Source organism: Schistocerca nitens, chromosome 11, assembly GCF_023898315.1.
Source record: "Schistocerca nitens isolate TAMUIC-IGC-003100 chromosome 11, iqSchNite1.1, whole genome shotgun sequence".
In the NCBI taxonomy this organism is placed as follows: Eukaryota; Metazoa; Arthropoda; class Insecta; order Orthoptera; family Acrididae; genus Schistocerca; species Schistocerca nitens.
In genome coordinates this window covers 10,423,452-10,567,630 of record NC_064624.1, presented here as the reverse complement: position 1 = coordinate 10,567,630, position 144,179 = coordinate 10,423,452, and the positions used below count along the sequence as shown (strand labels likewise).

Genomic DNA, 144,179 nt, shown 5'->3' with positions numbered 1-144,179 from the left:
GCAACCGTCGGCATCCTGGTCAGCGTCTGTTCACACAATGTGCGGCTGGTCATAATGCTCCAGGAACTAACAATCCCTGGTTCTAAACACCCAGTGGAAACACTGGACCAACTTGATTACAAGCAAGTATGACTCGTGCAAGTAATAACAACATTACCCCAGGTGGTAACCAATCCACCCATCAACAGATGGCAACCAGGAATTCGGATTCTGGGGAACCTGGACTTACACGATTACATCAGAGAAAGTCGGAGCTCTCTGGCAAACTTCCACTTAAAACACCTACATACATTGGAACCTTTAACATACATACATTAATCCAACCAGGAAAACTTCTAAACCTTACAACAGAACTTGAAAAGCAAAAGATAGTAATACTAGCTTTACAGGAGACACGTTTTACAGATGAAGAAACATCAGATTATGGCAACTATCGCATCTTTAAGAGCAAGACGGATAAACGAATCGGAAGAGCAGCCCCCCATCTCGGGATGGCGTTTATCATACACAAGAGCGTGCTCAGCTCCATCAAGGAAGTTACTCCCGTAAATAATAGGATAATGACGATGCGCTTACAATGTGCCAACAAAACATACACAATGGTTAATGTTCATGCTCCCACGAACGGAGACAACAAGAAAAACCCCATAGAAACAGAAAAGTTCTGGGAAAATTTGGAGAATATAATGGCCAAGATTCCAAAAGATGATACAAAAGTTCTACTCGGCGATTTTAATGCCCAAATTGGTAGAGAGAAAATCCACCAAAAAACCGTAGGCAAATATCCTGCACGTAAATTTACCAATAAAAATGGTACAAGGCTCGTCGAACTATGTAAGCAGAATAACCTGAAGATAATGTCAACATCTCTAAGAAAATGTCCAAGAAAACAAAAGACATGGAGATCTCCTATACAACAAATTGGCGAGTTTCAAATAGATCATGTGGCGATTTCATACCCAGTACAAAAAGAAATTTACGACGTCCAAGTACGCAGAGGAGCAAACACTGATTCAGACCATTACCTAACTAGAATTAAAATCAAGTTTACAGCACGAAGAAGTCATCAGAAGAAAACAGAAATACAGAAATATGACACCAAGAAGATTAAAGAATCTAAAGTAAAAGAAGAATGGGAGAAGGAAAAGGCAAACACATGGGAAGAATTTCATTCTAAAATCACGCGAATAGCTAAAGAAACTATTCCCTTGAAAAAGATATTCAAACACCCTTGGTGGGATTCAGACTGTGAAAATGCATTGGAAAGGAGAAAAAAGGCATTTCAAGAATATAACAGTAAAAAATCACAAGAAAGTCTACATTTATTTAACGAGGTTAGAAAACAGGTTTCAAAATCTATTAGGCAAGCAAAAAGGAAGTACACAAAGGCACAACTGGATGCCATAGAAGAAAATTTCCAAAACTATAATACAAGAGACTCCTACAGAACTTTCGCAGATAAAATACGAGGATATATCCCTCAAAATTTATGTTTCAGAAAACCAGATGGTAAATTAGCCCTAACAAACCAGGAAAACTGTCAAGTATTGGCTCAATATTTTTCTAACCTACTAAATTGCCCAGAACCTAGTTTAAGGTTTCCCAAAGAAATCTGTGCCAACGCTCAACCGGATTCATTACCACCAACACAGGAAGAAATCAAATGTCACATTAAAAACTTAAAAAATAATAGAACATCTGGCGAAGATGGCATTGTTGCAGAGCTATTAAAAAACCTAGGACCAAAGACGTTGCAAGAGCTCACAAAAATAATAACAAAAATATGGGAAACAGAAAAGTTACCAGAGGAGTGGAAATGTGCCCTTATTCACCCGTTACATAAGAAAGGAGACAGAACAAATGTCAATAACTACAGGGGAATCTCACTTTTACAAGTCACCTACAAAATTCTCTCAACATGCCTGCTGAAAAGAACACAAGAGCAGCTGGAATGCCAAATTGGTGATTATCAAGCAGGCTTCCGCCCCGGTCGCTAATGCCTAGAACAAATATTTAATTTAAAGACAATATTAAAACACAAAGCAATTAGAAATGCCCCCATAATTTGTACATTTGTACATTTTAAGAAAGTCTATGACTCAATTGACCGGCAATCTTTGTTTAAAATTTTAGAGGAACTTGGACTTGACTCCAAAACACTAAGGCTTATCAAAGAATCACTGACAGACACTGTATCTAAAGTTAAATTCAGGGGAGAAATCTCTGAACCTTTTCTCATAAAAACTGGAGTACGTCAAGGTGACGGGCTATCTCCACTTTTGTTTAATATAGTCCTGGATAAAGTCATTAAGGAATGGGAAAAAGAATTAAAAAATCAATCCTACTGGAAACCAATCCATCTTGGTAGAACGAAAGACAACGTGGAGATATCTTGTTTAGTATTCGCGGAGGACTTGGCCATACTTGCAGATGATGAAGAAATCGCCACCAAACAAATAGAGATCCTTAAGGAATGCGCGGATAAAGTAGGTTTACAAATTTCGTTTCAAAAGACAGAATTTTTCTGTACGAAATTCCATATACACAGTTTGAACACAAAATATGGAAAAATAAATAGAGTAAAACATTTTAAATACCTAGGTGAAATTTTGGAGCCAACCGGAGGAGAGAAAGTTGCACAGAAGATCAGACAACAGAAAATGAAGAGAGCATATGGTATGACACATGAAATATACAATAAAAAATGCATCTCCTCGAACACAAAAATCAGACACTACTGCGCAGTAATTAAGCCAGCAGCACTATATGCTAGTGAAACGCTCACACTCCACACAAAATGTGATTTAAAAAAAATACTAAAAGAAGAACGCAAAATTATGAGAAAGATTTTTGGTCCAAAATTAACAGAAGAAGGATACCGGATACAATCAAGAAGAACCACAGAAACTATTTCAAACCTGGCAGCAGACATAAGAAGGCGAAGATTAAAATTTTATGGACATGTCACTAGACTTCCCCCCACACGACTCACCAACAGAATTCTCACTTACACAGAAAAAGTCAAATCAACAACACCATGGATTAGCCAAGTAAAATTAGATTTACAAAAAGCAAATATTGAACTTAAAGATGTCAAAGATAGAACAACTTTTAGAAATAAGGTGGAAAAGTGGAATGTATTGTCGGAGAAGGAAGCACTAAAGAGACCAGGAACAAAATGGACAGAAGAAAGAAAAAGAAAACATGGAGAACGAATGAAAGAAGTATGGAAGAAACGACGTCAGAAAGCTTTGCGTGATCCTTCTGGGTCCATTCGCGATAAGTAAGTAAGTAATAAACCAAATCTATTTTGACTCTTTTTAACTTTGAAATTAATGAAGGATCAAAACTGAGAAGTCTGTCGCATTTACATTTAATGTTATGACATTATATTTTAATTAAATAATAGAGTCAGCGTAATGGCCGACTAAATCCTGCTAGGGGAGACGAGCTCCCGGCACTACGAAGTTCTGTAAAAACTGCTGGACAAGCCATGGGCGGCGCCCTGCATAGGTATGTAGGGCGTCAAAGGAGGGATGGTCAGTACTCACCGACACGAGAGGAACGATGACTCAAAGTAAAAGCGTCCCGTTAACATCGGCTCTAAAGTGCATTCCTTAACATCTAGCAGCATCTTTTCACCTTCTCTTTACTGGACTTTTTCTCTTGTTTAGATGCAAACTACGACCTCTCAGAATAAGGAAAGCAAGGAGCTTGCAGTAGAAGAGATTTGTTTCGCAGTATTGATGACGAAAACGCGCTCACAGCTCACACAAGCAATGCGTTTTACAAATTCTGTTTACTAGACTTTTTTTTTTTATTGCCCTTACTAGGGACGTCCATTCTTCTTCAACTGAACTGGCTACTGAGCTATATATCACTGCAGTATCTGCAGCTTCAGAGATCTTGTAGCGTATCTCTACATTCCTTAGTGCTCCCATGTCCCACTTCTTCACACACTGCGTCTTCCTGACTAGTCTCTTACACTTCAGCGTACTCTACACCACTACTAAACCGTGATCTGACTCTCTCTCTCTCTCTCTCTCTCTCTATATATATATATATATATATACATATATATATATATATATATATATATATATATATATATATATATATATATATATATATAGCTGCTCCTGGGTGCGCCTTACAGTCAACAGCCTGATTTCGGAATCTCTGCCTGACCACAATGAGTGGAATCTTCCGGTACCTCACGGCGTTTTGCAAGTATACTGCCCCCTTTTGTGATTCCTGAGCCGAGTATTAGTTATTACTTCCTAAAATTTGTTGGAGAATTCAGTCTTTCTTCTTTCTCCTTCCTACTGTACCAAGTGCATATCCCCCTGCAGTCCTTTCTTCTCTTCCATTCCAAAACCCCATTAATACAAGATGTTCATCTCCCTTTACATGCTGAACTACCCATTCAGTATCCTCAAATACTTTATCTACTTCTACATCTTCTGCTTTCTGTGTCGGGCTGCACACCAGAACTGTTGCTGTCCCTGTGGGCTTGCTTTCTATTCTGATGAGAACAACCCTGTCGCTGCAACTGTTAACAGTAGTTCCCTCTCCGTCCTACCTTCCTATTCATAACCAATCCTATTACAGTTACACCATTTTCTGCTACTGCTATATCATCCTATACTCGTCTCACCAAAATCCCTGTCTCCTTTCTACTTCACTTTACAGACCCCACTACATCCAGATTTCCCATTTCAGATGTTCTATCTTCTCTACCATGTGACATTTCATGCCTCAACTCACACAACCTCTTCTCGTGGTGTCCACCTCCCTGGCAATACCCTCCCAGGGATCCATGTGAGGGACCAGTCCGTAATCTTTTTGCCAACGGAGGATTCACCACATGTCCTGTGGATACATACAGTCGATACCGTTCATAGCGACATAACTTTGGGCGACTATTCGGCTATACCAGCGATGGCTGATGGTCCCATCTAAGCCCCAGATGAGCGATATATTTAAAAAGTCGCTTAAATCGCAACTTACCGTATCAAATGGCGTATTTTTATTTCATTTTCGGTGAAATGTATCGGCTGTAATGTCCAATCTTCATTTTTGTTTGTTACGTACTTGGGGATGTAACGCCTATTTTCAAACTCTTGTTTTTGCAGAGCCTTCATTTCAGATCAAGGATCACCGTGAATATATCGTCGAATGCAAAGTGACTACGCACGTCTTATATGCAAAAAGGAAACAAATACAACCCATTACCTTAACTAGGACAGTATACTCGAGTCCGTGTTGCTGCAGTGCATTTAAAGTTCAAGCAACTGGTTACAAAAGTAAACAACGCTGTCTCTGCTGTCGTCACAAAAAGTTTGAAAAAATAATACACAGTGGAATTTAATTTTCTAAGAACAGAAATGGAGTAATAGTGTACTCGTTATTGACACTTTGTAGTTACGTGTACTAAGTATTTTCAATGTTTGAGGCACAGTACATCACATTTGTAGGACATTTTAAAAAAAGAAACATAGGAGAAAGTGGAGGCCTTGGCGTAATTTATGTATAGAATACTCCGTTTTTCATCTTGGCACTGTTCGCTAAATTTTATAATGGAGTAACTGAAACGAAGGTGTGTCATTCGTGGCTATCATACCACACAGCGCGTACTGCAAGCTTTAAACGTGCTCAATACTTCATCTCGTTCATTATCCAAGACCATGTTCGTCTGAACGTGTCGCATTGTTGCTACTTCGTTCTTCACTTAATAAAGATTTTTGCATTTTCATGGTATTTTATTGCTTTATTAGCTGTTTGCTTGGTTCCGCGTTGCGCCATCGGTATGTTTACATACCGATAGGGCAGAAGGCGTCCGACGATTCTCGACAGTAGAAGACCGACGCCCGTGGCTCAGCACTGTACAGGCGCGCCACTGCCAGAGTGCGTGACTAATGCTGTGGATTCGTAGCGTCTGCTGAAATGAAGAGTGATGCCGCGAGTGTACGTAATGGAAGGGTGCGCTCAGACGGAAATGTCTTCATGAAGAGCGTGGCGCAGTTCAAGAGAAACGGAGAGGGTTGCAGATACCGTTAGAAAGAGCAGTCGCAGTAGTAAAGGGTGTGAGGGCAGCGCGTAATGTGGTGAACGACGGTAAGAGAGCCAGACGGAGTGGTGGGAGAATTATGAGGAAGAAAACAGTGTCCCGAAGACGTTGATAAATGGTCACCAGGAAAAAAGTTCTCGGAATATTATGACGTCAAAAGAGGAATAACCATTCTTCGAAAGCCTTACAACTGGGTGAAGGAGGATGGCGACATTAGCTTCACGTGGAAACGATCCACTTTCTGGAAAATTTTGAAGAATATGGGGTTCCGTTTTGAAGTAAAAATAGACGAACATCTCTGGTTGAGAGCGAGGACATTGTGGCGTGGCGTGCACGCCGTTTTAGAAGTCTGAGAGGAAACGAGGAAGGTGCGAAGAAAGCCGTCGTGTGTACTGGTGCAAGACGGGCGCGTAGACACCATAGTGTCGCTGAATGTTGGCAGCAGAGAGGCGTACCAGGTGTGCGGAAAAGTGAAAGCAGTGGACAAACGGCTGTAGGGGTTCATGCGCGAGGAGAAATGAGGTTCATTGAAGGGTGCAGAGCTCATTTGCGATTTCTGATCAACGTCGGAACGAAAGGAACAGCGACAATTACACAAAATGGTTGCAAGAGCCTCTAACACCAAGTTTTCCACACGGATGTACTGTGGTATTTGACAATGCACTCTACCATTTTGTTCACAAAAACAAAGCGGCCTAACACATCTTCTCGTCAAGGAGATGTACAATCACGGCTGCCTGGGCATAAAATTCCGTTCGGTGCAGACTCGAAGACGCAACGAGCTCTCTTAGCTCTTTTAGTGTTACGCCTTTCGCGCTACAACTGCGATCGCCACCTCGTCGAACTTGACGTGGAACGCAACGAGGCAGAAAGTTTCACGGAACAACGTCGGCAGCGTCACCCTTTCCCAGGTGAAACAAATGACTGCGGCTGCAACGCAGAGCATTACGGGAGACGACTGCGAACAGGCTTGCGGCGAAAGTGGGAAGCTACGCGTGCTGTGGGCGGACACCGGCACAGAGGGGCACCGGCGGAGAGCCGCGCTGTCAGCAGCTTCGGCCAGACGGCGGCAGTGGACGTGGGTCTCGCCGCGTCGCTCTGAGGACGAACCGCGCGAGGCTGGTCCGGCCTGGAGAGAGCCGGCTGCCCGGGACTCGAGCACCGGCTCTGCCGGGTCGCAGCTGCGTGCAGCAGGGCCGGCCGCTCAGCCCCCGCATACGCGTCACAGGTTGCTCAAAGCGATTCAGCAACGTTTCTCACTAGGTCACATTTCTTTACTCCTGTCTATGTGATTTGAATCAGTTTCATTCATCCACCATAACACGTAATTGTTTAATAATTTTAATGAACAAAAGCAGAAAGGGATTATTCTATTAGCTGCACATTGCCGTCAAAAGTGTATTTCTTGCTACAAGATTTAATAATATGGTGATTATTTTCAAGTCTTTATCGACATGACTTGAGATGATGTTACAGCACCTGACGAGATCTGAACCCACAACCCTCTGCACAGTAAGGAGACATGTGGTCCACTGCACTACTTTTTTTTTTTGTTCCGGTAAAAAGCGGACACAGTCAGCTTCAGGCTTGGGTGGTGGAGACAAGGGGTGGGGGGGGGGGGGGCAGGGGTCGAAAGCCGAGGACTGACCCCCCTCCCCCACGTGTCTGTCGCTCTTTTGGTCCGACACATGGACATTGTACTTGGTTGATTTCCTCATGTTTTTTTATTATTTTTGTTTATATTTTTAATTCGTTTTTTACTTTTCGTTCTTTTTATGAGAAGAAAACTTGGTACATATAAATTCAACAATTCCGCGACTCAAAAAGGAATACTAAATTTTTCTCTAGGATGACCACAAGGAGAGAAGGCTCCAGAACAAGGAATAAATAGAACTGTCCAATTCCTTGACGATTAGAGACAGGATGCAACATATCTTCTGATAAAGCTCGATAACGTGGAAGCCTCTACCACTTCGAGTGAGCGTTCAGCACGTCTGGCGAGAAACGCTGGGGTCAGGATGGTCGTCACAGCCGACTTCACAGTGGGCCTAGAGTCAGAGGAGCCGTGCACTCGAATTCGTCTGAGGTAAGACGGAAAAGTCCGGACACGGAAGAAGTTAAACCGAGAAAGCAGCTTCAGCCGGTGGGCTAAGGAAAGGCAGCTGCCGGCGGATCCGCAGCCAGTGTTCTCTGCCTCAAGAGACAAGGCTGTGCGGCAATGCGTCACGCGTCGCGAAGACCAGTCGGACTAAGGCGAAGAAGGTGGAGGCGGTTGTCGGAGGGGATCAGATTGTTGGTGACGTTATAGGTCGGTGAGGCCGACGTGAAACCACACTGTCTCCCAGCACGTGAGTGGTGCGGCCGTCTTGACTGGGGATGGGGACAATTGCACTCCCCAACGAGGAAGCAAACGTCTGGTGATGCCGTGTGTCATCGACAAAGTGTTGGCTCCCAGAAAACTTAGTATAATATGAAATTCACGCACGTGCCGTAGCCGGCCGGGGTGGCCGAGCGGTTCTAGCCGCTTCAGTATGGAACCGCGGGACCGCCTCGGGCACCGATGTGTGTGATGTCCTTAGCTTAGTTAGGTTTAAGTAGTTCTAGGGGACTGATGACCTCAGAAGTTAAGTCCCATAGAGCCCTTATTTTTTACGTGGCGCAATTTAGAGCTGATCTGGCCAACATCGGCAGGGGCAGTCAGACTGCCTGGTCCAAGCCATGTAAATAAGCGAGATGTAACGCAATGAGTTGCTGGAGCACACGTTACACCGGTACTCCGTATAAACAATACTGAAGCCTCCACTTCGATGCTGGGAAGTCACAACGTTCCAGGGGGACGGGGCTCCTCAACCACTTCATACCAGAGTGGAGAAACATAAGTTTTCCACAGGAAACGACCAGACAATTGTATCAATTTGCACGCCATCACTGCGGGTTGTGAACAGGAGTGGGCCGTGGCATGCTTTCCCCGTAGAAGGTCAGGAATTCGTAACAGGCGCAGGAATGCTGGCGAGTCGGTATCAACAGTGCAGAACTGCGGAGTGGGTGTGTCCTCGTGTGACGGAGAAGAGGCCGTCCCAGTCTCGGCAGTCACATCGGAGGGAGTGCCGGGCGGTTTCAAATCTCGAACAGCAACTCGGAGAGGGGAGAGGCCTCCCCCTACGGAATCTCTCCAGTAGAGCAGAGAAGGGCAGAGGAATTAGACGACTGCTCACCGCCTTGTGTCCGTGTACGCTCGTTTTGGAGTGGAGGCGGTGGCGGCGCGGAGGCCACAGTGGCCAAGTTCGTACGAGAGGTCAGCGGAGGAAATGCGCTGGGACCGTCCCGTTCCGCATCAGAAAGGCGGAGAGGGACAGCGGCTGTCGCTTGGGGAAGCACGTCCGCTAAGGGTAGCCTTCTACGTTGTTCGTAAGTGGATTGTAGGAGCGTGACGCAACGCGGGCCGATTGTACGGACGTTACACACAAAGCAGGTCCCTTCTTGTCCTGTGTAGATTATATGTAGCCAGAATAAATCAATAAAATGAAAATCATAAACTAAATGGAGGAAGCCAACAGAGAAATGAACAGCGTTTAGGTATAGAAAATCCCGTGATGGAAGAGGACAATACAATAAGTGCGAATGTAAGACAGGTGCTCCGCGGCGATAACGTCTCACACGCACATTTCGATCCGAATGCGGAGCAAGGAACTACGGCAGAGCATCCGACAACGGAAAGCCGTCCCGGTTTAGCAGATGACGTAGTCATCCAGCGACAACATGGCGTCTCAATTTTCCACAATCATTTCGAAAGCGAAATACCCAGAGTATAAAATAAATAAATAAATAAAATAAAATATTAATTATTAATTATGTATGATAGTGATTGGTTGTAATTAATATTTGCTTATCTGGAACGTGGACGTTTAATTATTTGGTATCAGACGCTTGACAATGGCTTTTTCGTAAATGCAACGTTATTCGTAGTTGACCGTGAAATAAGACTCAAATAATCGGACTTTGTATTTAAATCGTTTCCAAAGACTGCTGCGGTAGGTGCGGACTCAAAATCTAAATCTCATTATTAGAATAATTTGCCAGCCATGTCAATACGTCGCACAGACCTGACTGTCTACTAAACATAAAATAGTTCACACAGTTAGTTAAATCAGATATATTCAACGAATAAGCCTACAGTTAAATAATTCTACTTACTTTCATAAATATAAATTCTTTACAGAATCGAGTGCCTAGTAAGATTGCAACTCGCAGTGTTCTTATAAAACATCAAATATGCCGGTGTACCAGTTAACAAAATATACGTGCTTCCCGCACCAGGTATTCTACTCAACCTACTTCTTCTTAATGAAACATAAGAGTGTCAGAATTGTATTTTATTTTATCGGCGGCATAGCACTGCAGTTCTATGCCATAGCCTTTATTTATTTGTCAGAGATTAATTATTTAATTAAGATTCGGCTTTCCGAGGAAACTCACGCACGGCATGCAAATGTGCCTTTATAAGTCGGTCCCTGGTAGCTGTATGAAAACTATAAAAACACCGTTATTTCTGTTGCCATTAATAGGAAATGGATACCATAGAAATACTTTAAGTACTAAGCAGGCACTACAGCATTTGAGAGCACAATAACCAATTTAATTACCTTAGTCAGTACTGCTAACAACAGGCTCGGTACATTTCAATTTTATATCTTGCTGGCTGTTTCTTTAAATAAAGTCCTTTAGCATTTTCGACATTTCATCTTAGCTGCACACACAAATTCTTACATAGCACTGCACAATAGTAATATTTTATAATAACTAATTAGTGATTGCGGACCACGCCATATAAGCGTCCGCCGTCTTTAAAATATATATCAGGACTGTGGTAACAGGAGAGGATTACAATTCTTCAGCTGTCCAAAAATAAGAAACACAAAAGATCTCTATCCATACAATTTATGAACAATTCGTATTCTGCGCCGTGGCGCGTAAGGTATTGTCTGAAATATCAGGTGGTCGCTGCTCGGCGGCGATCTAAGAAAGTTTTGCACAAATTGTATGGTTTTTATGAGCCTGCATGGTTAGATTGTCGAATGTAAGTTTATTTAAGCTATCGAAACAGATACTAATGTTACACTGCCTCCCATGGGGGGGGGGGGGGAGGGGAGGAATACAGGAGGCATTGCTTCCGTCATCATGTCGCTCGTAACATTAGTGGCATTAAATACATGTCCATTGCTGAAATTGAGTAGTCATATAGTGGTATACACTTGACGTTTCCTAAAGTTACCATAACGGAGAAAATATTCATTGTTAAGATCATTAGTAAAAACTGTCTTTGTCCAGTCCGCACCTCGTGGTCGTGTGGTAGCGTTCTCGCTTTCCGCGCCCGGGTTCCCGGGTTCGATTCCCGGCGGGTTCAGGGATTTTCTCTGCCTCGTGATGACTGTGTGTTGTGTGAAGTCCTTAGGTTAGTTAGGTTTAAGTAGTTCTAAGTTCTAGGGGACTGATGACCATAGCTGTTAAGTCCCATAGTGCTCAGAGCCATTTGAACCATTTTTTTGTCCAGTCCATCTGCATCTGTTTTGGTCACAGGGTTTCTTAACATCTACGTCAACATGGAAAGTATTACTATTGACAATAAAGAGCTATATACATTCAGTGGACATGACAGCTAGTGTCGCAGAGAAAAAAATACATATACGTAGAAGTACCTATATAATCCTAAAATGCATACAAACTATGAAATTGACATGACATTTTCATTATTCTTTCGCACGTTTTCCCAATTTTCAATGTTTCTACAAGCTCGATAGGCTCGTGTTTATTTCATCGTAATATTCTTTCTTATTTTACACACATTGTACATTGCTTCGTGGATCACACTGTGCCGTCGAATTGTTTGTCAAGAATCGCTCACGATGTGAGACCCTTTTGTACCACTTCACTGAATGGAATCTGCCATTCTCCGTCAACTCATGGAATCTGGAACATAAATAGAGAATACTCTGCATTAGTATTACTTAAAATTTCGGTTTAATTACAATGGGTTCGTGATGGGTAAGGATCATTTCTTTCTTTTTTTCATTTCGCACTGACTTCTGCTCTTGTTTATGACAGCGGTTAAGGCAAATATCAACCTCGTTCTGACCGTGACCGAAGTTTATTCTAGTCGTGACCATTTTATTCTTTGCTTAATACAAATCTTTCTCTTTCAGTCTCTAAAATATGATGTTTTCTATGTACATAGAGAACAATGTCCTTCAAAGTAGTATGAAGTCTCAATTATTGCCGGAGCGAGCCACGCGGACCCGGCCATTACATCCACATCTACATCTACATCTACATGGATACACTGCAAATCACATTTAAGTGAATGGCAGAGGGTTCATCGAACCACCTTCACAATTCTCTATTATTCCAATATCGTATAGCGCGCGGAAAGAATGAACACCTATATCTTTCCGTACGAGCTTTGTAAAGTTTCAAATATCCATTACTTCGCCATACGCCGCTGCGCGGCAATGTTGACAGACTAAACACCGGCCAGCATAACGCGCGCCATCGTAGATTGGTTATGTGTTGTGTTGTCCGCCAATAACGTGCTGCGTTTAAAGCACGTTGTTTGAGGATCGCTGCTGTTGCTTCACCGACGAAGCCTGGACGAAGTCATCTCGTCGTTCCACTCGTCAACTGTCCGTGAAGGACTCACAGGTAAGCGAGAAGAAGCTATTTTGCTGGCTTGCGAGGGCTGCATGGCGAACGATACTTATTCACTGGCCGTTGCACACGTTCAAAATAAAACTGATACACACAAGGTGTGGTATAAAGAGTCGAGAAACAGATTCGCTTTTTGACGCACAAAGTTTCACTTTCACTTTGATAGGCGTTCGTGAACTAAACGTCGTCCTTCACCTCACTTTCTCTTTGCAAAAATAACACTATCACAGAAGGATAACAAGATACCTTGACTAATGATATTTAAATAGTTTGCTTATATATACATACATATTCTTAACCTAATGATCACGTCTGGTACAGAACTGCTGTCGATCATTTTCTTATGGCTCTCTCTTGCTTACCAGTTAAAATCTACGTCTTCCACTTAAGACTATTCTTCAGTCTCCTCTTGTAAACTCAGTTACCAGTTTTATTAATTCTTCACCGTCAAATTCTTATTACATTTTTGTCTCAAAGACAAACTAATTGTCTTCCTCTTTGAGAACACTCCTCTTTTTATCACTCTTTTGATGTACATGTCCATTTAATTGTGTTTACTGTGTTCTTTAAATTGAGGACAGCTTCCAGACATAGAGACTGCCTCCTTTTGCATGCTGAATACTATTCGCTTCAAAATATACGGGCGATGACTAACTAATCGCGCGTTACAAAGACCACAAACTCAATTGCATGTCAAACAAGTGGCTCGACTCTAATTGGCTTCAACAAGCAAAATGTAACTGATCTCGTCGCGAAGCTACACGCTTTTCATGTGAGTTGCTTTGCCCGGACAGTACAAGTAAATCTCTACGAGCTGATCCTTGGAATATGATGTTTGAAGGATTATCAGGGGTCCGTATTTTGGATAAGATTTTATAAAGGAACACAAAAATCAGCATTTAAATAATCTGCACATTATAAAAATTATCATGCCAAACAAGAAACATTTACATGCGAGCGCTTATGCTGCTGGAATTGCTTTTTGCGTGTCATTCACTTAGAAAACATAATTGATTCATTTACACGCCTCTATGCATGTGTTTGTTTGACCAATTGTTTACTTAGTTACTTGACCCTGTAGCCTGCGGACTCCTGTTATTAATCGCTACGTTTAGTCTTGGGGCTGGCATTTCCTAAGTATGATATTTCCATGGAACTTATAATATAGCGTCGTCTCTACCCCTTCTTTTACTTGCTACACCTCCGAATTTGCGTCATCATAACTTGTCTGCCATAGACTTTAAAACTTTGTTCCTAATGAAGTTTCCCACATACATTACTTCTTCTAAGCATCGTATCTTACACATGTTCTTTATCATATTATAATTTACTCTCTTTTTTTAGGTGATGTGTCACTCTCATTACGATATCCTCTGTTATTCTTTGATTCTAGTCACGAAAAGTTGTGACCCTTTGTTTTACACAGGAGTACAACTTGTCCTCGAAGAGACTTTAGTTTCTCAACAAGAAATAAATCCTTTATTATAAAACTTGAGAAAAGGGCAGTGATCAGTCCTTTCTCTTGATTTATACATACCGGGGGCTGATTACCACACCAGCATGCATCATATACTTATATACTAACTTAGTACTAGTTTTAAGTTCTCTGTTTGCCATGTTTTTTTACCTGTATTCAGTTAACAGATCGGTACAAACTTTCCTCACACAGTCAGCACTGTACGATGACCTCCAGACGTACTAACTGCTGGCTTGTCGTTTTTCTTGAGTTATCATTCGACGTCGGCGACTTACCTTGTTCTCTCATGGTGCTTTGAAATTGCCTCCTACTACAAACACCTGTAAATTTCTTTCTTGTGTTACCACTGTGGAATTTTCTTAGGTCACTATGGTGGAGCAGACCTTTAATCATTCCAGTCACGGTGTCGGCTAGCAAGTAACTTCCTGTGTGCGGCTTCCTGACAATAACGTATGGGCCTTCGTAAACGCGCTGCCACTCACGATGGTTTAAAGTGAGTCCTTAGTAAGATTCTCTCACCTTCTCTGTATTCAGTAACCTTATTTACCTTTTTGTGAAATGCTTTCTTGTGGAGATTTGCATACGTTGTCAGTGAAGTCAACGCCTGCCTGATTTTGGTGCCAGCTTCTTGTGGAGGTTAAAAATGCTGTTTCTAGTTTCCTGATTGTGGTGGTTCTCCCTATCGGATATCGCCCTTAACGTCTCCTCCGTTTCGTGTTGGTGTTGTGACAGTGGCACGAAGGGCGGTGGACAAGGTTCTTGTCCCGTGTTCGATCCACTTTACGCATAATAGATTCGTGCAGTCTTTTGCCGTTTCGGCGTCGGATTTCCTGCATAATCACTTGAGAGATCGGAAAAAATTATATTTGTCGGAGGTCAAAATGTATTCTGAACCATGTAGTGTATTGTACTGTCATTACTAGCAAAATGTTGTTGTCCTGCACTTGTGCCGTGCCATTTATTTGATTTCCACTCGTGCGTCTTGTTAAAGACTTGTCCGCCCTGATAATTTCCTTCTGTGGTGGTTTGTTTCCGTACTGATTTTGTGGATAATTGTGTGTCGAGTTTCCGTACTGTGGCCGTTGTGTGCTATCCACTGGGTTGCACCGTTGTTTATTATTATCCTCCGGTCGACACCTGTTGGTTTCTGCAGCCGCCGGACGGTCGGCAGTAAGCGTCGCTTCCGCGCGCTCTTCCCTCACTGCCATTGCTGGCCGCGCAACCTCCACTGTTTCGCCTGCTCACTCCATTCGGAGCGCCACCAACATTTGCTACCGCGTCTTCGCGAATCGAATCCAATGAGTCCAATATGGAATCAAATGCTTCGGTATCGTCCTCGGAAACGTTAACTACTTTCTCCCTTATAGAGATGGGCAATTTAGTTTTCAAAATCTGGATCGCGTCTTTATTTGTAATTGGCGAGTCCCAGAATTTAATTTTTGCTAAATATTTTTCGAAATATCTTCTGAGACTGCCGTGTTTCGAATTGAACATTTCCGCATTGAACACTTCTTTTATTAAGCACTGCTCGACACCATCACTCGAAAATTTGTTCAGAAACATCCGCTCGAATTCATTATAGGTCCTGCACTTGTCCGTCATTTCTATTCCCTATAAGGCGGCATTTCCTGTTATATACCCGTCACAAACTATATTCTTTGCTTGTCTGCCCAACTATCCGGAAATACTCCAGAGAAGTTTCGCAAAAATACGATCGGGTGTATGTCACGTTTTTGCGGGTGAAAGGTTGGAAATGTTTTGTGTTTCAATACACTTTCTTCCTGTATTTGGGTTACGAGTGTTGGTGGGCTGTTCTCTTCTGTGTGGTTACGCACTGCGTCTGTCGGACTGTGGTATGACGTGTCATCAAGTGGAGAGCTGTAATGAATTTGCCTATTGTCATTTCGGTATGGGGAGTGATTCCATTCGCTACCCATCAGATGTGAGGGACTTCCCACTTTGTTCTTTAGTGTCTGCACCTCTTCAGTGACCTGCTGCTTCCACCGAGGAAGGTCTTGTGCCAAAGTTCGCCTTATCTGTCCTAGCTCAGATTAACACGGTGTCTCCCGATTTTCTTGGTTCCGCCAAAAGATCACAAGTAACTTCCCTTACTACTTCCTTCAGTTCTGTCTTTACCTTCTTTTCTATGAGATGGTCTTTGGTTTTTATCCACTCTGTGTCGTGGTCGGATAACGCTTCGGCGTGAGCCTTTACCGTAATTTTTATCTGCTCCTTTATGTCAAGTGATTCTACTTCTTTCGTCAAACCATCTATCTCCTTTCCCATATTAGTGACAACCAGTTTCACGGCGCTGACCTCCTTTGACGTGGTATCACAATTACCCTTTAATGCTAGTTTCGCTATGGTATGCTTCTATCGTGGCATTAATTTCACCCTTGGCAGTTCCTAGTGCTGCATCAGATTTACTAAATCTCAGCCTCAACCTGTTTACGGATCTCAGTTTTTAATGCTTCGCTTTGCCCACTTATTTCCCACTTGACCTCGCCCAATTGCATATTCAGATCAGTTTTCAATTCGGTGGTTATTTCAGTTTTCATCAGTTCAAATTTTTCATTTACCACATCAAATTGTTTATTTAAATCGGTAAAAGCTCGCATTAGTTCTTTTTTGTTTTCTTCCTCTCGTTCAGCTCTCTCTCTCTTGCTTTTCGTTCCCTTTCTAACCGCAATTGTTCCTTTTCCCTATCATTATTTGTCACCCAATTGTGGATCTGAAGGAGCATTGCATTCGTATCCACAGTTGGGTTGCTACCCGCGGGAATCGTTTGAATTGTTTGGTCTGTGTCAATCATATCACCGGCGTTAGCCTCCGCCTCCACTCGCATGCTAATTGCACGTGAGCGCAGCGAATATTGAGTGCTGTTCATATCGTCACTGCCACCTGCTGTCGGGATTAATTTCTGTTTACCCTCCGCCATCTCGCGGTGTCTGTCTGTCAACAGTACTACGTCAGCTACACGTGGTCTGCAACGCGGTTCGTCTGTCCTTTGCTTGTGACGTCAGGTCACGTGCTGTCTGTCAAGTATGGGAGTTGCACTCGCCTAACAAACGCCTGTGAACTGAAGCGGAGAAGACAAGATGGAAGACGAGCACACTAAACAACTCAATTAGCACACAGCGCTAGCATTTTACATGTAACACGACGCCATACTTACACATTGAAATCAAGACTCAACAATGAGATTTAGACTCTACGTTGCAAATCCTACTAAATTTTGACTAAAAAAGAATTTTAAGCTGATTTTTTAAATGTGCAGATGGAAATAAAAGGAAGAATGGTAATGTAGCTGGTCGGTTGCATCAAAATGCTGATGCGTTAAGTAGAAAAGTGCGTCTCGTTCAATCAGATGAGGTATCAATTGAAGAGTTGAAAGAAGCACAGCAGGTGGACGTTCAATGTCAAAGATACGCCACCTTGCCAGAATTTGAAGTAATAGACGACATTTTGTATCGAAAAACTCGCCATGGAAGTCGTTTGGTAATACCGGAACGCTTGCAGCAACGTATAATACGGCAATGCCATGATACAATCCAGGCATGTCACAGCGGAAGACGCGCTACGAACGCTCGAATTGCGACACGTTATTGGTGGCAATACCGACAACGTGACGTGGACAGGTATGTAAGATCTTGCCTGCCGTGTGCACAACGAGCACAAAATAGGCAGCCGCTGCAAACACTTCCTCAGCCATCTTCACCCTTCGAAATTCTTGCTTTAGATTTCCAAGGTCCTTTTCCACAGTCGCAACAAGGTAACAAATACATTTTGTCTGTCATTGATCACTTTTCACGTTATCTAATTTTGGTTCCCCTCCCCGAAATGACAGCTGAAGCTGTGGCGAGAGAGTTTGTAAATCGTGTGATACTACCTTTTGGAAGTCCTGATGCCATTTTAACGGATCAAGGAACCAATTTCATGTCTGCTTTATTTGTACAAGTTTGTTAATTGCTAAGAATCAAAAAATGGCGTACAACTCCCTTCCATCCTAAAGCCAACGGTCGCGTTGAACGCGTACACCGTACAATTTGTAAAATGTTATCCTATTATGTTGCAAAAACGCACGCTGATTGGGACAGGTATGTCCCGTATATTTCTTCTGCATACAACACCCGAATACATGAATCCACGGAGTATACCCCTTACGAAGCTGTGTTTGGACGGCCGATGAATTCGCCGTTCGAAATAGACAAACTACCTCGAGGTGTAGAAATAAAGGAAGTAAAAGGTTTAGCCCGCCGGCTAAAAGCGATCTGGTATAAGGTAAAGAGGAATAATATCAAAGCTACTAATAAACAGTTGCACAGGCAGAACAAAAATGCTGTTTTACCGACTTATCAAACAGGTGATTTAGTGTTACTACGAAACCCGGCAATCAAAAAGGGACGAACTAAAAAGTTCTCTCCCCGCTTTGAAGGCCCGTATCGGATTGTACGGTTGACCTCACCAGTCAATGCAGAACTGCAATTAACCGATCGTACGGTGATAGTGCACTTTGACCGCCTGCAACCTTACCACGGTAGGGCTGTGTCACCACAACAGGTCGCAGCCCCCGATCCGCCTGTGTCACCTCCACCTCAAGTGGGACAAAGGCGAAAGAAAAAACGGGGGAGATTACCTCCACAGGGTTGTCCTAGATACGCCTTGCGGAGTCGACACCCTTATGGGTTGAGGTCGCGTGATTAATCACGCCTAATTAGAGTTTTATGTTCTATTGCAGCTTAGTTTAAGTCATTTTCTCCAGGGACTTGGAAGCGAGACGTGCCTGGCCACCACGGATTTCCCAGCCATTCTCAATTGTCAATTTCCAGTCGTGTCATGTATTTTTGCTCATTTTTATATGTATGATTATGTTTTATGTTTTGCAAGCAATACCACGCATTAGACGTCACGCAACTGACTTGCTTCAGATGCAACCATTACACTTGGTGCTGGCAGTACCGCAGCTGCTAACCCCGAATAATATTCTTCAATGTCCTCTATTGCCATCTATTTGGCAAACCAGTACATGTGGAGTATTTTTACTCCGAGCTTTTCTGAATACTTGTTACGTTGACGTCTAGTGTATTGTACTATATGTCGTAGTTCTGTATTTGCTGCAACTAATCGTAAGTAATCGGAACAGAAAAAGCCAGGACTTTAAATGCACACGCCTCGTACGCTTTGTTTACGGGACCAGCTGTTGGCGGGGCAACACATCAGCTGTCGCCTCCCCTCCTCTCTTCACCGCTGTCCCTTCTCGCCAAGAACTGGCCAGCGGCAATCATTTTCTCTCAGCCAGTAACAGCGCTCCGCGCGATGACGTATCTTATCACCACGTGCGCTGCCGCCTCCAGCGTCTCAACACGCGGCGCGTCCGAGTAGTTACAAAAACAAACCGCAAAATACTGCCCTATCCTCCGTGTATGACAAGACTACAATGCATTTACCATCATTTTATATAACTAACAGCCCTTTTAAAAAACTCTTATTCTAGATAATTAGCAATTTCTAATTCGTCGTTATTTCCGGTACACGCTAAGCGCGCGACATTTGTCGCTGCAGTAGCGGCCGGCCTCTCGCGGCTACGCGCCGCCTCACGTGACCGCTGGCGTGCCGCTGCCTACTCCGCACATACGCGTGCGCTGCGCGCTCGCTAACAGCTCCGAGCTGGTTTCTTTCATGCAGCCGGAAGACACGGCAAACAAAATTCGATCCAACATCCCAATAAATCTTAACATAAATATTAAGTAGGTGTGATTCATTGTTTAAATTCTTTTCCTCGTTTTGTTTCACATTAGCTGGATAAATCACACGAAGTTTTTAACGATTTACATTATTCTGCATACCTTAGTCTGCCAATCCTATAAGTGAAGTTTCACTACTGCTTTGATTCATTGTATAAGGTGCAAACTACAGCCCTTGACCCTCTTACACATCGAACTATGAGGACATTTAACGTTATCTTCCTTGGACAAGGCCAGATATGGGCAAACCAATGCAATGCCACGGGTTTTTCACGCTACTGACGAGGCACAAACGACCAATCGTCCGGGCTGCCGTATGTCGGTGGGCGATTGTTCCTTGTTTGCTACGCAGTTATTTTTGCCCTCCCCATTTATTTTACTCTACCGCCGTGGTCATTGTTCTATCCCGTTTTCCTTCTTCTGTCGATGAGGAGGCCCCTACAACATGTTAGGCACCCTCTTCCGACAGTACCGGTCTTTTAATCTTACCACCCATTTACACCGAGATATTGCTCTCCCTTGTTGCAGTCTTGCCCCAAAATATCGGCCGATGGTCCATTGTGAGATACGTACTTTGGCTCTAATTAGCCGGTGATGTAAGCGCTACGGGAACTGTGCCTAGTTGTCCTTTCAGTTCAGTTTGTTATCGTCAGTTTTAAAACTAACACACACGCAGCCTAGCAGCCGGCCCCAGGTGGCGAGTGTTACATGTTAACGTTGAGCGTTCCGGCTACTTGCAGCGTTATTATTATACATAATTGTGTTTTGATTTTCCTGTCAATATTTGTCATTGTGTTTAAGTATGTCATTATGCTGGCGCTAGTGATTTATAGTTCATGATTTTCATTTTATGTAGTGTTATGTACTGCGCGCACAAAAAGTAACGCTATTTATGCATGTACGCTATTCTAGCTTCAGAGCTATTTTTATTGCTCGAACAGTCGACATTTTCCTAGTACAGCAGGTCGCTGATAACGCCGCTGATACTTTTATTCCACGTATCGCAGGAGACCCGTGTGCCTGCACTAATTCTTATCAAGTCAGACGGACGCCCTCAGGCCCGCTGACCCACGGTGTCGCAGGTAGCTCCAGTGCACTGCCTACCCATCAGTTCTTAGACAGGTTGCCTTAGCACTGTCCACAGGTGGCTCCATTGCCCTGCAAATTATGTAGTCATCAATCCAAGTCCGCAGATTGCACTAATGCACTGCTGAACTTATTAGTCGAGTCACTCGCAGGTAGCTCATTCGCACCGCGAACTTGTACTTGCACGTCACCGAATCCTAGGCTCCTCGGTTGACCACAAAACAATTCATACCTCAATTACCGTGAGACAATTTGCGCTCACACTACGCCTTTGGCACTCAACCACAAATGAACTGAGCCCCAGACGCTCTTTTATTACATTTTGTACAACGCCACTTTCTTGTACATGGCAATTCCATTGCAAAATCATCGGATTCTGCCAAAGATTCAGATAGCGTTGCCCAAATGGCAGCCTTTTTCGTTGCTGAACGGATTCGTTGCTTTTCACCATCTGACAGTGCGAACTGCACTTTTAAGAACAATGTTGTTATATACACACACTGTCGGATTCTACTGACGTAGTCCCTCATGCACTTCGTCAACCGACTAAAAAACAACATCCCCTGACGGATTTCGGAAGTTTATGTTCGGGAAATATTCCCTTTATTTTATTTCTTGTCAATTATTATTACTTCAATGTCATGTTTTATTGTTATCAAATTATAGTTGTGATTAATGTTAGTACACTTTATGGTTATACGTTATTTTTGTGGCATATTCGGTATTCCCTTTTAACTTTCATTGTTTCTCGACTGGAAGTATCTCTGATAGCACCTATCGGCCTTCAATTCGTATTCGCCATCAGCTACCATTAGTCACACATTTACACAACACTTCATACGCCCAATAACAACTTACAACACACTCACACTGTTCATATCCACACTACCTTTGTGTAACTTGTTGATGTTCCCAGACCCCTATTGTCATATACTAAGTACACGAACAAGGCTTTTATCGTTTATGCCCTCCACTCTTCGGAAGGGGAAAGGGAAGTACGTACGTATGTACGTTATGTTCAGTAGTAGTTTCTTTTAATCAACAACGTAATCAATTTACCTGTTGAACACTTAAGTTGTTCTGTTAGAATGGAATCAAACGTCTTTGTGACATCAGCTATTCGTTTACTATTGCTTTGCAATAAACTGTTACTTTTAAGGTGCACTTGCAATGCCTTAGTCTCGGACGCAGAGCCACTAGCGCTCTCCGGCGCTGCTATCTGAGCTCAGCACTCTGCCGGCTCAGCGCTGATAAAGCTGCGCTGCGCCACCTCCACTGCTTCACGCCCAGCCTCTGTATTCACGAGCAACGGACTCGCTCTCGCTAACATTCATTTCCGACTTCAGTACAGTTAATCTCTCTATTGACCACTTCTGTAAGTAAAGATCCTATGATTATTGAGTTAACTTGAGTTGTCCTACCCTCATTCGGGTTTTCTACAGCTGAAAAACCACTCAATATTATTTCTGAAATTTATGAAGTACTTCACCTGTCTCGCCGTGTCGAGCCTTAGCGGGGTGGGTACCCCTGCGTAGTGGCCAATGCGTGGGAGGTGCCTAGGCTGTGCGGGTTTACACCGCGATCACAGGATTCCTTCTCATTTTATTCATTAAAAAAAAAAAAACTTTCTTCGTACAAAATCTCAAATTAATTAACGACACTTGGCCTTCGTCCCATAACAGGTTGAAAAATTTTTTCCAGCGAGTTACGCTTAGTCTGCGCTGCGCAGTACTGCCTCCGCGTTCAGCGTCTGTTTTGCTGACGCGTGATTGGTCAGCGGATACTCAGTGTTGAATTACACCGTTGTCTTGCCGCCACGGCTGCCAAACTGTTGCCTGCCTGCCGTGATTCTACTTCGTGGCCTTCTTCATCGGTAAGCGTCACTGAACGGGTCCATCGTCGCTACTTGCCAGGTAATTATTGCTGCAACGTTGTACCCCCTCTGTCATCTCTGAGTTACTCATCAAGTAAGCCAGGAAATTTTTACTTGTAGGATCACTAATACTTTCTCTCGCAGTCGACCGTTACCAACATTGGAAGCTGAAAGCAACCTCCGTTCAAATGGCGGTCAATTCATCATCCGCAATGGGAAGCATGTTAACCTCAATGGTTGCCGTCGTCGCCGTTAAGGCGCCTCCATTTCACGTCTACCCTCCCACGTCTGGCGAGCTTTTTGGACGTCGTCACAATCTGGTGCATACTCCACATTATGCTATTGTGTTAGCTGATGTCAACTGAACACTATTAGAAGAGGAAGACCGTGCTTTATATGATACAGCTCAGCAATTGTCAAAATACGAAACCACCTTGACGCAGACGAAGGAACATGAGTTTCTCCGATCTTTGTGGGAAGTGACTAGAATTATTTCAACCCTTCGAAGTCAGTTGAACAGTATTAGGGACGCAGTACCACGGCCTCGTTTCAAACGAGCCTGGTTGCTCGTTGGAGGTACATTATTAAAATCTGTCTTTGGGACTCCTGACGAAACAGACGCAAAACGCTGGGATTTGGACACACAGCAAGCGCTTCCGGAAACACAAGTTGATCACGAAGTGTTGATACACCAACAGGTGCGCCTGACACATCTTGATATTAACCTGTTAGCCACAACTAGACAAATACAAGTTGTAGCCGACAGATTAACACGACACTATGGTGCACCTGAACAGTCCTTTAACCAAGAGTGGACTCATATTGGCTCGGGATTACGTAATCTGACTATCACATTGGACATTGTGAAGACCACGCAGATTCTTTTATTTAATATACACACAGCACAGTTACACGTGCACATGTTACACTCGGCCATTCAACTCGGACCGCAAGGAAAGCTCAGTCCACATCTGTTACCCTCATAGCCCTTCTTGCACATCCTACACAATGTGTCGTCGCAAATTCTGGCCCCTAAACAAATGCTTTATGCCGTGCGCGAAAGCAACCTTCCCTTTTACTATGCTGCGTCGGAGGTCCGACTTACCCGTAATTCGGACGGTATTCGGATGCGAATGAGGTTGCCGACCACGTGCGCAAATTGCGAACACGAGTGCTATCAGATACACACTTTTCCAGTCTCTTGGGCCACCCTTCACCACCATGTTGTTTGGCAGACTCAAGAGTTTTTAATAGTTAGTCGGGATCGACTAACCCACGCCACTCTCCCTCGCTCTGAACTATCCAGTTGCTTCTATACAACACATTACTTATCCTCCACACTAACACTACTGACTGCGAGATGTCACTGTTTCTAGCTGAAACTACTACACCTCCATGTCCTCGTGTTCTGGTCTCACTTCGTCAACCAATAATTGAGCCCGTTGGCTACAGTTTTCTGTTCGCTGTTCCACAGACTGTCAGCGCCACCCTGGTGTGCCACCGTTCAATGTCAGAGACTAAATCGTACCGGGTAACACTGAATAATAGTGGCCTTCAAAAAATGGTTCAAATGGCTCTGAGCACTATGGGACTCAACTGCTGTGGTCATAAGTCCCCTAGAACTTAGAACTACTTAAACCTAACTAACCTAAGGACAGCACACAACACCCAGCCATCACGAAGCAGAGAAAATCCCTGACCCCGCCGGGAATCGAACCCGGGAACCCGGGAACCTTCCTGAACTCTCTTTTAAACTCCATCACCACGAGAAGCTAAAGAATTTACCGAATACCAATGATTCAGATCTAGTCCAATCGACCAATCATCTGCTTACCCAGGAACACAACCAAGTTGCTCTTGACCGAGAGGCCTCACATATTGCTGATTGGCAGCAAACCAAGCCATTGACCACCGTTGTATTACCCAGCGCTGGTTCGGTAATCATCATTGTAATGATTCTGATTATAGTATCCTGGATACTCTGTAAAAGAGGGTTTTGCAAATGTTTCACTTCCTTCCGAGAAGTAGTACCATACTTGTCGCGCCGAATTGTGGAACAACTTTGCGAAGTATAGCACACTTTATAAGATGTAATAGAAATGGTTACTATCGTTTTTCGTGGTCATGAGACAATTTGCGGGACTGTCTTATTATATAGCAAGAATGTGAAACACACTACTGTAGAATTTCGAGATGGAAGACGCTACAGAAATATTATTAGCATGTTGTGAAAAGAGGACGCGTGACCCGTTTATAGAGGAGAAAACAAAGCGATAAAAAATCCAAGTTTCTCGTCTGATGCCCGGTCAGCTACACACGATCGGAGAGATATCGGCCATTTACACGTTTTCAAAGTGGACGAATAAGTATACTAGAAAAACTGAGACGTATTAAATGGGAAAAATTCTTCTCTTGAGAGAAGCACAGATCTTTTTAGGGTATTTATATTCTAATAAGAAGAATGTAAGGCCAGGCTTTCTCGATTACAGGGGTAGCATTTGTGGCAGTGCAGAGCCGATCGTGAAGGAGATGCGAGTGTCGGTGTTACGACGTCATCATAGTGTAGCAGCAAGAGACGCCTGCCGTGATCTTTAGTTAATCAGGCACTGTCGCAAAGAAACTGCAGAAATACTAAGGTCTTGATAATACGAGATAAAATAACGACTTTTTCATTTCCATTATCAGCACGACAATTATAACAGCCTATTAGCATGTGGACGGAATATGTAAAGGGCCGCAGCACCACTTGGCAATGGAAGAAGCTGTAATAAGGAAAACATGCCAAGCAGTCAGCTTGTAAAACACAAATAAGGCGACAAAAATTATATGTAAGCCGCAGAGTTGCAAACGGTTATATATACACCACTGAGATTTTCTTACAGTGTGTTGATGCTAGAGCCAAACAAAAAGTGCGCCCTAAAAATTCCATAACTTCCTGAAATGACGAAACGTTTCGAGTGCTAAATGTATTTTCTTAGTGAGGCCACTAACAGGCCAAGCTCTGTCGGTTCTAACACATATGTAAACTTTCATAAGTAGCTTTCTACGTAAGCAAATTCGTCTCCGATGCTGGTTTGACGGCTATTGTCTTAGCGTTAACAGTCTACGGTCATTTCCAAGACTTGTTTACATTTCAAGCATGGTGGAAGCAGTGTCGCAGACGTCGACACCCTCTTTGGCAGCACGGCTGCAGTCAGCTGGTCCAGAAAGAGACGGCTGAGAGTTTCGTCCGAATCTTGATTCGTTATTCACGTTTAACGCGGCAAGAACACGGAAAGCGTGCGTCACAAGAATGTCGCTGCGAAATATTCCTTTTGCAGTTTAACGGAATTTTGCGGCACAGTGCTGTTTTCACGGCGTTTTATAAACTGCACGTCTTATTAATTGTTCGTTTATGCACTGCTAAAGAACTGAAGACCCTTGAACTGAGGAAAAATGTAATTACAGTGAAGAGCTGACGAAACATTTAACTTTGCAGAGAGAAAAATTACTGTCGCTTGCATCAGTAAGTATCATTTTCTAGTGACGAATAAGGCAGGTAGTTTCTGCTGGAATGAACGACGACTTTTGCGATACGCTTTCCACGTCTGCATACGAGCTCTAGCCGCTGTTTCACAATAGTAAATCATTATCACTGCATGTGAACAAACCGCTGGTCGACGCTCAAGTAACACGTTTGAATGCTGACGTGATAATGAAGAAGCCAGGAGATGACAAGTTTTTATATCCCGTCCATGACTACTGCGAAAATAATGAACTGTTTTTATATGCCGACAGATTGCGTAATGGAGCACACAACTCTTTGCTGTAGGAAGGTGGAAGTGTTATGCAAACATGACGCCACAAGTGGTTAGCGGAAGTCAGTGTCGTTTTTCAGTAAAGAATACAATACGTAACCTCATTTGGGAAGAAAGATAACTTTCGCGAATTTGTCTGTGGAGCCATACCTCTAAATGTGTCCTCATGCAGCCTAACCACAATTTTGTGTGCCCCACCGACGGAATTTATCGTTTACAAGTTTACTTGCTTATTACCATGCTATATGTAAAGTCTCAATGCTGTTTGATCATTAATTAACATTTTTTCACGTGTTCATTTACTTCATAAAACGGCCATTGTTCGCGAGGAAGTTAAACTGCCGACATTCCGGAGCGCTAGCAGCAACAGTCAGTCACTTGAGGCAGCAACAAAGCTCTGTGGGCTGCAGGGCAAGGAGAATTCACGCAAAAATAAATTCGTCTTCTTCATTACTACGATGTGCTAGTTCAGTTAAATGTGCTGGAATTCAAAACAATGTCATTACGTTTGTAGGTCATTCAGTGACGTACCTGCAACTTATATAACTTGAGCAGTGCTGGTTGAGCGAGGTTTTGCCATCCAGCACCGTTACACATGCCAGACGTGTCGGGACAAAGGTGCTGACCGCATTCTCAGGAGTTACATACTTAATCTCTGATAAAATGAATGTGCTTAAAACGGTAAAATGATGGAATGCCGTCGTATTGATTTTTACCTTAAAAACACAGTAGGGAATTCGGCATCGATAACCGCATTTCCAGAACCGATTTGATGCTGTTTACAGGACGAACCAGAAGGGGTCCTGGCAGATGGGTTTAAGAAGAGTGTGTTTATTAGCCGTATGTAGGACTGTTAAAAGTAGGTTTTATATTTTCTTTGGAGCAGTTAAAGTGAATATTAACATATCGTTCGTTTCCCAGAACGGGATGACAGACAAAAAATATTTTTACACTTCACATTTCTTTTCTCTTCTATATTTGTAAGCTATCAGAAGTCCTATCGCCGTTATAATGTACTTCATGGTTGTGTGACACAATGGAGACGTATTACTCTGTTTATTCTTTTTAACGTCTCATTGTTACAGAAATTCCAGAGCCAGTACTGCGTGAGCAGACCACAGCCCCCTGTGAGAGGCTGGCTGCAGTTGGTACCTGCCGCCCTCTCAGCAGTTGGCAGCACTGGCAGCGTGGCAGTCCCTGCGCCTTCTGTTGTCTGACGCATTTGTAGCGAGCTGTTTCCAGTGTGAAGACGTGGCTCCGCATTTTGTGCTGCAGCTTCCGAGTTGATATCTACTTCTCCGTTAATAAGGTAAAGGTGACCATTTCCATTCGTCCCCGCTATGTTGAATTATTTTCTTTTTTGTTTTTGAAAGGCCGTGGTAGTTGTGCGGTTTCTGTGTTCTCCATCGAGGCTATTGCGTATAAAGCAAACTGAAAGCTAACTGTGAAGGTTACTATGTTCTCAAAATGCTATCGAATTTCGTATTAAAAATCTTGGTATTTTTAAGCGCTATCGAAATTCCAGTTAAATCTGCTGTTTTACTGACTATAGGCAAGAATGAAAAGCACAGTCACGGACTAGATTTTTTGTCATTTTCGTGTTATTTTGTTGAATTGTTTTCACGAAATATTGCGTTGTACTCGTTACGTCTGATGTATAAAAGAACTACCCTGCTTGTAGGTGGGGAATAACGTAACGGAATGGAGCTTGTTTCTCCTCTCCTGTATTTGCAAACAGCAAGTTGATATTTTTACTTTTGTGGAGTAATGTTTTCGGCAACAATTCCGCCTTTTGGGTAGTGAGCTATACTCCATTCACCGAAACAAGAAACGTAATGCAAACACGGCAAGGCGCGTGACCACAGCGCTGCCGTCGAGGGGTGTACAAGGCAGGGGCGTCAGAAATTAAATAATGAAAGTCGTGTTTTTTATAATTTGGCACCTGAACATGATAAAGTGATCCGAGAACTACCTTCCGACACCTTCTTTTACATTATATTAAAATTTATTGTCACTGAAAAGGAGAAATATTTAAGCTTTTAGGAAAAGTTGTTCTTTCGCGTTACTCTATATTTATCACGCCATATCTCCTAAACTGTGTGTCGCACAGCAAAATAATTTTATAATGGCCTTCAGTACTATATGTTGATGACTTCTGCAAATTTTCTGCCCAATAGAGTCAGTAATAGTGAAGTAATAAATTAAAATCTCACGTCTGATGCAGAACTTTTACCAAATCATCATCCGAAATATAGTAAGCGACGAACTTTTCCCCTTTAAATTTTTTTGTGGGGGTGTAAGCGAGAGAAGTTTCAGAAAGGTTTGAATTTAATTTTGTAGTTTGTTCGAATGTGATGGGTGGAACCGTTTGTCCTTTATGAGCGATGCATTGTGCGGTTCGGAGGCGCGGCGCTCAGTCAGTGTGGCCGTCTCAGTTGCAGGTGTGAGCTCGTGAGTGTTGTACAGCGGCGATTTCAAAAGTTCATCTCTAAAGACGCTTGAAAGACTAGTTGTTGATTATTAGAGTAAGTATATGTGTTTGTAGTCACGCTGAGCATTCACTGTTTATGTGCGCATCCAATAGCATTGCACGGTTTCCTATTTTATATATTCACTTATTTCATTAGCACGGCTGTCATTATGTCATCCACGGATTCAGCGAGCGAGGTCGACGATTCAGTTCTGGGTCTACCTAAGAAGCGAGCAAAGAAGAAATCATTAAGTTCTTCTGAGAAGCACATGGTGCTTAATGTGTATAGAACGGAACTGTTACATCCAGAGCAGTCGATGAGTGACTGTTTCGAAAGCAGCTGCAGCTGCAGGTGTTGGACGTTCTTCAGTGTATCGTGTGATAACTGAGTACGAGGCCACACACTCTTTGAAGTCTCCCAAGAAAGGAAAATTACGACAGAAACTCTCTGAAAGTGTTGATGACTTCGATACAAATGAGATACCAAGGAAAGTACACGAATTATTTTTTTTCGTAACGAATTGCCAACAATTGACAAAGTGCTTACAGTCGTGAACGAAGATGCAGATCTGGGCAATTTTCGGAGAACTACATTTTATAAGTTATTGAGAGAAATGAATTTCAAATATGTCCGGCGTGGGCGCGGTAGCATGCTAATAGACAGGGATGACATCATTTTATGGAGGCGGCGTTATCTTCGAACCATTAAACGGTTGAGAGATGAATGCAGACCCATTTACTATTTGGACGAGACGCGGGTGAACGCAGGACAGACCCGAAGTTACGCCTGAGTAGATGACACTATAAATTCTTCAAAACAAGAGTTTCTGTCCGGATTATCCATCGGAAGCAAAAGCCCATCAGGTAACGGGAAATGCCTGATTATCGCACACATTGGCAACAAAGTAGCGTTCGTTGAAGGATGTTTGTGGACTTTCGAATCCTAGAAAAGTGGAGATTATCATGAGGAGATGTGCGCCGAAACCTTCGAGAAGTGCTTTCAAGATGTTCTTCCTCGGCTTCAGGAAAATGCAGTTATTGTTCTTGATAACGCGTCGTACCATTCTCGGAGAAAAGAAAAGGTTCCCAATGCGAATTCCAATAAGCACGAAATATCAGAGTGGCTAAAATCTAAAAACATAGATTTCGAAGACGGTATGTTGAAGAAAGAACTTTTAGATATAGTTAAAAATCACAGAACAGCGCACAACGAATACACAGTAGATGAAATGGTGAAGAGTGCAGGGAAAATTGTTCTCAGAATTCCACCACTGTGAATTAAACGCCATCGAGTTAGTGTGGGACGGAATCAAAGATTATGTTGCAGCGAAAAACAAAACATTCAAAATGCCGGAAGTTAAAGTACTGCTAGAAGAAGCAGTAAGAACAGAGAACAGTGACTGCAGAGGATTGGAACAAGTGCGTCCTCCATGTCGTAGAAAAAGTGGAAAATCAGATGTGGAAATTAGACTGCATTATAGAGGAGAGAGAGGAGCGGTTTGTTATAAACCTCAATGAAAACAGTTCAAGTTCGACAGAGTGAACCTCGTTTCGTCCTTTATCATTATTATTACTTGTATTGTTATTAAAATTAACAATTAATTTAGTTTGAATGGAGCATTTTGTTAGCAACTCGAATGAAGATAAATCTGCTTCGACAGAATGAACTCAGTTTAACATTACTGTTAAATTTATTTCGTACATTGTTGCCCAGGTTTCTCACGGTCCGCTGTGACAGATCGCCAGCCAGCCGAACGCAGCCAGCTGCAAAGCGTGCGCCAAGGATTTTCCACACCCCTACGTATCACGTGAACACCGAATGCTTTTTCTGGAAACGATCGTAGTCGCTCACGTGACACTGTTTATGTTTCGTCCCAGCTCTCGGTGAATAGACTATAGACAAGGTTGTGCCCCATTTCGTCTCTATTGTATTTGTGTAATTGCAGAAATCAATGAATTCTTAGGTTGACCTCAAAATGTTCGCCTTAATGGGTTTAGTACTGTATTCTAGAGTTGGGCAATACGATTCTTTTTCCCGATTCGATTCCTACGATTCAATCTCACATTGAGAATCGATTCCTACGATTCGTTCACGATTCCTTCACGATTCATTCTAGTCCGCGATGGCACGATTCTTATGGAAGGCAAAAAGTTCTACATCTTACTCACAGATGGCAGGACATGTCTGAAATTGTCAATGGGGTTAGAATCGAACTTTGTCATGATAAGATATGCCAGAAATAGTTTATTTATGAGTAAACATGCATATGACGTTACAAGTGTGATTCTCGATTTATATGCCTTAATTGCCTTAATATGCCTTAATTGATGAAAGGTCACGTTTGATTTGATTGCCTCTATTGTTTTATTACAGTATGCCAGGAAAGAGGAGTAGATTTGTGCGAAAGGTGGTGCAAAATTACGTGGTAGTAACAAAATCTAGCAGTGAGGCAGATGTGGTTTGACTCGTATCATCCTATGTTTTTCTGTGCTACGATGTCTTTCCAAGTCCACATCATCCTTGTAATTCATAACGCAGCTGACAGCCCTCCCACAAGGCAAATGTAGCTTAACTTTCATTTCTTCTAAATACAAAGCATAGGTATTTTGCTTTTAATTTGTCTGAGAACTTGCCGCTGTCACTACTATTTACGTGAGAAGACGACACCGTCAAGTGTCAGCTTGGTTATCACGAGTAATATTACGGCCCACGAACTTCGTTTGTTCGTTCCGAGCCTCCTTTGTTCACACGCATCCTCCACTTGACTGCCATCTGGCGGTCGTAACCATTCGGCACGACTCGGCATGATTCGGAAGTTGCCTTCGAAGCATAGCGTACTAAGAATCGATGAATCGTTGGAACTTGGAATCGTCACGACTCGGAAACACGCAATCGTTCTTACGATTCTTTTGAACGACGATTCGTCCGTATCACGATTCGATTCTTACGATTCTTTATTTAGAGTCGTTCAAATGAACGACTCATTCACGAATCGCCACAACTCTACTGTATTCACGTAGATAAATAATCGTGTATCTTCAGACTGACTGTGGCTTATACTTACCAAACAGCAATCCTTTTTCTAACAATGTAAGTATTTGAACGAGGAAAACAATGCCGTACATTAAGCGCCTATATTGAAACATTTTTTTGCTAAAACCAGTCGTCCTCAATGTCTTTTCTGAAAAGTCTTCATCATTGGTCAGAACGATATAGAAATACGTGGTGTGACGATTACAGATGTTGCTGCAGTAAACTATTATCCATATTCGTGATGGAGCAGTCGACAGGTGAACTTCTGGTGTGTCCGTTGGACTCACGAACTGGCAGTTCGCTCGTGCACTGATCGACAACAAAAGGTTGTGAAGTGTCTCTTCTGAAGGAGTCTATTTATTTATATTTTCTCATTTGTTCGGACTCTTCAAATAGACGCGCGAGTGTAATTGTGTGGTCCAAGATGCAGAAATTGTTGAATGCATTATTAGCCTCGGCGTATTTGTATTTTTAAGAGCATGGACTCATATATTGAAATCATTGTGGAACCACGCAACATGTTCAGGCTGTGGTAGTCTAATCCTGGCTCTCGGCGTAAACTGGAAAGTAAAATCTCAAAACTAGTCTTGCTCTCGTCTGCAGATGACAGCTGTGAAAAAATGTCTTGTTACATGTTAAAGCGGCTGATCTGAGCTTCCGCTATCATTTTGAATTATAGGGCGACGCGTAATGGCGTCTGTTGAAGCAGAGGCCGCTAAAATTGTGGATCTGTAAACGTCTTAAGAAAAAATTAATTCGATGTAAGGAACATGAGGGCTCACTGTACATCCAAATAACGCACATTTAAACTTTAACGTACAATATTAGCAACATCTAACTTACGTGGTACAGTATGTCTTCTACCTATTACAACAATAATCAAGGAGCTTTATTCTCCCGTATTAATTGAATAGAAGTTCACATTTAAGGAGTTTACTCCTTGATACGAAGATTAAATTTAATATTTACTATAAAATTGTACGCCGTCTTTGCGGTCGGTGATAAACGAGGTTCCTGTACATTTACTTCGTCGCGAGATACGTTTCTCGTTCAAAGTTTTTTAAATGTCTTTACGACTCAATTGTCGCTTGGTAGAAACTGAGGATTCACATATATATTCTTGTTAAACAAAGCCACAGGAGTTGTTGAGTAACACTTTATTAGCTTAAATAAAGGATTAATGAACTGCTAGTGCGGTTTTAACGAGAATACATTCTTATAGCTGTAGTTGCCTACAATGTAAAGTGTATTGTTATTACGTAGAGCAAGCATTACAGTTTATATCACAGCAAGTGGATCTCTTGATACTAATACGCAAAGAGTAATTTCAACGTCTTTCGTTGAAGTAAACGAAAAAATAAGATTGCGAACAGTAGACAAACGTTCAGGATCAAGGACTGATATAACCTCCTCTCTACGTCCATGAATCTCTGATACACAGATCTGTAGCTTAAGGAGTAGGTCTAGGTTAGGTTGGAATAAGACGGTATGGTTGGAGACGGGTAATCCATTGGATGTGAATGGGCAACGGATTGCTATGCAGCAACGCCTGATGTCCACATTTGCACTGTAATTAAGGCACTTTGCCATATACAGGGCGAGTGAGGAGGAAAGGTACATGCTTTCAGATGCGATAGTATAAGTGATACTGAACAAACGACTTCATGTGGACATTTGCCATATTGCGAATGGTTTCCGAGATAGAATGTTTATTACTTCTGTACGTTCTCCTTTAATAACTCAAAAAGCGCACATTCCAATGAAAACGTGTCTTAGTACACAATTAAACTAAATTTGCTGCTAAAAAGTCCTATTTATTTTTTGTCTAGGACTAACAGTTTGCGCAGACATCGCGAGAATATTGAAAATCTCGCGCGTGCGCTGTAGCTTTTTCTAGGCCAGTTTGAGGTAGTTTTCCTACCTGATAGACCGAAAGCGTCCTGTACCAAAATGTTCTTCCCAACTTCATCTGTGTTACTGTGGTACGTTGTAAAAAGACAATAATACAGAACGTAAATAGAAATGTACATTAAAAGTGTTGTATCTGGGAAACCATTAGGAATAGGCCATATTTCCACATCAAGTTTTTTGTTCAGAATCACTACTGCCATCACCCGTCAAAACACGTACCTTTCCTCCTGACTCACCCTGTGTATCGTACCTTCCAAATTAAAACCTAAAATGCAAGGTAACTTCAGCAAACGTTAGAACGATAAACGAATTCTCCCACGAGTGCCCTGCCGAAGTCAGATATTTACTTTGACCTGTGTCGTAATTTCACGGGACTTCCTGTGTGCACAGACAGAACACATTTATTTTCCTCCTACATTCTTGCTTGAAAGGCACAGTGTGCTGATACTTTTAAGTACCTTAGACTGAAAGGGGAGTTTTACTTGGCAAAGCATGTGAATGTCTTGTAAGGGGACTAAATTAGGTTTTGTTGCTATAGGTATTTCACGCATACTGCATTTTGGGAGTGGTTTATCCGGCGTTTTGATGATCGGTCAAAATAGATTGGTAGTGGTATTAACAGGTACCATATTTTTGAATTGCTAGTTTCGACACACCTTGTAGAGTACTACTGGTACGTTTTATTTCACGAAATTCGTGCATCAGTAATCATGTGCAGTTTAATGTGTTTTCTGTCTAAGCCGGAGAACAATATCTTTACTACTCGTTCCTTAGATGTTTCTGACCGTATGATCTTCGGCTGCAAATGTGTAGTGTTATATGGAGGCCAGAATTTAGATGAGAACGTTCACTGATCAGTATGTAAATGAATAGACGGTAATAAATTTGTCGTCGGGATGGAAATTTCATTGTTACCCACATAACGCACACGAAGCTGTACGGAGAATTTTCCCGTCATTAACAAATAGTGTGACGTCAGTGCCTCTTCTCATGGCAACAGTTGTCCTGTGCTGTGATTGGCCGAAAACAGCAGCCGGAACTGAAGCCAGATAAGGCCTATATTCAATTTTAGCGAAGTTTAGGTGGCTTGTTTCGGAGTCATTGCTTATTAAATTGTAATCTACGAAATTAAGTTCGTGTTACGTTTTAATGGGCATAGATACTGGAAAACGAAAACCACCTTCGCTTCCATGCACTCCAGGCACGCGGTACGAGCATAAGACGGGGTTTCCAGTACGTGGAGCTGGAACAACGGTTCTGCTCACGTGGTCCGCTGTGTTGTGAAGACAAAAATAGATAAATTAATAAATAAATAAAGGAAACCGCAGGAGAGAAGACTTGATGTGGCGTCAAGGCTGTTTAATAGAACGACTCACTCAGTGGCGTACCAACCATTTCTTTGGGCAGGGGGAGTGGTTCATGGAAACCCATTTGCTGATTTCGTCTTTCAGCAAAACCGTTAAGAATACATAAATACCGACCGTCTGGGAAGGTGTTGGCTACGCAGCGCTCGTCTACAGAAACAACTCGTTAATAATAATATGGACCCAGGTTTAAGGTTCGTCCTCTGTAAAATTGTCTCGTTGCTTTAATTTTTAAAAAAACATTGGTCGTACTTTCTTTTTAGACCATTTACGAAAAGGAATACCTATTTACTATAGACTGGATAACAATCGGGTAGAGAATCCTTTTATTATTGTTACTATTTGATAAACACTGTGCATCACATCATAATGGAAAAAGAAAAACTTAATTCGAAATGAAGGCATTTATTTATTTATTTTTTATTGTCCGCAGCTCGTGGTCTTGCAGTAGCGTTCTCGCTTCCCGCGCATGGGACTAAAAAAATTTAGTTACAATTTCCAAATGTAGTTTTCCTTTCTACCCTTCGGTAAACAAATTTTTTCATGACATCCACAAGATAAATTTTTCCAATCCTGTCTTGATGAATATGGAAGAAGAGTAAAGGGGAGTCTCGATTGAGTCAGCTTTCAGCTGAGGCTAGTTTTAAATCGTATCAAAGCGCCGAATGACCTCTGAAGATGGTGACGGTCAGAACCAGAATGATGAGGCAAATAATTTTCTGGAGGAGTTCTTTAACCCTAACAGGTTCAGCGGTAAGTTTTCTTCCAATACAGGGTACGTTACATGGTTCTATACCAGTCGTAAATGTTCGCATCATTTCGAGCTGTGCATAAAGCCTGTCCAGGTTGAAGTCTGTTGTATTTACTCAAAGCAATTCTTCCAAACGTCTTGTAGATGGAGGACATATTTGGGAGAACGTAATAACTATCGCTTCAAGATGGGATAGTCTTTTTAAATCCTCTCGGTTGCCCTTCGATAATTTTTTCAGAATGAGATCAAGAATTTCGAACAAGTCCTTCCTAAATTTTCGTTCTGAAGAAAAATTTTTGGGAACAGATGGTGTTTCTGTGTTGCAATTTCACTGGAATTTTTCTTGGCTGTGAGATGTCTGTGTGTTTCATATTTAGGTTTTTAGAATAATTTTTGGATTTCGCTAACAGCATGTCAAATGGTTCTGTAGTTGTAGGATTTGCAAGAGCTACTTTCAGAACGTCTAAGAAATGTTTTTGTGCGTTAGCTTAAGTTGGTACGTACGTTAGCTTAAGTTGGTACGCTGCAATATACTGTATGAAGTAAACTGCACAAAGTGTAAAATAGGCGGTGAGGTCATTCACCATTGCAAATTCTTCAAATTACGTTCAGTGAGTGATGGTACTTCATTTATAAACATTGTAAAAACTGAGTAATAACCAAAAGGTAGCGACTTCACTGCCAAGCACGAATGTTCGGCTATAATATGTCAGTTGTTTTATGAAATGACATCAGAAACGTCGTTTTGCAAAAAACCCCACGCAAATCCAAAAGCAGTAGTTCTTTAATTTTTGTGCGCATATAGTATAGCGTTTTACAACAAACTGATATCAGAAAAGGATGTAGCTTTGTCTCATTCATATAAAACAATGATCCATTAAACCGAAAATTCGGTTTCCACCAGCCTTCTTACATGTTAAAGGGTGAAAAAATATTTTCTGCAAACAGTCCGCAACAATAATACGGCGTCTATGATCCAGGGATAACGAACTGATACTGAGACTGGATAATTAATCAGAGCTTACTGGAACTCTGGATAAAGTTGCCTATAACGCCTTAATAAACTGAAGGCTGTTTTTTGGTACAAGACGTTATCTAAGCAATAATTGTCACGACTGAGTACATTGCTTAAATACTATCGCAGGGTGACTGTGAGGAATGTGGCCGCTACACAAAGCAGCCTGTGTCAGACCGTGAGCGTATTACGTATTCGTATGAGACATAAATGGGGATGTTTGTAACTAGGCAAAGTAATAAAATTTTCACGCTGAAATGTGAATGCAGTGCGTGTCGTGAACCATGAACTTCATAACAACCTGGTGTATATTAACATTTCGGGACACACGCCTCACTTTTCTGATCCTGCAACAGCAGTGGACTCTCTAGCCGTGGAATAAAAGGATGGTCCGTTCACACAGTCATGATGCCTAATTTCAGGACAAGCTGCCATGTGTTATGGAGAGATTTGTGTGCAATATTACACCTGGCTCAAACGCGTGCGTCCAAATACTAGTTACCTTGCAACTTAAAATAATTATTACATTATAGTTCTCGATACTGTGTTACATGTATTAGTTTGACTTTCTTATATTGCTACATAGTGGTTATCGACATCTTTACCTCTGCTTGCTTCGTTGTAGTGGCAGGGAATGCTTATTCACCGACCGTTGTTAATTTTTTTCTGGAACATTTATTCGCATTTTCCTGCTCGAATCCTTGGGCCTGACCTGTTTGCCGCTGATACGGATGGTCAAGAGGGTTCTGATTACCCCAGCGTAGTTCCAACCACGATTTCTCCTTTTGGATTGAGATTTGGTGCCCCCTACAACTCAAAAGTATTTCCGCTGCATCGGAAATAATGACACCTTTTTGTAAAAACTTTCGTGTACGTCATAGCTCCACCCCCCTTCCCATAAAGGTCTCTCTGAGAAATGGGAGAATATAACTACAAAACATGGTCGCAGGTTCGAATCCTGCCTCGGGCATGGATGTGTGTGATGTCGTTAGGTTAGTTAGGTTTAAGTAGTTATAAGTTCTAGGTGACTGATGACCACAGCAGTAAGTCCCATAGTACTCAGAGCCAGCTACGAAACATGGTTCAAATGGCTCTGAGCACCATGGGACTGAACATCTGAGGTTGTCAGTCCCCTAGAACTTAGTACTACTTAAACCTAACTAACACATCCATGGCCGAGGCAGGATTCGAACCTGCGACCGTAGCAGCAGCGCGGTTCCGGACTGAAGGGCCTAGAACCGCTCGGTCACAATGGCCGGCGCAGATTTCTTGACGCAGCTTATTTAATTCACTGGCTCTGTTCATATATGAAATGAGTCTTCAAGCTAGTCCCCCCTCCCCTTAGTTGGAAGTGGGAGGGGGAGCGACTGCCCCTCTTTGCCGCTACCCCCCCCCCCCCCCCTTGCCCTGCCCGGCTGGTTGATACGTCGCTGCATGCTCTAACGGTGCAGTGGTAAATGTAAAAATGCAGCAGCATTTGTATGGCGTGCTCGATACTGTGAGAATGGTTTCTCATGTTTCTAATACAGTTACCTGGTTCGTGTGAGACTACATCTGTGGCATAAACAATATTTTATTTTTATTTTTGTCCTAAAAATCAACTTGTTTTCTTAATTTAAGCAGCCCTCATTAACAATCTTTATAATATCGACAATTGAGAATATATATGTGAAATGAACACAGGAATTTTGCGTGGTGTGTGTAATTAGAAGCAAGGATACGTGCATTATCCTTGAAAATGATTAATTTTAGAGTTACCAGATGTAGGTATTTCAAATTGGATGAAGAAGAGGATGAGCAATACGGGACTTGAACCAGCGACCCATGAGCTGCACCAAACTAACCATCCGCTATACATTCAGTGTGTATTTGTATGTCATCTGCGTCAAATACAGTTCCTCGCAAAACTTGAAAGCCAATTTTTTTCTGGAAATTCACGAAAAACATTAAGAGCGACCTATTTCTCGGCACTTTTTATCCGTGTTCCACGCGCGTTTTTCACTACGGAGCAGGAAGCAGCTTGAGCCATTTTCGTACTGCTTATTAAAGGTGTGACATCAGAGGACACCAGTACAGAGACTGTGACTGTACAAGATATCTGAAATAAAAACTACATAGCCCCTTAAGAAAAACGTCAATGGCAGGTAGTACGTTAGAATATCTTAGTTTCGTTTAACATAACTTAGTAATAAGATATGCAGTACGGAAGTAGGACATACTTCAAAAAGCGTAAGAACACGTGTGCTACGTCTCTCGACCAAACATCGCGTGTGTGTTTGCTTACATCAGGTCTGTTCTTACGACGAACAGAACAGAGCAGAGCAGTGGGGTCCCTACGCCAGCCGACCGCCAACGCTTAGACGCTATCGCCAGCGAACCGAACCCCAGCCGAGGCAAAACGCTTCGTCGGCTGCGATTTGCCGCCCGCACACGATAAACAAGTTTCGGCCAACGAAGCAGTTGCTGGCGTGCGTTGGCCTAGGCTGTGGTGACCACACCTTCCACGAGGTGAAACGGGACATTGGCGAAAGATAGGGATAAGAAAACGGGACACTAGGAGAAAAGAAAATTTCTGCATATGTAGTGAAACGCCAAGGAAACTGGTATAGGCGTGCGTATTCAAATACAGAGATACGTAAACAGGCAGAAGTCGGCGCTGTGGTCGCCAATGGCTGGATAAGACAAGTGTGGGGCGCAGTTGTTAGATCGGCTACTGCTGCTACAGTGGCAGGTTATCCAGACTTGAGTGGATCTGGACGTGGTGTTACAGTAGGCGTAGGAGCGATGGAACACAGCATGTCCGAGGAAGCGTTGAAGGGATTTTCCCGTACGACAATTTCAAGATTGTACCGTGAGTTTCAGGAATCCAGTAAAACATCGCTGCGGTCGGAAAAAAAGATGCTGTTAGAACGGGACCAATGGCGACTGAGAGAATCATTCAACGTGACAGAAGTGCAACCCTACGGCAAATTGCTCCAGATTTCAATGCTGGGCTATCAAGTGTCAGCGTGCGAACCATTCGACGAAACGTCATCGAAATGAGCTTTTGGAGCCCAGGGAGCAGCCCTCTACGGCTGTCCTGGCCCGTCAACACCGACATTAGACTGTTGACTGGAAACATGTTACCTAGTCGAACGAGCCTCGTTTCAAATTGCATCGAGCGGACGGACGTATACGGGTATGGAAACAACGTGACGAACCCGTGGATGCTGCCTGTCAGCAGGGGACTGTTCGAGCTGGTGGAGGCTCTGTAAAGGTGTGGGGCGGTGCAGTTGGAGTGATACGTCTGGATACGTGCGTAAGCATCCTCTCTGACCACCTATAGCCTTTCATGTCCACTGTGCATTCCGACTGGAAATTCCAGCAGGACAATCTGACACCCGACACGTCCAGAGTTGCTACAGAGTACCTCCGGGAACACTCTTCGTAGTTTAAACACTCTGCTGGCCACCAAACTCCCGAGAAATGAACACTACTGACCATATCTGGGATGCTTTGCGACGTGCTGTTGAGAGATCTCCACCCCCTCGTACTCTTACGGATTCATGGACAGAGCTGCACGGTTCACGGTGTCAGTTCCCTCCAGCACTACTTCAGACATCAGTAGAGTCCATGCCACGTCGTGTTGCGGCACTTCTGCGTGCTCGCGGGGTCCTACACGATATTAGGCAGGCGTACACTTTCCTGAGATAAATAAAAACTAGAATTCCCCTGCCAAATGACATTAGCCCTTGTGGTAAAACACTTACGAATAGCGAACATTCTCAGTAACGGAGGCGGAGAGAGAAACCTCTCTCCCAACAACAGTTAAAACTCCCAAATAGCGGACGGCGTGGGAACGGCGGAGGTCGCGAGTCGGCCGGCAGTGCAGGCCTTCAGAAGGCGCGGCGAAGCACGGCTTTGATGTCGCCGCCACTGCTGCGCCTCCTCCTCTGTCAGTGAGGAAGGCGTGTGTGGGGGCGGCCGGCGAGACCAGTGTTCCGTGTGGTGGGAGGCCGCCAGAAGAGCTGACTGCTGCTGCCTCCCAGCCAGGGAGTCCGTGTACCGCTGTGCTGAGGAGCCGCGAAACCGGGCACGGCTAACGCTGAACGAAGAGGTAGAGATAATTCGTGCGGAAAGGGAAAGCTCGGTGTAGAGATATGGCTACGGGGTTTGTTCTTGGAAAACACACATCAGTGACGTTTTGAGAAACAAAAACGGCTTTCCGAAATCGTGGACTGGAAACGATAACTTTACTAGTAAACGCGCCTTTCCCAACACACCGGGCTCAAAAGTTGACAATTTCACACCCAAATGGTTCTGCCGTGCTCGCAGCAATAACTTGCCACATGGTGGACCTCTGATGCGCGGGAAAGTACTCGGAATCGCCAAGAAGTTGCGGCTTAACGATTTTAAAGCCAGTAGGTTGACCTGACAATTTAAGGAGTAGCCACTACATCGTGTCAGATTGGAATTTTGGGTAACAGGAATTCGTGACGTTTATGAAGGAGGAAACATCTTTAACTGTATAATGAGACTGGGCCTTTGAGCTCTTCCTAGTAAAACAATGGCCCTGAAAGATGAAAACTATTCACGAAGCAAAAACCAAAAGATCTACTCACCGCTGTATTGTATGTCAATATCATAGATAAATTTGAAAAGCCTTCAGTTACTGGTGAGGCCGCTAAACCTGGTTGTTTAAAGGGTATTGACTTAGGTAAATATAACGTCGAGTTGTTTGCTCAGAAACCATCTTGGATGACGAGAGCAATAATAGAATGGTTGCTGCCATTTGATAGTAGAATGGAAACACGGAGGGAGGAGGTGATTTTTATGGATATGCCACTTCCCGTTGCGACGCTGCACTAAAAAATTGTCAAACACTCGATCAGGAGATAATTCAAAATTTCTAAGTGTTTTACAGACAGAAATTGTTGACATAGTTCGTTTCGAATTGACAGTCTTGAATCTGGACATGAACTTGAAAGATCTGTTAATAGTTCTGTGCATTTCTTCAGCCTTAAAACGAGTAACACTCGCTAGTCACAACTGTTTCAAGAAGGCAGGGATCGTTTTTAATGACTGAGCTTCAGCGACTAACTATGGTGACGCAGAAAACAACCTCAAGGAATATGAGCATGAAGTTTACAGTTTAGTAGAGGAATTTGGTGGAACTGACGGATATACCAATATATCGATGATGCCCTATTCACAGAAAGTACGTCATCTAGAGTAAGTGAACTCAAAAAAGAAGGGTGTCATGACAATGTCGAGAATGGACAACAAAATGAAAGTGAAGATAACGTAGTTTAACAGGACTTCACTCCACTTTCAAGTAGGCAGGCGGGAGAAGAGGTAAAATAAAACTAAACACTGTTTTTAATGATAAGTGACGAAAATTCAATTTAACGTTTTAAGTTGAAACACACGTGAAGACAGTAAAAAATGACACTCTGGCTCAGAAAGAAAGATGTGTTTATTTCCAACAGACGTTCCAGAATGCATTAAGGGAATGCTAATACTGTATTGTACTGTAATCCGTTCATCATACGAATAAACCTGATGTAAACCTTGCACTGTGTATTCTTCCGCGTTTGCTGGTAGCTCGTTGGATTCCCGTCTCACGTGGGACTGCAGCCGTGCTGTCTCGAGTACTGCCAACTACGACAATAAGGGCACACGTTGTGCTGTGCGTTACGCGAACATCGACTGGCCGGTAATACGGGACAGCAGCTTGACCGGCGCGTTTAACTTGGACAGCGCTGGCCGGCCAGCTGGTACACCTGCAGGTCACACGTAAAACGAGACGAGCAGAGCAGCAATACAGCTTCGTATGTCATTTGAATTTTAAGCAGAGTGAAACAATACACGGCAAATGTCCCACAATATGCTCCCTAGACGACTAGACGAAAACTGCACAACGTTATCGTTTTTAGCTAACGTAATATTGTAATTGAAAACAAGAATGATGAAAGGTAACTTTCTTGCAAAAGCTGTGTGTAACGTAAGAGTATTGAAGTGTTTCACCGTATAGTTAAATATTGAAGCCACTGAAGATATTATTTAGGCAGTCGTCTGGTAATCTCTTAGCTCCTTCCTTATCCGAATCAGAGAAATACATTTCAGTTCTGGAAGTGTCACCTGCTAAATTGACAACGACCCTATCGACAACAGAATCCACGAAGCCAACCATGCGCAGCATTTTCTCATTTTCTTTCATGACGAGCCGTCCTATATCCCGCCAGCGTTCGGCAGTGACGTGTGAAGAAGCTATGTGCGTTATTTCCAGTAAGTCTGGCAGCTTGACAGTCTTGTTACTTGTCGGGTCAAATCCCACAGCTTGGCTGCAGATCGGGTCTGTTGGGTTCATTTTGTAATGGTACAGTAGCAAATGTAAAGGTGCAGCGTGTGTGTCAAGTGCTCGATGCTGTGAAAATGATTGTTTTTCATCTTTCTACGATACTTATCTACTTCTGTGGCATAAAACGATGGACATAGCCCAAATAAAGATGATTTTCATTCTTGCCTTACAAAATTATATTGTTTCCTTCACTTAAACAACTTTTATGAACAGTCTTTCATAAAACATCGATAATTAAAAATTTGTATTTGAAATGGAAACAGAAATTCCATGTCCAATATGTAATTAGAAACAAGACGTGCACTATTCATAAAAATGATGAGATTTATAATCACGAGATGCAGGTGTTTCACCTTGAACGAGAAAAACTTTATACTAGGGAAATACGAACCAACGCACGATTAACGGCACTTGGTTCACATTTTTACAATCACGCTACCGACTGCAGTACTCGTTTGTTGTGTGTGTGGTTATCAGCTGCCTAATATAGAACGCTGGGAAAACTTCAAAGCCGATTTTCTCCGTAAATTTATGAAGAACATTAAGGACAGCCTATTTCTCGGCACGCGCGCGTTTCACTACGGAACAGAAAGCAGCCTCAGCCATTTTCGTACTGCGCATTAGCAAGGCGATAATCCGAGCACAACGCTGCTGCACAGGCTGTGACTACACGACTTTTTAGATAAAAACTACGTAGCTAAGGCGTGATAAAGAAAAACGTTGATGGCTGTTGATACATTTGAATATCCTTAAGTTCCGTTTAACCTGACTTAGTAATAAGATATCTAACACATAAGTAGGAGCTACTTCCAAGAGCACAACACCAGTGTAAGAGTGCTACGGCTTCTGACCAATCTTAGCGTTTGTGTTTGTTTACATCAGGTTTGTTCTTACGACGAGCGGATTGTAGTTGTAAGGCTACCGCGCAGATCCGGACACAGTCTCAAGTATACTCAATGAATGTGATGAAAAGAGAGTGAGAAAAATTTAACGCCTAACTTGATTGCTACTTACGCTCGACAAGAGTGTGAATAGAGCACTTCTTTGGCGGAGCGGACACAAGAAAGAATGATAATATGGGGGACCGGAATATATACTTCCGTAAAATAGTTCTCTGAGCACTATGTATTTAACAGCACGCGACTCACCGCCTTGTCAATATAGGGTTGCGTGAGCCGCATTTAGAATCCGTTAAAATTGATGTCCACGTGGAGCGTTCATGGAGACAAAAACGTAAACGTAATATCAGGGATTATATTTCGTGTCACCGCATTAAAATATCGCTGCAGGATACCTTTACCGTGGAGAAATTTAATTAAAGGAAACCTTTGAATTAAAGAAATTATTTCAATTTTTAAATGGAATAATCTTTGTTTTGGCGAGAAGCGGTCAATGTACTGAACTGAATGTTTAGTTTTTGCTTTAATACGAAATAAATTAATTTATGCGCTTTCTTGTCTTTACGTATTATGATGCGAGTATTTTAAAGCGTGTGTTGATGACGACGATGAAGTTAACAATGAAATTATTTCTGTGCAAGATGTGTACCAAGAATGGTCGATTGTTTGGCCGTTCTTGTTTATCCAGCGTACTGAAAACCTGACAAATAATGTTTACTTCTGCACATGAAATAAAAATGCTCAGTCAGCATAAATTACCATATATTATTGAAAATTCACAACTCGCAATGCGAGGCGGCCGCATTAGCGTGCGTTTTCTTCTTGGTTTCGTGGGGCAGCGAGTAAAAGAATTACATTGCTACATACATTCTATACAGGTATCTTATATGGTCTTTTGCTTCATTGTTATTTCGTTTCGTTACGAATTACCGATCTGACAATTAATTAAACACGTATTCTCAGAGTCTTAAACTTTTAATTTTACTTTGTTTTGTGTCAGACTTGTCGCTTAATTTAATATTTTGTGCCCCGTATCGGTACAAGGGCCCCCTAGTATGAATGGGCCAAACACACCCGCGGTTTGCGAACAGTCATACCACCATTATAACAACACACCTAACTTCTCACACGTCTGTTTTTATACACATGTCACTTTACGTCTCTTTTGTTTTTTCCACATGAAAATGCACGCATAAGCTGACAAAATGTTTTGATTAGTTCACAATCACTCCTCAGCCGTGTCACCCGGTTGTTGTTTGTGTATGTAGTTTGTTTTGAACTTCGCTAGTGCAGCACTGCACAACATTTAGGATTACGCTTCCACTACCTCACTGTTTAATAAAATGCAAAGCTCATAGCTTGTCAACACCTCCCGTCACACACGCACTGCATTCATACAGTCGTCGTGTTCCGTTAGGGTTTTCTGTTGTATGTTTGTCCACCTGTCACTTCCAGCGTTTAGATGTCCCGTGTTTACACGTTACACACTGCAGTTTGACACTACATCCAACACTTTTATGCACGTGATATTTCAACAGTCTCGTACACTGCATATAACTATTTTGAACGTGAAACTTCACATTAATGCTTAGATATTTCTACGCGCTAGGGACTTCGGCCATAAATTTACGTACTATTTACAGGTTGTCTTTTCTGTGTATCACAGTTGTTATTCCTTGCTGTGGCTGCGCTCACCTAATTTATGCAACTACACAGTTCGTGGATTTGTCGTTTGTTGAAAGGTTTTGGCCTTTTTACTGTCGCTACTTTAGCGTCCTGATTGTTCGATACTTAAAATGCACATTCCGCACGCAGTTTGTATTTTGTACGTGTGAAGCGTCCATTATAAGCACGTTAAATTTTACATTATGTAGCACACATGGTACATATTTTACAATAAAAGTCTTTATATTTCGGTGGGATTCATGTAGCCAGTGTCGCCTCATGCAGAAAGTTCAATCAATTGGTCACCGGGACTATTTAGTTCAGTATATTTAACCATCATAGTTGCTCTCACCCCCCATGAACCATGGACCTTGCCGTTGGTGGGGAGGCTTGCGTGCCTCAGCGATACAGATGGCCGTACCGTAGGTGCAAACACAACGGAGGGGTATCTGTTGAGAGGCCAGACAAACATGTGGTTCCTGAAGAGGGGCAGCAGCCTTTTCAGTAGTTGCAGGGGCAACAGTCTGGATGATTGACTGATCTGGCCTTGTAACATTAACCAAAACGGCCTTGCTGTGCTGGTACTGCGAACGGCTGAAAGCAAGGGGAAACTACAGCCGTAATTTTTCCCGAGGACATGCAGCTCTACTGTATGATTAAATGATGATGGCGTCCTCTTGGGTAAAATATTCCGGAGGTAAAATAGTCCCCCATTCGGATCTCCGGGCGGGGACTACTCAAGAGGACGTCGTTATCAGGAGAAAGAAAACCGGCGTTCTACGGATCGGAGCGTGGAATGTCAGATCACTTAATCGGGCAGGTAGGTTAGAAAATTTGAAAAGGGAAATGTATAGGTTAAAGTTAGATATAGTGGGAATTAGTGAAGTTCGGTGGCAGGAGGAACAAGACTTTTGGTCAGGTGATTACAGGGTTATAAATACAAAATCAAATAGGGGTCATGCAGGAGTAGGTTTAATAATGAATAAAAAAATAGGAGTGCGGGTTAGCTACTACAAACAGCATAGTGAACGCATTATTGTGGCCAAGATAGACACAAAGCCCATGCCTACTACAGTAGTACAAGTTTATATGCCAACTAGCTCTGCAGATGATGAAGAAATAGATGAAATATATGACGAGATAAAAGAAATTATTCAGGTAGTGAAGGGAGACGAAAATTTAATAGTCATGGGTGACTGGAATTCGTCAGTAGGAAAAGGGAGAGAAGGAAACATAGTAGGTGAATATGGATTGGGGGGAAGGAATGAAAGAGGAAGCCGCCTTGTAGAATTTTGCACAGAGCATAACTTAATCATAGCTAACACTTGGTTCAAGAATCATGAAAGGAGGCTGTATACATGGAAGAAGCCAGGAGATACTGACAGGTTTCAGATAGATTATATAATGGTAAGACAGAGATTTAGGAACCAGGTTTTAAATTGTAAGACATTTCCTGGGGCAGATGTGGATTCTGACCACAATCTATTGGTTATGAACTGCAGACTGAAACTGAAGAAACTGCAAAAAGGTGGGAATTTAAGGAGATGGGACCTGGATAAACTCAAAGAACCAGAGGTTGTAGAGAGTTTCAGGGAGAGCATAAGGGAACAATTGACAGGAATGGGGGAAAGAAATACAGTAGAAGAAGAATGGGTAGCTCTGAGGGATGAAGTGGTGAAGGCAGCAGACGATCAAGTAGGTAAAAAGACGAGGGCTAATAGAAATCCTTGGGTAACAGAAGAAATATTGAATTTAATTGATGAAAGGAGAAAATATAAAAATGCAGTAAATGAAGCAGGCAAAAAGGAATACAAACGTCTCAAAAATGAAATCAACAGGAAGTGCAAAATGGCTAAGCAGGGATGGCTAGAGGACAAATGTAAGGATGTAGAGGCTTGTCTCACTAGGGGTAAGATAGATACTGCCTACAGGAAAATTAAAGAGACCTTTGGAGAGAAGAGAACCACTTGTATGAATATCAAGAGCTCAGATGGAAACCCAGTTCTAAGCAAAGAAGGGAAGGCAGAAAGGTGGAAGGAGTATATAGAGGGTTTATACAAGGGAGATGTACTTGAGGACAATATTATGGAAATGGATGAGGATGTAGATGAAGACGAAATGGGAGATAAGATACTGCGTGAAGAGTTTGACAGAGCACTGAAAGACCTGAGTCGAAACAAGGCCCCGGGAGTAGACAACATTCCACTAGAACTACTGATGGCCTCGGGAGAGCCAGTCATGACAAAACTCTACCATCTGGTGAGCACGATGTATGAGACAGGCGAAATACCCTCAGACTTCAAGAAGAATATAATAATTCCAATCCCAAAGAAAGCAGGTGTTGACAGATGTGAAAATTACCGAACTATCAGTTTAATAAGTCACAGCTGCAAAATACTAACGCGAATTCTTTACAGACGAATGGAAAAACTGGTAGAAGCCGACCTCGGGGAGGATCAGTTTGGATTCCGTAGAAATGTTGGAACACGTGAGGCAATACTGACCTTACGACTTATCTTGGCAGAAAGATTAAGAAAAGGCAAACCTACGTTTCTAGCATTTGTAGACTTAGAGAAAGCTTTTGACAATGTTGACTGGAATACTCTCTCTCAAATTCTGAAGGTGGCAGGAGTAAAATACAGAGAGCGAAAGGCTATTTACAATTTGTACAGAAACCAGATGGCAGTTATAAGAGTCGAGGGGCATGAAAGGGAAGCAGTGGTTGGGAAAGGAGTGAGACAGGGTTGTAGCCTCTCTCTGATGTTATTCAATCTGTATATTGAGCAAGCAGTAAAGGAAACAAAAGAAAAATTCGGAGTAGGTATTAAAATTCATGGAGAAGAAATAAAAACTTTGAGGTTCGCCGATGACATTGTAATTCTCTCAGAGACAGCAAAGGACTTGGAAGAGCAGTTGAACGGAATGGACAGTGTCTTGAAAGGAGGATATAAGATGAACATCAACAAAAGCAAAACGAGGATAATGGAATGTATTCAAATTAAGTCGGGTGATGCTGAGGGAATTAGATTAGGAAATGAGACACTTAAAGTAGTAAAGGAGTTTTGCTATTTAGGGAGTAAAATAACCGATGATGGTCGAAGTAGAGAGGATATAAAATGTAGACTGGCAATGGCAAGGAAATCGTTTCTGAAGAAGAGAAATTTGTTAACATCGAGTATAGATTTAGGTGTCAGGAAGTCGTTTCTGAAAGTATTTGTATGGAGTGTAGCCATGTATGGAAGTGAGACATGGACGATAACTAGTTTGGACAAGAAGAGAATAGAAGCTTTCGAAATGTGGTGCTACAGAAGAATGCTGAAGATAAGGTGGGTAGATCACGTAACTAATGAGGAGGTATTGAATAGGATAGGGGAGAAGAGAAGTTTGTGGCACAACTTGACTAGAAGAAGGGATCGGTTGGTAGGACATGTTTTGAGGCATCAAGGGATCACAAATTTAGCATTGGAGGGCAGCGTGGAGGGTAAAAATCGTAGAGGGAGACCAAGAGATCAATACACTAAGCAGATTCAGAAGGATGTAGGTTGCAGTAGGTACTGGGAGATGAAGAAGCTTGCACAGGATAGAGTAGCATGGAGAGCTGCATCAAACCAGTCTCAGGACTGAAGACCACAACAACAACAGTTGCTCTCAACACTGATTCATTCTATAGTGTTTACTTTGCTTTCTGACAACAGGGTCTGAGCACATTACTGCCAAGTATCTAACGTGTGAAGGATTTATACCTTCCATCATGATAGTTTAATATCGAAACTTCTTTTTGAGAGTTCTGTCATTACGGTTATTCTAAAATTCTTCGATACTGGTATATGATTTAGAGGCGCACATTAGTCACCTAGGGACCATGCAAATTGCCCACATTTCCTTAGTCACACACACAGTGTAAATGTGAATATATTGAAAAATGTAATTCACTACTGTTTCTGTGTCAAAAGGGAAGAACGTGTACACGTGTTTCAGCTTCACGTGGGATGCACGGCCGATGCTTTCAAAGTTCGTCTCGAGAACACTGTCCAGTTAGGAGTAAACATTGCTTGTTCCTGCCCTCTTGCGCGCACCAAAGCTGGTATTACAGTTATATCTGCACAAAATGTGCCGATCTTGTCACCTATATTTTTCTTTTTAAAAATATCCAGACTACACCCAACGAGTCTTGAAGACGGGTTATTTTGCACCGAACACCTTTTGGAGGAATGAAACAACTAGCTAGAATCGTCAACAGATTTAACCTTTCGTGATTTGATTCATCGACCATGACACACACACACTTAGCATGTTGAAATTCTGACTGAACTTCATGCATTGCGTAATGCGGTAAAACGTTCACTAAAATTGACTCGCATTTTGTCCTCGAACATGCGAATTTCTTCTCGAACAGGTCTCTGATGAGAAGAGTCGTGCAGTTCATTGAATGGGAAGGAGGATTGTATGGAACCCAAACAGCACTTGTTCAGCGTTAGTCTTCGTCTGTTTGTAGTTCATTCGTTCTTACAGAGGAAGTGACGCAGCTACAAGTCCTCTCAGAAACTGCCAACAGGTGCTTCATTTTCTTTGTGCTTCGTTGTATCGGTAAGTCCTCAGTGTTCAGTGGAAAACACTGAATGACAGAGCGTAGATACCACCTTCATACTCGCGGTTTCCATCAGGTAAAGGAATCCTCTTTTCAAGAAAGAAACTTTATTTTCCCCATATTAACGGGCAGGAATTACTTTCACACACAGCGGACTGAGGCAAGCTCGCCAAACCGAGTGTGGAAACTGCCAACTTCTCACTGTTGTGTGTAACAGTGCGAAGACATCGTGTCGGTTGCATCCACTGCAAATTTGTCATTTAGCGGGGAATAGCTAATTTGTAAACACGAATACAACTTAATAGTCGTATAACGTTCTTTAACGAAAACGTGTTACATCCGCCCGTCATTTCTGCGGTAGCAGATAATCGATACGAATCGCGAAACTCACGCGTAGGTGACTGGCAGAAAACACGATGACGGAAAATGTTCTGTTCTCACCGCACCTCATCCCGTGATCAAAATAAACCTTCATTCAATCTTTGCCTTCAAGACTGAAGAAAATGTTAAACTGTCTATGACACTATATTAAGGTAAAAGTAAATAAAAACGAAAGTGAAGCATCAAAAATAAGGTTACTTCTGATACGAAAAACCGGAATATTTGGCAACCCGTTGAATATTCTGCAGCTATTTCCCTTCAGTTAGACGAGGTGTAAATAGCTTTCGTCAAATATTTCTACTTTTCCTTCACTGTACAGAAACCACTCTGGCCACACTAGCCGAAAATTTTTGAAAAAGAGACGAAACCTATCAGTCCCAGGATTTTTCAAAACCGGTTGCGTGTACGTGGGACTGAAAATTGATTGCGCAGTTCGGAAAATTGGCAACTGGACGCGGATTTCCTGAATAGATTTACATTACTACCTAGAAGCGGTATACGGAAATGTGATTACGAAATCCTGTGTTGGGAGTCCCATGTAAACGGGGACGGGGTTTGTGCTGCCAGCTGTATACGGCAGTACGAGACAAACCGGTGTGGGTGGAGGCAGACGGTCCGGTCCGGCAGTGCGGACACCGACGTAGACGCCTCGCCAGCTCTGCCGCAGCCGTTCCCTCGCCTGCCGGGGGCCGACCTGGCAACGCCGCAGTCGTGTCAAGTTAGCACCCCTCTCACGAGAAATACACATTTCTTTCATAGTTCTTGATAGATGTGCCATAGTTCTAGAGTTCTTTGTACGAATTTTCAACAGTCCTGCAGAATTTAGCGAAGAAAACAAGAATACTCGAAAAAAATTTCGTATCGAAAACATTCTTTTGTCATTTTTAGCAAAATATATATTCGTACAACACTTCTGAACAGAACACAAAGACCTCTATCGAAAATCCTAATAACATCTTTTTGTGGTTTATACGGTAACTGCTTTGATCTTTGACCCACTGTCTCCACAGGAAGAAAGAAATTCGTACAACAGTTTTGATGAACACTTCTGGATAACACCCCAAGACTTCTATCGATAATCATAATAACATCTTTGTGGTTATAACAGTTTGTAAGATAATTGATTAATTGTGGGGCTCACCTACTCTACAAAAAATTGTCTATTCGTACGTTCTGATGACAGCTCTGGTAGCATTGTAAGAGTTCTATCGAAAATACTAGTAACATATTCTGTGCAGGTAATTGTTTACGTTGTAACGGAATTTATTAAGGTTCGCTTATGAGCATTTCCCGTGAAGTTTGCACTCCATTTACGAGAAATATACATTTTTTTCATAGTTCTTGATATGTATGCAATAGTTCTAGAGTTCTCTGCTCAAAACACGAATAGTTCTGCAGAATTTCGGGAAGAAAACAATAACTCTGCAAAATTTTGGTATAGTAAAAAATTAGTCAATCTAGAAAAAAAAAAAATTGTGGAACAGTTCTGTTGGCAGTTCTGGATAGCACCGGAAGAGTTGTATTGAAAATGATAAGAACATTTTTGTGGCGATAATAGTTTATGCGATAATTGTTTTAATCAGATACTAACTTTCTCTACAAAAACAAAATTCGTAGAATAGTTCTGATGACAGTTCTGAATAGCACCCACAGAGTTCTACTGAAAAATATACCATTTTTTGTGACGATGACATTATATGAGATAATTAATATGGGACTCACTTTCGTCATGTGAAAGTAATAAATTCGTACAAAAGGTCTGATGGCATTTCTTAATAGGACCCTAAGAGTTCTACCGAAAACTGTAATAAAATTTTTTGTGGGGATAACAGTTAATGAGATATCATTTACGAGAGACCCGTATATCATTTACGAGAGACCCACTTGGTCTACATTATAATAAATTGGCACAACCCTTTTGCTGATAGCACCGAAAGTGTTCTTTTAAAAACCGTCACAACATTTTTGTGGTGCCAATAGATTATGAAATAGATCGTGTGTTCACTCTGCAGTGGGTGTGCGCCGATGTGAAACTTGCTGGCAGATAAAAACTGTGTGCCGGACCGGGTTCCGAACCCCAGGCTGTGACGAAGCAATATCGTCAAAATATCCTTTCTTCCGGGAGTGGTACTTCCGCAATTTTCGTAGGATAACTTCTGCGAATTTTGGAACGCAGGAGATGCTGTAGTGCTGGAAGTACAGCTGTGAGGACGGATCGTAAATTCTCATTTTTATTTTGGAATTATGTGAGACATAAACAGTTTGCAGTGACTACAACTAATACGTCATCTGCGTAGGCGACAGTTCCGTCTGACCTGCCATCCCCATCCAGAAGTTGTAGGAGGGGTTGGATTGTTATGTCCCAGAAGATGGGGCCGCAGATCGACCCTTGAGGAGAGCCTTCGGTAATTCTTTTAATTACTTTCCGGCTGTCCATCTGCCATTCGACTGCTCGGTCTTTACAGTAGTCTACAGTGATAGCGGTACCTCCAGATGTCTTAGCCTCTGAAACAGTGCGGGCCACCAGATTATCAAATGCTCCGGCAATGACAATCATTATTGCCATGGCGTATTTCTGTTTTGTGGTGTTAACTATGTGCAGGGCCTGGTTGATGGCATCGTCTATTGATCTGCCAGATCTGAAGCCGAACTGGTGTTGGCTCATACCCCTGGGAGCTCTGTGTGTTTGCAGGTGCTTACACAGCAGCTTCTCCTGAATCCCTGCTAGGGTGTTTATTAGGCATATTGGCCTGTAAGTCTTTGGATTTCTTAATAATGACTTCTTTGGAGGTTTTCCATACTGTAGGTACCCTGCCCAGCCGTAAGGCACCGTTCAGTAACGTTGTTAAGGTAGGTGGTGATCTGCGGTGCTAGTTTTTCAGTGTTTCCGAGTGGATACCATCTGGTCCAGGTGCTTTTTTGTTTTTGAGCTCTGAGATTGCCAGCGCAACCTCTTCTTGCACAAAAGGACGGGTGACAGTTGCAGCGTTGTATGGTGTGTGTAGGTTTTCTCTTATTGTTGCATCGTATTGTGTGTCTGTATCGATAACGTCGTCAGGGAGCAGTTTATACAGCAGGAACTCCGCTGTATTCCTCCATCCCCTCGTCATCGTGCCGTCATCCTGCCTTAGCGTTCCCAGAACTAGTGGCGTTTTTATCTTCTGTCAGTATTTTGTATGGTCCCCCCCCCCATATATTTTGCTCTGTGTTGTTTCAAATAGCTCCCATTGTCAACGCGTGTTGTATAGGGTCTGTCTTGTGCATGCCTATATGCTTCAAGTCTTATACGTCTGTCGCTATCTGCTATCGCCCTTTGATATAATTTTCGTTTGCGTCTTTCGTCTTGTTTGAGTCTCGTGAGTTCGTTGGTCCATGGTACTGGTGAGCAATTTGTGTTCTTTGCTGTCGGTATTGAAGTGTTTTGTGCATGTTGTATCACCTGTGCTAACTTGCGTGCTCTATAATCGATACTTCCATTGATGTTTTCTAGATCGTGTCGTTGGATAATTTCCGTTAATTTGTTCCAGTCTGCTTCGTGCAACAGCAAGTGTCTGGTGTGTGATTTGGTCATTGTGTTCTGAGTGTGAGTCAGTGTGTATGTTATGACATTATGATCTCTACTGGTTATGTTGTCGTGTACAGTCCAGTTTGTTACGTATGCCATTGCTGCATTATTTGCCAGCGTGAAGTCGATATTACTGCTCGTACCATCGAACCCCGCATATGTTGGTATAGGTCCTCCCGTATTCATTACATGTAATTGTGTTTCTTGTGTTAGATCAGTGATTATGCGTCCTCTGTCATCTGTTCTGAGTTCCAGAGGGTCGATCTGGAATTATGTCAGCACTTATCACTAATTTTTTGCCTCTGGCATGCATTACTGGTTCTCTGATGTGGTCTGCGTACGGCTTTATTTGATGGCTGTATTGGGCGTACATGGATGCAATAATCCATGTGACGTTTCCCGTTAGTTATCTCTATGGTAACCACGTGTTGATTGCATAACTGTGTTACCTTAACTATGTTAAGTTCTATTTAGAATTAGTATTGCAGCCTTACAGTCATTGCTGCATGTTATTGTGGTAGCATGTTTTGGTAGACATATCAGTTGCCCGTTTCTGTTATAAGGTTCTTGTAAGCACATGATGTCTGCCTGCAAGTCTGGTGCTATTTTAGGGATTTCCGCGCTGACTGTCGTACTGTTTTTTGTTTTATGTTGTAAGATATTCATTTTTTGTCTATGTTCACTCAACGCAACAACCAAAAGTGAGCGCAAAGCACTTTCAGTATCACGAAAATCTGTCATGTAAATATGGGCCAAAACTCGAAGGTAAAGTTGTTTGACTTGTGATTTACCTCTTGAGAAGCATTTCCACCTCGAAATCATGACCATAATATGGTTTAAATCTATTCTCCAACAACTCGAGGGTAGAATTACTCTTTCATGCAAAACAATATGACTATAAAACCTTTTCAAATAATCTGTTAAGTCCGAGCAATTGGCTATTGCTTTAGAAATGGCAACCAACAAAGCCTTACCGAAATCAGTTACCATGATTTTTGGTTTGGGAGTTCCAGATCTGACGATCTCCATAAAGAAAAATGACAAGAATAATGCGTCATGCCTAGAGGATATCATCTGATAACTTGGGCAACTGATTGATGATATTTGGATCTTTACTAGTGACGTTTACTTCGCGGATGCACATGTACTCGTACAGGTATATGTACTTTGACTTAATTTTCACACAGTCAGTCCTATTTGACAGATCCCCAAATCGTGAAATAACTCGAAATACAACGCCACCCGTAGCATCTACTGAATCGTATTCACTGCTATTGATTTGATGACAATATTTGTGCAATTGACTTTGATCTTTCAACCAATATATACAGACGAATGGGTCCAATCCGATTGCGTGAATTTCGTCCCGATGGGTTGTATGTTTTGCGGTTTGTAGGTTTTCAACAGGCTTACTAGTTGTTATACCAAATCGTTTGTCCCTTCGCTCTTCTTTGGCCTTTCTCGACATCAGCATTGGGTAAATTTGGAGGAATCATGTCTCCGAAAGACATGTTTTTCGCTTCATCATTTCGCCAAAGAGCTGCAGGCATCCTGTTATCAACCAATTTAGCAGCTACCTGTTGTCTTGTCGTGCCACGAAGTTGCCTTTTCAGGTGAGTACTATCCTCCGAAAAGTTTGAAAGTGTGCACTTTAGAATAATATCGTTGTCCTTTTTTCGCATCTTCAGAGCAATCCCTTCGAAAGTGGCTCCGCATTCTGTACATCTTCCTTTAATCTTCAAGAAGTACTTTGAACTACCACACACTTTCGCGTATTTGAAAGAAAAGGCACATGGAATTTTGTGATGTTCATAAATTTTATCAGCCATCAAATCGGTCCGTTTCCCTATTTCCACTCTTGAAAGCTTCTTTGTTGTTTTTACGGTAGACCATTTTTTCTGCTGACAGTAGTAGGTCAAATTGCTTTGTCATGTCCTTGTTGCACGAAGAACCAAAAACAGTCCACGACTCATCTTTGCTGTCGTCGTCTTTTTCTTCAACGAAACATTCCAGCCTGAAGGTGTTTCTAACAAAAGTAAGCAGATCATGACGATCATCTTTAATTGTTGTGTAAATATGTTTTGAAGATATTTTCGGACGACCAGACGAGACGGAGTGAATTGAATGCCTGTATCATCGATTACTTTAAATTCCTCCATGCTGTGAAGACGTTTCAATTCTGGTAGATTGTACATTTTTAAGGGTATTTCGGTTCATAAATATCACTTACACAACAGGCAGCGACTTCACAAAGGGCACCCACCGTAGGAGAGCTCTGACTGAACGAGCATAATGACTATTCGCATGAGTGTGAGTAGTTTTGTTACGTTTAGTCATTAGGGGCAGATCAAGGAGCGAAATGCAGCAGTGGCGGGCGCCTTCACACGACGCGGCGCGCGTTACCCAAAAAGTGCAGCTGTTGCTGTCGTTAGCTTTGATGCTACCGGAGAAGCTTTGATGCTACCTCTATTGTAACTGCTTCGCTGACGTCACTTGCCGATTGTTAAAAAGACGCAGTTCACGTGTTCATTGTTTCCAGATGCAGTGCCACGACGTTTGCATGGTTGCTGTGCTTCGTTTGTTTTTTGGTCTTGAGAGGTCTCAGGGACGTATCATAGTTTTTATTATCCTTCCATCGGGCGCAGCTGTGTAAGTTTGCTACTTTAATTTTGCTATGATGAAAGGTACTGATTGACAATAAAAGCGGGTTAAAAGCTGTGAGCTGTCTGGGGAAGTTAACCTTGCATTATTGAGCAACTGTTTCACCAGGTATCTAGTCTAGGTTTACCAAATTCCCAAACAGACTAACATTAATTATAATCTTTTAATAGTCATACCACAACCGGTGATATGTATATAAAAAAAGAGAATTTAAATAAAAAGAAAGAAATCAGTTTATATTTGGAAATTTATATTAAGATCGATCATGAAATTTCAGCATATTAAATTCTATTCGTAACTAAGCTGGTGCCTTATTTAGGATTGTGAAAATCTTACGGAACACATCAAATATGGAACCAAGATTGGGAGTCTGCATACAACACTGCATTCATAAAACAACACACAAAGAACGTTGAAACGCATGCAAGAGAAAGTTAACCACTACAAACAGATTCAAATTTTCACCCAAAGAAATTACGTTCGTAGCACAATCCTGTCCATCATGTAATTACCACACACTGGTATACTAAATTCATACTAACTCTCTGTGAAATCTTCCCAAAAAGAATAGCTGAGGGCTACTTTGATGATTACACCACATGCTTCACGTGGTCAACTTGGTTTACACAAAGCGTATAACTCCACAATAATTTTTGATAATTAAAATAAATTAGATCGAAAAGCAATTTACAAAAGAAAACTTCGAACTGGTTACTAACGTCTTACTATTAACCTGACGGGTCAAACAGTTATATAAGCACGTGGTACTGGTCTCGCAAAGTATACCCCACGTGGGTTGAACATAAAGAAAAGTTGCTATATTGAAAAATACTGTCAAGACGAGACGTTATAATCACACAAGCATTTGCATTTAAGATTGATCTTAGTTAGAGTTACTGATCAACACGTGGTTCCACTTTACTCACAAAGTAGTGACAAAGCAACTACCGGAAAATAATCTGAACTTCACACGAGAATTACACTGCGCTGCAATTTAAGATAACATTAGATATTTTAGAGCTAAACCTGAAATAAAGGTGATAAAATTTTCAGTTAGGCTGAACTTAAGAAATCCATTGTCCTACGGACTTAGCAGACACGCGCTTAGCCGGAGATCTTACCACTTCAGACGCTCGCCACGGACAGACTGCACTGCCCCCTTTCTGAGGGTGCCTCACAAATACAAACGGAAGTGGCCAGAGGGGCAGCTTCCTATACCAACATGACAACGGACGGACAGGACCATACTAAGGATAGAAACCTCTCTGCTTTTAGAAAGGGTAGCTACCTGTTCCGACATTGGTCCTACTGTTCTCTAGCAGACAGGCTTGTCTGCTACCCTCAAGCATGCAACTACAAATACATTTGCTCATTCATCCTCTCACACAGAAGGGAACGGGGATGACAGTATCTTATCATATACAGTATATGAAAGAAAGCGGATGTAGGTTCCGTATGAGACTGTGTGACATGAATTACATATAAACTGTGTTTTAAAGTGTAGTAGTGTGACAGATCGTTCTTGTTTATGTGTAAAAGTAACACGTTCCACTACTCAGTCTCCTCCCAGATAGTCAGAAACGCCACAGTAAATTTAGAAGAGGAATTTATGCCGTAAATGACAACAGATTTAAGAAATCAAACATGAAAGGAATCCAACAGAGACCTTTCATAACCCCAACGCTCCGGGAAAAGACTGTGCAGGGAATTTTCTGGCCATGCTAAGACATTCCCAAGCAGGCTTCTCACACCCTACTTAAATCAAAAAATGTAAAGAAAAGGCAAAAGGTCACCAGCTACTTGCTAAAACACAATAATTTCAACAAATCTTTAAAATCTACTAATTTCAAACAAAAAAAAGGAACAAAATCTGTGACACCTATTTAAAAGATTGTGTAGACCTAATTCAGTCAGCAAGTAAAAACAATGGTTCCTGTGTCATTAATATGAAAACAATTTCTGGTTGTTACCCTTATGGAGTTCACCAGTATTTGCTCATTGCAAGAGCCAACTGATCACAGGAAAATTTATGACTGTTTATTAACAAGCAAAATTTATGAAAATGGCAAAGGTGCCACAGCAATTAAAAAAGAACATCAAATAACATCGGTATTATAACGCAGAACATTACAATGCGCAATCTGCAAAATTAAAAAAAAAGAGAAAAAAACATGTTTTACAAAGTGGTTATCGCAAATAAATTCTATATCTTATAAAACTAATAATTTGTAGAATTAAAATAACTATGTGGCACTAATTTAACCACTCTACTATATTTCAATTAGTTAGCAAACAATGTGCACTGTGTCATTATACTGAAACTACAATAATTATGTGATTGTTACCCTTAAGGGGTTCCTCACAGTAAACATGCCCCATGCAAAGCTAATCGATCACAGTCCAATGAGAATGAATAGCAATCTGACTGATAAACGAAGCAATGCTACTTGAATGAATTTAGGAAACAAAATAAGACAAATCTAATACATTACACAAGAACAAACATTGATCAATAAAACAGTACAATAGTCAACATCTAAAAAAACACCAATAAATAAAACACCTTGCAAAATACAAGAGTCAGTCTAATAAACACCAATAAATCGAACCCCTGCAAAACACACGAGTCAAATTTTCTGTGACAGAAACACACGTATATGCATTGAACTAAGAACCGTATAATCACTGTTCACTGACACACTCAGTAGTTCCACTGTTCCGTGGCACAATATAAGGGGTAGGGGGGAGGGTTCGTCGCCGCAGCTGTCAGTAGGGATTTTTGTCCATCTGTTGCGTGCAATCCCGCCGTCTGTGCCCTCTCATGAAGTTTCTCTTGGTGGTCTGTGTCACGTACATCTCGATTTGGTTCCATGTTTGTGTTGTCAAATTTGTGTAGTATCCTCGTTTGACACGCCAGGTTGATATTCCTGGGCAAGGATGACACTTAATGGCTCTTCTTTTGTGCCACCCTTAGCGACCAGAGAACATCGAACCATGATTTACTGTCGCTTGACAGGCATCCGTCAGGAAATGTTGACAGGCGTCGTTGAAGTCTGCCAGTTTCTCTGGACAGTACCTGTCAAAAGGCTCCACGCCCCTTGTGTTGTATCTCCGCGGCCATCTCGTCACGGTCGCGTGCGTGTGGTGCGTTGCCAGCAGATGGATTTCCGCGCGGTGGACCGGTCGACCATCTCAGGTCATCACCTCCAGAAAGGGTCGCACGGGGCGGCCGCCCATTAGCTCCAGGTGCAAGGGAAAGTGTTTGCCGCGAGCCCTTCTTTTGTTGTCGGCCGCACTCCCGAAGTGGCCCGGTTGACAGCGTGTCCTGCTGGGAAACCCGCCAGTTTACAACTAGTCCGGCTGCTCCCGCTGTCTCGTAAGAGTTTAGCCGGTTCGCTTTCACGTTCTCAACTGCATTCACAGAAATTTTTTTATCGTAGTTATGTGATTACACAATGTTATACACAATACCACTTAGTATTTTCTTTCACAATTTTTAAGAACGAAAGTGAGACTTAATATTTTTTTTAAATAAAAAAATTAGATGAATCGACAATATAAAATAAAAGTTAAGTGACTTGACAATGTAAAAAAAATAAAAATAAAAGTGAAATGACTTGACAATGTAATAAAAATAAAATTTAAATGAACTGACAATATAATATTTAAATCCACATCACTAATGTGGTTCACTTACGTTTTAATAAATCAAATGCTACTTATTAATTCACTAAAATGAATAGGATTATGCCTTGTGCAAGTATAGGTCAGGACAGCATAGGGTTCAAATGTTATTTACACACACATGTGCACCTGTTGTCTATTCTACAAACTAACTACCCATAAACATGCATTACTCAAAATTCTACTTCTATCCACTACTAGTTAATCCAACAAACTACTTCAATGCTATTTCAACACCGTGTATATACCACTACAACATTGTTCTAATTCGTCCTCTTCTTGACGCTCGCGGCATACGTCTTGTCACATGATAAATATGGAGAACTTTCCTTAAACATACAATGGTTATTTACACGCCAAAACATTTATACCAGTTCACACACCTGAAAAGAGACTCGCAATTACACATTTATCATACTCATATATTCACACATAACACAGTAAGAAAATTTCATCTAAAATTACGTTATCACAAGAATTAATCACGCAGATGACTCTGAGAAGGGTAAAAATATCTGCATTATACAGGTTATACTATATTTTCTTACCCATTTTGCTGCGATTTCGTTCCTTCTTTAAGTTACCTTTCGCTTCCAAATCAGTCATTTCGCCTGTGGTGGTTATTCTGGACTCATTTCTCATGAATGGCAAAATTGTGGTCACCTCTATTCTGTAAAACAGTTTCATCTTAACATGTTGAACTCACAACAGACACAAAAGATCCGAATCCTCCTGTAGTTTAAATGACAAATGTTTTGCTTCATCCTTATTACCTTAAACCAAGCTTTCCTTCGGTCCCATAATCAAAATTATTTAATCATCCTCTACCTTCAAGAGGGAAATTTCCTCAGTACAAATCATATAGGCTGCAGTGCATCCCGCACCAGCGAAAACGGTAAGCTGTAATGCTCACAGCATCAGCAAAACACAAACGTCGCTTTTCTAGGACAAGTATTAACGCAGAATAATTTTTCAGGCTCTGGCTCAACATCAATCAAGACTACAGAAAGGATCCATATTTCTGTTCCATTCTCCATTTGCTGAAAAACTGCTCGTATTTGACTACCACAATAATATTTCAGGGCCACGTAAATTACACAAACCACAATTCTTCTTTCACCTTGAAGGGAATCAATATACTTACGAAATCCACAGACAGCACTTTACGTACTCAGCTATAAAGAACAAAAAAGACATATATCATCAATATTAACATATCATCGCATATTGGGAAGCCAATGGTTAAACAATCGTATTATCGCATCCTGTTTTCAAGATTCTAAACTTACTCATTCCTTTCTCAGAGTTCTCCTATCTTAAAATACACTCCTGGAAATTGAAATAAGAACACCGTGAATTCATTGTCCCAGGAAGGGGAAACTTTATTGACACATTCCTGGGGTCAGACACATCACATGATCACACTGACAGAACCACAGGCACATAGACACAGGCAACAGAGCATGCACAATGTCGGCACTAGTACAGTGTATATCCACCTATCGCAGCAATGCAGGCTGCTATTCTCCCATGGAGACGATCGTAGAGATGCTGGATGTAGTCCTGTGGAACGGCTTGCCATGCCATTTCCACCTGGCGCCTCAGTTGGACCAGCGTTCGTGCTGGACGTGCAGACCGCGTGAGACGACGCTTCATCCAGTCCCAAACATGCTCAATGGGGGACAGATCCGGAGATCTTGCTGGCCAGGGTAGTTGACTTACACCTTCTAGAGCACGTTGGGTGGCACGGGATACATGCTGACGTGCATTGTCCTGTTGGAACAGCAAGTTCCCTTGCCGGTCTAGGAATGGTAGAACGATGGGTTCGATGACGGTTTGGATGTACCGTGCACTATTCAGTGTCCCCTCGACGATCACCAGTGGTGTACGGACAGTGTAGGAAATCGCTCCCCACACCATGATGCCGGGTGTTGGCCCTGTGTGCCTCGGTCGTATGCAGTCCTGATTGTGGCGCTCACCTGCACGGCGCCAAACACCCATACGACCATCATTGGCACCAAGGCAGAAGCGACTCTCATCGCTGAAGACGACACGTCTCCATTCGTCCCTCCATTCACGCCTGTCGCGACACCACTGGAGGCGGGCTGCACGATGTTGGGGCGTGAGCGGAAGACGGCCTAATGGTGTGTGGGACCGTAGCACAGCTTCATTGAGACGGTTGCGAATGGTCCTCGCCGATACCCCAGGAGCAACAGTGTCCCTAATTTGCTGGGAAGTGGCGGTGCGGTCCCCTACGGCACTGCGTAGGATCCTACGGTCTTGGCGTCGCTGCGGTCCGGTCCCAGGTCGACGGGCACGTGCACCTTCCGCCGACCACTGGCGACAACATCGATGTAGTGTGGAGACCTCACGCCCCACGTGTTGAGCAATTCGGCGGTACGTCCACCTGGCCTCCCGCATGCCCAGTATACGCCCTCGCTCAAAGTCCATCAACTGCACATACGGTTCACGTCCACGCTGTCGCGGCATGCTACCAGTGTTAAAGACTGCGATGGAGCTCCGTATGCCACGGCAAACTGGCTGACACTGACGGCGGCGGTGCACAAATGCTGCGCAGCTAGCGCCATTCGACGTCCAACACCGCGGTTCCTGGTGTGTCCGCTGTGCCGTGCGTGTGATCATTGCTTGTACAGTCCTCTCGCAGTGTCCGGAGCAAGTATGGTGGGTCTGACACATCGGTGTCTATGTGTTCTTTTTTCCATTTCCAGGAGTGTATTCATACAGCACGCATACTATAGTAAGAGATCCTCATTTATACTGACATATAGAATAGTAATAGATAGTAGCACTGAAAGCAGAAAATCGGAAACAAGGCTACTAACAGCTGGGTACCTGGGTTTCCCAGACCCATAATACCCACAGATCGGATATTCCCCCGAGTTTTGCACTAATTCAGCAACGATCTTGCTTCTCTCAGGAGCGACTCCATTCAATTGACACAAAAAAACATAAACAGCATTTCACTCGTTCACAAGGAAACCTTTTATCTTCACATTTGAACCAACCTAAATCCTAATTGCACAAGGAAAGAAAAAAAATTAAAACATCACTTCAGTCAATCACATAGAAACATCTTTATCATTAATGTGAATGTATGCTTTCCCGGCGTATACAGCTGGCGAAGAGTTCTCGGGCTTCCAGCCGGGTGGCGGTGTCTTGAAACTGCTCCTGTTTGAAGACACCGCCACCCGGCTGGAAGCCCGAGAACTCTTCGCCATCTTTATCATTAATTTTTACCAACATATTATTCAAATTCATACGTCACAAATTTAAACTAATCAATTCTTTCTCCTCACCGTCCTCTCTTACTTCTTACTGTCCTTTCTACTCATATGCCATGTCGCTCATTTGTTCCGATTGGGCGCCTTCTGCGCTGATCGTTTGTCATTGCCGGTTTTGTTCATTTCCATTTGCTGGATTATGTCTAGGGTTAGCCGGCCGAATTTCAACATCATGAGGTGCTCCGCCTACAGTCCTATTCCCACCGTATTCATCGTAGTATCGATTCTGGTTGCCGTACCTGTAGCGTTCACGATCTTGTCCACGTCCTCGATCATTTCTGTTGTTCCACCTGTGTTCGCGACTGTCACCCCAGTTTCTATACGGCCGGTCCCGATTATTGTTCCGTTCGCGTCGCGACGACCAGTCACGCCGTTGATTAGTAATACGGCCATGACTGCGGTCGCGCTGCTGTGCCCCGTAATAACTTTGTGCCTGATTAGGCGGGCATTCTCCTGTATTATATTCGTACTCTAGGAGAAGTGTTTTAAACGTTTCCACGTCCTCTTTGCATCGTCCCGCAAGAATGACGTGCCGCAAGTGCATCGGCAATTTGGTGATGCATATCCTAATTAGTTCCGCAGGCCCGTATGGGTCGTATAAAAATTGATTTGCCTGCAGCATGTGGTCGAATAGGCGTGCAGGGCTGCCGAAACCAGACTGGTTCAGATTTGGCAGCCTAATTATGCCATGTTTGACCCTATCTTGTGCCCCTTCCGACCAATAGGCGGACAGAAAGGCTTGTCGAAACTCCCGAGTGGAGTTGCAGTGACGCGCTGCCGACCTCACGCGACTCGCCGGTTCGCCTTCCAAATAGCCACACATACATTCTATCTTATGTGAACTTGCCCAGTCGGGGGGAAGACAAAACTCAAATTGCTTGAGCCATGCTCGTGGATGTATTCCTTTTTGCGAATTTCGGAATATCTCAAACTTTCTTACCGTAAGGAAATGTTTTAAATCAAATCCCCACATTTCCTTCCGGCGAGGCCCTTGTATGTTTCTATTCGTCTCATGTCTGCCCCTCAAAATACATTCTTCCCTGTCGTCAAAATCTCCCTCGTGGCCGGAGTCCCTCTCTGCACTGTTCGTACGGCTGTTTTTAGTGCTATTGGCGAGTTCGGAATCACACGCCATGCGGTTTTCCAGATGCGCCACGCGTTCTTGTAGTTCGCCTGTTACAGCTTTGTGCTGCCTGTTCACTTTGAACTGTCCCTTCTGAAATCTAAGAAGCGAACGCACTTCTTCGGTCTCTGCGGCCGCTACCGGTGTAGTATTGTTCTCGCTTTCCGTCAGCTTCATCGTGCCTACAATGTCCGCTAATGCCGCAATCTTATCATGTATTTGTCTCTTGTCCTCCGCCCCAGTCTGCTTCAATTGTTCTACTTGCTGTTCCAACATGTGAATCGCTAAACTGTTGTCCGCTATTGTGTTGCTAACGGACGTGGGACAATGCGTTTCCGCCTCTTGGACCCTCGAGAGTACCTGCTGGTGTTCTCTTTGGCATTCTTCTCTCAGCGCTTGGAAATTCCTAAGTAGCTGTTCTTCGCTCTCTTTAGATTCGGCATCGCCACTCCGCTTGCCCTGTTCTAAGGCTTGCAGACGGTCATCGATTTGTTCAAATGTACGGCCTAATTCTTTCATAATATCACTTTTTATTTCACTTGCCAGATTGTTTATTCTTTGTGAGATATCATCGGACACTCTCTGCATCGACTTGTCGACTTTATTTGTCTGCTGGATTAGTTTTTCGTCTATTTGTTCGCCTAGCTCGCGGATAGATTTTTCAGATTTCTGCGTCATTTGTTCCCCTAGCTCGCAGATCGATTTTTCAGATTTCTCTGCGTTTTCTTTATTTTGTTGCAATAAGGCTTTCATGAGTTCTGCCAAATCAATTTGGTTAGTAGGAGGCAAATTTATTTCTGGCTCTTCCGTGAGCCCGTTCGTCCTGTTTTGCATTTCGTCTGAAGTATTTCCCATTGTATTTTCGGAACTGTCCGACGCATTAACATTCGAAATCAAATTATCCCCTTGGTCCATGTTGCTTAAGTTGTCGGACCGCTTACTTTTAGCTTGGTTACGTGTCTGCATTAGTGCAATTTATACCCGGTACGCGACACACTAATCAAAATAAATGTGTCCCCCAAAAATTACGACAGTCACACGAAAGATACCCAACCTAGTACGCACTTTTTCACACGCAAAACAAATTTTTATCTTTGATCGAAACAGTGGAATTTACAAGCGAGAAAAAAAAGAACACACACACACATATAAAACACACACATATAAAACACACAAATATAGAAAACAAAACAAGACAAACAACGCAACGCCGATCAACAACGCCGTGAATCTTTTGAAAGTCTGCTCAGAACAACGCAGAAGTTGTTTGAGCGCTGCAGGGAAAAAAATTAAGATTATACAACGCTCGCAATCTAACGTTACAGAGATTCCAGAGTCTAGCGGAATCACAGAACAGGGTCGCCATGTGTAAGTTTGCTACTTTAATTTTGCTATGATGAAAGGTACTGATTGACAATAAAAGCGGGTTAAAAGCTGTGAGCTGTCTGGGGAAGTTAACCTTGCATTATTGAGCAACTGTTTCACCAGGTATCTAGTCTAGGTTTACCAAATTCCCAAACAGACTAACATTAATTATAATCTTTTAATAGTCATACCACAACCGGTGATATGTATATAAAAAAAGAGAATTTAAATAAAAAGAAAGAAATCAGTTTATATTTGGAAATTTATATTAAGATCGATCATGAAATTTCAGCATATTAAATTCTATTTGTAACTAAGCTGGTGCCTTATTTAGGATTGTGAAAATCTTACGGAACACATCAAATATGGAACGAAGATTGGGAGACTGCATACAACACTGCATTCATAAAACAACACACAAAGAACGTTGAAACGCATGCAAGAGAAAGTTAACCACTACAAACAGATTCAAATTTTCACCCAAAGAAATTACGTTCGTAGCACAATCCTGTCCATCATGTAATTACCACACACTGGTATACTAAATTCATACTAACTCTCTGTGAAATCTTCCCGAAAAGAATAGCTGAGGGCTACTTTGATGATTATACCACATGCTTCACGTGGTCAACTTGGTTTACACAAAGCGTATAACTCCACAATAATTTTTGATAATTAAAATAAATTAGATCGAAAAGCAATTTCCAAAAGAAAAACCTCGAACTGGTTACTAACATCTTACTGTTAACCTGACGGGTCAAACAGTTGTATAAGCACGTGGTACTGGTCTCGCAAAGTATACCCCACGTGGGTTGAACATAAAGAAAAGTTGCTATATTGCTAAATACTGTCAAGACGAGACGTTATAATCACACAAGCATTTGCATTTAAGATTGATCTTAGTTAGAGTTACTGATCAACACGTGGTTCCACTTTACTCACAAAGTAGTGACAAAGCAACTACCGGAAAATAATCTGAACTTCACACGAGAATTACACTGCGCTGCAATTTAAGATAACATTAGATATTTTAGAGCTAAACCTGAAATAAAGGTGATAAAATTTTCAGTTAGGCTGAACTTAAGAAATCCATTGTCCTACGGACTTAGCAGACACGCGCTTAGCCGGAGATCTTACCACTTCAGACGCTCGCCACGGACAGACTGCACTGCCCCCTTTCTGAGGGTGCCTCACAAATACAAACGGAAGTGGCCAGAGGGGCAGCTTCCTATACCAACATGACAACGGACGGACAGGACCATACTAAGGATAGAAACCTCTCTGCTTTTAGAAAGGGTAGCTACCTGTTCCGACATTGGTCCTACTGTTCTCTAGCAGACAGGCTTGTCTGCTACCCTCAAGCATGCAACTACAAATACATTTGCTCATTCATCCTCTCACACAGAAGGGAACGGGGATGACAGTATCTTATCATATACAGTATATGAAAGAAAGCGGATGTAGGTTCCGTATGAGACTGTGTGACATGAATTACATATAAACTGTGTTTTAAAGTGTAGTAGTGTGACAGATCGTTCTTGTTTATGTGTAAAAGTAACACGTTCCACTACTCAGTCTCCTCCCAGATAGTCAGAAACGCCACAGTAAATTTAGAAGAGGCATTTATGCCGTAAATGACAACAGATTTATGAAATCAAACATGAAGACCTTTCAGCTGTTAAGATTGATATACGTCGAAATTTTCTGTAAATTACTTTCCAACAATTTGCAGTATTGGCGCCTTCTCGTTATAGCTTCCTTTCTGTGTATGCCTTTCACTGTTGTATGATTCAGTATCGACGCTGATGCCCTCCTGATGAGATATGAGCCGATTGCTCGTTTTTATCCACTGTGCCCTTTCGCTTTTCATTTCAGCAATTAATTTATCAACGTAGTAAATAGTACAAAGCTGATCCAGAATGTAAAATGCACTTGAATTCTGTTCGAACTGTCTAATGGTCAGTGTCTAAAAAAAAAAAATCAAATTAAAACACTGCGCCTGGTTGCGTTATTTTATAGGAATTTTATTATTTTAAGTGGGATGCACTAGATCATGTTGAAGAATTCCAAAGCATATTGTTCGAAGAGGATAATATTACTCGAAATTTACCTGGACAAATAGGTGCAGCCAAAGCAGCCTTTGTGATTCTGTAATTGCCTCATAGATGACGATATTTGTCTATTGTAGTTTTGTATTCCAATCAGCAATTTGAGAGCGTCAAAGCTTCATTTCAGCGTGAGAGAGGGGTAAAATCAATAGATGTTATTAAATTGAAAGCTTTCATAAGTCTCTTGTTTTTAATTGTTGTTAACAAAAGTAGCAGATAAAGCCTGGAAGATCTGTGTGGAGCTGATGGGGATGGCATTGAAAACTTTCACCTCGCAAATGAACATAAAACATTTCAAATTTATTGTGGGGTGCCTTAGATTTTACAGTCGCGCTATTCGTGATGGAAGGAGACAATTAGACAAGTCAACAGCAATTCCGGAAATATTTACTGTTTGTATGCAACTACCAAAAATCTCATACCCTCGGAGAAAATGTTACAGTAGACGAGAAGCTGGAAGGATTCCTTGGAAGGTGGAGGTTTCGCCAATATGTACCTATCAAAACAAACAAGTATGGATTTAAAATCAATGCTTTTGTGGATTCTTAAGTATTTTACCCGTAAAATTTGGAAATATGCGCTGTGTTGCAACCAGAAGGATTTACGAACTGAGCAATAAACATTTTGATGTTGTTCTGTGACTGCATAAACCTATATATCAGTCAGGTCGAAATGTGAAGGCGGACAACTGGTTTACTAGTACTGGAATGATAATAGAGCTGTGAAGGGAGAATTTTTCTTTTGTTGGCACTATGAAGAAAAACAAGCGTGGAGATTTCTCTAGAGTTTGCTGTTAGTAAAAGAAGGGCTGTCCAGAGTTCCAGTTTTGGCTTCCACAAGACTGAACTCTGGTTTCCTCCGTACCTAAAAAGGGGAAGCGTGTGATCCTGGCATCACGTTTGCGTAAAGATAATTCTATAGACGCTGACTCTGTAGATGAACGGAAGGTGTTGTAAATTTTACAATAGCGTCAAGTGTGGTATTTTCACAGCGGATAAGCTGAATGCTTTGCACAACGCGCAAGAAATGTGCGCCGATGGTCAATGGTTATATTTTTGTAATGATAAATTTATCGTGGCAACAGTGAGAATTGTATCATAAGGAAAGGGTCCTGAATCAGCTATTTTATACATTGTTGTTTTCGTCGCTATATTCTGCAGAACTATTCAAATATTGTACAAAGAACTCTGAAAAAATATACATTTCTGAAGAAAAGGGTGCCAACTTCACAGTAAGTGAAATTAAATTGCAATTATCTCGCAAACTATTACCTGCACAAAAAAATGCTGCTAGGATTTTCGATGGAACTCTTCACGTGATGTCCAGAACTGACATAAGAACTGTTGTGCGAACATGTTTACATTTTCTGTACAGAAAACGTGTCCTACATTAAATAAATTTATCTCATATACTGTTATCACCGTAGAAAAATGTATTGGGATTTTCGATAGAGATCTTGGGGTTCTGTTCAGAACAGTCCTCAGAACTGTTGTACGAGTTCAATTTCTGCGAAAATTGACAAAGAATGTTTTCGATACGAAATTTTTTTGAGTATTGTTGTTTTCTTCGTTACATTCTGCAGAACTATTGAAATTTTGTGCAAAGAACTGTAAAAATATGGCATATCTAACAAGAAGCGTGAAAAAGATGTATATTTCTCGAAAAGAAAAAGGTGTGCTAACTTCACACGACTCAACGCGGCGAGCCCCGCGGTTTGCGCGGGTGAGCCGTGGAGTGGGGGAGGGGCCAGGCGGCATGTGTCAGCAGCTCCTCAGGGCGTCTCTTCTGCGTGGGAGTGCAGGGTGAGGCGGGCAGCTGGCCCCGACTGCAGTTTCCGGAAGCCGCGGCTGTTACTTTGTTTTGGTCGCTTTTGTGTCGTCCGTCGCGTTAACTCACGAGAAAGCAACGTCAGAAAACTGCTCCTCTCTAATACATTGTCTTACGAATGAGGAATAGTGTGTTAAATTAGTGAGTCGAGTGTTTCATTGCTCGTTATTTATCGCCGTTCTGGTCATTTAAGCGCTGAAAACCTGAGAGAGAATAACGTTGAACGAGCGGAAAATAGCGCCACATTCAGTCGGACATTGTTTCGATGTGGGAGTCGAGATTCCTTCAGAATTCTGGCACGACACATATTTAAAATGAAAACACGTTGTTTATTATGCCACTGCAGGGAAGTAACGTATCTTCATAGGACACAACTTTACGAAAGCCATAAACTGCAGCACTTTGGCCTAAATGAGTTTTGGAGCGACACGGCGTCTTCAGATTCCGTCAGCCGTAGTCATCTCCATTACGGAACCTCCAGCAGAAATGTTTCGCGTAAACTGACCGAATTTAAACATCCAAAATGCTTTGGTAATCCACTCGTAAAGTAGTATAATCTTAGGGTACGGTTTTCACGCAGTAAGAGAAATATCAGGTGGAAGCTTAGCGTGTCTCGAGGAAACGGAACTGAAGGCGTTGAAATACCCAGACATTATTCAGATGGCTCCAAGCACCATGGGACTCGACATCTGAGGTCATCAGTCCCCTAGACCTACAACTACTTAAACCTAACTAACCTAAGGATATCATACATCCATGCCCGAGGTAGGAGTCGAACCTGCTACCTTATCAGCAGCGCGATTCCGGACTGAAGCGCCTAGAAACGCTCGGTCACTGCGGCCGGCGGACATTATTGACCCAGTAATTGAGAATGAGGCAGCTTAGCGATTTGCGGTACTCAACTTGCTTTCAGAGACTCAGATATTTTTCTCGCTAACGTCTTTCCCCCTGCGCTAAAAACAATCCACAACGTCACCTACCACACATTCGCGGCTCACCGTGTCAACTTCGGCATCAGACGTGGAGTTTTATTTCTTCACAGTACCGACACTATTCGCAACACAGTCTGCAGACAGTATGCACACGCACCATTGCAAGTACCGGCCAAGTTATATCATCGTAGGGCACACGCGTCAGGGGATATGACGTCATAAACATTTAGACGCCCGAAAAACATGGCTTTGTTTCAAACGGAGTGCAAATTAACCAGACTGTACTCCAGTGCTTCATAGAAGTTGTTGCAGTCGTGCTTGCGCATCAGTCGTATCTTTTAGTTGCGAAAGAATGTTACCGGTTCTGACGCTGTCACTTAAGGACTTCTTCACTTGACGTTCAAATGACGCGATGAAAGCGCAGTGCAAATTTTTATGTGCAGCCAACAACGACGGTAGAATTTAAGTTTGCCACTTGCAGTGCAGTAATTGTGAGAATCGAGGCAGATTGTCATCATCGCGGCTGTGACAAAGTACGCGGAACGTTGCCACAGCGCAGTTGAAGTGAAACTTTAAATTTAATTTTATGTCACACAAAACAGCAAATTATTAGCTATTAGGCAATAAAGAGTTCAGATTTTGTGAAGAGTCCTTGTTTTCTCCATTACAAATAATCCCATCCGCTATTAATTGAGATTTTTTTTAAGGAGGGGCTGGCTGTCAAATCGGCCGACTGGGAGCAGGAGAGGCACCAGAGGACATTTAAATTTCCACTCTTCTGAATATAGTTTGGACGTGCGGTAGAAAAAGGCTTTCTGAAGAGGCGTGGCACTGCACTTTGGCATACTTAAGACCAAATAATATGCCTTACATTTCCTCGAATACGTATGTTTTATGTTTCAGACTTTTCAGAAAGATGTGCGCTACAAGATGAACATATTTTGAAAATTCGATTTTTTTAAAATATTGAACCGGTTCGCAGGTATCGTAGATCCGGGGCTGACGCGCAGAGCAGTCTGAGCTACAGTGGGTAGTCTCCACGTGACCCGTGTTTACATTCAGTGATTCTGCTGTTTCCCCTTCGTTTACTCTCACGTCAGATGAAAACAAAACGGATATCTGTGACCGGGAGCTGTCAAGTGAATTAAAACACATTCACATAATTACGGGAGGCTGAAATATGTCATTAGTTTCAGATTTTATTTCATTTCTACCTTTCTGACAGTCAAGCATTAATCGCCTTCCGGAACAATGAAGTTATTTTTGTCTGTTTGCTAAAGAAATTAGGCTTTTCTTAACTTTTCCTGCAGATGCAGTCAATGTATTTGAAACGAAATTTTTAATTCCACAGTACTGGCTCGTTTCAACTGTTCGCTGCATTTCAAGTGCACGTTTTCATTTTCTAGCACGGATGCCATTATGCCATAAAGACCCAAACATGATATAATACAGTACTGGTGCTCCAAGAAAATTTACACCCCGAAAACCACAATGAAAAGCTTAATATCAGGTCGTGGTCTATTTGATTGGGAATCTGGACATACGAATGTGCCCTTTAAGTATGCACTTTAAATGTGCACATTTTAATATGGTTCACGAAATTCCGATGCTCTTGCAGTATCCTCTGATGTCTTGTTTCTTTTGACATAATGTATGATCTTTCAATGTTTTACACGTACGTACATACAGGGGATTCCTAGGGCATGATAGCTATCCAAGCGCGGTATCGCCTGTTATCTGCGCTCTCTGTCAGCTGCTGAAACGAACCTATTGCTAACAGGTCGCGGGAAAATATTGCGAATGGTGGCTTGAAAAGCGTTACTTTCAAAGTAAATATCCTTTTACGTAAGTTGAGCTATGTGCAAGAATGTACCATGAATTTATTAAATCACGGAGCGTTTGACTCTCATTTACAAATCAACTCTTTGATGACGAGCCAGTCAGAAGAATTTTGAACCCTGAAGATAAGAAATTTATGTCATTAAAAATATTACTGGCACATTTGTGTGATACATCGTAAAGTCTAACACGCGCAAAAAAGATCAACAGTATATGCGACAGCTTAGCTTCTCTTGCAGCTTGAGACCAATATTATATGTGAAAGCTTTTCTTTTCTTGTAGCAACACTATGTATATTAACTTAGACTGTTAACTTTCCCTGTCTGTGTGTTCGTGCTACTTAACAGTGGTGTTGCTGTTGGCTGACTACATCTCGTGTCCTACGGTCTGAATATCCGCTGTCATCGGCTGGCGAGATCACGTGACATGAGCTATGACTGGCTTACAAAAGCGCATCGACATCTCGATTTCAATGATTCGGAAAGTAACATGCGGTGTTTGGTGGAATTCCAATGTGTACTTTCGTAATACGAAAATACGCAGCTTACATGTTGCCGCACATCAAAGATACTTCCAAAACGTCCCTTTTTCCCTCACTTTCGTTTTCTAAAGTGTCGGGAAATTGTATGGCCATGTATAAAACTATAACCATTGAAACGATTGATAAGGGAAAACCTACTGTCACCCGGGAGAAAGTATATTTTTAACCGGGAAATCCGGGAAAAATCCGGTAATTTTTTTTCCTTGTGCACGTATACACACTGATTAAATTCGTTTTGAAGACAAATAAAGTTTAGTGCGTAGCCTCGCCTTGAAATGAAAAGTAGTTTCATTAAAAGGGATAAGAAGTAGCACGATGGTCGGGTTAGGAACTGCAGAGCGGTCTCACACACCAGCGGGTGGGTGCAGGTTGCCTTCCTAGTCTACATGTGTGTATTGTGTGCGATGGTGGCTTGATGCGCTTAGTGTTCAATTAATGTGCTTCAAAACTTTGAACACGACGAAGAAATTCAGTTGACTACATTGCAATAGATTCCTGGCAAAAGACTAAAGAAAATATTCGTGATGCAGGAGCAGAGAGATAAACGTCTCAATAATTTTCCCACCATTTCCGTACGATAATATTGTTTTGAGGAGAAAATCTGCAGTTAGGTCGAGTTGCCATACCGCCTTTCAGCTTGCAAAGTGTTGGGCAGTTTCATCGACTCTCGCGTTACGTTGGCAGTGTGGAGACTCGGCTACAGCCGGGGGACTTGGCGCACCTACGGTGTGACGTTTCCGTGATTGATATCCTAGGAAAATTAGCCTCGTAGACTTGTGTGTGCTCCGATGTAAATTTTCACGAGTGTGCAACGTGTCGATGTTTACACTTACTCGCTGCTCTTTTGCTCTACGGAGAGGACGAAATCCGCCCACACAATCTCACTGGCAGGCTTCAACTCCGGACCGGCATTACTCGAAAACAGATGGTACCTGGCGTCCATCCTGTAGCGGAAAGCAGAACAAGTAATATTCTCTGACATTCTGTGTTTTTATCTTTAACGTTTCAATAAAATGGCAACTAAATAGAAATTTCCCACCCTACGTTTCGTTCCAAAACGGCATTTGTCGAAAGGTTGCAATACTGCTAGGAAATACCACGTTTCTTACCTGGTGCCCCCTCCTCATCAATTTTCTTTTCTTTTTTTTTTTTGTACGATGAAAGTATCAAGAGACGTTGAGTTTTACTGTCGCTTCTGAGTAATGCGGTAGCAGGGTGTATACGACCCGGGACAACCGGGAAATGCGGGAAAAATCGGGGAATTTTGTTCGTCCGGGAGAAAATCGGGAAAACTCGGGAACCTTTCGGAATTCCGGGTATTTTTCATTGTTTTAGCTTTCAGTTAAATTTTTGTAATTTTGACTGGAGAATTGATTCTCTAGCAAAGAATGTTGTTGTATCCTGCTACTGGAGAATGATACTGCAGCAAGAAAATATAAACGAGGGGGAAAAAAATAAAACTTTAGTGGCCAAGGAAATGTGCAATTTACAACAACAAAACAGCGTGCACGCACAAGCGTCTGCAAATAGCAAAAACATGTCAAAGGCCGCAGGGGGCAGCCTGTACTTCTTCGTAACAATAAACTGCTTGCTATGAGCATGACGTCACAACTGTTCACGTTAGGTTCGTTTGACCAGTTGCCGGCAGTCTATTGCGCATGCGCATTTGACTCTCGTATGACGCAGCACCTTCTCCCGCTACATGAAGTTTGGCTGTTAGCTGTACCGGCAGTACCAGCAAGCAGCCAGATGCAAACGAGAAAAATTTTTCTCCCTCGCCGCAGCTGCCAGATTCACGCTTGCACAGAGTTGTCTTGAGTTGTCGTGGGGAGGGGGTTGGTCTCCACGTGACGCGTGTTTACGTTAAGTGATTTCGCTGCTTCTCTTCGTGTACAGCTCCCACGTCAAATGAAAACAAAACGGATTTCTGTGGCCGGGAGCTATCAAGTGAATTAAAATATTCACATAATTATGTGAGGGCAAAAATATATTATTAATTTCAGTTTTCTGATTTTATTTTATTTCCAAGTTTGTAGCAGTCAAGCCTTGCAGAACAGTGAAGTTTTGCAAGTTTGCTAAAGAAGTTTGGCCGTATTAATCTTTCCGCCGAGGCAGTCATTTTATTTGAAACGAAATGTTTCATTCTACAGTATTGCCTAGTTCCAACTGTTCGCTGAATTTCAAGTGCACGTTATCTTCTTCTCTCATATATGGCATTATGCCGTAATAAACAACCAAAAATCAGATCGTAGAGTACTGGTACTCCAAGAAAATTTACATCCTAAAAACCACACTGAAAAGCTTAATATCAGATGGGACCTACTTCTTTGTGAATCTGGAAAAAACCAGTTTGCACTCAAGCCGAATTATGCATTTTAGTATGGTTTACGAAATCCGATGCTCTTTGGAGTACCCCCTGATGCCCTGTTTCTTTTATGGTGTAATGTAAGCTCTCTTAGTGCTTCATACACACGAACATGCGGGCTCCCTACACCATTGCAGTTGCACACGCACAATAATGCCTGTTTTCCTGGCGCTCTCTGGCAATTGGTAAATCGAACCTATTTCTAACAATCTCCGGGTAGTGTTGCGAACGGTGGTTAGAAAACTTACTTTAAAAGTAAATTTCTTTTTACGCAAGATGAATTATGTTACGTGTGAGAAAGTGGGATGGATATCTAAATCATAGAGCGTTCGAAACTGAACAGTTTGAGGACCAGGCACTTACAAGAATTTCGAGCCGAGACATTTATGTCACAATTTTAAATTTACGGGCACATTTGTGTGATGTGTCTTAAACTATAACACACGCAAAAAAAGATCAATATTACATTTGAAAGCTTAGCTTCTGTTGTAGCGTGTTAACCTTAGAGACCAAAATTATATGTGAAAGCTTAGCTTTTCTTGTAGATATACGGTACTGTGTACATTAATGTAAACCGTTAACTCTTCCTCTTGCGTGTTCGCGCTATCTAACCAGTGATCTTGCTATTGGCTGACTATAACACGTGTCCTATGCTCTGAATAGCTGCTGTCATCGGCTGGCGAGATCTCGTGGCTTGAGACATGACTCGCTTACTAAAGGACATCGCAACCTCGGTGTCAACGCTCCGGAAACTAACGCGCTGTTTGGCGCAATTCGAATTTATACTTTCGTAATACGAAAATATGCAGCGTATATGTTGCTCCAAATCAAAGGTCTTTACAAAACTTCTCTCCTTTTTTTGTTAAAAGTCTCCAAAAATTCTCTGCCCCGTCTTTTTTTTCCGGGAAGTTCTGCGCGATTGTATAAAACGTTAACCATTCAAAGGATTGATAAGTTTTGCAGTTCCGAGGGAAAATCTACGGAAAACCTATTGTCACTTAGCACAGAAAAAGTGTATTTCCGCCCGGGAAAAAGCATATTTTTTAAACGGGATATCCGGGAGAAACCCGGGAATTTTTTTTCCTTGTCCCCGTATACACGCTGGGTAGTCTTGAAAAATAAATTCGCCGCGAAACGCGCCGTGCTGCTGGACTGCAGTGTTACGGTGTTGTTGCACATTAAAGCACTTTTCTGCACTAACTTTAACCTCACGCAGTTTACAAAATAATATTTTCCCATCAGTACTAAATAACTTCTCTCCAAATTCTCGAACACATCCTCACAACTTCACTGTCGGAGCACTTTGCTTTAGGCATGTTGAACAAGGCGAAGGCCGCAGTGCAAACTGCTTACTGGCAACGCCTGTGCGACTGCGATGATCATTACGGCAGAGGCCGCCATTGTTGGCTATGAGAGCGTATTGTGGACTCTGCGCAACAATGTTTTATGTTAGCGAAACGACTGTTGTGGTACACAGATTTTCTGCTACAGTCCTGAGAAATAAAGCTGTGTACTGATTTGTCTGTTGATCTTTTATAATAGTACCTTAAATATTGTCTCGTGAGCAAGATACGAGAAAAACGGTATATGCATTTTTGGTCAAAGGTGACGTAAATATGACCTAGTATATTAAAAGTTAGCCGCAAATTTTTTGAAATATGACTTTATGTGCACCATCAAAGTAAATTTTTCGACACTAAAATGCGTAGATTTGTGTATAAGTTGTTCTAAAATTCACCCTATATTTCCGAAAAAAATAGGACTTGTCATTAAAATCCTGGCCCTACTTATGAATATGCACTGCAATGCTGTGAAAGCAGACAGCATGTAAATACAGGTGTGTGTTTTGATTGTCAAGCCACCATACAAACAAAGAAACTTGGCACTCGATGGGTTGTGCTTGTGGTATATTCCGTTGTGCAGGGGCTGGTGTCCTCGAAGGAACAAGCTCCGCTAATCGACCACAACATGGGCAACCGACATACGAGTGATATTTGTGCTTCTGCAGAAGCAGAAGTGACGCAGGGCATTAGCACTGCGTCAGTGCTTTGTGTTTTCGAATCAGTTCACTCATTAACATGTACAACTGAAAACACTTGTCGCCGGCACGGTAGCGTAGCGTTTTCGGTCAGAAAGGCCGGTGGCTCTCTAATAAAGTAAAATAAAAACCTGAGTAAAGGAGTCAACGATCAACTTGAACGGATGTCATGTGACGTCCGACCAGACCAAAACGCAATGAACACCTCCGAACAAAAATAAAGAAACGAAAAAAGTGGTGAGCGTGACGGATTGCCGCCCTACAGGCCTGGGTTCGATTCCCCGCCTCATGACTCATGTTTGTAGTTGCGTCCAGCAGAGACAGTTCTCTCTCTCTCTCTCTCTCTCTCTCTCTCTCTCTCTGCAACTGGGGTAAACAAGACCGTTAGCCACTATGAGTATTTAAAGTGGGAAAACAGGTATCGTCCCTGTAGCTAACCTAAGGACATCGCACACATCCATGCCCGAGGCAGGATTCGAAATTGCCACCGTAGCAGCAGCAGTGCGGTACCGGAATGAAGCGCCTAGAACCACTCGGTCACGGCGGCCGGCTGTATCGTCCCTGTTCCCGATACCTGTAGTAGTGGCTAAAGGAAAGAACACCGGGGCGACGAGGTCGAAAGAACCCTCGTGAGCGAGACGGCTCCACGAAATCACTGAAACTTAGTCCTGTCATGAAATTGCAAGTGTTCCAGCAGCGACTAAATTGGCTGTCAGTTTTCTGGTTCACCTAATAGACTGGCAGCTAAACCTCAGCTGACTTTCTGCTCTTGTTCCGACCGCGGTCGGCATCAGGATCCGTCAAGTCTAGCCGGGGCGCCAGTATTAGACTAGTAACAAAAAGAAAAGAGGAAACCACAGGCCAAGAAAAAAACAGATGCGTCAAACGTCGCACATGTTGTCCTAGAACAACACGTTGAGAGGTAGTCTGTTACCGCACGCAGTGAGCTGAGAAACTGGCGAGAACTACTCGTGCTGCAGCTCCTGACACGAGAACAGTTACACAGGAAACGCTACGGACACAGCTATGAATGGTCTAACCCCGTGATTGAGACAGAGATCGATATGAAATACTATACACAATGTCAGTTGGAACCTGCCCAGGGAGGGGTGGTTTAGATTGCTATTCCCGAAATGCGGTTCTACCACCAACGTGCTGTCCCGTGCTCGCCCTATTGCGTCCTGTCTGAATTACTACTTCTGGGCACACCCAGTGTTTCCGTTTCTCTACAACAGAGTTCTCCAGCGTGTGGTCAGCCATCCACAGGGGTCACAAAATCACAGGGCTCGCTGCCGCAGTATCGACTAAAGTTCAATCGCTTCAAATTGTACAACCAGAATTGTCTCGTGAGGATCATTGCTATGGTGTAAATGTCAAACGAAAATTTTGAAAAGTTTTCGCGAAAGCACATTGTAAAGCCACACAGGTTCAACTGCAGTAGTAGTAAATATGAGTGTAGTTATACCTGTCGATGAGTTGCAACACGCAGAGACTTGCAGCGGTGAGAAGTGATGCGACGTCCGTCCAACTCTGCCGGCAGCTGCGGCTGGGGGGCGCCGAGGCGGCAGAGTCCTGTGCAGACTGTGTTCTCCAGTCCAGCCGTGGCAGAGGGCAGCTGCAGGCCAGCGCCTCGTGCAGTGCTCACAACTCGGGCTTCCGCGCCGATCCTCTACTGTGGTAGCGAAATGACGCGGAAACGGAAATACTCGTGGACAGCGAGAGACACGTATATTTCATACAAGCTCACGTGCAAGACCCCACACCACTGTTACTGGAATGCGTGTCGGTAACCATGCTTAAAACCAAACTGAACTCAATTCTTTAGAAAATCAGAATTACAATCTCACCAAAGTTACTTAAAGGAAATAGGAAGCCTTCAAATAGCCTACTCTCATAGTACGCGAGTTACAACAATTGTTTTGCCACGAATATGTTTCTCATTATTTTATTGCAATGAACCACAGTCAACAACGGGCTTTCCAGTGATTCTCAATTTGCTGGTGCTCAGAAACGGCGTATATACATGTAAGCTTGAAATGAATGCCAATATGGCGCCTCACAACTCTGTAATGAGTGGACACGGCGTGCGTGTGACGTAGGTGGCGTTGTGCCATCTCATTGGTCAACGCTCAGAGTATCTGACGTGCCAGATACTGCTCTGCACGCTCGGAAAGACTCCAGAACGTGCTATTCCACGCTATGACGTCAGAAACTCTGCACGCTCAACGTTGGGGTGCACGGTCCGTGTGCCGACGGCTGTAGGGACGCCGGCTGGCTTTCAACGCGAGCTGGCTCGACTAGCGCCGACCGGAGACTCTTCCGTCACACGGGATATCGACATCGGCGATGGAAGGACTCCACGGCCCACAAACAGTAGATGGGTAGGATTGACAGCAGCGAGAGGAGCCGTGAAGTGCAGCAGTCTCTGGGAAACGTTCTGCAGATGGCCTCGGACTGCAATGGACTCACCGTGTGTTGACGTAGTTTCTGTTCCCCTAGCGCTGTGATTTGATCGGGATCGCCACAAAATTGTCGTTGTTTGTCGCCCTGTTCATTTTTCTTGTCGATTGTGATTACGTGGATTGAATCGTTGTGATTACGATGATGCTTCACAACGAATTGAAAAATCTTGTACAGAAAACTAGTGCAATTATTTGTAATGAAATATACCAAACACATTTGCAATTAATGAAAAATGATTTCGTCTTTTGAAAAGAAATGAAAGAACCAACCCACTCCCTGCGTGAATACTACGGGTCCCGTAATACGAAAACATAGGGCTAATAAAAGTTCAATTTATTTTGTATTAAAAGTTACGTAATTTCTTGTTTAACATAAATTCTGGATTGATTGTTTTATCACAAATACTCGGTGTTAACGATGAATAAAAACAAAATCTGTAAACTGGTATGAGAAACTCGGATAAATTCGAATAAATATCTACTTATTTACAAACTGACGAAGTGTCACCTCGGTAAAGCTAACAAAATTCACTTCTGAGTCTCGCGTGCAGTAAATTACGCGAAACATGTTTTGCTGTAGGAATGCACCTATAAATAGGATAATTCGCTTCATTCCGTAAAAAATACTAAAACAATTTATTAAATAGTAATGTAAAGTATAGCAGCGTACATCCTTTTTAACAAGAAAGGTGTTTGTCCTTCCCTACTTTCAAACATGAGTTCTGAACACTGAAGACGGCTCAGTTGACTGGAACTGCTATCTGAAGATTCGTCGAATTCGTCTCGGTTAATGACTACAAACCTAAAATGAAATTCATAAATTGCGACTTGAAGGCGTGAGTGTGCGACGTGAGGAGAGTCGGCGACGCCCTGGAGGGCAGCGGTGTCCAGCCTGGAGTCCAGCAGGAGGAGGGAGGGAGGGACTCGTCCTGTGAGCCACCCTCTGTGTACGGGGGGGGCGTCTCACGAGTCTGCTAAACTCTGACGAAAGAACGCAACATTTTTTGTTGCGCTTTCGTAAGTGTGATTATTCCGAAGGTGGCGTGAAGAATTTCAACGGTGCACATCGTACAGTTCACAGAATTGGTCAGTGTACCGAATGCGACTGAAAATGGAGAGAAAGTTTCGTGCTGTTGTTAAACTTTTTCTTTCATTAGGAGGATTGGGCTGCCGCACAAATCAAAACAGAATTGGATCGAGTTCCCGCGGAGTGTGCAGCATCACTGAACACACGGTAATGCAGGGGCGCCGAATAAAAGTAGAACTGCCCAGACGGTATGCGTTTCAAGTGTGTGTGTGTGTGGTGTCCTACACGGGTAATGGGGTATTTCAGCGTTTACGGCAATTTGTATTGAATGATGGTCATTTTACGCGCTTAACATGCTTCTTTTCCTCTTTAGTATCAGTATTGTTCTATAGAAACGGAAATAAAATTTGAATCATGTGAAAGTCCTTCTGTCGTAATGCTAATTGACCTCTTGTTTTGGAGTTTACGGTTTGGAAAATGGGTTGCAAATGAGTAGTACCATACTGTAGAAATACATCTACAAAAACTCCTGAAAAGTTGTTTCCGAGTGTTCCAGAGAAGGAGAAGATGCGTAAAATGTGGTTTTCACTGTACCGGCAAATTGCCACCATGTTGACGCACGAGTTCCCTATTTTAATGAAAAACGTTTTGCACTGTGAAGTTACCATCGATATACCGCAGAGATAAACTTTCACACTTTTGCGAGAAAGGACAGCGGCATTCCACGAAATTTAACTCGTAGTCAAAATTGTCGTTTTTCCAACTACACTTAAGTTAGTTGGTAGCTCAGTTCTTAGAGCGGTATACCATCAAATTTTAAGAGTTGTATACCATAGGTCGCCGGTTCGAATCTAACAAGAAAGAATATTTTCACTTAAGTGTGAAAGGATTCGACAGACCTGTCGTATGGTAGCCAAATCACTATTAGAAAACTTCACCACAACGATCAGACACAGAATGTGATGGCTTTCTCCTTGCTGTTTACATGTGCCTAAAATTGCAATCTCTCTTCACACACACACGTCACGTTCATAAATATACTTTGCAGATTGTGGCCACACACTTTTCACTTCATTAGAAAGAATGTTTTTATCTTGTTACTGTCTAGCTATGATCCTTACTGTTTAACCGTTTGAGGTTTCATCGTCTTATATGAAAGATGAAGCAAGTTTGCTTCAGACACTGACGTTACCTTACACTCACAAACATCACACCCCTAACGTTTGTTACCTGCATCTTGTACACGCTTCATATCTCTCCGTATGACCTCATCGCCGTACTGTGGGCGTATGGTGATTTCTCAACTACTAGCAGTTAATTCCAAAAACCTGAGTTCCGGGTTCGCGAAGTAAATGCATTTAGCCTTTGTTGTCCGTTTCTCAAACTAAAGCTGTAAATAACACATCCCACCATCCAAACAACTACTGCAATCAGTTCGTGCTAGCGGTATTTTGGTGTAAAACTTTCAGGAATACGTGACCCTTACAGGATTCGAAGCTGCGACCTCTTTGCCGTCTGTCCGTTGCCCACCGAGCGCGTGCGGCTGCGGTCTCTGGCGAGTGCCTTCAGTGAAGGAAATCAGCTCAGGGGTTTGCCGAGAACAGTTCTATTGTGCTTCGGGGGTCGTGGCTCGCGACTTGTAGTCGACAACCTGGTTACAACATACCGACTCGTTTGGCAAACTCACACATTTCCTTAGTTTTGAGCGATATTAATGATGCTACAAACTGGAGAGAGAGAGGAATATCGGTCGTTGCACATACCGCCGCTCTAAATGGGTGGAACATAAACGCATCAACTTTGGCAAGGTTTCCACTTCAGTGTCCACACAACTCCTTTCTATTGTTACTTAGAAGTTGTAATTGCTGCTCCCATCACTACGTAGCGGAAGTAGCCCGTAAGAACGTCTTAACTTGGGCTAACACACACCCTGTAACGCACTGGAACCTTTGTGTTACTCCTAGTCCGTGACGTCAGGAGAGCTTTAGACTTTCAGCCAATAAAGGAGTGTTTTCGGTCATATGCCCAAATCTTGACATTTAAGGATCTTTAATCTTTAATTACGCAAAAGTAACTTTTTGCTAGGGTATTGAACGTAAATGCCATTTGAATGTTACAAGAAATGGGAATAGCAATAATCCAAAGGATACTTTCAGGATGGAGGAGTAGCAGCCTGGTGGCCGTGAAGAAGCTGTGGCCGATGTGGGTGCCGCGGCAGCTCACAGTCGAGAGAAAGCCCATCCGGCACCACATTTCGGCTCACTGCCTGCCGACCGTAAACAGCACTGCTCCAGACTCTTTATGCCGACTCGTGGCTGTTGAGACACGGCCTACCCACCAGAGTCGAAGCAGCCATCAAAACAGTGGACAAAGGCTGGCGAAAGTGCACCGAAGGAGAAGCCAAAGGCCACTTCGTCAGCTGGTAAGGTTACGGCCACTGATCTTGGACTTCGCAGGCAAAAATACTCACGCGTTACTTGGAAAAGGGCAGAAACAGAAGTGGACTCCATTATTCTTCATTGTTGGATCGTTAGAAATTTGCATTGGCACGTCCTTTCACCAGGATAATGCACAGTCCCACACATGAGCGGTAACAACGGCCAAAGTGCAGGAAATGGGCTCCTAAACCACTCTACACGAGACGCAGGCTCAACTCACCTGCTGTTACGTAACTTGAAGCTGTCTTGCTGGGAACAAATTTTCATCGAATGAGCAAGTGATAGCTGCAGTCAACAAGTATTTTTCAGAGTTTGACATGACCTATTTTTGTGATGGATGAAAAAGGTGGTAGATTGCTGGACCGAGCGTATATGCTTCAAAGGAGACTGTCGAGAGGTTAGTTGAGCTGTTTACGACAAAAAGTTTTTCTCGCCTTTTTTTTTTTTACCAGACTTTTGGAATGACCCTCGTAGGAGGTGCTCCTTAAGTAAGGTGTGACTGTTATTTCTTCATTGCTAAAATACAGTATGACGCAGAGAAAAGTAACGCGTGTAAGTGTGAGTGAAATGAAGTGAAATTACAGAAGCGAGGAACTAAAATAAAAATCACACGTCGTTAGATCCGGCCTACGTGGTGGCCATGAATGTTTGCTGACAGCTAGGTCCTCAGTGAAGACATCGTGGACTCGTTCCAGCAATACCTTAGACGTGTGGCATGTTGCCCCGTCATGCTATAAGCAGCAGTATTGTCTTCCATGTTCGGTGAGCTGAGCACAGAATGTATCAAAAGTTTGTTGAGGGTCGTGTCAAACAGTCCAGTAATGCACGTTCCTGTTACACCGCGCCAAGTGCAGACGTTTTCATCGTGGAGTGGTTGCTGACAAACTATATTGGGGTTCTCTGTTGCCCAGTACCTCGTGTTCTGTGAATTCACGTGGCCAGAAAGGTGAAACCATGCTGACAGTCACTGCGATATAATGGAAAGGGTCTAACAAACCATCGTCGATGTTACTGAAAAGCCGCCTTCAGTAACGTAAACGTTTGACTAACATCCTCCACTAAATGTTCCACAACCCACACACGACACTGCTTCAGATTAAAGCTCTTCAATATCTGGCAGGAACTCCTACTCAAGTGCACCTTTTGGAACAATTTACGTGTAGACCTCTTTGGACTCTGAACAATTACTCAGCAAGTGTCTGCGGTAACTTCTGGGTGTGACAACTGAAGGAATTCTCCGTCGTTCTACGTTTTGCACAGAGCCGTAGGTGCGCGTGTTTTTATACAGGCTCTGTATTTCTCTCTCTGCTGGTAGTCGTCTGTCCAGGTACTTGACTCGAAAATTTCGCCAATTGCTTAACCGAACCTGTCTTCACATATGATTCCACAATTTATTTCTTCGATAGTGTCATTTTGCAGACCGAAAAGCTCGTCTGACTTCAATGATGAAATAAACTGAAATGCTGACAGAAGAATTCTAGCAATTGATGATTTGGTTATAACAGTTGTAAACATTACACTAGTTATTCTTCCACCTTTTCCGTTATGTCATTTCTTTCCCGCGTAGTGTAAGCCGTACCACCAAGAGCAAAGTCAGGAACAATAGTGGTACATTCAGCGAATATACGCTAATGAACAGTGTTTGCAAATGAACAGTGAACAGCAATCTGATGAATAATGTCCGTCTTTGATTTGTATTATTTAAAATCATACTTGACGCTTACAAGGATTTCACTGTTTTTAACAGCTTTTAGTCATAGGTTGATATTGGCGACACCTGTTACTGGTGTGGCTTAGCCAGGTAAATGTAAGCAAGGGTTATAGGTGCTAAACTGCGAAAAAAATACAATTATTTTCATGAGACGGCCGTACCTGTTTATTTATTAATAATTTGTCAAATTGTGGTTTTGTTTTTGAGATAAAAGTAACCAACTCGTTTCCTAATGGAAGCCTATTTCTGGTCTTAGTTTTCATGTTCACCAATGAAGAGTGCTAACTTCTATAGCTAGGAAGTCGTGAATGGCACTAAGAATTCTAAAGCTTCGCTCTCCAGCTGTGGATATTCGTATTTGCTCTTCATGCAGAACACGTGAATCTTCTACGAATTAAATTTTGTTGCAAGCATGATGTCCAAAGCAAAGACTGTTTGTCATCTTCGTGTTCAGATCGCCAAGTTGTACTGACATAGCTGCGAAAGGATTTCTCATCCATCTATGCCCACTGTTAGCTTGAGAGTTCAGTTCCGGAAAGTAAATTAATAGTTTTTCTCCAAAGTTAGTCAAGCTGTGCATCGTGCAAGGAATGTGAGAACTCACACCACCAACTGGCCCACTTCTCTCTGACAGTCTTCTGAAAGTAAGGGACAGACTGAAACAGTGCCTTCTGTAAGGACGTTGACCACAAACGGAGTTTTGCCAGGACTGCTTAGATTTTATCCTTCACCTTTATATTCGTTTTCTTCTCTCCCTTGTAGGCTCTATTCTGTAATATTTAGGTGATTAAAATGATCTGCGAGAAATACTAACTTCACTAGTGAAACAGGATCACAGAAATAATTCAAATAAAAAGATTTGGAATCTTGTTTTAATGGTCTTAAAATTCAGCATCTAGTTCCAGAATTCGTCAATACCTCTCCTTTGGGAAGCTACCAAATCTGAGGAGATTCTGATGGTTCTAAACAGTCGTTTGCAACACTTTATCTTTAATTGACTTCAGAGCTTTGATCACTTTCTTTAAGCACGTCTTTCAGATCAGGAGGTAAAACCGTGGCTGCCAGAGCCTGTTGGTGGAGAAAGCACTGTGTCCATGATACATTTGGCCTTACTGATTTAACTTCACAACGAGCCCGCTTCTGCTATCAGAGACGGCTTTACCACTTTCGGTACAAATGGCGATACATTTTGTCCAATCTCGCAGTTGCATGTCATGCAAACACCAGCCAGTAGTGCTGGCAGGAAGTGCGTTACAAAATATTATCTCCTGTGATTCTTTAATCTGCTTCTAACTGCGCAAATTGCACAAACTGTGCACGGTCTGAAACATCAGTAGATTCATCAAACTGCAAAACAATTTGTGGGCTACTCGTTAAGTTTTTGACTAATCGTTCTCGAATGTCAGAGGTCACAGTATACGTTTTAGCACATTTGCCTCTTGCTTGCCTAACACAGTTTCAAACATATCCGGGGCTGCTAGCAAAATAAGATTCTCAGAATGTGTGTGCAGCTTCCCTGTCAGAATGCAGGTCGGTAAGAAATACATCAGTGGGAAAGTATGAAATACTGAGATATCATGCCTGACGTTAATAAGTGAGTAGTGAGACATCTGTTGCATAGTTTCATGTATTAGCATATACAGTGATATAGTGACTCAATAGAATGTGAGTGGGAGAAAAGTAAGAATTTGTGGTGTTAAAGTAACTGGAATAAATACTGCCCAGCTATTTGACCCCTAGTTTAAACGACTACCGTTAACACCTAAAGTAGAAATTATAAACTTGAAATGTGGACTATAAGTGACAGTTTGATCTGTGGAATCAGAACTTGTAATTGAGAAATAATAGAAATGAAAACCTGTTGGTGTTAAGAGAATAGTTTCCTGTATTGTTGCTGTCTGACATCAGTAATAAATTGATAGCCCGTCTCAGCTAACTGGAAGAGAGAATTCTCTACGAATTGCTAAGAGTTCACCAGTTGACGGTTCGGTGTTGTCTTGCTGGAATCTGTCCGAAATGTCGGAGGATTCAGTCTGGGTGCCACAGCAACCCCGTAGAAGTGTGCCATTAAGTCACCCCCAACTCTTGTAGCAGATTGTCTGTCCACTGTGTGAGGCAGCTCCTACAAGACTTGCAGAAATAGCTGTAAAAAGCAGAGCAATACACATATGAAGGGTAAAGTCTTTCTTTCTGTAAATAACTAGAGAGATTGGGACAGTTACTATCTCCGTTTCGAAAGACATCGTGATAGAGCAACCCTACTCTATGGAAAGAAGTTGGGGATTGAGGTCTGCACCCCTTCTGAAGACACGTTGTCCAAAATCAGGGTGCTGCAACAGTATGGGAAATCTCGAAAGCTGTGCTCTTGGTAGAGTTTTAAGCAGACAGGATATCGTGACATTGTAATGGATCACTGGAGGACAACATTTACCAACTGTTGTTGTACAGGTCTGCACGTGTGTCGTACGAGTGTCGAGGGTGCCGTGTAAGGTGGGCTCGGTGGCGCCGTGTTTCAGGACGTTCCACCATGTCGGCAGCTGCTGAGGTTCAGAGGACGGCGGCCGTGGACCTGGGCGCCCTGCTGGACGCGGGCGACGGCGCGGTCGTGACGCTGGTGGCGGGAGAGACGCGGCTGGCGGCGCACCGCGCGGTCCTGGAAGAGAGGAGCCCCGTGTTCCGAGCCATGTTCCAGCACGACACGCTGGAGGCCAGCTGCGGCGAGGTCAGAATCGCTGACGTGGAGGGCCCCGTCCTCAGGCAGCTGCTGTCTTACATGTACACCCTGCAGGCACCCCAGCTGACCGACACGGCCCCGGAGCTGTTGACGGCAGCCGACAAATACGGCCTGTCCGCCCTGAAGGCTGCCTGCGAACAGCAGGTGGCGGCGCAGCTGGAGGTGGAGACGGCGGCGGCTGCAGCTGTGCTGGCGGTGAGGCACTCGTGCCCCAGACTAACTGCGGCCGCCGTCCACTTCATAAGGTCTCAAACACACAAAGTAATGGCGACGCAGGGCTGGGCAGACGCCGTGCTCGAGTACCCGAAAGACATCGTCGAAGTCAGTCGGCTGCTTGGTGAGCCACCAGCCAGGTGAGCCTGGGGCAAGACTTTATTCTGTCTTTAACAATAGTGTGTGTGTGTGAGTGAGTGTGTTGTGACTGTCTCTCCGTATAGCTCACAATGCTGTCATTGTCCTGTCATGACTGGCTAATCAAAGCTTCATATCCAGATCTTTTTGTTAGCGATTATGTTAAGTAAACAAATCATAGAGGGGATAATTTCAATGGTTAAGGAATCTGTCTACATTTGATTAGTTCTCTTATATAGCATGTGTAGAGCCCACTCATGTAGATTTTGGCATCAAGCCTTTGAACAACAAGAGATCCTTTGATAGCGTTCCCAGCAAGTGAGACTACTGCTGTGGGCACAAAACGGACACAGTGACGGGTGCAGTTTGTAGCCGACCAGATGAATGCTCGTGGTGTGATGTTTGGGCAGCTTTACTAAAAGTAGCCATCACTTGTTCGGTACCACTGCTGCAGTTGACACTAGGATAGCTCCAACTGGCATCATGCTGCATAATGAGAAGTTGAACATTATTATGTATGTTGCTCAGCGCCAGAATCATTTTAGCATTCTGTGACACGTCGAGGAGGACAGCAACGTATTCAGTTTCGCATTTCTGTTGTACCCGTGTGGCAGATACTGACCTGGCACAACTACGCACAGTAAAGCATAGCACTGTCGCAACACGAGTGCCACACTGACGCCTCGCAGTGTGCATTCAGTGGCCGAGGCGGCTCTCCAGAGCTGACGGCCAGACCTGGGCACAGGTTGATTGTGAAAGCTGCGACTGCCAGCTGCTGCGCGAACATCCCGTGAGGTGCTGACGTAGGTGACGGCCTTGGAGCACTACTGACTATTGCGGTAAAGGTCTGTCCCACAAGCATAGAATGGCTACTCAGAAGTGCGATGTGTCAGTCGGGGTAATCACCGTCTGTGCCACAGCGTGCGTCCGACACGGTATAGTACAGAACGGTAGTAATTGGCTTCCATTTCCTCAGTATATGTGTGCAATAGGCCATCAACTTCAGTACAAAACTTATTTTGCTACCCCCAAACAGTACAGTGGTGGTATAACTTAAAAGGCACACCACATGAAATATGCCAGGCTCCAGAGAGTAGCATATTGTTGTGTGTGCAGTAAACATCATCATCTAAGCACAGGGGCTTCCCAGACACAACGTGACCAAACAACAAACCGCGATGCTGCTGCGGTCGCAGGTTCGAATCCTGCGTCCGGCGTGGACGTGTGTGATGTCCTTCGGTTAGTTGGGTTCTTGTAAGTCAAGGGGACTCATGACCTCAGATGTTCAGTCCCATAGTGCTGAGAGCCACTTGAACCAAACAACAAAAGAATAATGCAGTAAACAAGACAACATGGTCGCACACAGTGCTGGGCCTTCCAGCCACATTTCCTTCTCCCCTCTGTTCAGCCAACGCCTGGAATATGTGCTGCACGTTCCCCTTACAAACATGCAGGAACGGTGTGTATTTTTAGCTCACTTCAGTGCATGCTACAGGAGCGTGTGCCAAATGTATGTTCTTCTGTCTTCCTTGAAATCGTCTATGGCATTACCAGAGGCCACTCAGTGAATCCCACCACGTTTTCCTCTACTAGGGTACAGCAGATTTCATTTCATATCCCACCTGTTGGAGTCTGATATATCTCCCACAACGTCAATATTGATAAGATATTTTTGCTAGTCATCCGCATTAACTTACATTTCTCTACATTCGTAGCAAGCTGCTGTTCATCATATCTCTCTCTCTCCTTTTTTTTTTTTTTTTTTTTTTTTTTTTTTTTTTTTTTTTTTTCCTCCGTGAGTCTTCTGACCGTAGCACCTGCAACCTACGTGCTCAATTATTTTCTGGCTGTTTTTTAATCTGTGTCTTCCTCTACAGTGTTTGCTCTGTTTAGCTCTCTAGCACAATGGAAGTTTTAATAGTCCTATCATCCTATCCCTTGCTCTTATCAATATTTTCCATATATTCCTTTCCTTGCGAATTCTGTGGAGGGATCATCTCATTTATTACCTTACCAGTCCACCTAATTTTCAACGTTCTTTGTGGCACCACATCTCAAATGCTTCCATTCTCTACTCTTCCCAGTTTTCCCACAGTTCATGTGTCACTACTTTAAAATGTTGTGCTCCAGACGTACAATCCCACAAATTTCTTCCTCACATTAACGCCCGTGTTTGATACTAGTAGACTTCTCTCGACCAGAAATGCCATTTAACCTGTGGTACTCTGTTTCTTGATGTACTCCTTGCTCCCTCTGTCGGCGGTTGTTTTGCTGCGTAGGTAACAGAACTTCTTAATTTACTTTGTGGTCATCAAACGTGAAGTTAAATTCATCGCTGTTCTCATTTTCGCTACTTCCCATCACGCTTGTCTTCCTTTGATTTAATTTCGGTCCATATTCTGCATTCATTAGCCTGTTAATTCCATTCAGCGTGCCTTGTAATTCTTCCTAACATTCACTGAGGATGGCCATGCCATCAGTGGATCTTATCATTGATATCGTTTCATCTTGAATTTTAATTCCACTCTTGAACCTTCCATTTATTTCTGTCATTGCTTCTTTGGTGTATAGATTGAACAGTAGGGGAAAACGACTGTGTCCCTGTCTTCCACACTTTTTAATCCGAGCACTATGTTGTTGGTCTTCCAGTCTCATTGTTCCCTCTTGGCTCTTGTACATATTGAATGTTGTCTTCTTACAGCTTACCCTTAATTTTCTTAGGGTTTCATACATCTTTGACAAGTTGTCGAACGCATTTTCCAGGTTGACAGATGCTATGAACGTGCTTTGATTTTTCTTCAGTTGTGCTTCCATCATCAACAGCGACAACACAACTGCCTCTAGTGCTTTTACCTTTCCTAAAGTCAAATCAACTGACACTTTACACAACTTCAATTTTCTTTTCCATTCTTCTGTATATTATTCTTGTCAGCAACTTCGATCCATAAGCTGTTAAGCTAATGATGTGATAATTATCGCACTTGTCAACTGTTGCAATCTTTAGAATTGTGTGGATAATCTTTTTCTGAAAGTCAGTTGGTATATTGCCAGACTCACATTCTACACACTAATGTGAATAGTTGCTTTGTTACCACTTCTCCCAATCATTTTAGAAAATCTTATGGAATGTTGTATCTCCCTTTTACCTTATTTGATATTAAATTTCCTGAAGCACTTTTAAATTCTGACTAATAGTAGACCACCTATATTCTCCATATCGACTCCTGTTTCTCCTATTACAACATTAGCCAAGTCTTCCCCATCATACAGGAATTTCCTACTAACTGCTCTTTTCTGTGCATTTAACAGCTGCAGTCTTAATGTTACCATCTGTGCTTTTAATTTCACCAAAGTTTGTTTGGCTTTCCTATATGTTGAGTGCTCCCAACAACTGTTATTTCCACATTTCTTCTCTTTTTTGTGGCCATATTACCTTAGCTTCTCTGCACTTCCTATTCATCTCATTTTTAAGTGACTTGTTCGTCTGTATTTCTGAATTTCCCTGAGCATTTATGTACTTCCTTCATTCATCAAGTGAAGTATTTCTTCTGTTGCCCACGGTTTCTTTGCAATTATCTTCTTTTCTCCAGCCTCTGTGATTATTTTTCTTCTAGCAGTAGCCTGTACTGGAATCTTCCGTCTGTTTTGTCCAGCTTAATTTAACATGAAAATTGATGTTTGAGGAAGAAGTACATTACCTCTGCTATCAAGAGACATTACATGCATATATGGTTCTGTCTGCTTTAGTCAGAAGCTAATTTTGAAACAACTCTTTTGTAAGTTTTACAGTATAGCTGTAGTAATTACTGGCCATCATCTCCTTCATTCCCTCAGGCGTCAAAAAATACTGCATGTCAGTTATCCACTGTTAATCTAAATGGCAGTTTATCAAACAACTCCTGTGTATCTGTGACAAGCTTCATGTGTTTTTCATTGTACGAGGGTCGTTCAATAAGAAATGCCTAAAAATTTTTAAAAATGCCATTAATATACATAGACAGATGTCCTTGTTGGTGCCTCCCATTTGATGTTTTTGTGTGTGCCATTGCAGTTTCGAACCGTTCTGGCAGATGGCAGAGCGGTAGTACAGCGTCAAAATGGCGTCTGCATATGAGTTCCATTACAAGCAGCATGCTGCTATTGAGTTTTTGTGCGCAAGAAAAGAAACCGTCGTGAACATCCATAAACGTTTGTGTGCAGTGTGTGGCAATGCTGCAGTTGATAGCACAGTTGGGCAACGGGTGAAGAAAGTTGCACACTCAGGAAATGCAGAAACAAGCTCCACGATCAGCCACACTTGGGACGTCCTGCCGCAGCCGCTGCTCCAGACATGCTGAATCGTGCGGATGCCATTATTCGTGCCGACCGGTGCGTCAAACTTGACAATTGGCTCTATAGTTGTCGTTCAGCATTGGAAGTGGGTCTGCAATGATCAGGACTCTCTGCTATTCAGATAGCGGTGCTCGCGATGGATTCGATTAACGCTCACTGCGGGCTACATGATGCAAAGAAGGGCCATTTCATCTGAACTATTAGAGCGTTTTGAGACAGACGGAGACGCCTTTCTCTCACGGATTGTTACGGGGGACAAAAGCTGGGAGCACCACTTCGCGCCAGAAACAAAAAGGCAGTCCATGGAGTGGCGTCGCCCTCATTTGTGACAGAAGAAGAAATTAGAGACGAAACCCTCTGCCAGAAAAGTCACGGTGACAGTCTTCTGGGATTGTGATGGCGTCATTTCTGTGGTTGTGATGGCAAGAGGGTCAACTATCAATTCAGGGCCACATGAGAAGACTCACACGAGAAACATTTCCGACGTGTTCAATGGGACAAGAATCCAGCAGAAATCTTGCTCTATTATGATAATGCACGCCCACACACAAGTCCGAGAACCCGGGAACGCATTGCCCCATCCACGCTACAGTCTGGACCTGGCACCCTCGGACATCCATCTCTTTGGGCCGCTTAAAGATTTTCTACGGGGAACGCACTTTGAAGAGTACAAGTGTCAGTCTTACAGTGGACACGGGCAAGACGTGTCGATGTACGTCACCAAATTCTGACTCTTAACAATAAATACATTATGAGGAAAAAAAGTGGGGCATTACTTAATGAACGACCCTCGTAAGTTAACAGAACTTGACCGATTGTTCCCCTATGTCCCCCCTTCCCCCTGTTAGTGATACTCAGCTTCCGTACATTATGTTCCAAATAACCTCAGAAGCAAGTCACAGCTAGCTGACTTCAGCTGCTTCAAAAATTCTGCCCGGCAGTTGTGCTGTCAGTGCAGCACAGTCGCTGTCCCCTACGTTCGGGCTGTGGTTTGCGACCCACTCTGAACAGCCGCCCCCTGTTTGCAGTGCGGGCCGTGGCTCCAGCAGTCCCAGCACCGCCACTCGGCCACTCGGCGACCCCGGCCGCTCTCCTGCCGCGGCTGCCCGCCACGCTCCGCCGCCACCAGACGACGCGGCCGTCTCTCGCCTGCGGTGAGTGCTGCCGTCTTGTACACTCGGTGCCGCGCCAACCAAATGTTACACTAAAAACGTCTAATTTAAGCATTTTTGAAATTTTCGATAAAGCTGAGCTTACAATTGTCAGGAAAAATTATTTCTTCATTTTATATGTGTGTTTAATGTAACAGCTGCTGTTGATGGTGTTTCCGTATCTTAGAAATTAGTTCCGAAGGAAGTGGGCTAGGAGCCACTGTGTGTATTGCTATTCAACGAAACCTACATGCCACGTGAATGAGTATACAACTGTATGGAACTTCTCACAGGGAACCTCTTGAGTGCGAGATCTCACATTCAGTCTTCAGTGAGGCTCATTGGATATTATTAACAGTTCTGATGGGGGAATATATTAGCTGCTAATGTTTCACCATCTTCATGAGGACGGCTACAGAAAGTGAGTGTCCGTGATGTACAGACATAAACCTCCTATGAGACACACGTATTACACTTCGCAAAATAGACATCGTCGACATTAGAGAAATGTTCAGGACAGATAATTAACTTGAACGAGTACCAAAAGAAAAACAGCGCGTCCCGGTGGTCACAAAGCTTCACACCATCGAAATCGAAGGTGGACCTTAAACCGTGAAACTGGTCTTCCTTCGAGGTGCACGTTCAGATAATGCGATAATACGTTTTATAGGCACAGAACAAACAAAACATCTAGAGGCTGAATTTTCCAATGATACAAATCACAATGTCTCACTCCTTTCAGGAGGGATAGTTTGCTCTAAGGGAGTATGATTTTTATACGCAGACCAAGAACGATCAAAAGAAACTTGCTTTAACCAGCCATTGGTGAGAAGCAGTGCTCATACTACAGCTGTAGTTCTTACGCCTATTTCCCTGCTCTCGTTTGCTTTGAGGTAACTACTGCCTACTGCCCTTTGAACATGGCGCACACGAGAAAGAATCGTAGGGGGCAGAGCACCTCCAACTTCTCGCAGCACTATAGATTTCCAACCAATTTACCTACCAGATCAACACTCGACATAATTGTGTACTGCTGCGTTAAGCCATTGATATTACCAGAGTGAGATTTTCACTCTGCAGAGGAGTTGCAGAATTTGGAAGGTAGGAGACGAGGTACTGGCGGAAGTAAAGCTGTGAGGACAGAGTGCGAGTCGTGTTTGGGTAGCTCATGGTAGAGCACTTCTCCGTGGAAGAAAAAGTTCCCAAGCTAGTCTCGGCCCGGCACGCAGTTTTAATCTGCACTGGTAGTAGTTAACCTTGATATACATCTTGTGGAACTTACAATTCCCTCTTATCCCCTCTTTTATCCACTTTTATCTTCAGATCGCGGATGGTTGATGTTAAAAACAAATTCCTTACTGAATGATAGGACAAGTTTGTCTCATCTAGAAGCCTGCAGTTCACTGTGCATTGTCGAATCAATGCTTTATTTGAAATTTCGTTACCCGATTTCTTTCCATTTTGTAGCACTGATCAAACTATGCCAAGTAGTATAGGCGTTGGTATGGGACACCACATGTTTTTGACTTGAAAATATTTCGACGTGTTTTTGACTTGAAAATATTTCGACGTGTTTTTGACTTGAAAATATTTCGACGTGTTTTTGACTTGAAAATATTTCGGCGTGTTTTTGACTTGAAAGAAAATATTTCGGCGTGTTTTTGACTTGAAAGAAAATATTTCGACGTGTTTTTGACTTGAAAATATTTCGACGTGGTTTGTTTCTGAAGAAATATTTCGACGTGGTTTGTTTCTGAAGAAATATTTCGACGTTGTTTTTTTTTCTGAAGAAATATTTCGATGTGGTTTTTTTTTCTGAAGAAATATTTCCACGTGGTTTTTTTTCTGAAGAAATATTTCGACGTGGTTTTTTTCTGAAGAAATATTTTGACGTGGTTTTTTGTGAAAAAACGTTTCCACAAATTTTTTTGTAAAAATATTTTTGTCTGATAAAATTTCCACTTCAGTTTTCTGTTAAATATTTCCAATTTTCTTTTTAAAAATTCGCTGTTGGTCTTCAAGAAAACTGTATCGACAAGACTATTTTCATCATTTCCACATGTTTTACTCGTAAAAATATTTACATAGTTTCTGCATGAAAATTTTCCGCATCTTCCTACTGCAAATTTTAAAACATTTTGCGTAAAAGTGGTCGTCCCTTTGAACAAGTCTTTTTGCGCAGAGCAGAAGATGGCAGCCCCTTTTTGGCAGCCACTTTTTTGGGTAACCTTGGCGATTTTAAGTAAGGGCAGCGGTATGGCACGAACCTGCATCTTTTAGACGGAAAGACGGCAGCCACCTTTCTCCAACGACATTTTGCGTCCACCTTTTTGTGGCCACTTTCTTGAGATTTCCAGGCAGCGCTCAGTCGTCGCTCGGCAGGCATTTTTTCGTGGTCTCTGTTTAGCTACCACTTTCTGGCGAGCGCATTTTTGCAATGACTTTCTGCAACACGTGAAAATTTTAAATGGTGTCCACCCTTCAAAATCAGACAGTTGTGATGTGCATAAGTCACCTCAATTATTTACTGGTTGATAGGTGTCTCTTCAGTTATCTCTTTTATCTGTACCAACAATCAGTATCATCAATGCATTCTGTAATCTCGCGGAAAGCATAGCTGTATTCTGTTTATACATGTAGACTTTATTTCATTATTAATTGGTAACCCCCAGGGAAGTGTATCGATTATTCTGTATTCTCTTCTAAAGCCATAAGCTTATCGTAGTTACAGTTAAATTCCTTATCTATAGCTGTACTTACAAAGTTCTTTGTTTTCTTGTGTGTGGTTATTATATCATTGGTTATTATGACTTTGTCTTGTGAACCATGTACCAGCTCGGCCATTGTTTCCATATTCAAAACCTTTAGCACTACGGTAGTTAAGAGTGAAGCCTTGTAATTTTGGTAGTCTGTTTACCTCTGTACATTTTGTATGCACAACTTTTTGGTCCTGTTCCTATCCATTCAATACCGTAATCATCTTTACCAAACTCGTCAGTCAATTCACAAAGTGTGCAACCCGTTTCTACAATATTCGTACCATCGTCAAGATAAACAACAGTGTCGGTGTCGTAGGACACAATTTTATCACCTAATCTATTGAGCATTTCGTACGGCCTCATACTAGTGTTAGAAGTGGTGATGGTGGACACAAATAGGTTGGTACTTAAACAATCTTAGACATCGTACTGATACATAACTTGGATTACACAGGTCTGCGACATAAAAATCGTTCCAAATTTATCAAGTGGTTTTTATAGTGTTCTCAACACCAATTTCAGGAAAATTGGTGAGAAAATTCCATCACGTACAGTTATTTCGCAAACGTATTTGCTAGTTTTAGCTTTTTCGATATTTCAGCACTCTAGTGAGTTTGAATTTTGGTTTTTAGGGTCTCCGTAAACTGTTATTTAGCCGTTTTTATACTAGATGTACGCAAAATAAGAGTAATCAGGAGAAACCAGCAGTATTTTCATGTCAGTGCCTGTACGCCGCGCTGCCCCTTCCCCCGCCATCACCGAGCAGTGAGCTTCTGCTGTTGTCCTCCAGTTCACAGTACCTCTTCACTCTGTGATATTCACATGATGTTGTTGCTGGTGCTTTAAAGTAGTGACTGTTTCCTTGTGCTGTGAAGTTCTTCAATGGACAGTGGCTACCAGAGGATGTATAAATTCGCCACATCGCTTGTGCTACATTTGTGGTAACTATAAAGTTAAAAAGGAACAAATAAAAAGGAACAACATTTCCGATTTTGTTGAAAAGGTATATTTCGCCTATTTTGGTATAAAGTTAGGAGAACAAGTTAAGCCTTGGGCCCCCACACAAAGTTTGTTCAGTGTGTGTTGAAGAACTGAGGCAATGGTTTCAACGTAAAAAGCAGTCCGTTCATTTTGGAATACCAATGGTTTGGAGGAGCCCAAAAATCATAGTGATGACTGCTATTTTTGTTCTTGCAGTGCAAGAAGACAGAGATTGCTTCGATTCTGGCACAACCGATCCCATTCCGTTTTCACAAACTAAACTGAATGATTTAGACCTAGGCCTTTCTAAAGAATCGGCAGAGGTTTTAGGATCTAGATTGAAAGATAAACATATATTGGCTATGGGTAGATCCTTTTCTTGGTATTGATCGAGGGAAAAGGAGTTTGTATCTTTTTTCCTCAAGAAGCTGACCTGGTGTTTTGCAGAGGTGTTCGTGGACTTACGGCCCTTTTCAAAATAGAATATGCTCCTGATCAGTGGACACTTCAAAACAAAAAAAAGCCTTAAAGCAGTACTTCCACACAACGGCAATAAGTACGTTTCTATACCAGTGGGACATTCGGTTTACTTAAAACAATGTTACTCAGGCCTTGAACTGGCTTTAAACAAACACTGCCATTCAGACCACAAATGGACATTACGTCCCGATTTAAAAGTGATTTCAATGCCGTTTGGTCAACAAAGGGCTATAGAAAGCAACACTCCATCAGAAAAGGTTGGCCCTTCAGAAAAACCTTACAGGTAAGGGTTAAGAACGTTGAGAGGAAAAGCCTTGTGGATCCCAAAAAAGTGTTTCTTCCACCACTTCACATTAAGTTGGGACTGATGAAACAATTTAAGGCATTGCCAAAAGAAGGGGAATGCTTCAGATAGCTTTGTGGACAGTTTCCTGGTTTATCCGAGGCACAGGTAAAGGAAGGAATCTGTCGGACCAGACATTAGGAAACTAATGACAGATCCCAAGTTTGTGGACAAAATGGAAACATAAGAAAAGACAGCATGCACATTTTTGAAATTAGGTGTTACAGATTTCCTAGGAAACACGAGAGATCCAAACTAAAAGACAATTGTCGCAGACATGCTCGACAACTTCAAGAAGCTGGGCTGTAACGTGAGCATTAAAGTTCATTTTCTCCATTCGGGTCTTGACTACTTCCCTGCAAGCCTTGGTGATGTAAATGAAGAGTGGGGCGAAAGATTCCACCAAGACATCCAAGAAATGGAAAGAATATATCAAGGAAGATTGAACGTCAACATGATAGCGAACTACTACTGGACGATAAAAAGTGGTGATCCTCAACGAGCCCACAGCCGGAGAAGCAATAAGAGGAGCTTCAACAGAAAACGAAAGCGTTATTATAATGACTTGTGAGATTAAAGAGAAGTGGAAGTGTGCGGGAAATGTAGTTTAGAACTTATTCATAAATAAAATAAAATTTTATTGTTACTATACCTAAAAATACTCCTTTTTCGTGAGAAAACCTGATGTGACAGAGAAAAATTGGATTGCATTTTTGAAATTGTCGTTGAAAAGTACATCAGTTATCAAATTTCAAAAAATATTTTTTTTCCGACAGTTATTTCTTCGTTGATCGGTATGACGTTAGTTGCCTCTCTTTTATTTCGAGTAAGAGCTCCTACCATTGCTCAATGTTGTCTATAAATTCTGTTTGTGACTAGTTCTGTCTCTGTCCGAATTTTCCCCAGAGGGAATTGCACATTTTGGCCACAGCCCGCTTGCCAGCATTCAGTTCAGTATTGTTAAAGCCGTGCGTGATGTCTTGCTTTCCCTCGATAATTCGACCGTATTCTTCTTTAGACTTCTAATTACCTTTCCAAGGACTAGTTTGACCTTCATGAAGGTTTTAACGTAGTTTCTGTACAGTCAATTACTTTCCCATTGAAAGTGCCACACCTCGTAAATTTCCTGTATTGTGTAGCCTTCTCGACGGCTTTGTTGAGCTCTACAGTTGTCAGAGTTCGTACAAATGCTCGCCCATAGTCACTATGGTTGCAACTACTATCAGGCTTTTCTTCTACACTTTCCGAACGTAGAGCAAACGAAAGCTTTTCCTGCTCAACTGGAAGCACAGAGTGGAACAAGCCGTGAAGCACAAGCACTTTGCATTTAACAAAACGAAATCATTCGTCGTCATTTTTTATGGCCTCAGTATCTGTACAGGATAACTAACAGATAATCGTCGTAAAACGTCACTGTCGGATATAGCCTGCCCATGTCAATATATCGCAGCTTCTTGCCTGAAACCTTGAATTTAGCAGCGTTTGTTCTTGTGCCGAAAAAGACATCTCTAGGATTCAGGGGTTCTATGACATTTACGTTCTCTTTAGAATTATTCCACTTACAGCTCCATATTTCGACACAGTTACAACCGGCGTACCCCAACTCTTGTGTGAGTTCTAAGAGATCCATGGTTTCATTGTTGACCGTTGTCGATAGTATCGGACGAATAACACACTGGACAGCCGTGCCAGAAGCAATTGTGATACTGGTAAACTGTTTTTGTGTTTGCGTTCTAGCTGTCAACATTTGCGCCACATTTTGTAACTTCTCCACCGTTCAATGCCTTCGGACATTAGGAAACGAATTCAACCACACAATTTACTCTTTGCTGAACATTTCCTTCTTTTGATGTTTGACTACAGCAATTAGGTTGAATGTATTCTGACCTGTAAATAGCCATACAAACACTAGAACTTATTATGTACTGGAAAGGATCAATGTTTCTTATTTCCAGGAAATATCTCCTAAACTCAAGGCAGCTGCTGCGCAATATGTCGTCAGAATGGAAATACTCGGAAAATTCCTTCTGGAAGTCAAACTCGTAATTTTCACCCACTTCCTGAGCGTGCCATTCTAAGAATGCTTTTCTAGCCTTACATACCACAATGTCAACACCATAGTACTTGTTTGCTGGAAGTCGCCCTACGTAATTTTGATTTTCTTATTGAAGAAGTGTGGAAAGTAACCTTTCTTCAGATCTTTCAAACTGAATGTCTTGGGAAACGTCGCGAGATCTCCTTGGATACCGTATTTACTCAGATCTAAGCCGCACTTTTTTTCCGGTTTTTGTAATTCAGAAAACCGCCTGTGGCCTAGAATCGAGTGCAAAGTAAGCGGAAGTTCTGAAAAATATTTTTAGGTGCCGCCACAACTAACTTCTGCCATCAAATATATGTAGCGCTACACAGGCATGCTTTGCAGGCACAAAGATAAATAATGGCGCTAAAACCTCTGCGTCCATAAATAAATTAAAAGAAAAGGTAGAAGAATGTAAACATTATGCGATGTATTCTTTTGTGTTTGCTGCTGTCTCACTGAAATTCTGTCTGCCTATAAACTACGAAACTCGAATGAGACAACAACAAATGCGGAAGAATATACATATCATGTTATGTTTATATTTGTATTATTCTTATGTTGAATAGTGATAGTGAGAAATGAAGCACAGCAACTGACTAGATTTTTAAATCTAAGATGAGTTTAATTTCTGTGCAGAATGTGATGCACTAAAGAGGCGTGTGCAAAGATTTTGAAACGGAGAAAATTTTTCGCTAAACTCTTAGTTCAGAACATCTCTCATAGGCTGTCTATTATTTGGTTCTTGTTGGTCATTACCAAACAAAGCAGCAGTGTAAGTAGCAACAAATAGCAGTCCTTTGGCAGTGTTTCCCTTATGAGACAATTCCTCTCTTTTTTATTTTAAATTGTAAGCCACGGTAGCGCGCACGAAAGCAAGCCATGCCGCAAGTGGGGACAGGTTGTAAACACTCATTGTCAGTACAATAATGCATTTTCAGCTTAGAGTGACTTAAACACCTATAACAAAGAGAACAGCACTCATCAGATCAAAGCAAAATAAGCAATCTGTTCAAATCGACGAAGCACGTGAGAAAGGAAGGGTATCCGTATAATGCCTGACACACAGCAATGAACGTTTAGAGAACATAGTTACGTGGAGATAGCAGCGATTGCTTGTACATGATTACTTACTGATATAGCTTTACAGTGTAAATTGCCCTGAAGATGACCCCATTGCAGGTTGAAACCGGTTGGCGACAAAATAAATAATGTGACTGTGACTGTCGCTTTGATTAATTGATGATAGAAATGGCCACCTGGTAAAGCTTAACTGTTAAGCCTACGACTCGGACCAAACTACTGTAGCTGTATCTTCATCCATTCAACCTAAATTGTGTCTCACGTTAGTGGTCTAAAACTTTTCTCTCCCCTTGAATTTAGAACCTGAAATTTCAGGTGCAGCTTAGATTCGGAAATTTTTTTTCGTTGATTTAGTCTCATTTTTCGAGCGCAGCTTAGATTAGATTCGAGTGAATACGGTAAGGTTTATGCTGTCAGTTATTCTGAGACTTAAGGAATGTATTTTTAGCACTATAATCTTCGTTCCTTGGTAAATGGTTTTGATCTTAATTCCGTTATTTACACAATACTGTAAAATAAAGTACGTATCATAAGTCTGTGTATTGTGTGCTATACATGTGTAGCCCCCGTTACTCTGTGACAGCAACCATTCACAAAATTCATTGTTTCTAAATTCGTACGTGTTTCCTTTGAAGTCATGCACAGCCACAAAGTTTGGCGTGTGTATGCCTGTATCTTGTTCTGCTTTGAAATCGGAAAAGTAGTTCCTTTCTTTGTTAGTGCATTTTTAAATATTTTGGTGCCACACCCTGTTGAAGAGGTGGAAGGAGGCGAGCTGTAATTGACACGGCTAACATTCGACGGCAGTGCGAGGGTGACGAGGCAGCGGCTGCACCGGTGACGAGTCACACGGATGGCCGCGCTGCCCTCGAGGCCGCCATTTGCTCCGTGGAACAGCAGCCTGAGGCGACACCGGTGGCGTCACACTGCCGCGAGCAAACGTCGCACACACTTCACTATTACTTCGCTAAATAGATAATTATTGTTATTCTGCCAATGCAAATGCGTGTGTAAATACTTTCATTTTAATAAAGTTCAAATTTGAGTTGTATTACTTAGAATATCATAATATTTCTTTTTCCCATTTAAATTTCGATCGCCCGAGTTTTTGACAGTTCGAGGTGGTTCCGGTCCCGTTTACCTTGAACTATCGAGACTCTCCTGTGTGTCTTGCACTTTCTGCATTAAATCCTTGGCTGTTTACCTTCATGCTTTGGTCTTAAACACAAGGTGCACACATTTCCTTTATCTTTTTTGCAGAAGTATTTGTCCTTGTGAATGCAGGATTCGTCACACGTCTTGCTATAGACATGCTGCCTAAAAAACTCTTCATATTGTTGCTGCCATTGTGGTGGTCATTATTTATGTACAAATAGTGTTGTTCCCTTTTCGCCGCCATAGGAATGGATAACCCTGTTAAAATTAACAGCAGAAACAACTTTAATCTGAACATTCAAAAGAAGCTGCTGCATCGTCGATATAGTCCAGACTGAAACCTTCTTCACAGTTCTTTTGAGTCTCGCTCACAACTCTTTTGCTAATCCTTCCCGCAGAGCTCTCCCTTTCCTAGTGTAGAGAATGTCATTATCTGTCAGTTCCTCGCACAAGTATGTTTCTGGTGATCATTGCTCGAGGACCGCACAGGCTATCGTTGTTAGTTAGTTTGTTTATGTCTATAGCAATATTTATTATTTTTGTTTCCCTTTGTACCTTCACCTCTAGGTATTTCGTAGACCTCAAAGTAAAATTTGGTGGTGTTTGTGTTTACATTTTCATTGTATCATTGGATGTTACTATTCTTTCAACCTGATCAAGTAGGTGTGAATCATTGAATTTAAATTCCTTTTCAATGAAATTGATCGATTAAAATAGTTTTCAGCAACTATTTTCATTTCGTCTCCTTGCTTGAAATCGGGCAATTTTCTTACTGCATTTATAGCTGCTTGTATAGCCTTTCTGACAGCTTTCATTAGTTACAAGGGATTCGAGTCTTTGATTGTAATGATACTAGCTGTCTGCCAAACGTTATTTCTTTAACAATGCTGTACAATCACAGAATTGAATCTGGAGCGGTAGCTTCTTTTCTTTCACTGAAGTGAACAGTTTTTTTTTTTTTTTTTGTAGCAGAAAGATTTGGCCTAGTTTTCCTGTTTTTGTGGAGCCGCGCCATTGCTATTTTTCTTCGAAAACCTCTGTAGAGAATTGAATGTGCCGAATTGTTTCCAAACGTTCCTTTTCTGAGTTCACCAAATCCAATAGGCCTTTCTTTGTATGTACTACAGAGTAACCTACCACTATCATTTGCTGCTGAGTAAATTCATTCTATAGCTTCAACAAACGCTGCTTTCTTCATTTTGTACAAACTTTTGATTCTGAAGTCTTATGCAAGGGCTCTTAATTCCTTAAGTTTTATTTTCTTTAACCTTCAAGTTTTTTTCTTCATTTGGCTCATCTAAGGACCACGCACCAATTTCAGTGCCTCCTTCATTGTTGTTCTTTCTTTTTCCTTTAGTATGCCTTCAGCATTTCACTACGTATCCTTTTTCTCTTTTGGGACCATTTTGACACTGTCTTTTTCTCCCTCTTGCCTTGGAATCATTCAATTTTTTACGCTTCTCTCTTGAAAATCTCTTTCTGTTTCATCTTTCTCACTCGTGTTGTTTCTTTCCATATCTTTCCTAACTTCTTGAGTCCAGGCTATTGTTGACTTCTTGTCCCAAAGATATCTAAAAATCTGTTTGGTTAACCTGTTGCTGTTCATTCTGTGTAAGTGTCCAAAAAATAGCAATTGCCTCTTTTGTAGTGTTCCATTTATGTTTTCAATGCTACGATACACTTCTTCATTGCTTCTGTATTTTTTGGTGCCCAAATATTTTTCGAGTTTCTTTCTAGGACTTCAGTTTTGTATAATTCGTAGTTCAGTACTAAACATTCATTTCCATAAAGAAACTCAGGTTTTCTACTATGATGTATTGCACATCTTCAAAATTTTTGACAGGCACCTTTTGTTGCAGATATTCCTTGTTATTTCACAAGTACTCTCCATTTTATGTACTCCGTTCTAAAACATATTTTTCTAAGCCTTTTTCTTGAATAATTTCTCGCAAATATTTAAATTTATTTACCATCTTTATCTGGCCAATATCTGTTGCTAGGGATTCCAGAGCATTTTTTATATTTGTCATAAATTTTATTTTTCTAAGATATTCAACCTGCTTTGTTGGCTATTTCTTCTAAGAGACTGATTTGTTAGATTTTCAGAAAGAATGGCAAAATCATTCGCAAATGCTAAACAGTGTATTTCAATACCTTTGTTTTTAGTTCCCAGTATGACTGGTGATAGCTTCTGCTCTTTCAGTTTTTGTTTCCACACTCTTACTATTTTCTCAAGTGCACAGTTAAGAGGAGTGGAAACAAGCCATTACCTTGCCTTCCACTTGTTTTTATGTCTAATGCCTTCGATATATCATCCCGAAACTTTACTTTTGATGTGGTGTTTGTGAGCGTTTCAACGGGTAAGGTTTGCTAATTTAGGTTTGATGCCAAATTCTCTGTTCATTTATCAAGTGTTTCCCTATAAACTGAGTCAAATGCATTTTTAAAATACATAAATGTTACAACTATATCTTTGGACTTTGTAAATCTGTGAATTACTAATTGTAGGTTGAAAATCTGCTCCGAGCAAAATCTGCCCTTTCTAAAACCACTGTCATACTCTCCCAAATGGTTACCAAGTGTTGCTCCTTCCATGTTTAATAGTATTGTTGAAAATTTTGTTACACATTATATATTTTTTTAAATCCGTGTTTCTGCTAATTCAGTTTTCGTGACACTGTTTGTGCGCATGAACCGCTGCGAAGCATTCCCTGTTGTAATCTGTGGCACACTAAGAGAAGCAGGATGTGGCGGCGTTGTCTGCAGCTGGTCTCCTCCGTCAACAGATGTCGCCGAGGTTTGCGCCGTGTTAATTACTGCAGTACGTGTTTGGCTTTACTCGTTACAGAAATGCAGATGGGACGGTCATGGCAACTGAAAATTAGAGAGAATTGAAGTTTGCGTTTGGTCTCTTCAGACGAGCTGCACCTATCTTGCAAAAACCTTACATTTCGTGCGAGAAATAAGGTGACTGTAGGTGCTTTCAGAAAGTGCTGCATTGCCGCACCAACCGTATGTACAAGTTGCAAATGCTTGACCTCGCTCCCTGGTCTGCCTCAGGCTAGCGAGTCGCCACTGTTCCTGTGTTCTGCCCCCCCCCCTCCCCCCCCCCCCCCCGTCCTCCCCGTCCCCCAGTTAAAGACGGGCGACAGATGCAAGAAGGAGCAGCTCCCATCACGTTGCGGATCATCGAGAGAGAAAGAAAACCCTGGAAGGTGGAAGATGAGAGAGGACTTGAAACAAAAAATCCCTCTGGGGTTTCCTTCAGGTGGCACCGAAGGTTTTGCACTTTTTGCATCAACAATTTTAACTGATCTCAACCCATTATAAAATTATGCTAACAACTTAGCGTCACGGAGATATTTGATATCGTTAACCAGTTCGTCTCGGGTGTAGTCATAATCCTCGATATTGAAATAGTTCACGTGGTAGTCGATGCTCAAGTTTTCCTTCATTCTTTGGTTGAGATTTATCGAATTTGGATTGTACTCGAGCCTCGGCATTTCTTCACTATTTGGGTGTCTGACCGTGATGCTTTTGCAAATTTCTTCTGTGCACTCTGATGACACGGTAAGTGTAATCGCAGTAATCGTCAAATAATTTCGAGAGTATGAACATGTTTCAAATTTTCATTTTTAGGGGCAAGATGAGGCAGTAATTGATGTGAATTTTGAATTTGCCCTTCATAATACTGTTCAAACTTTCGAAGTGAATCATTTGGCCTCGTTACATCTCTTTAATTCTGTACTCACCGTGTTTTCTAAGGGCAGGCGTACACGGAAGACTTGCTGTCGCGCAACCGTTTCGTCTTTGTTGCTTTATTGTTGCTTCTGCTTTTGAGAGCTCGCACACGATGAGCAACTGTTTCCTGACAGCGGACCCGTTTTCAAGGGTTTCTGTAGCGCAGTCGAGCAGTGCTCAGGGAGCGATTGTTTTGGGACTGCAGTGGTTTGTGCTGTTATCATTCGACAAAGGACAAAACGGGAAAGGAAGTACTGGATTCGCCAACTTACGTGTGAAAGACGAAATATTAAAGTGAGTGCAGGTATAAAGTTTAAACACTGTTACGTTTAGTGACATCGTACATAGTTTCTGATCCATGTGGAGGCACAGAAAAATTTGTCGGGTATGAGTTTACACTGTCTCAATCATGAGGAGAGGTAAGGATGGTTTAGGAGCTGTTTCCGGCAGTAGGTTGTTTGTCGGACGTAGATGTTCCAGTAAACACTCGTGCAGGGGTGAAGAAGCTAGTACATCGAACGCCACAACTGAAACCGTCACATGTGTCATTTGGTACACACGTGTTCTGGAAAAGTCTCATTACCTGAAGAACCTCAATTTGTGCATCAATCATTTGGTGTGTGGGTATTGGTTTCAGCGTAGCTATGAGAGACAATGCAAATTGTGTTGCAGTGTCTTCCATTGATGAAGCAGTTTCTTTCTTCTCTCGAAGTATATCGAGTAAAGTTTCTTCCTAACTTCTTCTTTGGATTGTAGAAGGTATGTGGAGATAGAACAATGGGTGGCCTTTGAAGGTTCGTGGACTTTGAAGGTTCTGTTTCCTCAGGTTCCTCATTGCTTATTACTGTTTCAGCATTTCCACTTGCATCACGTACTTCTACGGTTGGTAGAAGAAACAAGTTGATTTGTACTTTCACGCTTTCCGTGGCTGCTTGTCCCGACTTGGCCAATTTTTGCTCACGCAATTCTCTTGCAGAGCATGTCCTTCGATTTTTCCGTCTTTGTTGTACCAGTGTTCCTAGGAAACAAATAATAAATTGAAATGTTTGACATTGTTGTAGATGTTAATTTATTTTCGTGAAATAAAAATGAAAACTATTATTCAGTTACATAACTTTTCAGGTATGCAGTGACTGGATCAAGTTTAAATGATCTTCCATACAACTATTTCATTTGCGCTAGCACAGTCTGCAAAATAGTGAAAGCAACATGCACTGAAATATGGAATGTTTTGCAATGTATGGTTATGCCAGAGAAATGTGAGGAAGAGTTGTTGGCTGAACAGTTCTATAAAAAAAATAAAAATAAAAAAAAAATTCTGCAACACGATACAGATGGAAAACGTATTCGAATAATACAACTTCAAAGTTCTGGCTCAGATTTTTTTTAATTATAAAAAAATCTCTCCGGTGGTATATATGGCATGGGTCGATGCTGAATACCAATTTGTCTTCATAGATGTCGGTGCAAATGGAGCAGCAGGTGATTTCCCAGTTTTTAATAATTTGAATATGGGCGAAAAGCTATGACGTAACCTTCTGAACATACCGAACATTGCCTAACGACCCAGAAGGCAAAGTAATGCATTTTTGTTTGCTGAAGCTTTTGGTTTATTGAGGCACATTTTGCGCCCATTTGCTACTAAAGTGCTAACCTCGTGGAAGAAAATTTTCAACTGTAGGCGTACAACTACTGGTCATACGGTTGAATGCACATTTGGCATACTGGTGAACAAATGGCACATTTTCCGTAGACCTTATGATGTTACCGTCGATTTCTGTCGTACAATAATTAAAGCATGTTGTGTGCTCCACAATTTTGTACGCAGAAGAGATGAAATAGACTTTACAGATATTGCTTACGAATGTCCTCAGCAGCCTATAGACCATGCTGGAGTTTTATCTGCTGTCAATATACGCAGATACACTCCTGGAAATTGAAATAAGAACACCGTGAATTCATTGTCCCAGGAAGGGGAAACTTTGACACATTCCTGGGGTCAGATACATCACATGATCACACTGACAGAACCACAGGCACATAGACACAGGCAACAGAGCATGCACAATGTCGGCACTAGTACAGTGTATATCCACCTTTCGCAGCAATGCAGGCTGCTATTCTCCCATGGAGACGATCGTAGAGATGCTGGATGTAGTCCTGTGGAACGGCTTGCCATGCCATTTCCACCTGGCGCCTCAGTTGGACCAGCGTTCGTGCTGGACGTGCAGACCGCGTGAGACGACTCTTCATCCAGTCCCAAACATGCTCAATGGGGGACAGATCCGGAGATCTTGCTGGCCAGGGTAGTTGACTTACACCTTCTAGAGCACGTTGGGTGGCACGGGATACATGCGGACGTGCATTGTCCTGTTGGAACAGCAAGTTCCCTTGCCGGTCTAGGAATGGTAGAACGATGGGTTCGATGACGGTTTGGATGTACCGTGCACTATTCAGTGTCCCCTCGACGATCACCAGTGGTGTACGGACAGTGTAGGAGATCGCTCCCCACACCATGATGCCGGGTGTTGGCCCTGTGTGCCTCGGTCGTATGCAGTCCTGATTGTGGCGCTTACCTGCACGGCGCCAAACACGCATACGACCATCATTGGCACCAAGGCAGAAGCGACTCTCATCGCTGAAGACGACACGTCTCCATTCGTCCCTCCATTCACGCCTGTCGCGACACCACTGGAGGTGGGCTGCACGATGTTGGGGCGTGAGCGGAAGACGGCCTAACGGTGTGCGGGACCGTAGCCCAGCTTCATGGAGACGGTTGCGAATGGTCCTCGCCGATACCCCAGGAGCAACAGTGTCCCTAATTTGCTGGGAAGTGGCGGTGCGGTCCCCTACGGCACTGCATAGGATCCTACGGTCTTGGCGTGCATCCGTGCGTCGCTGCGGTCCGGTCCCAGGTCGACGGGCACGTGCACCTTCCGCCGACCACTGGCGACAACATCGATGTACTGTGGAGACCTCACGCCCCACGTGTTGAGCAATTCGGCGGTACGTCCACCCGGCCTCCCGCATGCCCACTATACGCCCTCGCTCAAAGTCCGTCAACTGCACACACGGTTCACGTCCACGCTGTCGCGGCATGCTACCAGTGTTAAAGACTGCGATGGAGCTCCGTATGCCACGGCAAACTGGCTGACACTGACGGCGGCGGTGCACAAATGCTGCGCAGCTAGCGCCATTCGACGGCCAACACCGCGGTTCCTGGTGTGTCCGCTGTGCCGTGCGTGTGATCATTGCTTGTACAGCCCTCTCGCAGTGTCCGGAGCAAGTATGGTGGGTCTGACACACCGGTGTCAATGTGTTCTTTTTTCCATTTCCAGGAGTGTATTATACGTCTCCTGAAGGATCTGTTCCATGGCAGTACAATGGACTCTGATTTCACTACGATTCAACAATATTGAAAAACTTAGTTGTTCTATACGCAAAACATTATTAAGAAGTGTAAGATAATAATAATGTTGAAAGTATGTCAATAAAATCAACTCTGTAAAATAGAAACTTGTCTGCTTGGCGTTGTTTTGTGGAGGATGTCCCCAGATTGTACTACAGACAGTTCTTCCCACACTTTGCTTTTCAAATTAGCTTCAGAATAATCTTTCAGAGTTCTATATTGAATAGTGCAGGCTTGTTTTCTACTTCATTTACGATCAGTTCACTATCGGTGTCTTCGTCCCTCACAACAGCCAGTGTACGAACTCGCAAGTTTCCAACTGCAGGCAGCAGAGATGGCGACTGCATTGTCGGCCGAGCACACGCGCTCGTGTATCCTGTGGGGGGGACAGGACGGAGGCAGTTGGTTCGCACTTCTGTCGGCGGCCGGAGCAACTGAAAAGTTGTCTCTGGGGAGTCGCTGTGTGTGTGTGTGTGTGCGGTCTTACGTATTATGGTACAGACTCTGCAAAAGACGAGGCAGTTGCACGACGAAAGTTCTCCCTTGTGCGCCCGCCCTAATGGAAGGCAAGACTTCTTCAAACACCCAATCACTACAATCACTAAATTTAACAGTGAGAGGCATTGTTGTCTTAAGCACTAACATGTAGAGTCCGGTTTCATTGACAAAATTTGTCGCTTACAGCTACACAACAATTTTTTTTATTCACAGGTATCTTTTTCTCTAACATTATCTTTCAAGGCGTGTCTAGAATTTGCATACTCGAGAACATCACATACATCGTTGGCCTCGAACCAGAGATTATTATGTTGATCTAATTCTATAATGTCGCCAGTGGATCATAAGACTTGGCGTCTAAGGAGGACATTTGTACAAAATTACAAATGCTAGCACGTAAATACAATAAATTGATATAAAACATAGCTAGAGCTCGATTGCGAGTGTAAGAATCTTTTACCAGATAGATACAACAATGTGTCGAATTACGAGGACTACGAAACGCTGAAAGGCACACTTAAGATATATAAGGGTTACAAGAATGTCAATGGCTGTGACGTTCACGATATCGAATTCTGTTAAATTCTTGCGGTTTATCGACGATAAGAATCACAGGAAACGTGAGACCTGTTTCTTTTTAAAATTTCTCCTTAAATATATTTGCAAAGTACGATTAAAAGCTTGTTAAAAAAGCGAAGAACAGAACGTTTGAACAGCTGAAAAGTTAGTTCCACGAGTGGAAGACGAAGCCGATAACAGAATACGAGGAGTATAAGAAAGGCGTCCAGCCTGTGACCGATAAACTGAATGCTTTAGGGAAAGACGTTACTGGTGCTGTAGCGAAAAATGGAGAGGTTGAAATAGCTAGTTCTTTAGGAAGGGAATTACGACAATGTGTGTCCTATTCCGACTACATCTGAGGAATAACCTTTTGAAAGAAGTTTATTTGTGGATGATGATCCGATCATGCCAAAGACACGCAAGAGGCTTGAGCCCTCGTTGCAGCAAATTGAGGAAGAAGACCGGGAGAAGAAGAAGGCTGTTAGAAACTAAACAACACCTTATCTTGGGCTGGAAGTATCAAAATGCTTGGGCGGTCTCGTCGTACAGTATTTGGCTTAAGGTTTGACAGTCGAAAGCATTACATGGGCGGTTCCGAACTAACGTTTAACAATGACACTATTTCTGTCAGAGGTAGCAGTTTTCCGTGCCAGCAATGAATTCATGAAACTGCTAACCCGAAAAAAACGTAGCATTCGAAGACTACACGCCTGATGACCGTGAAGCATATACAACTATGCTGAAGGAAACTAATGCAATATTTCACCACTATGATCCAAATACGAATAAACCCAAGTCAAACCGCAGTGAAAAGTGCATCATCATTATTCCGATATAGCAGTTGTTCGTCTTGTGTAGTAATTCTACATCAGTGGCCAGTCACCAGTCAATAGCAAAAGAGGAATGGGCTTGAACCCGTTCAGCACATAGAATTCATCCTAGAAACATCCCCCATGCTGTGGCTAAGCCATGTCTCCGCAATATCCTTTCTTCCAGGAGTGCTAGTTCTGCAAGGTTCGCAGGAGAGCTTCTGTAAAGTATGGAAGGTAGGAGACGAGGTACTGGCGGAATTAAAGCTGTGAGGACGGGTCGTGAGTCGTGCTTGGGTAGCTCAGTCGGTAGAGCACTTGCCCGCGAAAGGCATAGGTCCCGAGTTCGAGTCTCGGTCCGGCACACAATTTTAATCTGCCAGGAAGTTTCTGTTGAGTATGTTTGGATGAATGATCTCAGATCTAATCGACTAGGTGATGGTGGTTCACGGTGAAGAGAATGCAGCTGGTAGGTCGCTGGGGTTTGCAGAAGTGGAAGAACAGGGAAGCCGGAATGAAGTGTTGCGGACAAACCCGATGTGTGACTAAAGCGGACGATGGACCCATCAGGCGCCTTTCATTGTGCCACCTGCGTGCAGGTAGCATTTTTAGCAAAGTGTTTGTTGGTATGCCTGAACGTCCAACGTTTTGCTTTAAATTTTTGCTCTAAAGGGAATAGGCAGGCTGCTATCTCAGGGTGTCTACGACCCGGGAGATCCGCGAAAAACCCGGGAATTTTTTGATCTGGGAGGAAACCGGGAAAAACCGGGAATTGTTTAGAATTGCGGGAAGTTTTCATTGTTTTAGTTTTCAGTTAAATTTTTGTGATTTTGATCGGTGAGGAACAATTCTCTCATCCCGCGACTGCAGAATAATACTGCAGCAACAAAACATGAACGACAGAAAAGAAACGAAAATAAAACTTTAGTTGCGAAGGAAATGCGCCACATTCAACAACAAAACACAGTGCTCATATAAGCTTCTGCCAACAGCAAAGTATGTCGAAGTCTTTAGGAAGACTGTGCAGTGCTCGATAACAGCAAATTGCCTCGGATGAGCGTCATGTGACGACTGTTTGAATTGGATTCGTTTGAACAGGTGCGGGCGGTCTCTCGCGCATGCGCAGTCCGTGCTCCCTGTTGTGGTTACAGAAGTGTGGCTGGGAGCCGCCATCTGACGCCGCCGCCCTTGGGAAATGCGGTGGACCCGGGGCTGGTGCAGAGAGCAGCCCCAGCTGTGGTGGGCGGGTGGGTCGCCCCCACGTGGCCTGTGTGTACGTTCAGCGGTTTTACCGTTTCCTCTTCGTTTATTGCTCTCACGTTAAATTAAAAGAAAACGGATTTTTGTGACAGGGAGCTATCAACTGAATTAAAATACGTTCGCATAATTACGGAGGGCTAAAGTATGTTACTGGTTTCAGATTTTATTTCCACCTTTCTGACAGTCAAGAAGTAATCGCTTTGCAGAAGAATCAAGCTATTTTTCAAGGTTCGCTAAAGAGATTTGGCTTTTAATAATCTTTTCTGCTCAGGCAGTCAGTATTGCCTAGTTTCAACTGTTCGCTGCGCATCGAGTCCACTTATGGTATTATGCCGTAATAAAGAACCAAACATAATATCATGCAGTACTGGTGCTGCAAGAAAATTAACATCCGAATCTCGACTTAGGAATGCGCGCTTTAAGCCGAATTTTGCATTTGAGTGTGGTGCACGAAATCCGGATGTTCTTGAAGTAATCCTGTGATGTCTTGTTTCTTTCGTGACATAATGTAAGATCTTTCAGAGTTTTTTACACGTAGGAACATGAGGGCTTCCTGCGTCATCGTAGCTGCGCAAGCGCGGTGACTCCTTCCACCTGGCGCTCTCTGTCAACTGCTGAAACGAACCTCATATTTCTAACAGGTCGCGGGAAAATACTGAGAATGGTCGTTTCAAAAACGTACAGCGTAAATTTCCTTTTACGCAAGATGAACTATGTGCGAGAATGTACGATGAATTTATTAAATCATAGAGCGTTTGACTCTCATTTAAAAATCAACTCCTTGGTGATGAGCGATTTAGAGGAATTTAGAGTCCAGAAGATGACATTTGGGTCGCTACTTAAAATTTACTGGCAGGTTAGTGTGACGTGTATTAAAGTGTAACACGCGCACAGATCATCAATATTGTATGTGCAGCCTTAGCTTCTCTTGCAGCTTATTAATCTTTGAGATCAATATTATATTGAATGCTTTGTATATTGATTTAAACCATCAAATTTTCTTATTTGTGTCTTGGCGCTACTTACGAGTGATGTTGCTATTGGCTGACTACATAGCTTGTCGTGTGCTGTCATCTGCTGGCGAGATCACGTGACATGAGCTACGGCTGGCTTACAAAAGCTCTTTGCAATCTCGTTTTCAATGCATCGGAAAGTAACGTGCGGTGTTTAGTGGAATCCGAATTTATACCTCCATAATAAAAACATATGCACGACATCAAAGGTCTTGCAAAACGTTTTTTCCCCGCTGAGTTTCTTTTTGTAAAGGGCCGGGGAATACTACGTCGGTATAAGAATCAAAGGAGTGATGAGTTTTACAGTGGCAAGGAAGATTATAGTGTCACTTAACACGGAAAAAAGTGTATTTTGACCCGGGAGAAAGTGTATTTTTAACCGAGAAGTCGAGGAAAAATGCGGGAATTTTTTTCCTTGTGCACGTATACGCGCTGCATAGCTTGTTGATGTACAGAACATGTAATAATAAGTCGATAGTTCTACAACTCTAAAACCAGTAGTATACTTACAATGTGCAGCCGATATTTTTATACGCAGGAGTGTCCCGATATTTTGTCCGCCGACACACACTTTTTTCAAGAAATCGAGGGGTTGGTATCGGCAGTTTAATAAATATCGATGTATTGGACACTCTATATTTTTAAAAATATCGACAATTCTGGTGTAGCGCCGACTGCCGTTCCGCAGCCGAAGTCTGTCAATTGCGGCCGTGCGGCCATCAGAGAAGACGGCGGCAGCCCTTGCAGGCGAGCCAGCCGAGTAGAGGGGGCAGCGCGGCCGACGCTCGGCCCTTCCTGCAGCTCGCGTGCGCCACGCCGCAGCCGCCGGCTCAGTCTAACATTCGACCTGGTCTCTGCTCGATGGCACGCGGTTGCTTCCCGATGGTGAAACACCTGGTCTCAGGACGAAATTACAAACTAGTCGCAATTGTACGTAGACGGAATACACTTTATTTAAACACTTTGAGCACATACTGAAATGTGTTGGACAGTCGCTGACTGGCGGTAGGGGGCGTCGCTTGTGAGGGTCGCCTGCCCTGGGGGCCCTCTGCCCTGGACGCGGTACAGTGTGTCCGTCAAGTCGTGCGCCCTCTCCGCTCCACAGTGCTGTCCCGGCGACCCAGTCTGGCCACACAGCCTGGCGGCGCCCACTCCCACCTCAGCGACTGCCCTGTCCAGAAAAACACGACATTACCGAGTAAATTGCACTAACACTGGAACAGGAATCTAATGTCAGCGTTCCCGTATCTGTTAGAAATATAAAAGCGGATGCCTGTTCGTGTTAATGTGTGTTCGTGTACAACTTCATCCAGAATTGGAGGATACATTCCGTCCGATACGATTTTTAAACAACACATAGTGCAGCTGTATTGGACAATTTCAGCCTTTCCTTCGATGGGGTGCTCTGAAACGCGACAACTCTTGCGACACGAGTAGTGCTCAAAAGTAACGGCGTTTTCGCCATTTTGCGTTCTTTTAAACTGAGATTCGCAAGACTTTTTTGTCGTTGTGTAGGTAAACATGCCTGAAAAGTATGTCTCCACCAGGTAAATGGGATATTTAGTTTGTCACATCTTGGAAAGGTTATTGCTGTGTTACTAGAATCGGCGATTATTTGTTTAATGTAAAAGCGGTTTATCGCGTTTGTACTACATTTGGCTATGGGAACGGACTCAAATTCATCAATCTTTTAGAGACATTAGATTTTGCTTTTGTCGAATCTACTATCAGTACGGGAAGAGTTTACGACTGGTGTAAATATTTCTTCGATTTCAACAGTCTGGTGCGGCACAAATTCCTGTCACAAGGTGAAACGGTCAGCAAGCAGTAAAACCTACAAACTCAACGCCAGCGGCATGACGCAATCCGAAAAAAAAAAAACCTCCAGATTTGTGGCGGAACAGTTGATGATTTCTGCACTGCGATAACGCATCTGCTTAGAATTCGTTGCGTGTTCGTGAGTGTTTGGCTACAAACCATACTGTGGTGACGCCCTTGGCTGCACGATCACCTGATGTGAAATTTTATTCCTAAAAATTAAGACGAACCTTAAAGGGCTGTCTTTTCCATATACAGATGAGATTTGAAACGCATCGCGGAGAGAACTACAGGGTATCACAACAAAACTTGCAGAATTGTTTGACACAGCGGAACAAACACTGGAATAAATGTATTCACATGCAGTGGAAAATATTTTGATGAAGACAACATTGATGTAGAGTAATACATAAACCGAGCAATGGATCCAATATTCACTGCTCTCGATTTCACTAATATTGTCCTTGTTGCGACCTACCGTTTGTTAACAGACGAGGAAGTTGTATTTCTGTACTTACAGATCTGATCAGTTGCCTGTGTTTTCTTCCCGAGTGTCGGAAGGGATTGCTGCAAAGACAATCTAGCATTAGAGGTGTGTTTCTCTGAAGCTCAAAGATCAGTTACCAACAGGATGCTGACGTCACAGGAGGTGACTCCTCGGAGTGAATTAGGAGAAAAAGTTAAAACAGCTGGTAATGAGATGCAGTGCACCAATTTTTAACGGGAAGCGGCTGCAGATTTCGATGATGGGATACTGGTATGTGTCTGTGATACGCAGGTTGATCTGTATCGTAGAGGGAAGATTTCTATATTTGTAACTCGTCGCTGGGCAGAAGTGTATTGAGGGCTGCTGGAAGTTTCGCGTCTGTGACTGTTTCTTTCATTCGCTGTGTGTGTGTGTGTGTGTGTGTGTGTGTGTGTGTAGTAGAGTGAGAGAGTGTCGATGTTTTGTGCAGGAGCCTCTCTCAACAAGAGAGAGGGAGGAGGCTGATAGAGGCGGCCAAGCAGGGGGCGGCGGAGCAGCTGCGCGAGTTGCTGGCGGCGGGGGCGGACGTGGGGGCGAGGGAGGAGGAGTGGGGGGACGGCTGGACCGCCCTGTTCTGGGCAGCATATAAGGGTCACGTGGCGGCGGCCAGCTGCCTCGTCGGCGCCGGCGCGGAGGTCGACGCCAGGACCAGCCGGTATCAGAGCACGCCGCTGCACGTGGCTGCAGACAGTGGCCACGCTGGTGTGGTGCGGCTGCTGGCCGGCGCCTCTGCTTACCCCAACGCCAGGGATTTCCTGGGGCGGACGCCGCTGCACTGGGCGGCAGTGGGGGGCCACGCAGAGGCGGCGGCTGAGCTGCTCCTGGCGGGGGCGGACAGGGGGGCCCTGGATGACGAAGCTAGGACCCCCCTGGACCTCGCCAGGGAGAAAGGAAAGCAGCAGCTGGTGGATATGCTGAGACAACGCTGACATACGGCATTCAGGAAGCACAATCAGTTACATCATATGTGTTGGTCTTTCAAATAAAGAATACAAAAAATCAGTCCTTTGTTCATTTATTTGTACATACCATTTTGTGCTGCGTATGACAACTCCGGTAACACCGTGACAACGACGAGAGATATCTGTAAAATAACGTGAGGAGCCCTTCTTTTCACAATTCAGTCCGTAAAATACTTCACGATCAGTTTTTGCAAAAGCTGAGTAACAACTGAAAAACACTCCACTGTTACTAAGCACGACTTGTCTCTCTCAAGATTGTCTTCCTCATGGTGTACAAGATATGCAAGAAACTTACAACAACACAGCCGACAACTGTCATGACCGCCTGCATTTGAAAATGTCAGCACTCAATCTCTTTGAAGACACGAATGGCGCAATATTGTTGGTTGTCTACCACATCACGCAGCTGCACTAACGTTCGTTGTTCGAACCAGTCCACTATATTACCCCATTACTGGAAACTATCTGCTGCTAGCATGTGTGGTGTTATGTTACACCAGCATATACTCCACCATACTCGGATTACTGGCACACAAGTAGTTCAGTCAGAATGTGTCTTCAGTTCCTATCTCACGCCGAGTTTACTTATGTATCTGCAGTACGCAAATACTTGCCGCCTTTAATTGCAACCTCACATTGCTAGCAAGAGTTACACCACGTACTTGACAACACTGCACACGGAACGAGTCACACATCAGGCAGATTCGTAAAGGTCACGCTATCACGAAAAGTAAAATAAATAAAATTCTCTGCTTTGGCCCACAAATCGAGTAACTGCTTCCAACTGCTGGTGAGATCCTAATGAGCGACTTGCTGTTACGTTAATTCAAATGTAGATGTGACTGCCGATGTAAATTACACACTTTCCCATACTGTCGCCATCTGTATATGAGCGTGTCGTTATTTCGTAACTTTCGTCACCTGAGTCTACGACGTTTAATAAAAATGACGGAACGAACAGTGGGGATGTCGAAAACGAAACGCACTACAACTAACTTTTAAAACACTGTTCCTCTGACAACAGTGCTGCACTGCAGCGAATACCTGGTGGTTACACAGAGGGAAGAGATACTTCTGCAGTGTGCACAGAGGGGGTTCTTATATAGAGTGTCAAGCGATATGAAAGACTCACAAAATGTTGACGTCGAAAGTGAACGGGCCGGATTGAGTGTGAGGTTCCTTTCCCTGTCCACAGCAACTTATTTTTCCAGGTTTTAGGTTTCAATGTGACGCTGCAGCTAAGGGAACAGTGCAGAATACAGCAGCGGCGGCGGCGAGCGAGAAGGCGTTCCCCGCGCATGCGCCGGCAGCGGATTCGCCACGCGGCGTGACGGTGAGTGGCTGGGGTGAAGTCGTGTGAAGTTAGCACCCCTTTTTCGAGAAATATACATTTTTTCACAGTTTCTGATAGATGTAGCATAGTTCTAGAGTTCTTTGTACAAAATTTGAATAGTTCTGCAGAATTTAACGAAGAAAACAACAATACTCGAAAAAAATTTCGTATAGCAAACATTGGTCATTAATTTTCGCAAAAAGTAAATTCGGACAACAGTTCTGAGGGCAGTTCTGAACAGAACCCCAATAGTTCTATCGAATATCCTAATTACAATTTTTTGCGCAGCTAACACGTTTCGAGAAAATTGAAATTTAAGGAGGGAACCTCTTCACTTACTCGAAAAATTTTTCGTATCGAATACATTGTTTGTGAATTTTCGCAAAAAGTAAATTCGTACAACAGTTCTGAGCAGAACACCAAGAGCTCTATCGAAAATCCTAATATCTTTTTGTGGCGATGATAGTTTATACGGTAACTGCTTTGATGTTGGACCCACTTTCTCCACAGAAAAAGTAATTTCGTTCAACAGTTTTGATTAACAGTTCTGGCTAACACCTCAAGACTTCTATCGATAATCATAATAACATTTTTTGTGGTTATAATAGTTTGTATGGTAATTGATTAATTGTGGGGCACACTTACTCAAAATAAAAAAAAGAATTATGTCTGTTCGTATGCTCTGATGCCAGCTCTGGATAGCATTGTAAGAGTTCTATCGAAAATACTAGTAACATATTCTGTGCAGGTAATTGTTTACGTAGTAACTGCCTTTATTAAGGAATGCTTATGAGCATTTCCCGTGAAGTTTGAACCCCTTTTACGATAAATATAAATTTTTTTCACAATTCTTGATATATATGCAATAGTTCTAGATTTCCCTGCTCAAAACACGAATAGTTCTACAGAATTTCGGGAAGAAAACAATAACTCGGCAAAATGTGGGTATGGTAAAAAATTATTTGTCAGTTTGGAAAAAATAAATTTGTATAACAGTTCTGTTGGCAGTTCTGGATAGCACCGGAAGAGTTGCACTGAAAATGATAAGAACATTTTTGTGGCGATAATAGTTTATACAATAATTGTTTTAGTCTGATACTCACTTTATCTAATATAGCAAAATTCGTAGAATAGTTCTGATGACAGTTCTGAATATCACCCACAGAGTTCTACCAAAAACTATAATAACATTATTTGAACCGAGCGAGGTGGCGCAGTGGTTAGCACACTGGACTCGCATTCGGGAGGACGACGGTTCAATCCCGCGTCCGGCCATCCTGATTTAGGTTTTCCGTGATTTCCCTAAATCGCTTCAGGCAAATGCCGGGATGGTTCCTTAGAAAGGGCACGGCCGATTTCCTTCCCCATCCTTCCCTAATCCGAGCTTGTGCTCCGTCTCTAATGACCTCGTTGTCGACGGGACGTTAAACAGTAATCTCCTCCCCTCCTCTAATAACATTATTTGTGACGATGACATATGAGATAATTAATATGGGACTCACTTTTGTCATGTAAAAGTAATAAATTCGTACAAAAGGTCTGATGGCATTTCTTAATACGACCCTAAGAGTTCTACCGACAACTGTAATAACATTTTTTGTGGGGATAACAGTTAATGAGATAATAGCATTTTCGAGAGACCCACTTGGTCTACATTATAATAAATTGGCACAACCCTTTTGCTGACAGTTCTGGATAGCACCGAAAGAGTTCTTTTAAAAACCCTCATAACATTTTTATGGTGCCAGTAGATTATGAAATAGATTGTGTGTTCACTCTGCAGTGGGTGTGCGCCGATGTGAAACTTGGTGGCAGATAAAAACTGTGTGCCGGACCGGGTCTCTAACCCCAGGCTGTGACGAAAGAATATCGTCACAATATCCTTTCGTCCAGGAGTGCTTCTTCTGCAATTTTCGTAGGACAACTTCTACGAAATTGGGAACGCAGGAGATGAAGTACTGCTGGAAGTACAGCTATGAGTACGATCGTAAATTCTCACTTTTATTTTGGAAAACCGAAAATCGAAAACCCGGATGTATATTCTACTAAATACAAAAAGTCTAAATGTTCAGCACTATACAAATGCCAGTACACCTTCTTAAGACTGACTGTAGTAACTGTAGGTGGAAGTGTGGGATGTGCACGCTTAGATGATTCAAGGAGAGAAGGCTCGTCAGTGCAAAACAAACAGATGGCTGAGAGAGCAGATATATTCACAAGCGCCACTAACCAGATGGTGTCACACCTGTCGAGAATCGCACCAGAGGTACAATGAGCTGTGGTGGAGTGCTGTTGGCGTGGTTACTATGCAACTTACTTGATGGACACCAATACACCGTTATATTAATGTACAGTACTTGAGAAACAATGTCATTCACACACTCCGAGTTCCTTATCACTCAGTACTAGACTAAATTACCGGCCTAGTGATAAGCAGCCTATGTACCTCACCGACTACACATCTTCGTGTTACAAGAAAAAAAGAGAAAAATACCAAGGGACACAAAATATGAATCCGGATAAACCGGAAATCCGGATTACTGAGGACCAAATAAACGAGGTTGTTATTTACAAATTTCGAACTTCTTATTAACTTTAATACTGTATCCCCTCAACATTATAACACCTCTATCAGTCATGTATTGAATTAGGATTTAAACATACTACTTAGTTCGTTTGTATGATATATTCAGTAAATATACTTACATTTCTATACATTGTAAAGACTTTTAACTCTCGCTGTAGTGTAACTCATCAAACTTCCACACTTCCTTTCTAACTAGAACAAATGTTTGCAACAATATTAACGACAGCAATTTCAAATTTATTCGTTACACACAGCACATGTTTTTATGTATCCTAGCGGCTGGTGATGTTGCCACATAACTTTCATCCATGAGGGTCCTGGGCATATTTTTAGCTGTTAGTGGGTCCTGCATGTCATGAGAGCTCAAAACAATTACTGTTTTACGTAATAAAATTCATCTGGTTCTTCCTGATTCTAAAAGTATACACTTCATGTGTGCCTTTCATTGTTGTATGAATCAGTATCGACGCTAATGCTCTCTTGATGAGATATGAGCCGATTGCTCGTTTTTATCCACTGTGCCCTTTCGTATTTCATTTCAGCGATTAATTTATTTGTTTATCAACGTAGTAAGTAGTACAAAGCTAATCCAGAATGCAAACTGCACTTAAATTCTGTTTGAACTGTTTAATAGTCAGTGTCCGCTGTCTGAACGTCAAATTTCAGATTAATACACTGCGCCTGGTTGCGTTATTTTATAGGAATTTTATTATTGTAAGTGGGAAGTACTAGATAATGTTGAAGAAATCCAAAGCATTTTGTTAGAAGAGCATAATATTATTCGAAATTTGTTGTTGTTGTTGTTGTTGTGGTCTTCAGTCCTGAGACTGGTTTGATGCAGCTCTCCATGCTACTCTATCCTGTGCAAGCTTCCTCATCTCCCAGTACCTACTGCAACCTATATCCTTCTGAATCTGCTTAGTGTATTGATCTCTTGGTCTCCCTCTACGATTTTTACCCTCCACGCTGCCCTCCAATGCTAAATTTGTGATCCCTTGATGCCTCAATACATGCCCTACCAACCGATCCCTTCTTCTAGTCAAGTTGTGCCACAAACTCCTCTTCTCCCCAATCCTATTCAATACCTCCTCATTAGTTACGTGATCTACCCACCTTATCTTCAGCATTCTTCTGTAGCACCACATTTCGAAAGCTTCTATTCTCTTCTTGTCTAAACTGGTTATCGTCCATGTTTCACTTCCATACATGGCTAAACTCCATGCAAATACTTTCAGAAACGACTTCCTGACACTTAAATCTATACTCGATGTTAACAAATTTCTCTTCTTCAGAAACGCTTTCCTTGCCATTGCCAGTCTACATTTTATATCCTCTCTACTTCGACCATCATCAGTTATTTTACTCCCTAAATAGCAAAACTCCTTTACTACTTTAAGTGTCTCATTTCCTAATCTAATCCCCTCAGCATCACCCGATTTAATTTGACTACATTCCATTATCCTCGTTTTGCTTTTGTTGATGTTCATCTTATATCCTCCTTTCAAGACACTGTCCATTCCGTTCAACTGCTCTTCCAAGTCCTTTGCTGTCTCTGACAGAATTACAATGTCATCGGTGAACCTCAATGTTTTTACTTCTTCTCCATGGATTTTATTACCTACTCCAAATTTTTCTTTCGTTTCCTTCACTGCTTGCTCAATATAGAGATTGAATAACATCGGGGAGAGGCTACAACCCTGTCTCACCCCTTTCCCAACCACTGCTTCCCTTTCATGCCCCTCGACTCTTATAACTGCCATCTGGCTTCTGTACAAATTGTAAATAGCCTTTCGCTCCCTGTATTTTACCCCTGCCACCTTCAGAATTTGAAAGAGAGTATTCCAGTTAACGTTGTCAAAAGCTTTCTCTAAGTCTACAAATGCTAGAAACGTAGGTTTGCCTTTTCTTAATCTTTCTTCTAAGATAAGTCGAAGGTTAGTATTGCCTCACGTGTTCCAACATTTCTACGGAATCCAAACTGATCTTCCCCGAGGTCCGCTTCTACCAGTTTTTCCATTCGTCTGTAAAGAATTCGTGTTAGTATTTTGCAGCTGTGACTTATTAAACTGATAGTTCGGTAATTTTCACATCTGTCAACACCTGCTTTCTTTGGGATTGGAATTATTATATTCTTCTTGAAGTCTGAGGGTATTTCGCCTGTCTCATACATCTTGCTCACCAGATGGTAGAGTTTTGTCATGACTGGCTCTCCCAAGGCCATCAGTAGTTCTAATGGAATGTTGTCTACTCCCGGGGCCTTGTTTCGACTCAAGTCTTTCAGTGCTCTGTCAAGCTCTTCACGCAGTATCTTATCTCCCATTTCATCTTCATTTACATCCTCTTCCATTTCCATAATATTGTCCTCAAGTACAGCGCCCTTGTATAAACCCTCTATATACTCCTTCCACCTTTCTGCCTTCCCGTCTTTGCTTAGAACTGGTTTGCCATCTGAGCTCTTGATATTCATACAAGTGGTTCTCTTCTTTCCAAAGGTCTCTTTAATTTTCCTGTAGGCAGTATCTATCTTACCCCTAGTGAGACAAGCCTCTACATCCTTACATTTGTCCTCTAGCCATCCCTGCTTAGTCATTTTGCACTTCCTGTCGATCTCGTTTTTGAGACGTTTGTATTCTTTTTTGCCTGCTTCATTTACTGCATTTTTATATTTTCTCCTTTCATCAATTAAATTCAATATTTCTTCTGTTACCCAAGGATTTCTATTAGCCCTCGTCTTTTTACGTACTTGATCCTCTGCTGCCTTCACTACTTCATCCCTCAGAGCTACCCATTCTTCTTCTACTGTATTTCTTTCCCCCATTCCTGTCAATTGTTCCCTTATGCTCTCCCTGAAATTCTCTACAACCTCTGGTTCTTTCAATTTATCCAGATCCCATCTCCTTAAATTCCCACCTTTTTGCAGTTTCTTCAGTTTCAATCTGCAGTTCATAACCAATAGATTGTGGTCAGAATCCACATCTGCCCCAGGTAATGTCTTACAATTTAAAACCTGGTTCCTAAATCTCTGTCTTACCATTATGTAATCTATCTGATACCTTTTAGTATCTCCAGGATTCTTCCAGGTATACAACCTTCTTTCATGATTCTTGAACCAAGTGTTAGCTATGATTAAGTTATGCTCTGTGCAAAATTCTACAAGGCGGCTTCCTCTTTCATTTCTTCAGCCCAATCCATATTCACCTACTATGTTTCCTTCTCTCCCTTTTCCTACTGACGAATTCCAGTCACCCATGACTATTAAATTTTCGTCTCCCTTCACTACCTGAATAATTTCTTTTATCTCGTCATACATTTCATCAATTTCTTCATCATCTGCAGAGCTAGTTGGCATATAAACTTGTACTACTGTAGTAGGCATGGGCTTTGTGTCTATCTTGGCCACAATAATGCGTTCACTATGCTGTTTGTAGTAGCTAACCCGCACTCCTATTTTTTTATTCATTATTAAACTTACTCCTGCATTACCCCTATTTGATTTTGTATTTATAATCCTGTAATCACCTGACCAAAAGTCTTGTTCCTCCTGCCACCTAACTTCACTAATTCCCACTATATCTTTAACCTATCCATTTCCCTTTTTAAATTTTCTAACCTACCTGCCCGATTAAGGGATCTGACATTCCACGCTCCGTTCCGTAGAATGCCAGTTTTCTTTCTCCTGATAACAACGTCCTCCTGAGTAGTCCCCGCCCGGAGATCCGAATGGGGGACTATTTTACCTCCGGAATATTTTACCCAAGAGGACGCCATCGTCATTTAATCATACAGTAGAGCTGCATGTCCTCGGGAAAAATTACGGCTGTAGATTCCCCTTGCTTTCAGCCGTTCGCAGCACCAGCACAGCAAGGCTGTTTTGGTTTGCGTTACAAGGCCAGATCAGTCAGTCATCCAGACTGTTGCCCCTGCAGCTACTGAAAAGGCTGCTGCCCCTCTTCAGGAACCACACGTTTGTCTGGCCTCTCAACAGATACCCCTCCATTGTGGTTGCACCTACGGTACGGTCATCTGTATGGCTGAGGCACGCAAGCCTCCCCACCAACGGCAAGGTCCATGGTTCATGGTTCATTCGAAATTTACCTGTACCAATAGGTGGAGCCAAAGCAGCATTTGTGATGCTGTAATTACCTCATAGATAACGATATTTGTCTATTGTAGTTTTGTATTCCAATCAGGATTTTGAGAGCATCAAAGCCTCATTTCAGCGTGAGAGAGGGGTAAAATCAATAGATGATATTGAATTGAAAGCCTTCATAAGTCTCTTGTTTTTAATTGTTGTTAACAAAAGTAACAGATAAAGCCTGGAAGATCTGTGTGGAACTGATGGTGATGGCATTGAAAAATTTCACCTTCCAAATGAATGTAAAACGTTTTAAATTTATTCTGGAGAGCCTTAGATTTTACAGTCGCGCTATTCGTGATGAAAGGAGACAATTAGACAAGCTAAAATATTTACTGTGTTTGTACGCAACTACCACAAATCTTACACCCTTGGAGAAAATGTTACAGTAGACAAGAAGCTGGAAGGATTCTGTGGAAGGTACAGTTTTCGCCAATATGTATCAATCAAAACAGACGAGTATGGATTCTTAAGTGTGAATTCTTAAGTATTTTACCTGTACAATTTGGAAATATACGCTGTGTTGCAACCAGAAGGATTTACCAACTGAGCAATAAACATTTTGATGTTGTTTTGTGACTGTGTAAACCTGTATATCAGTCAGGTCGAAATGTGAAAGCGGACAACTGGTTTACTAGTACTGGAATGATAATAGAGCTATGAAGGGAGAATTTTTCTTTTGTTGGCATGATGAAGAAAAACAAGCGTGGAGATTTCTCTAGAGTTTCCTATCATTAATAGAAGGGCGGCCCACATTTCCTTTTTTGGCTTCCACAAGACTGAACTCTAGTTTCCTCCGTACCTAAAAGGGGGAAGTGTGTGATCCTGGAATCACGTTTGCATGAAGATAATTCGATAGATGCTGACATTGTAGATAAACGGAAGCCATCCACCGTAAATTTTAAAATAGCGTTAAGTGTGGTATTTTCACAGCGGATAAGCCGAATGCTTTGTACAACGCTGCAAGAAATGTGCGCCGCTGGTCAATGGTTGTATTTTTGTAATGATCAGTACAGTTGGAATCTATGCACAAGTGATTTATTGTGGCAACAGTAAGAATTGTATCAGAAGGAAAGGGTTCCTGAATCAGCTATGTTATACAATGTTGTTTTCTTCGCTAAATTCTGCATAACTATTGAAATTTTGTACAGAGAACTCTATAACTATGACTTATCTATCAAGAACTCTGAAAAAAATATACATTTCTGAAAAAAAGGGTGCCAACTTCACAGTAAGTGAAAAGATTTTCTCCTTAAATTGCAATTATCTCGTAAACTATTAGCTGCACAAAAAAATGTTACTTGGGTTTTCGAAAGAACTCTTGGAGTTCTGTTCAGAACTGTGCTCAGAACTGTTGTACTTATTTACAATTTGTGAAAATTGACGAAGAATGTTTTCGATACGAAAATTTTTTCGAATATTGTTTTCGTCGCTAAATTCTGCAGAACTATTGAAATTTTGTACAAAGAACTCTAGAACTATGGCATATCTATCAAGAACTCTGAAAATAATATACATTTCTGAAAAAAAGGGTGCCAACTTCACAGTAAGTGAAAAGATTTTCTCCTTAAATTGCAATTATCTCGTAAACTATTAGCTGCACAAAAAAATGTTACTTGGATTTTCGAAAGAACTCTTGGAGCTCTGTTCAGAACTGTGCTCAGAACTCTTGTACTTATTTACATTTTGCGGAAATTGTCAGAGAATGTTTTCGATTCGAAAATTTTTTCGAGTATTGTTGTTTTCTTCGTTACATTTTGCAGAACTATTGAAATTTTGTACAAAGAACTCTAGAACTATGGCACATCTAACAAGAACTGTGAAAAAAATGTATATTTCTCGAAAAAGGGGTGCTAACTTCACACGACTCTGGGGTGAGGGCTCGCGAGCAAGCCGTGGGGCCGCGAGAGAGACTCCGCGCCCGCCAGCCTCCAGTACTCGGGTGCGAGGCGGACCTGCAACTTCCCCTCAGTCAGCATCGGCCGCCAGGGCCCACCTGTGGCGCAGTAGGCGGTCACGTGTGTAACCGCTACACGGCGAAACAAACTACTTACACCCACACATTCACACCAGGCTATGATCGGAAACAGACAACACACTAAATTTTCTGAATATCGCCGTTCGAAAGAGAAACGCCACACATGGCTTCACAATATTCGGGAAACCGACAGCCAGGAAGCTTCGCCGTTCACGAACTGCCGAATCACCCGGTGGCGCACAAGCTTCAGATTCGGACTCCACAATTTGAACAGAACATCCGTAAGCAAACACCATCACACAAAGCAGCTACACACAATAAAACATATACCAGAGGAAAATAATGGCAAGTCCCATATGATCAAGAAATTAAACCAACATATTAGTAGAGATAAAAGGAACAAACACACACACACACAGAGAGAGAGAGAGAGAGAGAGAGTGTAAACAAAATTCAAATCCGTCGCCAAATGCTCTCGACAACAAATGAACGCAAGCGGCATTAGCAAACACAACAGTGTGTGTGTGTGTGTGTGTGTGTGTGTCTGTGTGTGTGTGTGTGTGTGTGTGTGTGTGTGTGTGCGTGTGTGTGTGTGTGCAGTGCCCTCAGAACGCAAAAGAAGAATGTCGCAACAAAACCTGACTAATAACAAATATGTAAGCAAAATATTTTGACACGCCAAAATCATGTCGTTTAATAATTAGGAGATCTGTTAGCTTGCTGATAAATTTCACATTTTCAGCGTTTGCAGATGACAAGCAATCATTGCAGGACACCATACAGATAGTCCTGCAAAACTGTGTAATGTAAAAATTACGGTAAGAAGAGAAACGAACAAAAATTTTCTTTACGCCTCACTTTGTTAGATCAATTAAAACATAAAATATGTTCACTTTCTACAGCTTACAGTAACCAGATCTCACTCTGGATGGCACAGAGGTGCCTAAACATGTTTAGGTAACAAGAAAAATTACTCTTTCTGCATAAAAGGAACCCGTTTTCAATAATATATGTATGTATATACATATAAAAGAGGAGATCCAAAGACATATTCATAGACTGAAAAACAACAAGGCATCCGCAGAACATAATATCACTGCAGAACTACTTAAAAATCTAGGACCAAATTCCCTCAAAGAACTCACTCAAATCATCACAGACGTTTGGCAGACAGAAAAACTACCAGAAGATTGGAAATGCGCCCTAATTCATCCACTGCATAAAAAGGGAGACATGGCAGATATAAACAACTATCGAGGAATCTCCCTTCTCCAAGTCACTTATAAAATCCTCTCAGCTTGTCTTCTTCAACGAACACAAGAACAACTCGAACACAGTATTGGTGAATACCAAGCTGGCTTTCGCCCTCACCGATCCTGTGCAGAACAAATTTTCAATTTGAAGACAACACTAAAATACAAAGCAGTCAGAAACAGTCCGATCATTTGTTCCTTTGTTGATTTCGCAAAGGCTTATGATTCAATCGATAGGCAATCTCTCTTTATTATCCTTGAGCAGCTAGGACTCGATCCGAAAATCCACCTTATCAAAGAAACGCTCACAAACACAACTTCTAAGATAAAATTCCTGGGTGAAATATCAGAGCCCTTCCTGATCAAAACCGGCGTCAGACAAGGTGACGGCTTGTCTCCACTCCTCTTCAACCATGTCTTAGACAAAGTCATCCGACAATGGGAAAAAGAACTGAAGAATCAAAATTACTGGAAGCCTATACAACTAGGAAGATCTAGAGATGGTATTAAAATTTCATGCTTGGCATTTGCAGATGACGTGGCCATTCTAGCAGAAAACGAGACCACAGCAATTAAACAGATAGACATTCTCAAAGAATGCGCCGAAAAAGTTGGGCTACAAATTTCCTTCCAAAAAACCAAATTCATCTGCTCAAAATTTGAAACTCAAAAACTGACTACAAAATATGGACAAATTGAGAGAGTTCCATTCTTTAAATACTTAGGCGAGCTCCTAGAACCCACAGGGGGAGAGAAAACTGCACAAAAAGTTCGACTGCAAAAACTGAAAAGAGCATACTGGAAAACCCACAACATCTACAATAAAAAGTCTCTCTCCATTCACTCAAAAATACGACACTACAATACAGTAATCAAGCTCGAAGCACTATATGCCAGCGAAACACTCACACTCCATAGAAAAGGCGACCTGGAAGGCATCCTGAAAGAGGAACGCAAAATTATCAGAAAGATTCTTGGCCCAAAAAGAACTGAAGATGGATACAGAAAAATTATCTAACCTCGCCGCGGACATCCGGAAAAGAAGACTAAAATTTTACGGTCATATCCACAGACTTCCAACACCCAGACTCTCCCACAAAATTTTAATATACATTGAAAAATTGAAAACCATACCCTGGATAAAAGAAACCAAAACAGATCTAGCAAATGCACAAATAAATTCTTCAGAAGTTATAAACAGAAATGTATACAGGCAAAAAATCAATAGTTGGAAAGTACAACCCGAGAATGAAGTTTGCAAGAGACAGGGGACAAAATGGACAGAGGAAAGAAAGAGAATTCATGGGGAAAGAATGAGAGAAGTTTGGAGAATTAAAAAATTGAATCGAAAAAGCTTTGCGTGATCCGTATGGGTCCAATCGCACATAATAATAATATGTATATATTCGCCGTTTACTGTAAAAGTTATTTTGACAATTGCAGTGTCGCCTTTGGGCACTGAAAAAGATTTCATCTCGGCACATGTCAGACTTTAAAGTCCTGCGACACACACACACACACGTCCCGATTTTTGTAACTTCATGTGGTGAACCGTTTCGCCTATTTAAATGCTGACTGTTTTACTGCGTTCTTTAATAAATGTACTGTGATAGCGTCTTGGAATTTACTTCAAATGGATTACCTACTCTCACCACCAAATTAGACACACAGATCGCCTGCTTGCATCTAAATAGCTATCCGTTCTGCTGCAAGAACTGCCTAAGTGGCCATATCAGCGAGAGCTACGAAGGACAAGCAGGAGGGATTGCGGTGCGTCGGCTCATTAACATCGTACAGGAAATAGTTAAGTGTAGCAGTCTCGGGTGGGAAGTTACGGGGTGTTTATTCTTTCTTCGGAGTCGTGGCTACATTCAGAATCATGTATGGAGATTTCGTACCAATTGGGGGTCTTGCGCGTAAAAAAAGCGTTGGGAGAAAAGTAAGGAGTAAATATTTGTACAAAGATCGGGTGTTGAAAAATTACAGGCTGTATACGACCCAGGACAACCGGAAATCTGGGAAGAACCCGGGAATTTTTTCATTGTTTTAGTTTTCAGATATATTTGTGTAATTTTGGCTGCTAGGAACTGATTCTCTGGCAAAGAATCCTACTGTATTCCGCTACTGGAGAGTAATACTGTAGCAATGAAACATAAACGGGAGGGAAAAAAATAAATCTGCAGTTGCAAAGGAAATGCGCCATTTACAACGAGAAAACACAGCTAAAAAAATGTCAAAGGCCTTAGGGCGAAGACGATGTGATACTTCGTAACAATACACTCCTTTCTGTGGTCGTGACGTCACAGCTGCTTACGTCAGATTCATCTGAGCAGTCGGCAGCGGGCTGATGCGCATGCGCAGTTGACTCGCCTGCGAGCAGTACCTTCCCCCGCCTCACGCTGCACGGACTGCTCCGGCCATTAGCTGTTAGCATCCTGGCTGCCGCATTCGCGCATGCGCAGAGTAATCTGAGTTGTAGATAAAGGGGGGGGGGGGGGGGTGTCGACGTGACCCGTGTTTGCGTTCAGTGATTTCGCTGCTTCCTCTTCATTTACAGCTCCCACGTCAAATGAACACAATACGTATTTCTGTGGCCGGGAGCTATCAAACGAATTAAAATGCGTTGACATATTTAGTGAAGCCGAAAATATATTATTAGTTTCAGTTTTCTGGATTTTATTTCAAAGTTTTTGGCAGTGAAGCATTAATTGCTTTGCAGAACTATGAAGTTATTGTTGTCAGTTTGCTAAAGAAATCTGGCGTTACTATTCTCGCTGAGGAAGTCAATTTATTTGAAACGAAGTGTTTCATCCCACAGCTGTTCGTTGAATGTAAAGTGCACGTTTTCATGTTCTGCCGTGTATAGCATGATGTCATAAAGAAGAAGAAAAACATGAGATGCTACAGTACTGCTACTCAAAGAAAACTTACGTCGCAAAAACCACACCGAAAAGCTTAATGTCAGATGGGACCTACTTAATTGTGAATCTGCACGAAACAGTGTGCACTTAAGACCGAAGTATTCACGTTAGTATAGTTTACGAAATTCTGATGTACTCGGAGTATCCTCTGACGTCCTGTTTCTTTTATGGCGTAATGTAACACCTCTTTATGCTTTATACACACAAACATGCGGCCTTCCTACGTCACTGCAGCTGCGCACGCGCAGTAATGCCTGTTTTCTGGCGCTCTCTGGCAACTGCTAAGCCGAAGATGTTTGTGACAGTCTGGGGATAGTTTTGCGAATGGTGGTTTGAAAAGTGTTACTTTCAAAGTAAATATGCTTCTACGCAGGATGAATTACGTTACGTGTGAGAAAGTGGGCTGAATTCCTTAAATCACAGAGCTTTTGACTCTCGTTTAAAACTGAACACTTTCAGGACCAACCACGTAGAAGAATTTCGAGCCCTGAAGACCAGACATTTACGTCAGTATTTTAAATTTACTGGCAAATTTGTGCGACGTACCTTAAAGTATAACACACGCAATAAACGTCGATATTGTATGTGAAAGCTTGGCTTTTGTTGTTGCTACACTACGTATATTAAAGTAAACCCCTAACTTTTCCTATTTTTGTGCACGCCCTACGTAAGTGATTGCTATTGGCTTACGTGCCATGACATCGCCATCTCGATTTCAAAGCTCCGGAAACTAGGGTGCCGTGTTTGGTGCAATTCAAATTTATAGTTTCGTAATACGAAAATATGCAGCGTAGGCCTATATGTTGCTGCAAATGAAAGGCCGTTCCAAAACTTCTCTCCCCGTTCCATTTTTTTCCAGGAAGTTCCACGCCAGTGTATAAACCGTAAACCATTCAAAGGATTGATAAGTTGTACAGTTCCGAGGGAAAATCTACGGGAAACCTACCGTCACTTAGCACGGAAAATGTGTATTTTCACCCGGGGAAAAGCAGGTGAGAATCCTGGAGGCCAAAGAAAATGCGTGACCTTTAAGAAGCAGCAAATACGCTTTCCCACAACGTAAGTAAGACATCGGGTAAACATTATTCTCTGTATCAGGAACCTGACTTGGGGACGCTCTGCCCCCAAAATCTCGGGTAAATTACTCTAAAAGCTGACTGACATTGTCGTGTTGGTTCCACTAGCGATGGGAACGACAGGAATTACCGAGAATAAGTACCATTCATTTCGTTTACCACTATTATTCATGTCCAACAGGTGTATTTACCGGTTTCCGCTACTTGCAGAAGACTCCAAAGGTTGGAAGGCTTCGCCGTAAAACACGTAACGTGGTAATTGATGTACTCGATGTCCCCGGTCTGCGACTCGTATTTGTTACATTAGAGGGTGCTGTGGCGTGGCTGGAGGATGCGACGTCTTTCATTTCGATAACTCTGCTCAGATGCCTGCAGACGAACCCGTTAAATACTTCGGAGCAGACTGCGAATAACGTAAAAAGTAAACATAGGTGACTGGACGGTTAGTCGGAAAACAGACTGCGCGCTCCTAAACAGAAAGGTGGCAGCTGAAGGGCGTGTTGCACGATGCCACGGGAGTAGCAACAAGCGCGTGGTAACATTCTTTCTGAGAGTGTGGCTCATTTCCAGTGTAAGAGGGGCCGTGCAGATCCTGATCTACATCTACATGATTACTCTGCAATTCACACTTAGGTGCCTGGCGGAGGGTTGATCGAACCAGCTTTAAGCTACTCCCCTACCGTTCCACTCTCGAACAGTTGCGGGAGAAACACACTTACATCTCCCCATGAGAGCTCTGACTTGCCTTGTTTCATTATGAAGATCATTTCTACCTGTGTAGGTGGGCGCCAAAAAAATTTATCGTACTCTGAGGAGAAACTTGGCGACTGAAATTGCATGGGAAGGTCCTGCCGTAGCAAGAAACGGCTTCGTTTTGACGACTGTCACGTTAATTGCTGTATCATATCCGTAGCGCTGTCTCACCCATTTCGCGGTAATACAAGACGACCTGCCCTTCTTTGAACTTTTTCGATCGCTTCCGTGTAGCGTAGGCGGTCTCTTTAGTGTACCTGTCACGTTTTCTACTTCTTCTGTCAGTAAATCGTAGTCTCTAGCTTGCTTTCTGCACAACATTATCCATGTCATCGTTGCAATTTAAGGTATTAGCAACTCTAATCCCTAAGTATTCAGCTGAATTTATATCCCTCAGATTTTTGTGATTTATCGTCTTAGTGCTTTCTTTGTCGTGCTCATGTGGACGACTTCACACTTTCCATGATTTATAGTCAACTGCGACTTCTTGCACCATTCTGATATCTTGTCTAAATCATTTTGCAATTCGTTTTGCTCATCTGATGACATTACACAACGGTAACTGGCAGCACCAGCTAGACACTATCTAAGAGCACTGCTTAGATTGTCTCGTAAGTGGTGTACGGAGACCAGCAACAGCAGAGGGCCTCTTAACACTTACTCTGGGCAACACCAGGCGTTACTTCTGTTTTACTCGATGACTTTCCGTCAGTTACTAAGAACTGTGACTTTTCTAACGAATCCAGTCACACAACTCCACAGGTGCGGAATTTAACCAGAAGGGACGGTGTCAAAAGCGATATGGGAACCTAAAACCTACGTAATCAAATTGACGTCCCTTGTCAATAGCACTCATTAGTTCGTGGTAATAAAGAGCTAGTTCTGTTTCACAAGAGCTTTATTTTCTAAATGCCTGCTGGCTGTTTCTAAATAAATCGTATTCTTCGAGGTGGTTCATAGTGTTCGAGTGCAGTATATGTTCCAAAACACTACTGCAAACCGAGGTTAGGGATGTGGGTCTGTTATTCAGTGGATTACTCTTATCCCGTTCCTTGGCTATTGGTGTGACTTGCGCAACTTCGCATTCTCTGGGTACGGAGCTTTCTGCCAGCGAGCGGTTGTATATGGTTGCTAAGTGTGGAGCTGTTGTATCAGCATACTGTGAGAGTAACAGACTGGTATACGATCTGGACCGCAGGCTTTGCCTTCCTTGTGGTTTAAGCTGTTTTGCTGCACCAAGAATTTCTGCTTCGGAATTACTCATTTTGGCAGTTGTCCTCGATTCGAGTTCTGGAATGTTTACTTCGTCCTCTCCTGTGAAAGAAATTCGGAAAACGGTTTGGTAACTCTGCCTTCGTGGAGCTGTCATCAAAAAGATCAGCATTGTTATCGCGCAGTGAAGGTATCGATTGCGTCTTCACGGTGTATGCGATCCGGGACAACTGGGAAATCCGGGAGAAACCCGGGAATTTTTTCATCCGGTAGAAAACTAGGAAAAACGTGGAATATTTAAAATGCCGCGAATTTTTCATTGTTTTAGTCTGCAGTCAAACTTTCGTGATTTTGACTGGTAAGAACTGATAAACGGCAAAATGTGTCAAAGGCTTTAGGACGAAGACTGTGGAGTACCTCATAAAAATAAACTGCTGCCCACGAGTGTGACGTCACACCTGTTTGCATTAAGTTCAAAAAAATGGCTGTGAGCACTATGGGACTTAACATCTGAGGTCATCAGTTCCGTAGAGTACTTAACCCTAACTCACCTAAGGACATCACATACATCCATGGCCGAGGCAGGAATCGAACCTGTAACCACAGTAGTCGCGCGACTCCGAAGTAGAGCGCCTAGAACCGCTCGGTCACAACGGCCGGCTAAATATCACACCGACGCATCCTTTTATGCGCAAAACAGCTTAGGCTCTGAAAAGATAAACTGTTTCACGCGTCCCTTGTCTTCCTACTACTTTCTGTTCACGAAATGTCCTGTACTAAGTGCTTGGTTTGAAGGAACCCGTTTTAAAAAATCAAATGCCTCACCAATGCAACTTTTTCGCACCTCATTCGCCGTCCTACTGTCTTCTCCAGATGCCCTAAGTTTGCTACTTGACAGTCAGATGCCGCATGTGTGTGGCTTTTTGTGCACAAGACAGCTAGGTGTGAGGCGGTGAACTTTTAACGCTTCGTTTCATTACAGCAGTTTCCGCTGTCGGTTTGGTTGTCTGCTAGTGTGCATTCCAAAGTACTTGTTCATTTACGTAGCTCGCAATACCTGTTTCGGAAATCCTCTCAGAGCAGAAAATAAGTTTTGTTTGAGGAGTCCGCCTTCTGCGTTGTGCGGTTCTGATGCGTTCTTCTCGTCGTCATTTCGCTACACGGGGCCAGCCGTAGTGCTTCTGGAATCTTGACATGCCGTTTTAGTTCACTGTGTAGTTTCCCTCTCATCTTTTGCGATCCTACTGACATAGTCTTGTGTAGCCGTGCGGCAGGGAGATTGTAAACGTTGTAATAACCAACTCCAGACTATATCGAGCAACAACTGGTTATTTTCAGAGTTCTTCTTCACTATCGCGAAATAGTGGGGTGCTACGATATCGGAGATGGGGTGGCAGGGATTAAAACGGTGGCGCTTTTCCGTGCGACGAGATATTATCCGAAATTTCGGTCACCATCTTTCTGATCGCAATACGAAAATGTTTTGCTGCCGTGCACCACGTAGGGAAGAATCTTTTGAAAGCCTTAGTGAGTATTTGTGCAGGTTTTTCTGCGACGTTGTACCAGTAAGTACAGATAGCGGAAGTGCTCTCTCCACGACAGACTTTGGTGACGTCACAACACGGACAGCCGAGAAGCATTTATCGCTTGCGATTTCGCAGCGTGACGTATACCCTAGTGAACTTGTCCTCCTGTTCTTCTCGTCTATATAATACATTTACTACCCTGAAAGATTCACACTTTTATGACGAAAGCAAGACTTTTTGATTCTATTGTGTCTACCTTTTGTTATAATATAGCTGAAGACACACAACTGACGAACATCTGCCAGACCGTTTCTTACGCTCCGGGATAGAAGCGCCAAACGTGTACTTTTTTTCCCGCCCTATTCCTGCCTCGGCAAGCCGGTCACGTGACCTGTGCTGGCTGCAGGTCACCACTGTTGTAACGTCTTCCGTCTCGAAATTCTGGTCTAGTCTGCTCCGTATTCAGGGTGTATATTAAAACTGTCACTTACAACGGAACAGTCCAGTAAGACATGTCGAAATTTACTGTCAAAGTTTTTTACACAGGAAGACAACGAAAGAAATGGATTGCCAAACTTTTAGCTGCTAAGGAGCACTGCAAGTATTTTGTAAAAAAATGTTGACGTTACGGTGCAGCCTTTTTTGCCGCGCCGAGAGCGGCTTACGACAGCGGTTTGTACAGCCCTGCCCGGCTAGCGCGCGACTCGCAGAATCAGACAGGCAGCGCCGCGCAGCGAAATTATCCGGAGTTAACAGACACCATTTTCAAGCACCTGAAGCCTGGCTTACGTTGTGTTTAGGAATCCTACATACTCGGTTCGCTAGACAAACAGTCAAACAACTCGTAGGAATGAGTTTCGTTACAAAACACAATTACTATTACTCAACTTTGATACGTGTCGCAGACAACGGGCGGCATCCAGAATAGTCAGTCTCCTTGATAAGAGACAAACTAGTCTGTAAGTCTGTGCTACGCAGGGGCAGCCGCCGCCGAAGCTGTGGTCCGTGTCCAGTCGGGGGCGCCGCCGACGCCGCCTCCACGCGGGGGCCACTGGTGTCGTCCTGGAGGGAGGCCGTTCTCTGCTGTGCGGCTGGAACCGACTGTACGGAGGAGAACTGCCTGTGAACGCTGTCTTACTGGTTTCTACTGTCTGGAGCTAATACTCGGCACACAGGATACAGCTCCGTCCTGTTACAGCCACAACGCGAAACTTTGCAACTCAGTGAGGATTATTTTGCGTGTCAAGCGCATTCTTCTTGACGGAGCATCCAAAATGGAGCAGGGAAGCAGGAATTTAAGTGTCTCAATTTGTACGGAAGCGTGACATGAGCGGAGATCTTGCACTTTGCAACGGAATTGCATCTCCATGTCTCGTTAGCACTGGTCCAAAATTTTCCTCGTATGTCGGCTGCCGTCTTTCCCTGGCTTCTCACTACCACTGAGGGGAAATTTATAAACAGAACGCCAATTACCGACATCGAGCATCATCTGAAGAGCGGGCGACACAGCTAGCCTTTCCACTAGGTTTGTGACTTCTAATGGTCATATTCCTTTTTGTCTCTTCTTTTTCTCTAAAACATAAATGCTGTAGTGGCAAAGCACCCGCTTCGTGATCCAGAGAGAGTGGGATCGAATCCCGTTCAGACCGCAACTGCTTCCACTGTGATTTCTAACCGAGCATGGACTTCCTCAGACGTTGGAGTGGCCACGGAAGACACGTGGTTGGGACTCCACGTCAAACTGCAGGTGTGCACTTTGCGATCAGGTGACAGGGGAGGACCAGCGAAGCGCCAGCAGCTGCAGTGCGGCCACCAGAGAGACCTGCAAGAGGCCTGCCGGGCGGCTTCTCTGCCGCTCGTGCTCGTCAGCCCGTCTGCCGCTGTGGAAGCCTGCCTTGAACTGTGCAGACAACTGTCTGAATAACTTCATACCGGCTGTTGCACTCTTGCACATGTATCAGTGGCTAGCAGAGACAGTAAAATCATGGCAGTGTCTGATGTGGCAGACGACTTCCATCAATGAGGACTTATAACTTGTTGAACTGAAATGTGTCTTGCAGTACCACATTTTATAATATTTCCTGTAGGCCATTCCTTGCAATGATGATCGAATGTTGTACATTTGACTATCAGTGAAACATTTGTTGTTGGATCACCTCACACTTTTCGTTATTTAGCGTCAACTGCCACCTGCCACACCATACAGCAATCTTTTCTAAATCGCTTTGCAACTGATACTGGTCTTCGGATGACCTTACTAGACGGTAAATTACAGCATCATCTGCGAACAACCTAAGAGAACTGCTCAGATTGTCACCCAGGTCATTTATATAGATCAGGAACAGCAGAGGTCCCAGGACGCTTCCCTGGGGAACACCTGATATCACTTCAGTTTTACTCGATGATTTGCCGTCTATTACTACGAACTGCGACCTTCCTGACAGGAAATTACGAATCCAGTCACACAACTGAGACGATACCACATAGGCCCGCAGCTTGATTAGAAGTCGCTTGTGAGGAACAGTGTCAAAAGCTTTCCGGAAATCTAGAAATACGGAATCAACTTGAGCTCCCCCTTCGATAGTCACAAACGTATGTGGTATCACGTAACATTCCGCCAGTGCGGACGGTATTTGCTTCGTGATACATTACCCTTGTTAAAATGGACCATTTACCAATTGCAGAAAAGGTCGATATCGTGTTGATGTATGGGTATTGTGATCAAAATGCCCAACGGCCGTGTGCTATGTGCTCGGTATTCTGGACGACGTCATCCAAGTGTCCGGACCGTTCGCCCGATAGTTACGTTATTTAAGGAAACATGAAGTGTTAAGGCATATGTGAAACGTCAACCACGACCTGCAACAAATGATGATGCCCAAGTAGGTGTTTTAGCTGCTGTCGCGGCTAATCCGCACATCAGTAGCAGACAAATTGCGCGAGAATCGGGAATCTCAGAAACGTTGGTGTTGAGAATGCTACATCAACATCGATTGCACCCGTACCATATTTCTATGCGCCAGGAATTGCATGGCGACGACTTTGAACGTCGTGTACAGTTCTGCCACTGGGCACAAGAGAAATTACGGGACGATGACAGATTTTTTGCACGCGTTCTGTTTAGCGACGAAGCGTCATTCACCAACAACGGTAACGTAAACCGACATAATATGCACTGTTGGCCAACGGAAAATCCACGATGGCTGCGACAAGTGCAACATTAGCGACCTTGGCGGGTTAATGTATGGTGCGGCATTATGGGAGGAAGGATAATTAGCCCCCATTTTATCGGTGGCAATCTAAATGGTGCAATGTATGCTGATTTCCTACGTAATGTACTACCGATGTCACTACAAGATGTTTCACTGCATGACAGGATGGCGATGTACTTCCAACATGTTGGATGTCCGGCACATAGCTCGCGTGCGGTTGAAGCGGTATTGAATAGCATATTTCATGACAGGTGGATTGGTCGTCGAAGCACCATACCGTGGCCCGCACGTTCACCGGATCTGACGTCCCCGGATTTCTTTCTGTGAGGAAAGTTGAAGGATACTTTGTATCGTGATCCGCTGACAACGCTTGACAACATGCGTCAGCGCATTGTCAATGTATGTCCGAACGTTAAGGAAGGCGAACTACTCGCTGTTGAGAGGAATGTCGTTACACGTATTGCCAAATGCATTGAGGTTGACGGACACCATTTTGAGCATTTCTTGCATTAATGTGGTATTTACAGGTAATCACGCTGTAACAGCATACGTTCTCAGAAATGATAAGTTCACAAAGGTACATGCATTACATTGGAACAACCGAAATAAAGTGTACAAACGTACCCACGTTCTGTATTTTAATTAAAAAAACCTACCTGTTACCAATTGTTCGTCTAAAATTGTGAGCCATATGACTATTACAGCACCATCTATCACAAAGCGAAAAATGTGGTCCAACTAAAACATTCATTTTTCCTTACGTACTACACGAATATGTAATAAAAATGGGGGTTACTATTTTTTTTATATCCGTTTGACCTATGGCAGCGCCATCTAGCGGACCAACCCAAGCGCCATCTGGTTTCCTCCTTCAAGGTAGACGAGTTTCGTTCTTTGTAGGTTTTTCGTTTGACTCTTATTTCGTGAGATATTTGGCCCGGTCACTATCAATGAACCACCCTCTATACAGGGTGTTACAAAAAGGTATGGCCAAACTTTCAGGAAACATTCCTCACACACAAATAAAGAAATATTATGTGGACATGTGTCCGGAAATGCTTAATTTCCATGTTACAGATTTTAGTTTCGTCAGTATGTACTGTACTTCCTCGATTCACCGCCAGTTGGCCCAATTGAAGGAAGGCAATGTTGACTTCGGTGCTTGTGTTGACATGCGACTCATTGCTCTACAGTACTAGCATCAAGCACATCAGTACGTAGCATCAACAGGTTCGTGTTCATCACGAACGTGGTTCTGCAGTCAGTGCAATGTTTACAAATGCGGAGTTGGCAGATGCCCATCTGATGTAAGGATTAGCACGGGGCAATAGCCGTGGCGAGGTACGTTCGTATCGAGACAGATTTCCAGAACGAAGGTGTCCCGAGAGGACGACGTTCAAAGCAATTGATCGGCGTCTTAGGGAGCACGGAACATTCCAGCCTATGTCTCGCGACTGGGGAAGACCTAGAAAGACGAGGACACCTGCAATGGACGAGGCAATTCTTCGTGCAGTTGCTGCTGTACAAGGTAACGTTGACCACGTCACTGTACGGAGAGTGCTACGGGAGAACCAGTTGTTTCCGTACCATGTACAGCGTGTGCAGGCACTATCAGCAGCTGATTGGCCTCCACGGGTACACTTCTGCGAATGGTTCATCCGACAATGTGTCAATCCTCATTTCAGTGCAAATGTTCTCTTTACGGATGAGGCTTCATTCCAACGTGATCAAATTGTAAATTTTCACAATCAACATGTGTGGGCTGACGAGAATCCGCACGCAATTGTGCAGTCACGTCATCAACACAGATTTTCTGTGAAAGTTTGTGCAGGCATTGTTGGTGATGTCTTGATTGGGCCCCATGTTCTTCCACCTACGCTCAATGGAGCACGTTATCATGATTTCATACGGGATACTCTACCTGTGCCGCCAGAACATGTGCCTTTACAAGTACGACGCAAGATGTGCTTAATGCACGATGGAGCTCCTGCACATTTCAGTCGAAGTGTTCGTATGCTTCTCAACAACAGATTCGGTGACCGACGGATTGGTAGAGGCGGACCAATTCCGTGGCCTGCACGCTCTCCTGACCTCAACCCTCTTGACTTTCATTTATGGGGGCATTTGAAAGCCCTTGTCTACGCAACCCCGGTAGCAAATGTAGAGACTCTTCGTGCTCGTATTGTGGACGGCTGTGATACAATACGCTATTCTCCAGGGCTGCATCAGCGCATCAGGGATTCCGTGCGACGGAGGGTGGATGCATGTATCCTCGCTAACGGAGGATATTTTGAACATTTCCTGTAACAAAGTGTTTGAAGTCAAGCTGGTACGTTCTGTTGCTGTGTGTTTCCATTCCATGATTAATGTGATTTGAAGAGAAGTAATAAAATGAGCTCTAACATGGAAAGTAAGCGTTTCCGGACACATGTCCACATAACATATTTTCTTTGTGTGTGAGGAATGTTTCCTCAAAGTTTGGCCGTACCTTTTTGTAACACCCTGTGTATATTACGTAGTAGATGACGTCAGAAGTTCCGTCAGGCGTTTGCTGTTGTGGCGACAGTAGAAAACCGCAGCGGAATGCAGGAGGGCCTGCACAGGATCCAGAGTTTGTTGCAGGGAGTCGCAGCGGACCCTCCACACAAAAAAGTGTAACGTATTGCGAATACATATACAGGAAGATCGTTCACTGTATGATTACAAAATTACTGAAGGGTTGCTGGAATAATGGTGGTCAGTAGTATTGGCTGTTAACTCCTCGAATTTTCTCGGTGTGCTCATTTGGCGAGACGTGTGAGGGGGTGAAGTGGTATGTCTTCCGACTCTTCCCGTGAAATGCTCGAGGCTGTCGAGCGTCTCTGTAGAGGCCACCCACGCACGATACTGCATGCTTGACAACCACACTCGGGCAAGCTGGCTTGACCGTGTGCAGGGTAAATTAGCGCAAGCATCGGGCTTGCACAAGCAGCTTGACGCTTGACCGAATTTCGATTACGCGTGCTTGTGCAAGCCTGCAAGCGTGTCCGTGCTTGCTCGTGTGTGCCGAGAGTAGGGGGGCTTGGACAAGCACGCGTCTGTCATTCGGACCCAGGCTGTGGAGAGCGCGCGTTTATTTAGATTTTGCGTCATTTGCTTCTTCGTTCTGATGTCAGTGCGGGAAATGACGGAGGAATTTATTAGGTGCCACGGAAGACATGTTTATGGAATATGAAAAGTATAGAACATCACGATAAAATGAAGAAAAAAATGGTTCAAATGGCTCTGAGCACTATGGGACTTAACATCAATGGTCATCAGTCGCCTAGAACTTAGAACTACTTAAACCTAACCAACCTAAGGACATCACAGAACACCCAGCCATCACGAGGCAGAGAAAATCCCCGACCCCGCCGGGAATGGAACCCGGGAACCCGGGCGTGGGAAGCGAAAAATGAAGAGAGACACGGTATATGAGGTGCTTCTCACAAAGTACAAAGAAACAGAGCCATTAGCAACTAAGGATACTGTTATTAAGAAGATTAATACATTACGAACGAATTACAGACGAGAAGAAAGGAAATGTGGCAGCAGTTACAAATGAGGGGCTGCAGCAGACCAAGTCTACAGGCCTGTCCTGTGGTACTTTGATCTTTCCAGGAGACACCGAGATGCCCTTCGAGTAATTTACGAGGAATAGAGGTGAGTGAGATAGGCTGTGGGACGCCCTGCTTAACCCGCAGCACAGGACAGGTAGTACGAGTTGTGGAAAGGGGCCAAAATAAACGGCTGTCAGCTACACTCGAACATGCAACTTTATAGTTGTTTGATCAAATATTACAAGAGCACAACAAAAAATTTTCTTAACACACACAGCTCTAAATTTTGGGACTCAAGTACCGGCTGACAGCCGCTTTAAATTCAAAAACGGCTGAAGGCCAATAACTTAAAACGCTAACACGATCATAAATTTAAAAGGCAAGCCTCACCTTACAATAGTTTATTCAGGCTGAAGG

The 144,179-nt window shown here is 42.7% G+C and overlaps 1 protein-coding gene across 1 annotated transcript; it reads left to right on the top strand.

The window, feature by feature from the left end:
- Positions 1 to 27,993: 27,993 nt before the first annotated feature.
- LOC126213342 (poly [ADP-ribose] polymerase tankyrase-1-like) lies at positions 27,994 to 118,165 on the top strand. Its single transcript, XM_049941040.1, has 4 exons — positions 27,994 to 28,058; positions 88,672 to 89,242; positions 94,514 to 94,726; positions 117,667 to 118,165. Exons 2-4 carry the CDS (start codon positions 88,683 to 88,685, stop codon positions 118,163 to 118,165), a joined length of 1,272 nt encoding a protein of 423 aa, XP_049796997.1. The 5' UTR covers positions 27,994 to 28,058; positions 88,672 to 88,682.
- Positions 118,166 to 144,179: the final 26,014 nt, after the last annotated feature.

What these genes read in the sequence shown, in the direction of transcription:
- LOC126213342 (XM_049941040.1), top strand. Translation starts at nt 88,683, where the DNA reads ATGTCGGCAGCTGCTGAGGTTCAGAGGACGGCGGCCGTGGACCTGGGC. An exon ending in CTTGGTGAGCCACCAGCCAG is followed by an intron (nt 89,243 to 94,513) that starts GTGAGCCTGGGG and finishes TCTGCCCGGCAG; the next exon opens with TTGTGCTGTCAGTGCAGCAC. An exon ending in GCGGCCGTCTCTCGCCTGCG is followed by an intron (nt 94,727 to 117,666) that starts GTGAGTGCTGCC and finishes TGTTTTGTGCAG; the next exon opens with GAGCCTCTCTCAACAAGAGA.